Below are 144,179 nucleotides of genomic sequence, written 5' to 3' on the forward strand. Positions count from 1 at the left end.
CTTCCTCATTTCAATCTTTAAGATATGCCAAATACAAACAGATACATTCAGAAAATAAAGAAATCATACATAATATCTCTTGACCGCATCGGAATTGATGGTCATTTCTATACATTTTCCTTCCACATCTGTCAAATACAATGGTCCGTTAGACAACACACTAGTTATTACAAATGGTCCCTGCCAGTTTGGGGCAAACTTTCCTTTTGCTTTAGCCCAATGAGGCAAAATCCGCCTCAGTACTAATTGTCCGACTTCGAATTTCCTTGGACGTACTTTCTTGTTGTATGCTCTTGCCATTCTTCGTTGGTACAGTTGACCATGACACACTGATGCCAATCTCTTCTCGTCAGTTAAACTCAACTACTCTAGACGGCTTTTCACCCATTCATCATCATCGACTCAGCCTCTGCAACGATTCGCAGAGACGGGATTTCCACCTCTACGGGTATTACTGCCTCGGTACCATATACCAATGAGTAAGGAGTCGCCCCCACCGAGGTACGAACGGTGGTGCGATATCCTAATAATGCAAAAGGCAATTTCTCGTGCCACTGTCTAGATCCTTCAACCATCTTTTGGAGTATTTTCTTTACATTCTTATTAGTTGTTTCAACCGCACCATTTGCCTTGGGACGGTATGGAGTAGAATGCCTATGAGTAATCTTAAACTGCTCACATGTCTCCTTCATCAAATGACTATTAAGATTAGCCCCATTATCTGTGATGATTACCTTTGGAATCCCAAACCGACAGATGACATTTGAATGCACGAAGTCGACTACAGCTTTCTTAGTCACAGACTTGAACGTCTTAGCTTCCACCCATTTGGTAAAATAATCTATAGCTACCAAAATAAACATGTGCCCATTTGACGCCGCTGGATCAATCGGCCCAATAACATCTATGCCCCATGCAACAAAAGGCCATGGTGCGGACATCGTATGTAATTATGATGGTGGAGAATGAATCAAATCTCCATGCACTTGGCATTGATGACGCTTACGCACAAAACTGATACAATCCCGCTCCATCGTGAGCCAATAATAACCTGCTCGGAGAATCTTTTTTGCTAGAATGTACCCACTCATATGCGGTCCACAAACTCCGGAATGTACCTCGGTCATGATAGTTGTGGCCTATCTTGCATCTGTACATCTCAACAACCCGAGATCTGGAGTTCTTTCGTACAGCACTCCTCCACTAAAGAAAAACCCGCTTGCCAATCTTCGAATCGTTATTTCTGATCATTGGTGGCCTGTATTGGATATACTCCCGCTCTAATGTACTCTTTGATATCATGGAACCACGGCTCGCCATCAATTTCCTCTTCTATCACATTACAGTAAGCATGTTAATCACGGACCTGAATCTGCAATGGATCAACATAAGCCTTATCTGGATGGTGCAACATTGGCGCCAAAGTAGCCAAAGCGTCGGCAACCTCATTATGAATCCTTGGAATGTGCCTGAATTCTATTGCCTGAAAACGTTGACAAAGCTCATGCAGACACTGCCGATACGGTATAAGCTTCAGATCCCGAGTTTCCCATTCTCCTTGAATCTGGTGTACCAGTAGGTCCGAGTCACCCATGACCAAGACTTCCCGTACACCCATATCCATAACTAATCTCAATCCTAATATACATGCCTCATATTCTTCCATGTTGTTCGTACAGTAGAAACGAAGCCGAGCTGTAACAGGGTAATGCTGACCTGTTTCAGAAATAAGTACTGCTCCTATTCCCACGTCTTTCATATTTGCAGCCCCGTCAAAGAAAAGTTTCCATCCCGACTTCTCAGCCTGTTCCAATTCATCAATGTGCATCAACTCTTCATCAGGGAAATAGGTTTTCAAAGGCTCATAATCTTCATCGACGGGGTTCTCAGCCAAATGATCGGCTAATGCTTGTGCTTTCATGGCAGTCCGTGTCACATAGATAATGTCGAACTCTGTAAGCAAGATCTGCCACTTTGCAAGCCTCCCTGTGGGCATGAGTTTCTGAAAAATATACTTCAACGGGTCCAAGCGGGATATAAGGTAAGTAGTGTAGGATGACAAATAATGTTTCAACTTCTGTGCCACCCAAGTCAGGGCGTAACATGTCCTTTCCAGATTAGTATACTTAACTTCGAAAGATGTGAACTTCTTGCTGAGATAGTAGATAGCCTGTTCCTTTCTGCCCGTAACATCGTGCTGCCCCAGTACACAGCCGAATGAACTATCCACAACTGTCAGATATAGAATAAAAGGCCTCCCTAGTTCCGGCGGAACCAACACGGGTGGGTTCGACAAATACCCCTTTATCCTATTAAAAGCCTCCTGACATTCATCAGTCCATTCGACCGCGGCATCTTTTTTCAACAACTTGAAAATTGGTTCACAAGTTGCCGTGAGCTGAGCAATGAACCTGCTGATATAGTTCAATCTTCCCAACAAACTCATTACCTCGGTTTTGTTTCTTGGAGGTGGCAATTCCTGAATAGCTTTGATCTTCGACGGGTCTAATTCAATACCCCGCCGGCTGACTATAAACCCCAACAACTTCCCAGATGGCACCCCGAAAGCACACTTTGCAGGATTGAGCTTAAGATTGTACTTGCGAAGCCTTTGAAAGAACTTCCTCAGATCTCTGACTTCACGATAACATCATCCACGTATACCTCGATTTCCTTATGTATCATATCGTGGAAGATGGTTGTCATGGCCCTCATATAAGTTGCCCCAGCATTTTTCAAACCAAACGGCATGACTCGATAACAATATGTTCCCCACGGCGTGATGAATGCTGTCTTTTCTGCATCTCCCTCATCCATTAAAATCTGATGATAACCCGCGTAACAGTCCACAAAAGAGCCAATATCATGTTTGGCACAATTGTCAATCAGTATATGGATGTTGGGCAGTGGGAAATTATCTTTTGGACTTGCCTTGTTAAGGTCTTGATAATCGACGCACACCCTGGTCTTGCCATCTTTCTTCGGCACAGGCACGACATTAGTTAACCAAGTGGGGTACCGTGTAACCTGAATGACCTTTGCCTCAAACTGTTTGGTAATCTCCTCTTTGATCTTCACACTTATGTCCGTTTTGAACTTTCTCAGCTTCTACTTGACAGGGGGAAGTGCTGGATCAGTGGGTAATTTATGAACCACCAAATCGGTGCTTAGACCTGGCATATCATCATATGACCATGCAAAAACGTCTTTGTACTCACGCAATACTTTAATTATCTCCTCCTTGAGTTGTGGCTCCAGATGAACACTTACTTTAGTTTCCCGCACATTGTCTTGGTCCCCTAGATTAACTGCTTCTGTGTCATTTAGGTTAGGTTTGGGTTTTTCTTCAAAATGACTTAATTCTTTACTAATTTCCTCATAAGCTTCATCGTTGTTAAAATCCACCCCATCATCACACTCAATTTCTTGTATTATTACTTCCGAACTAGATTGGCTTTTAAAACTGGGCCGAAGATTCCTCATGCATGTCATATCATTGATATCAGCATAAAAAGAACTGTACAAAAGAAAAGAAAATGGAAACCATATTAGAAACGAAGAAAATTGCATTTCATTGAATGTAAAGAAAACAAAGTTTTAACTCATCCAAACGGACGGAACATAGCAACTGGATTACAAACCCTGGAATAATCCAAGTGAAAAAAAGGAAAACAAAACCCACTACCACGACTCCCTCCGAATTGGAAGAGGAGTAGATTCCCAATTGTTGATGTTAGCATGTGGTCCGATGCACTGCATATCTGCTCCGCTTGACCCTTCCCCGGCCTCAACCATGTTTACTTCAGCAAATACTCTCTCGAACACCTTATCCAAATTCCCCTCTGCCCCAATCAATGAACCTAACATCTTTGCCAATGACTGTTTCTTGATACCCGGCCTGACAAAGGACCTGGACAAACGTGGAATAGGTTTACGAAGAACCCAAGCTTTCTTTTTCAATTTACGGGCCCTTCTAACCTTTCCTGGGATTTCAAAATGGGGAGAATAGGCATATGGCTCAGGTGCTTTGAAAGTGGGTTCGGGAGGGTAATATTGGGTGTCGTGAGCTTGGAATAACGGCTCACTGGACGATCTATGTAGTGGGTCTGGGGGAGGTGCCACAAAGACTGGAACCATGGGTGGTGGAGGGTTCTGTTTGGGCTGGAGCTGGGGAAGCGTATGAAGTGGTACCATAACCCTGGGCATGATAGGGGAAAGCTGAAGATGTGTGGGGAGTGGTGGGCTCCTGAGCTTGGGCCAAAGGTGGGATGTAAGATGGATTAGCAGGATATAGTGGTGTCGGATGTCCTTGAGACCATGCCCGATGCATTTCAGCCATTTGTGCTTTTAATTTCCTCATCTCTTCTTTCATAGCACCCACATCTGTTACCTCAACTTCATTTGAAGGGTCTACGATGCTGATTTCCGAATCCTGCCCTGTCATTTTTACTTGATCTTTCGACCAGGTGTTGTATGGGTGAGTTGCCAGAATTGCCAATCAACTAACCACCTGCCTGAACTCACACATTTAGACAACCACTTTTTTAGCGATTAAATCTTAACAGATTTTACAACCGCACGTTGGCATGAATGCACTTATACAGTTAATCATTTCTATTATGCGTTTGCTCGATTGCATGCGTCATCCCGGCACTTCGTTCCTAGTTTCTTTTTACCCTTCTTTCAAATTTCATCACCTCGTCCCTTTCTTGTGCTTTTTCTTTCTCTTTTTGTTTTTCCGCTCTTTTCTTTCTTTCTCTCTTTCTCGGTTTTCCTTCTATTTTCTTCTTTTCCTTCTTTCTATTTTTCTTACGATTATGGTCGAAGCCTATGGAGATTGCCTACGTATCGTGACCCCGCACGAATCAGACCAAACATAGTTCGTGAAAATAAATGCAAAAACAAAGGCTGGAAATAAAATTTTCAACTTTCATTACTAAAACAAACTCTTACAAACTCAACACTTTTTTTTTGGAACGAAACTAACAGACGCAACTTAAAAGCAAACCACAGACTCTAAGACTGCAAACATACTTGACCCGAAAAGATAACGGACATACAAAAGACTGACTCAAAATGGCAGAAAATTACAGACACGGACTATGCATATTCTAGTGCTTCAAACTTAGGTGTCTGCGGGGCGTCGTTCGGCCTCGCCGCGGGCCTAGGATCCAAATCCCTTTCAAGCTTCTCTAATTCATTCATGGTTCGCTTCACATAGATCATTACTGCTGAGACAAAAGTAGTATGGTCATGTCTTCACAAACCAGCATCTCCTGAAAATGGCATGAGCAATGGCTCTAATCCTGTCTTTTGTTTGCTTCTTTTCTATGAGCAAGCGTCTTATCTGATCGATGCACGTCTTTAAAGCTCGAGAGTCCTGCAGGTGTTGGTCTTGCAGCCGCTGCACTTCTACCTCCATTTGGGCCAACAAGTCATAGCAATGTCCACTTTCAATTTCAAAATCTCTAGCCTGCCTAACCGTTTTACCCTCAAGGGCAACCACTTTTCTCTTTAAATTGGCAACAATTTTCTCATGGTCCCTTTTCAACTGATTCAAGTACTGGCGACGCTCCTCTGTTCTTGTAGCCCATTGTTCTTTAAGTTCTGCCATGACATTCTCAGATTTTTCTAATTCATCCCGTCATTCCCTGACTTCGTTTTCCAATCTTTTTATCAATTGCTCATCGGGTCGGCTCCTCGGTTGCTTATCGATGGTTATCTTCAACTGCCGGATTTGGGCCCTAAGTGCTTCATTTTCTCGAGCCAGTCTATTCTTTTCACCTTGATCTGCGGCAACCTGTACACCGTTCTCGAATTTCAGACTCTCAACTTGTTGCTTTAGTTTACCAATCTCAACTCGATAGCCTTCTTCCTTTGCTAACCAGTCCCACTGCTCTTGGGACGACTTGGCAAAATCTTCGAGATGAGGTCTTTTAGCCGGTCTCCCACATGCTACGTCACCTATGAACCAATCGTGATACCCTGGGGCAACTTCCCCTTTGACCCTATCTGACACACAAGTGTTTGCCGTCAGATGTTGACACTCACTCCAGATTTGGCGAACCTCTTCCTCGGGGAACTGACCGTCAGGACTAATTTCGACCACCTGGGTACTCAAATCTTCATCTCTCGGTACTACTTGATACCTCCCGAGTTACCTCAGAACCCGATATGGTACATAGGGCTGGATGCTTTTAGGTCCTATCAACAAAAAATGCGGGCGGGCTGCTGGCATATATATGACCTCTTCGACAGGCAACCATCCAAGCACCCACTGTATCTGGCTGGCATTGAGGTTCCAAAATTATGATGTCCAGGCCGTGACTCCTTCAGGTAGACTAGCCCCTTTGATTCTTGTGTAAAATTCACCTATACAAGTTTTCTCAACCGAACCATAACTCAATAGCTGATAGCGAGGGCACAAATGCTCAGTCATCCACATTTGTAACAGTACGTTACATCCCTCAAAAAATTTGCCCCCGGCTTTGCACGCAGTGAGAGCTCGAAAAATATCTACCACGATCTTAGGTGCTAAAGTGCTTTTCCCCATGGTTTGCAAGGTACTGACGACCCCTGCTACTTTCAAATCAATATTACTGTCTTTCCTTGGGAATATTATGAGGCCCAAAAAGGCTATCATGAAAGCCACCCGCCTGTGTTCCTCCCATTTTTGTCGGTTACTTCTACTGCATAGCTTAAAGTCTGGATTGTTGAACCCGCCCACGTGGCCATATCTATCATATATGAAGCAGAAACCCTTTGCAAAATCTGGATGATGAACTGTTCGACGTATTTTCAAGGAATCCAAGAATCGGTGTATGGTAATGGCCCTAGGAGCAATCAAGTATTTGAACCTCAATGGAGCTTGATCACTTCTGATATACCCCGCTACTTCTTCCAATGTTGGAGTGAGCTCACAGTCTGAGAAATGAAATACATTATATGCCGAATCCCAATGGGCGACCAATGCCCTGATAATATCCCCCCGAGGCTGAATGTTTAATAAATCCGGAAGGTCTTTCAAATATTTTTTCACTTCGTCTTGCCCTTCTTTGCCTAAATCATTCCACCATAATTGCAACTCAAAAGGGATTTTGGTCATTATTGAAAAGGGCTCATTTACCATCGTGCTCATCCTGCTCATCCTGCTCATTTATTAAAGCGTTTAAGCAAAAGAAAACTCTTGTTCGACTCAACAAAAAATAAACTATCTATATTTGCGACTCAAAATTACCTATATATTTTCAAGCGAGGAACTTGACTTTCAAACATGGCCTTTCAGTACTTTGGGAACAAAGATTTTAGGGCTATTTATGACAAGACGGCTCTACTTAACTGTTTTTTTTTAAAAAAAAATGAAAACACATGACTAAAGGTGGCTATTTATGCAAGGTCAGCCTTCCGGCGTTCCGTTTGGGAACATTTGGCTATTTTTGACAAAACGGCATCACCTGGTTTATTTATGACAAAATTAAAATTTTGATATTTTCTGGTTATTTTTGCAAAAGGGAAAGTTGGACCCGACGAGGGTAGCCTACAGATCTCACGCCCCGTGAGAATCAAACCATGCGTAGTTCGGGCAAATCGACCGAACTATTTTAAAACATGCCTTTTTTCCATTTTTGTTTTTAGCATAAGCGAATAACAACTATTTTAAAAACAAAACTCTTTTTCTTTTTTTTTCAACAAATAAAAACAGCCTATTTTTCCAAGCTAAAAATAACAGACTCTTTTTCTTTCCTTTTTCAACACAATAATGAAACAAATTATGTTTTTCAAACTAAAACAAAGACTCTTTTTCTATAAACTTTTTTCCCTTTTTTCATTTTCTCAAAAATTTCGGCAGAGTTTCGCCAGTAATTGGTCATTGATATCTTATTTCTAAAATAATTAATTAGCTCCCTAACTGATATATATTTTTTCTTTTCTCTCTCTTTTTCTTCAATTTTCCTACATTCTCGAGATTCAGAAACCGGTCAACATGCAAGCTCGAAACAAATATATGTACAGAGCAAGTAGGATGCATCAGGATGGTCTTTTCATTTCAGGTTGCTAGTCCTAGACGGACCCAACCCCTGTGTTGAGTCTCCTAAGTCAAATGCAACGTGATGCAAATAAGCGTTCCTACTAGGGATCCGGCATGAAGTCACATTATTCTATATTCAAAACCTGGGTCGGTGTCCTAGACTGTGTACCCGAGCGGACAACTCGAGTCGAGGAGGGGCAACTTACCGGGAACCAAAAGGCCATCCGGCTTCGTAACTTGTCTGGCCTCTTTCTTATTTCAAGGTATGACACTAACAGAATAGGAAGTCTCAACCAGTAAGCACATCCCCGGAGGTGAAGAGAGAAGGGTGTCGGCACAGTTTATATACAGTTTAGATAATATCAAAGCGGTAACATTTAGCACACTCAGCATAAAACATGTAGGAAAACCAGATACAATTAAATACAACAATTTATCTAAGCTCGAATTCTGAACCCTGAACCAGAGATTCTGGGTTAAGTTCCCCAGCAGAGTCACCAAAGCTGTCACACCTCCTTTTTCTACCTACACCCGCAAGGGCGTAAAGGAGTTTTTCCAATTAAAGGACAATCGGAACGGGATTTAATTATTAATTATTCAGAGTCGCCACTTGAGAGATTAATGGTGTCCCAAGTCACCGGTTGAATCCCGAACCGAGGAAATTTATGACTTTGTTAACAGTCTGCGAACCAGAAATCCAAGTAAGGAATTCTGTTAACCCGGGAGAAGGTGTTAGGCATTCCCGGGCTCCGTGGTTCTAGCACGGTCGCTTAACTGTTGTATTTTATTGTATCTAATCTTAATACATGCTAGCTTATGTGCCTTTTATTAATTTTACACTGCTTTATCATTATTTATTTTAAAAGACTTGCGACGTCGTGAAAATGCGTTTCGAACCGTGTTACAATCAATGCACCCGTGGTTATCGACACATTTCGACTTTGTCGAGATTTGGATTTGGGTCGCATCAATGCGCACCCAAGTTTAAGAAAGTAATTTAATTAAATCGCGTCTAAAGATTCTAACGCACTATTATTTTGGGGAAAACTGTGGAATTTGCTAAATGGCCATCCCAAATTCTAATCATTTTAATAACCAATTGTTGACAGCCCACATACGTGATTTGTGTTGAGCGAAGTTCATTTCTAACATAAAAAAAACCATTTTGAAAGTAACTTACAATTTTATAATGATCAAATATCCCTAAAAGTAGAACTTAATTATATGTAAACTAAATAAAGTTTAGTGGCCCAACTTCTACAATGGACTGAACCACTGATGGGCCTTAGAAATGGCCAAAAATTTGGGTCAGGCAAACGAAAGGGAGGCCTAGGCGACAGACTTCAGCACCTGGGATCGAATCCCTTGAGAAGCCCAAACTCATGAAGGTTGTTCGCGTAACAGCCTGAGATGGCTTATCGTTGATCCCAGCGAGGCTTTGATTTGCTTACCCCGAAAACCCTTTGAAATTATCTCTAAGCTATTGCAAGTATTCAATAATCAGCCAAGGGGAAATAGTACATATCTACTTAACTTAGAAGGAAGTTACAATTGAATTCTCACTTCATATACAGGCTAATTCATCTAATGACATTCTGATGAGTTTCTTAGACATCATCAAGGTAAAACCAAGCTATAAACACAATCTCAATAACATGAAGCAAACGAGCTATTTCTGAATCAATTCATGCCAACATTTCTATCAATCTATCATGTAATCAACTAACATTGGTGTTCACTTCATAGTATTCACATGACTCTAAAATATAACAGTTCATATAGTCCATTTAGCACTAAAGCAAGCAAAACTTTAAACAATATCCATGAATTGAACACTGAATACTTAGATATGGAAGTTAGCTAAATCAGAACTCAGTTCTGCATGTATTCATTCTTCAAATAATTCATTTCTGCCTATTTGAGAACACATTCATCAGGGGTACAATTGTGTACCTGGATAAATGAAAATATGAGAAGGAAATGAGTTAGCTACTTTGAACAGCAACAGCAACAACCTCAACAATATATACCATAGAACATGACAGGAACTGCTTTTGAAAATCACAAATACAAACAGCCTCCACAGATCATTTCAACACACACTTCAAATGCACTCCTAGCCCTCACAGCTGAACCTAAGCACCTCTGCAATACTGCTAAACCCAAAACCCAACTGAAATCCAAAACTAATAATGAAACTGTAAGATTGTTTTTGATTTCTTCATTTTTTGATGTTTTTCTTTTTTGAATACTGGAATGGACCTACTAACTGGAATTGAAAGCAGGGAGGAGAGTCTTTTGTGGGGATTTTCGAGCTTAGAGCTGAAGGAAGAAGAAGAACCCCTTTTCCCAAGGCATTTCATGCCCTTATATAGGCAACCAAAGAGAATAGATCAGATTTTAGGGCTTCTTTTTTTTAGTCCCTCCCTTATTTCAAATTAGTCCCTCTATTCTTGACTTGCTAAACAAGTAAACACCCCTATTGTGCTGAAATGTGCACTAAAATCCTATTCTAGAAGGCCCTAGGGTATTCTTCTACCCATACAATACCTATACTGCCCTTTCATATACTTTGAAATTACTATTCCTATCAGAACTACCCTTTTCCATACCCAGACTACCCCTGAAGGCTTCTCTAAGTTACTGATCCTACCCTCATCCTTAACAGCTATAATCAATCCCCTAATTTAATCTAAAACTAACTGAAATTGATTAATTAGCACTCAGAAATCAACTAATTAAACTAACCAATCCCAATTGCTCAAATACACCAACTTAATCAAACTAAGACAAACCAGAAACTAGGATCAATCAGAGCAGGGCTTAAGCTAACATGATCAACGTTAAATGAAATTAAACTAATTCTTAACCAATAAACTCACAATCGACCATTCAAATATCAAACTCAGAACTAACAGTAATTGACAGAACTATACTAATACAAATAAATCATAAAATTAATAGAACACTTACTGAAACAAAAACGGTAACTAAAACTTCAACCATGCGAGTAAAAAGAAACATGAAAAACTCACAGAAGCACGAGGAACTCCGGCCAGTCACTAACGTCTGAATCCTTTCATATTTTTGACGCGTAACATCCCTAACCATGTGTTCTTATACTACGGTTCGAAATCACAAAGATTTTGGTTTAGGGTTTTGGCCAGAAATTCTTAGATCTAAGATTCGAGCCGTTTCACAGTGATTTGAAGGAAAATAAACATGGATTAGTGTTGAGGGAAGGCCGGGGATTGTGTGGTGTGATTTTGGGCTGGTTTGGATAAACCTTCGATTTGACCGAAAACTTCAATCAAAGATTCGACGAGCTCCGGCAACATTCGAGAAAAACTAATAACGGGAGTGGAAAGAGGGATTCATGGGGGATCTGTGGTGTTAATCTGGGTTTGAATGGGGTAGGTGGCGTTCACCGCCGGCGAAGGATTTAGGGGCGGCGCAGATTTAGGGTGTGAGAGGATAGGTGGGGTGAGGAAGATTAGGCAAATGGGGTAGGGGGGAAATTTCGGACATTTATATACCAAACATCCTAGTTAGATCCGGACCGTTGGATTGATGAGATCCAACGGTCGTGGTTAAATGCTGGGGAAACGACGTCGTTTGGACTTACTAGGGACCAGACCGGGTTGGGGGTTTGGGCTGGACTGGTTTGCAACGGGTTTAAGGCGTTTGGGCCTGAAAATTTCTTTTGATTTGGCCCAAAATTGGCCAGCCCTTTGCTTCTCATTTCAATTTCCTTCCTTTTTTTTTATTTCATTTTATCTATTTGTTTTCCACTTTGTAATTTTGTAATTATTTTTTCTGATTTTATAGAATTGCAACAATTAAAATAAAGTCTTAATATACTTCAAAACTAAAACTGACTAATGCCTAAAATTGTTTAAAAACTATTTCATGACAAATTCATAATAAAAATCATTAAAATGCGAAAGTGAACTATTTTTTGTGATTTTCATGTTTTGTTTTAAAACAAATTAACCCTTAATTGATACTAAAACCTAAATGCAAAAATGCATATTTTTGTACTTTATAAGAATTAACATGCGCAAATAGAATGCAACAATTATCAGAAAATGACACCAAAATGCACAAAAATTGTAAAAAATAAAGAAAAATTATTTTGTTTGGGATTTTGGGAATAATCATATTTAGGGCAAAAATCACGTGCTCACAACGTTGTGACAGGTATGTTGACCATTTGTTCTCACGTTGTTTATGCCTTGATAGACCCAGGATCTAATTTATCATGTATTACCCCATTTGTCGCGAGGAAATTTGGTATAGTGCCTAAAATACTAAATGATCCTTTTGCGGTATCTACACCGATCGGAGAATCGATTATCACTAGACGCGTTTACCGAGGTTGTACGGTATGAGTTTGTGGTCGTCAAACCTCAGCCGACCTAGTTGAACTAGAGATGTTGGATTTTGATGCTATCATAGGCATGGACTGGTTGTGTGATCCCTCCACTCTTCCCACCATTATTACCTGGTTTAATGCCGTCTCCGCCACCGCCTCGATCACTCTTCCCTCCTTTTGCATTCCAACCCACACCTGGCTTTCCCGGAGTTCCACCAGCTACCGTCACTTCATCTCAATAGAATAAGAACCCCTCTCCTTAGGCCAAAATACAGTCACACAAACACTTACTAGCTACTACTTTTTTATTACACTGTGTGTAATCATCCTATAAACCTACTCCATTTTATTTTACTACCTTTGTTTTTACTTGCTTTCTGTTTACCTTTGTAATTTTCGTGTGCTCATTTTCATCCTGTTTTGTTTTGTTAAACATATTAGATAGGAAATCAAGGTGATTGTATGATATGTAATACTACTTCAATAAAAGCTTAAACTTATGGGTAACTGAGCATACAACAAATAATGGCTATTGCTAGTACATATATATACACTTCAGGAGCAAAAAGCCTGAATCTAGATTCTAAACTCCTACTCAACAAAAGAGCTAAATTGAGTTAATACTTAGAGGAACAAGTGCGGAAGACTTTGCACTTACAACTAGTGTAGCTTGGTGGACAAATAAGAGAGTTGTTACTATTCCTAATTTTTTATTTTTATTGTATGAATCTTATAACCTACCCTTCATACAAAATAATTAGCCATAAAGAATGTAGCAGTTTCAGCGGCGTATTTTTGGCATTATATTATAAAACTATTTTGTTGGGAACACATTGTTAGTAGTCTTTCTACTAATTTCTTATACAATTCGAGTTTCAACCCCTCCTCTAGCTGTTAGTCAAAGATTATGAAAAATAAGTTAATATGCTCTGATGAAATTTAATTTAAAATAGTTTTGTATTAGTGAAAATTAGACTGCCATGTGGGTCTATTAAATGGCGACACGTGTCAGCAAAGTTTGAAGAAAAGTGAAGAATGACATGTAAAGATGATATGTGAAACACCTCCCGGGACCGAACATACTCGTACCGTGCCTGTTAGCCTCGGAACTGATCATCATGAAATAGCCCGGAACAGGTGCGGGAGAATATCTCATAATTACAAATAAGGAAGGAATCAATTAATCCCGGATTATATGGGATTTACCATCATTACACCATCAGTTACAAATCAATTATTAATAAATGCAATAAATGATTGTAACTGTCACAACAATGCAATCAATTACATGATTGACTCAACAGGCACGAAATTGACTCAACAGGCACGGGATTAACTCAACAGGCACGGAATTGACTCATCAGTTACGGAATTAACTCATCAATTACGGAATTAACTCATCAGTTGCGGAATTCCAGCATTTACACTGTTGTTACAAGTCTTCCAAAAGTAATGGCTGGATTGAGTAAATGCTCATAATGGACCTATAATTCAAGGAGACTAGTTACTTAGATTTAGCCCTATAAATAGACATACTTTTACCACCATCTGGGCAATCTAATTTTCTTCTCTACAATTTTATACATTGTAATTCATAGCATCTTGCTCCCAAGTTAGTCATAGTTCGGCCCTTCAAGCTCTGTTCGGCTCATTATCCTATCAAGGATCATTCAATAAGAATTCTTTCTTCTCTGCTTTATTTTTATTATATTATCTGTCATTGAATTTATTTCTCACTTCTCTATCACGTTGTATTAACGAAATTTTATATCTTTCGGATTGAATCGGTTGTTTGTGGCCCGTCATATAAAATTATTGTTTTGATCTTGAAAACTATTTTTTGGGTTAAACAATTTTGTTCTGTTACCGGGAACTCAAGCAAATTTGCTATTCATCCAGAGATAGTAACAATTTTTGTTAATATTCGCTTGTTTTCAGTTTAAACTTTCATTATGGCCGAAATTTACCAATCAACACAGTTGAGGACAACTAAGTTGGAGATGGCTTTACCATGCAAAATAAAAAGGGAATAATACCCATGATAATGATATGTAAGCAACAAGTAGAGAAAAAATAGAGAATGTACATCGATATATTGGTACCGCAACTATCAGTACCAGAACTGATTATAACGGATCTGTACGAAACAGTTCCGGAACAGGAGGTCCAGATACGTGAGGTAATTTTAATTTGCAAAATTTAGTTCTAACCTTGCAGAAACAGATCAAGGAACAGAATGAGTAGATAGAATACCTCCGGGAATTCCTATCTATCCTGCGAGAATGATATACATAACCATTGCAGCACCGGAATTTAAACAGAAGAAGACACGGAAAGTCGAATCGACACTAATAAGATGTCCAAAAACAAGTATGAAAACCAAACCGAGGTGATTCCGGATCTGATTGAAGGAGTCAGAAGAATAACGCCGGACCTTCCCGGAACTGAGGAATAGACCACACCTAACAACTGAAAAAGAAGAGATAGCTGCGGGATGGAATAGACCACCAGGAAGGAAGGTTCATTAATAACTTTGGACAATTATACAAATATTTTCGGAAGCAATCATTGAACCGAAGGCATCAGAAGCCACGATGTCAAATGCCGAAGAACTAGAAATTATCATTGACTTCCCAAATAGGAAGCATTGCGTTGGTCGAGACTCGACACCGAATTTAAAGGTAAGTTGATTAAACTTTTACATACTAACAAAATTGCTTTGCTTGCCTCCATGCTAACATAACAGGTGTACCACCGAAGGTAAAGGTTTATATGCTCAATATAGACCCGCGGTATAATCCGGTCAAGCAAAAGAAGAAACTAGAGTCAAATAATAAAAGATAAAGTTACAGAACTTCGAAAGATCGGTTTAGTCCGAAAAGTCGAATCATTCGAACTTGCTATCTAACAACTGCGCATCATTACTTTCAAAATTCCTAGGAGAAAGATTATTGCTGGTACACCAAATTATCTCGGATGTCTCGGTAAATGCAATTTTAATTCAAGAAGATAAAGGTACACATTCTCCTATCTATTATAAAATGTTGTTAGATACGGAAACTACATATCTACATTTTGATAAGTTGGCATTAATTGTAGTTGCCCTAAATCTAAGGCTTTATTTTCAATGTCATTCAATTCTCGTAGTCACTATATTTTCATTACGCAATATTTTGCATAAACATGAACTATCAGGAAGGCTAGCTAAATGAGTAGTCGAACTAAGTGAATATTATATTGTTTATCAGCCACGTACGTCTATAAAATCACAAATTTAGCAGATTTCATGATTAATCTTAGCTCGAACATATTATCCTAACATGTTATTTCTGGGATAATTCTCGGGATCTGTACATTCTACACAATTAGGTCCACAAGTACTAAACTTCCCGAGTTAGGGACAATGCTTAATGCCTATCAGGGAAAGTAGTTAGATAATTCATAAAAGTTATTTTATTACTAACAACAAAGCCGAGTATGAAGCATATGCTACAGGGCTTAAATTAGCTTGGGGACTCAAAGCAAAAATATTGATTTAACGATTGATCAAATCCAAGAAAACTATGCAGCCTAAGAAAATCGAGCCGGATGTGCTAGTCTCAAATCTACTGTTGATATCACTAACTCTGAAAGCAACCCCGGGCTCTTATTGAGAAATATCATTTCCAGATCAAACAGCCTCGGGATCGAGCCATCCCTTATTTAGGCAATCCCTGATCTATCATCAATTAGAATGAAAATGAGGTAAGCCTGACTAATTTAATTTGAAATTGGCATAATATTCATTTATTACCTGTAGAATGAGACTTTACTCAAAGACAAGCATGCTCTCGATAACTCTGAGTATGTCTCATCCTCTACTGCCTTGTTGAAGGAGAATTATATTTGAGAATATTCAAGGCTCCAAAAGTTAAAATACCATATGGGCCAAACAAACAAAATATATGATGTGAGAAATTTATAAAGAAAGCAGTGAAAATTACTCCGGTTTCGGCAGCATTTTGGAACCTCCGTAGTTCCGGTCCAGAGTAACAAATATTTGATAAAAAGAGCTCTGGTACCGTCCCTATGTTGGAACTGGACCATTTGAAAGTCCATTAATATCGAAACTAACTATCCTACTAGGGACCATTGAACTGCAGACTGTCAAATTATGATTCCAATGTTTGAGTTCTCATACCTCAAAACTCAAACACTAGGGAGATACTTATACTTGAAGATTAGTCAATTTGACCTGACATTATAAGAAGTGATACAAGCAATTGATTGCTTTGGGAGATAGAATTCCTAAGAGTATTCCGATATTAATTACCATCTCAACTCAATTATTTGTCTTGCTCATATCAAACATAAACACTTCAAACTGTGTTGAATGAGTTCTTCAAAAATACATATTCTATACAAAAAGGATCAAGAACTACATGTCAGAGTCAAGAATCACACGATAAAAAACGAGAGTTTTACATCTAAGTCAAGATAAAGGTATGCAAATATGCCACCAGAATAAAGTTCACTTTGAACAAACACGTGGCTTATATTCGGTCCAACAACGACCATCCAAGTTAAATATATAGGCCTTTCTTAATGGCTAATTGTATTATGATTCGGATCGATTATCCCGTATATATAAATAAAAATCTCAAATATTATTTCGAACATGTGTCCCTCTCTACTTGGAAGTATGTTCATATACTCCAATTTGGGTTCAAAATCCAATCAGATTAAATGTCTCTTCAGGACAAATCTGCTAAGATATATATTCATTTGGGATCAATATTCCCTCAAACTCAACGTCTTACTGGGATCAATATTCCCAAAAATCTTTATGGGTTCAATACTCTTGTAAATCCTACATGGATTAATATTCCCTCAAACTAAAAGTCTACTTGGATCAATCGATCCTATTTTACGCCTGAATGAAAAGGAGGCGTCATCTTCATAGTGTTTAAAGTATATAAAAGGGCCCTCTTTTATATAAAAGTTAGACACCCAAAGGTGTAACATTAAGATATTGCACATGTAACGATGCATCCAAATATATATTTTAAGTCTAAAAGACTAAGTATGAGCACTCAAATAATTTTTTAAAGTGCCAAGAAAAATTTGTACTCGGATAAATTCCCTAAAATGCCAAATGATGATATTAGACCCAAAAGACACAAGGAACACTGTATTATTCCCGGTCTAGGTTACAACCCTTCTGATAAAATAAAAGGGTTAAGCAATCATTATCTAAAATATATACCTCCGAGTCCCGTATGTTTTTCTTTTTCAGGAAATGAACCACATGGAAGGAATAATCAAATGCTCGAGATTTCATACTTCAAAGCTCTAACACTTGGGGGACTATATATATGGAAGGCAAGAAGACTAGAAAAATCAAAATTCAAGTCAAGCCTAAGGTCTACCCAACAAATCGAAAGTTAAGAGCAAAGTCATGAGCCAAAAACACAAGCCTGATTCAAAACCTATGAAAAATACACTCGTGGATGTAAATTTCAAAATCTTACGAATGTTTAGGTTAAAGAAAATATCATGGGTTGCAAGATATACCCTTGAATTTTTTACAAATCTGTTGTAAAAAAAAACAATTACGAAAGAGTTATAGATGATACTTAAATACATGTAAAGTGTTATATAAGTCGAAAGATAGAATGATACAAAACTTTCCTCAAAGTTGTTTAAAGAAACATGTGTGTTCCTATCTCTTCTTTCGTATGTTTACACCATTATGAAGTTGAGACGTCTTCTTCATTAAGTGTCATTCATAAAAGGGCCCTCTTTTATAATTCGTGCTTATTCAAAAAAGTCACGGAGCATTGAAGCATTTTTAATGCAAAGTTAAAGGGTGAAACAAATACCCAAACATTAGAATAGGCAGAAAATAAAGTCGAAATATATATATCAAACTTTGCAAACATAAGGCAAAGATTTGTCTTCAAACCCCGAAACAAGACAGGAGTAAACCAACCGATTATTGACGAAAGGAACATAAGCGGTGGCGTTATCATTTGAATCTCTAAGTTTTGTACTCTTTTTTCCTTCATTCGGTTTTTGTCCCTATTGGGTTTTTTCAGTAAGGTTTTTAATGAGGCAGAGGCAAGGATGAAAATAATAAAATATTCCACTTTCCGGTCACATCATAATGAGTAACCGAAAAGTGGGGGACTATCTGTATTAGTGAAAATTAGACTCGCCATGTGGGTCTATTAAATGGCGACACGTGTCAGCAAAGTTTTAAGAAAAGTGAAGAATGACATGTAAAGATGATATGTGAAACACCCGCGGGACCGAACATACTCGTACCGTGCCTGTTAGCCGCCCGGATCAGGTGCGAGAGAATATCTCATAATTACAAATGAGGAAGGAATCAATTAATCTCGGATTATATGGGATTTACCATCATTACACTATCAGTTACAAATCAATTATTAATAAATGCAATAAATGATTGTAACTGTCACAACAATGCAATCAATTACAAGATTGACTCAACATGCACGAGATTGACTCAACAGGCACGGGATTGACTCAACAGGCACGGGATTGACTCATCAGTTACGGAATTAACTCATCAATTACGGAATTAACTCATCAGTTACGGAATTCCAGCATTTACACAGCTGTTACAAGTCTTCCAAAAGTAATGGATGGATTGAGTAAATGCTCATAATGGACCCATAATTCAAGGATACTAGTTACTTAGATTTAGCCCTATAAATAGACATACTTTTACCACCATTTGAGCAATCTAATTTTCTTCTCTACAATTTTATACATTGTAATTCATAGCATTTTGCTCCCAAGTTAGTCATAGTTCGGCCCTTCAAGCTCTGTTCGGCTCATTATCCTATCAAGGATCATTCAATAAGAATTCTTTCTTCTCTGCTTTATTTTTATTATATTATCTGTCCTTCAATTTATTTATCACTTCTCTATCACATTGTATTAACAAAATTGTATATCTTTCGGATTGAATCGGTTGCTTGTAGCCCGTCATATAAAACTATTGCTTTGACCTTGAAAACTATTTTCTGGGTTAAACAAGTTTGACATTGGAAATGTGAATCAAACTCTTTCTTTGACTGAGCCAAAATGAGCCTAATAGCGCCATCAATTTAACTAAAGCATAATCAGGCAAACCCATTTAGGATGGGTTAAAATACAATTAGCAATCAAATAAACTTCATTAAAGTGTTCAATTTTTTCTCTCCAAATTGAGCACAAAAATAGGGCATTACGTTAAACACTCAAGTTAGCTCCCTGCTAGTACTAAAATAAGAGGAGATTTAGGGTGTGTTTGGTACGAAGGAAAAAAAAATTCCCGAAAAATGAGTGGTTTTATCACTTATTTCCCTTGTTTGATTGGTGAGTGGAACTTTTTTTCTGCAAAATATTTTCTAGTTTTTGGTTAGAGAGTAGAAAGTATTTTTTTTATAGTGGGGAAGATTGAAAAGGAGTTTTGGAAAATATAATTGGAGGAAAATGAGTTGATGATGACATATATTTTCCAAAATATTTAAGCCAACCAAACATGGGAAAAATGGAAAATATTTTCCGAAAAATATTTTCTCCTCCGCCAAACACAACCTTACTTTGCCAGTCTATAAACATAAAATACTAGTATATACAACTCGTGATTTAGTTCACTCAAGCTCAAACGTATGTGTATATTTTAAAAATTAAGAGAGGTGTTTGTATTAAAAGCTTAAAGCTCATTTCTTTAACTAAAACAATGGAAGGATAAATATGATAGGAAAAATAATATTTTTAATATCTCAAAAAGAAATATTCAAATTAATTTCTATGTTCATTTCTTGATATAATATTAATTGCTCTTTATTATACAAATTAGTCTTATTGTTTGAAACAGATTGTACAATGCAATTTGAAAATAATAAAGTTAATTTTGACTACCTATATTTGTGAGGTTTGAAGTTGTCATTGTATAGCCTTAGATGGCTTTAATGTTTTGTTAGGAAAGCTTTAATGAATTTTCAGTGTTAGAACGTTATTTTGACCAAAAGTAATTGACTATTTAGTCTTAATTGTTTTAATGTTTAAAAACGTTATCAATCTTCTAATGAAAAAGTTTGTAACAGCCACTCTACTTTAAAAAAGCCTTATGGCTGAGACGTTACCTATTAGACAGTCTATATATATTTCTGTGTTTTCATCTTGTAAAGAGTGTGAAAAAAGTTAAAACTTTTCTTCCCTTTTCTTTTGTGCTGGGTTTTCTTCTCATAAATCTTTGTTGTTTCTGCTCCTAGTTATACTAGAAGAGTTTGTTGAATCCTGAGAGATACGCCTAATATTATTCATCTCGGTGTGGGCGAAATATCCTTAAGGACGGTGTCTTTGACACGCCTCAAGCTAAACCTTTTATTCTCCATAATCATCTAATTTTTTCCAACAATCTTAAGGATATTTACACGCTTTTATTATGGAGAATAATGCTGCTAATGTTGTTGTTGTTGCTACTACACCCGTTGTGCCTACTGTTTCTGTTGTTGTTCTATCGCTAATTACATGTGCCAAATCTTTTCCGATGTTTTGAAAATTACGATTTTTGGTGGAGAGAATTTTAATCACAAGCACGCTTTTGCTGACAAAGGAAAAAAAATTGCAACTACAAGCAGCCTTGTGGAGGACAACAACCGTCAGAGAAAATCAAGTAATAGGTATGACAAAAGAAATGGTTTGTCACGACCCGGATTTCCCACCGTCGAGAGTCGTGATGGTGCCTACTCGTAGAAGTTAGGGCAGCCACGAAATTTAGAAATTCTAACTCTTTCATTTTAATCCTTTTATCAACTTGAATTAACAAGTAATCAACAATTTAAAGATTTACGATAACAAAATAAGCGGAAGACTTAAACAACTGAAAATGATCAAAATCAGTACTACAATGCCAATATACTCCTCTACCCAGAATCTGGTGTCACAATATTCACCAATGGTCTATGAGTAATACATACAAATTTCTGAAGAAAAGAAAATACAGTCTGTCTCGGAATCAAGTGAAAACAGAACAAATAACTAGATATAAGAACGCCGGGCTTGCGGACGCCTGCAGGACTACCTCGGGATCTCTGGGTGGACTGAAGGCTGGATCCCCAAGTGCTACTATCCTAATGCTGCTCCGGTATCTGCACAGAGTGCAGAGTGTAACATCAGCAAAACCGACCCCATGTGCTGGTAAGTGTCTGGCCTAACCCCGGCGAGGTAGTGACGAGGCTAGGACCAAACCACCAAATAAACATGTACAGTTATATAATATACAGTGGAACGTAAAGCAGGAATAAACAAGTAAGGATGGGACGGGAAATATGCTTTGGGGAATAACAGGTAAAACAGAATATCAAGAGAACTATAAAGGAATCAAAATCCAACCACTAACAAGAATAGGGAAAACAAAGGCAGATTTCACTTTCTTTTCACATCTTGTTGCAGGCGTGCAACCCGATCCCATTTCCTGTATCTCGTGGCAGGCATGCCACCCGCTCCCATTTCATGTATCTCGTGGTAGGCGTATCACCCGCTCCCATTTCATGTATCTCTTGTGGTAGGCGTACCACCCGCTCCCATTCTATTATATCTTGTGGTAGGTGTACCACCCGCTTCCATTTCATTATATCTTGTGGTAGGCGTACCACCCGCTCCCAGTTACAAACCAACAACAATCACAAGGAATCCCGACAAGAGAACAATGATATCTCAACAGTATCCCAGCAAGGGAACAATGATATCTCAATAGTATCCCGACAAGGGAACAATAATATCAAACAAACATCCCAACAAGGGAACAATGATATCTCAACAATATTCCGGCAAGGGACAATAATGATAATAACATGTGAAGCGCAATAAACCACAACGGAGTCATAACAATTATAATACAAGACTCACAGGCATGCTTGACACCAACGTATAGATACTCGTCACCATGCATATACGTCGTACTCCACAATTAACATGTAGCAAATAAGACACAACTCCTAATCCCTCAAGCTAAGGTTAGACCAAACACTTACCTCAAACTTCCACGGCCAACTCAAGCCTCAAACACCGCCTTTCCTTTCGAATTCGGCTCCAAATCAATTGTATCTAGATATAATCGACTTCATAACATCAATAAACGCTAAACAATCCAATTACAATACTTAATTATAGTTTTCTAACCATTCTTCCCAAAAATCTGAAAATTGACCCCGGGCCTGCTTGGTCAAAACACGAGGTTCAGACCAAAACCCGATCACTCATTCACCCATGAGCCCGAATGTATAATTTGTTTTGAAATCCGACCCCAAAATGAGGTCAAATTCCTATATAATCAAAAAGCCCTAACTCTACCCCAACCCCTAATTTTCTACCCTTAATCACATGATTTAAGCCTAGAAATCTAATGGGTGTTAATGGAAATTGGATAAAATGAGTCTAAGATTACATACCTATGAATTGGTGGTGAAATCCCCTTTCAAAAATCGCCCAATTTGGAGTTAAGATGAAGAAATTATGAAATTTTGATTAAGTCCCGTTTTTGCTTTTGTTTTAAGACCACTAGACAGGCCTTTATCGCGTTCGCGATAGGCCTTTCGCATTCGCGATAGGCCTGTCGCGTTCGCGATGGGTTAGGCCTAAGTGACATTCGCGTTCGCGACATTGGGCTTACGTTCGCGGAGCTTTGACCCCTCGAGCCTTCGCGTTCGCGGGCTAGTGGCCGCGTTCGCGTAGAATAAGTGAGAACTCCCTCCCCAGGCCCATTACCTTACGCGTTCGCGGGTACTTGGACGCGTTCGCGAAGAAGAAAACAGGCACTTGGGATTTTTGCCTTACGCGTTCGCGAGTGGGACTACGCGAACGCGAAGAACAATTTCCCTGTGCACTGAACAGCAAAATCTGTAACTTTCTTAAGTTCAAAAACTTTCCGAAACTCACCCGAGCCCTAGGGGCTCCAAACCAAACATACGTACTAACTCAAAAACTGTCACGACCCAAACCCCGCTCCGGTCGTGATGGCGCCTCTCGTGAAGACAATGCCAGCCAACAAACCCATATCGCCTTTTCAAAAATAGTTAAACATTAATAAACAGTTTAAATATGATTTAATGATATAATTAACGGAAGCACAACCTGACACAACCCTAACCGGGGTGTCACAAGTCACGAGCATCTACTAGGGTATAAATACAACTGAAATCCTGAAGTGTACAAATACAGACTAATGAATGAGGAGAGAGAAAACCAGTGCTGCGAACGCCGGCAGCTACCTTGCTAAACCCTGATGACTCTGCCTCCGATCAGCCAAAACATACCTGAATCTGCACACAAGGTGCATGGAGTAATGTGAGTACTCCGACTCAGTGAGTAACAATAATAATAAAGACTAAAGGCAAGAAATCACTCAAAACACAAGGTATTCCATACTAAAGCAGTAAAATCACTTTAAACAGTAAAGCAGTGAGAAATCAAGTGAAAATCCCTTTTTTCCAACAAGTAAAGCAAGTAGTTTACAAGTGAGTTACAAAAATGATAAAAATGTAAACAGCCCCTCGGGCAAAACATGTACAACAAACCGCCCCTCGAGCATAATATCAACAGAACCAACCCCTCGGGCTCAATATCAGAACAGTGTCAGCCCCTCGGGCTCAATATCAGAACAGTAACAGACCCTCGGGCTCACTCTCAGAATAGTATCAGCCCCTCGGGCTACCTCACAATCACTCATATCAGCCCCTCGGGCATAGTATTAATCACTCAGAACAATGGGTACCCGCGCTCATTGTGGGTGTACAGATTCCGGAGGGGCCCTTTATAGCCCAAGCGCTATATCAAGCCACCTCGTGGCATCATCACTTAGCATATCCTCACATCACTCAAGCCACCGCGTGGCACATAAAGTATCTCAGGCCCTCGGCCTCATATCACTCGGTCTCACATCACTCAAGCCACCTCGTGCCATAAATAGTATCTCAGGACCTCGGCCTCATATCACTCAGCATATCCTCACATATGGCCCTCGGCCTCACTCAGTCCGGAAGTCATCATAAGCCCCTCGGGCATTTGTAAAATAGTAATTCTCAGCCCAAAATACCATTTAGAAATATCATTTGAGTTTTCAAATCTGCATAAAAGCAGCTGAGTTTAAATATAAGTCAAAACAGTGAGGAAATAGTGATAAAAATTCCCAAAGGATTCAAATAATTGGCACGAAGCCCAAGTATGACAATCAGCCCAAATCATGATGATAACAAATAAGTTTCAATCAAATATGCGGTAAAATCATCAATTGGGATGGACCAAGTCACAATCCCCGGTAGTAAAAGACCCCACGCTCATCATCCAGCGCGTGTCTCACCTCAATATAGCACTACAATGTGCAAATCCGGGGTTTCAAACCCTTAGGACATCATTTACAATCATTACTCACCTCGAACCGGCTAATCCTTTAGCTCGCGATGCCTTTGTCTCTCAAATCGACCTCTGAATGCCTCGAATCTAGCCACAATAATTCGATTCAGTTAATAAAAATTATAGGAATTAATTTCATATGAAATTCTATATTTTCCATTAAAAATCCGAAATTGCACTCAAAATTTGCCCGTGGGGCCCACGTCTCGGAACCCGACAAAAATTACGGAATATGAAACCTCATCCAACCATACCAATTTTACTAAAATCCGACATCAACTCAACCTTCAAGTCTTCAAATTAAACCAAGAGGGTTTTCAAGATTTTCCCAACTAAAATCACCACTTAAATGCCAAAACTAGTAATAGATTCGGGTAATCTAATCAAAATTAAGTTAAGAACACTTACCCCGTTGTTTTCTCTGAAAATATCCCGAAAATCGCCTATCCCCGAGCTCCAATTTGGTAAAAATGGAAAAGAACTCAACATTCTATCCAGAATTTCCGTGGTTACTGTTCAGGCATTTTACTATTCATGGGTACTGTTCACGGTACTGTTTATGGGTACTGTATACGGGGTACTGTTCATATGTACTATACATGGATACTGTTCATGTTTATTGTACATGGTACTGTACACGGATACTGTTCACGCAGGTACGATTACTGTTCACACGTGCGAAAAATGCAGAAACTACCCAGAAAATTGCAGTAGCTTTTCTTTTCACTAAAAAGGCTCTAACTCCATCATACGAACTCGGAATTTGATGATTCTTGTTCCTATGAGTCACAAATAATAATACAAACATAGCCCTTCAGTCGAAACTCAATTCGGAGCTCATTTGCTCAGTTCAATACCCATTTCGCTCATTAAATAATTAACTCATGTTTCGTGTCAAAAATCCAATCGCGACTTGATGAAATTAGATCAAACTTTCCAGATCAGTCCTATAATTCATTATCAAAATTTCGGAAGTCTCGAAATCAAATTTCGATCTCTAAAACTAAAAATGGACCTTTGGATCATTACATGCTTATGCTCAAAATGGCAAAATCTTCCAAAAACTCTTCCAAAACATATCCGAGCCTCATGGGACCCCGACCAAACATGCCAACACACCCCGTAACATAATTCAAACTTGTTCCAACCTTCGGAACGCTCAAAACAACATCAAAATATCAAATCACCCTCGGATTCAAGCCTAAGAATTCCAAAACTTCCGAAATCTGAATTCGATCAAAACGTCGACCAAACGACGTCCAAATGACCTGAAATTTTGAACACACATCACAAAAGACATAACGAAGCTACAACAACTCTCAGAATTCTATTCCGATCCTCGGATCAAAATCTCACCTATCAACCGGAATTTGCCAAAATATTAACTTTGCCAATTCAAGCCAAATCCTTCCACGGACTTCCAAAATGCATTCCGATCGCGCTCTTAAGTCATAAATCACCCAACGAAGATATCCAAATCATAAAATTTCCGATCCGAGCTTATATACAAATAAGTCAACTCTTAGTCAAACTTTTCAAATTCAAAGCTTTCAACTGAGACTGTTCCTTCAAATTCATTCTGATTTTTCCTGAAAACCAAAACAAACGATCTACATCAGTCATAATACGTTACACGGGGCAAGTCATGCCCAGAAACTGACGATCAAAATGCAAAAGTTCAAAACGACCGGTCAGGTCGTTAAAAATCATCATATGAACTTATCCGTGCGAACAAATCGCCAAAATAACATCATTAACATCGAATTAAACCTCAAAATCAATGAATTATCTCAAACTTCTTAAAATATCCGTTTTAGCAATTTAGGTCTGAATCACGTCAAATGACATCCGTTTCTCACCAAATTTCACAGAAATATCTTAAATCATATATAAGACTTGTACCGGGCATCGGAACTAAAATACGGGCCTAATACCATCATGTTCTAATCCAATTTCATTTCAAATTCCTTTAGACAATTTCAGAAAATAATTTTCTTTAAAAAATTCATTTATCGGGATTGGGACCTCGGAATTCGATTCTGGGCATACGCTCAAGTCCCATATTTTCCTACGGACCCTTCGAGACCGTCAAATTACGGGTCCGGGTCCGTTTACCCAAAACGTTGACCGAAGTCAAATTAACTCATTTTATAGTCAAAAATTATCATTTTCCACAGATTTCACATATAGGCTTTCTGGTTATATGTCCGAACTGCATACGCAAATTGAGATGATGCTAAAAGAGGTTTTCAAGGCCTCAAAAATATAGAATTCAATTTAAAAGCAAGTGATGACCTTTTGGGTCATCACATGGTTATAAGCCCAAAACCAACAATCAAACCTTCAAGGAAAAAAACAACTGCTTTGTGTGTGGCAAATCTGGCCACTATGTTGCTCAATGTCGAAAAAGAGTTGGGAATGACAATCTCACTAAGGCTAAAGTAAATTTGGCTGGAGCTAAAGTGGATGATATAATTGTTGCGATTGTTTCCCAAGTGAACCTTGTGGCCAATGTGAAAGATTGGGTATTAGATTCTGGTGCCACTAGGCACATATGTGCTAACAAAAAAGACTTTGTGTCTTACATCCAAGTTGAGGAGGGAGAAGAAGTTATCTATCTTGGTGACTCCAGAACTACTCAAGTTCTTGGAAAATGCAAAGTTCTTCTCAAACTCACATCTGGCAAAACTTTGGCATTGAATGACGTGTTGCATGTTCCTAGTATCCGAGCCAATTTGGTCTCTGTGGGATTATTAGAAAAAAGTGGGGATAAAGGTTTTTTTTAATCTGATAAGGTCGTGTTGACCAAGAATAATAATTTTGTTGGCACGGGTTATTATAGTCATGGCTTGTTTGTACTCAATGTTATGAATGAAAATGCTAGTTCTTCTGCTTACTTGATTGATTCTTTTAATTTATGGCATGCTAGATTAGGACATATTAGTTTATCTTATATTAAGAAAATGTATTCTGAAGGTCTTATTTCAAATATTAATTTTTCGAATATTGATAAGTGTGAAGTTTGTGCAGAAGCTAAACAAACTAAGAAATCATGTGCTTCAGTATTTAGAGAATCTGAATTATTAAGTTTAATTCATACTGATCTAGGAGACTTGAAATAAACTATGACTAAAGGAGGGAAAAAATATTATGTTACTTTTATAGACGATTTTTCTAGATATACAAAAGTTTATTTGTTGAGAAATAAAGATGAAGCTTTTGATAGGTTTTTAATTTATAAACCTGAAGTAGGAAAACAATTGGATAAGAAAATCAAAAGAGTTAGATCCGATAGAGGTGGTGAATTTATTTTGTTGAATGATTATTGTGAGAAAGAAGGCATAATTCACGAGATAACTCCACCATATTCTCCACAATCTAATGGTTTAGCGGGAAAAAAAAATAGGACCTTAAAGGAAATGATGAATAGCATGCTTGTTAGTTCTGGTGCTCCGGATAATCTTTGGGGTGAAGCCATTTTATCTGCTTGTCATTTACAAAATAGAATTCCTTATAAGAAAACGGGTAAAACTCCTTATGAGTCGTGGAAAGGGTATCCACCTAATTTGAAATATTTGAAAGTGTGGGGGTGCTTTGCTAAAGTTATGTTGCGTGATCCTAAGAAAAGGAAAATAGGATCTAAAACATCTGATTGTATGTTTATTGGGTATGCTGAAAGCAGTGCAGCATACAGTTTTTTAGTAGTCAAAAGTGATGTACTTGAAAACAATACTATTGTTGAAACAAAAAAATGCTGAATTTTTTGAAAATATTTTTCCTTTAAAATTTGAGAAAATTTCTGATGCTCCTATTATTCTAAGTGATAATATTTCATATGTTCCAATTATTCAAAATGATTTTGAAAGTGAGGATTTAAGAAGAAGCAAAAGACCAAGGAAAGAAAAATCTTTTGGTGATGATTTTTATACTTATCTTGTGGATAACGATCCTTTAACTATTCTGAAGCTATTTCTTCGTCTGATTCCTTATTTTGGAAAGAAGCTATTGATGTAGAATTAAATTCAATTTTACAAAATAAAACTTGGATTTTAGTTGATTTACCTCCGGGAGCTAAACCCATTGGTTGTAAATAGATTTTTAAGAATAAACTCAATCTGGATGGTTCTATTGATAAATACAAAGCTAGACTTGTTGCAAAAGGTTTTACCCAAAAGCAAAATATTGATTATTTTGATACTTATGCTCCTGTAACTAGAATTTCCTCGATTCGTGTTTTACTTGCCTTGGCTTCTATTTATAAACTTTTTTATTCACCAAATGGATGTTAAAACTGCATTTTTAAATGGTGATTTGAAAGAAGAAATTTACATGGAGTAACCTGAGGGTTGTATAGTGTTTGACCAAGAAAACAAAGTATGTAATTGCTAAAATCTTTATATGGTCTAAAGCAAGCACCTAAACAGTGGCATGGAAAATTTGATCAAGTATTGGTTAATGATATTTTTTCATTAATTGAAATAGATAAATGTGTTTATACAAAATGTGTAGATGGTACATGTGTTATTATTTGCCTTTATGTGGATGACATGTTATTTTTAGTTCTAGCCTTGATTTGGTACACAAAACCAAATTTTTCTTGTCTTCTAGTTTTGAGATGAAAGACATGGGAGAAGCTAGTATTATTTTAGGTATGAAAATTATAAGAGATGACAATAGTTTAATGTTGACCCAAGAACCTTATATTGAAAGAATTCTTAAAAAATTTAATAATTTTGATGTGGTACCTGTAAGCACTCCTTATGATGCTAGTAGTCAATTAAAAAAGAATAATGGAGATGCTATAGATCAAAATAAATATACTCAAGTTACTGGTAGTCTAATGCATTTGATAAATTTTACTAGACCTGATATTGCATATGTTGTGTGTAGATTGAGTAGATATACTCAAAACCCGAGTCATGTTCATTGGAATGCATTAGTAAGAGTAATGCAATATTTGAGAGGTACCATGAACAATGGTATTAAATATAGTGAATTTCCCACTGTACTAGAAGGATACAGTGATGCTAACTAGATCTCTGATTCAGATGAGACAAAATCCACCAGTGGTTATGTGTTCACCCTCGGTGGGGTATTGTGGCATGGAAATCAGCTAAACAAACAATAATAGCTAGATCTACCATGGAATCTGAGTTTGTGGCATTGGAATTGGCTGGCAATGAGGTCGAGTGGTTAAAGAACCTTTTGGCGAGTATTCCACTAGGAATTAAACTGACACCTTCTGTGTCGATGCATTGTGATTGCAAGCTGCAATGGCCATTGCCAAAAATAAATCCTTTAATGGAAAAAGTAGATATATCCGATTGAGACATAATGTGATAAAACAACTGCTGAGAGATGAAATTATTTCCATAGATTATGTGAAGTCAAAAGTGAATTTGGCTGATCCTTTGGCTAAACCTTTGGGAAGAAAATTAATATCTGAAACATTAAGGGGAATGAGACTTTTACCAATTTGAGTTATATCAACAATTATGGTAACCCAACCTATGTGATTGGAGATCCCATGAAGTATATTCACATGGGTAATAACAAGTCATTAGCTGATCAAATGTGCACTATTAAATTGTATCCCTTCCTATGATGTGTGTGTATATATAGTGCAAAACTGCAAGGAATGGAAGGTTGACTTATTAAACTCTTAATTTAATAATCCATAGTCTTTGATAGGTGGTGTATTGTGCTGCAGAATACACTTGATGAATGAACCTATATGAGTGTGGAGTGGGGCCGCTCTTATGAAATTTGTGGCGAAATTTCTAGAGTACTCATGAAAACCAGGTGCGCGCATGGCCTATTAGCGCAAAACCGCGATAAACAACAAAGTGTGTGCGAGTATAATGTGATAGATAAGACACTAAACTTACAAAAGAATTCTTGGTTCATAGAAGTTCTAAACTTCACCAATTGTTCTGTAAGTTTAATCTTATTTTATCTAGGTCTGGTTCATAGTCCAAGAGACACCAGATTCGACGCATTATGCTCAATTGTGAAAGCCCAGGAAAAAAATTTAGTTCACTATATTTTTTAATATTCTTTTTGAGATATATGGGGGATTGATAGGAAAATAATATTTTTAATATCTCAAAAAGAAATATTCAAATTAATGTGTATGTTCATTTCTTGATATAATATTAATTGCTCTTTATTATACAAATTACTCCTATTGTTTGTAATAGATTGTACATTACAATTTGAAAATAATAAAGCTAATTATGACTACATATATATGTGAGGTTTGAAGTTGTCATTGTATAGCCTTAAATGGCTTTAATGTTTTGTTAGGAAAACTTTAATGATTTTCTATGTTAGAACGTTATTTTGACCAAAAGTAACTGACTATTTAGTCTTAATTGTTTTAATGTTTAAAAACATTATCAATCTTCTAATGAAAAGTTTGTAACAGCCATTCTACTTTTAAAAAACCATTATGGCTGAGACGTTACCTATCAGATAGTCTATTTGTTTTTGGACTATATATATTTCTGTGTTTTCATCTTGTAAAGAGTGTGAAAAAAGTTAAAACTTTTCTTCTTTTTTCTTTTGTGCTGGGTTTTCTTCTCATAAATCTTTGTTGTTTCTGCTCCGAGTTATACTAGAAGAGCTTGTTGAATCCTGGGAGATACGTCTAATATTATTCATCTCGGTGTGAGCGAAATATCCTTAAGGATAATGTCTTTGACACACCTCAAGATAAACTTTTTATTCTCCATAATCATCCAATTTTTTCCAACAAAATATTCATAGTGCACTTCGAGTTTGAATGCGTTAAGAGTTGCTCATTTCTTGATGTTGAAAAAATGGAATGGTCGGTATTAGTCTCCTAACTGTAGTTACTTAAGGTCGAGTAGTATACGGGTGATGCCCACAATTCTAATAGGTTTCCATTTGAGCTTTCTGCGGCAAAGCAAGTTTACAAGCCACTATAGTGGGTTATAGGTCTGATTTCTTTCTCGTATTGAGATCTTAGAATTCTATAAGCTGTCCGACCGGTCGTAGCCCGTGGTAAATGCATGTCTACCCAATTGACCGTAGCACGGTGGTAAATGAAGATGTATGACTGCCCAACCGGCCATAGTACGGTGGTAAATATATAACTGCCCAGTCGGCCGTAGCTCAGTGGTAAATGCATGACTGCCCGATCGACCGTAGCTCGGTAGTAAATGTATAACTGCCCAACCGGCCGCAGCTCGGTGGTAAATGTATGAAGATGCATATATCTGTAGAAATAGAGAAAATTTAAACCCAATATGAATTGGTGTATGTTATATTAAATTGAAATATTATGTACAGTGTAGCTAATTTATACAATTTACTCTATGTACTACTCCTATACGTGTCCATGTATAATTTGCGTTTCTCTAACAGATTTTGTCCTACTGTGCATAAAAAATATATACAAGAAAATATCAAATACAGCTAAGGAATCTCTAGAATATTCTTCCAAAATATCTGTTAGATATGGATGATTTCCTTTGCCATGGACACCTGGATTGTAAAGCATGTGACATAATCTTCTTCAAGGATAGAGTTGTCATTTCAACATTCCCATTATATTTGGAAACAAAATACTGATTCGGATTTTTCAAGGAATGCTTTTTTTTACTTTGAGTCCTAAACCAATATCTTCTCTTTTATGTTTTCCCTTTGTCAATCGGCAGTGATGAATGTCGATCAATTCTCCAATTAACTTCATTATTGAAATCAAGTCTTAGATTGTCTTATATCCTTTCTTCAACACCCCCCCCCCCCAAAGATGGAGGGGTTTGAGAAAACACCCAACTTGCCCAATAAGGTGTGATGCTTAGGTCCGATGAGTGATTTTGTGAACAAATCGGCTAGCTGAGAGTCAGTTCTAACGAAGGAGAGGGAAATAAGACCGGAGATGAACTGTTGTCGCACAAAATGACAATCAATTTTGATATGTTTCGTCCTCTCATGAAAGACGGGATTTTTAGCTATATGAATAGCTGCCTGACTGTCAGAGTGAAGTGGAACCGGAAGTGTGATTGGTGCTGAAAGATCATCGAAGAGGCGGACTAACCAGGTAAGCTCCGCCACAACTCTCCGCATCGATCGATACTCTGCTTCGGCGGAATTGAGGGAAATTGAGGCTTGTTTCTTCGATTTCCAGGAAATTGGTGAAGATCCTAATGAGATGTAGAAACCACTCACTGATCTCCGAGAATCTGGACATGAACCCCAATCCGAATCACAAAAAGCTTGGAGTTTAAAAGATGGTGATGCAGTCATGAAAAGCCCACGTCCTGGATCTTTAAGAAGATAACGAAGTACTCGAAGAGCAACTTCGAGATGTGGTTGTCGTGGATCCTGCATATATTGACCGAGATGTTGGATCTTAAAGGAAAGGTTCGGTTTTGTATGAGTAAGATAATTCAACTTCCCAATCAAGTGACGATATAAGGTTGGATCTTGAATGACTTCTCCAGTGTGTGCAAGAAGTTTTGTGTCAGATCCAAAGGTGAAGAAGTTGGTTGCTTATCCATGCAGTCAAACTCTTTTAGCAAATCCAAGGTGAATTTGCATTGAGATAGAATCAAACCAGTTGATTCTCGGAGAACTTCCATCCCCAAGAAATAATGTAAGTTCCCGAGGTCCTTAATCTTGAATTCTTGATCAAGAAAATTTTTCAAGGCAGTCAATTCCTCCATTTCATTACCAGTTAGCACGATGTCGTCCACATAAGCTGCTATAATAGAAATTGAAGTTCCTTTCTTCTTAAAGAACAAAGAGTAGTCATTCAGGGAATGTGCATAGCCGTTGAAACTAAGAGCACCTGTAAGCTTTGCATACCACTGTCTTGATGCTTGACGAAGTCCATAAAGTGACTTCTTTAACTTGCACACATGTCTGGGTGTTGGAGAGTTCATACATGCAGGAAATTTCATGTATACCTCTTCGTTTAAATCTCCATGTAAAAAAGCGTTGTTTACATCCAATTGATATAAGCCCCAACCCTTTTTGACTGCAGTAGCTAGAAGACATCTGATTGTGATCATTTTAACCACGGGAGAAAACATTTCATTAAAATCTATACCCCCACGTTGCACATCACCTCTAATTACTAATCTTGCTTTCAGTCGTTCAATACTTCCATCTAAATGATGTTTAACTTTGTATATCCATTTGTATGGCAGGGCCTTTTTATCAGCAGGAAGTTCAATAACTCCCGAAGTCTCATTCTGGACTAGTACCTCAATCTCCTTCTACATTGCTTCTTGCCATCCTGGGTGATGAGCTGGCTGACTGAAGGTTAGTGGTCCTTGAATATTTGAAAGTGAATTTAAAAATGACTTATTTGAAGTTGAGAGGGCAGAAAAAGAGTAAGAAGCAGGTGTTATAGGAGAAAGAAAACATGGTGTGCTAACATCAGTTAATTGCACTGCATTTGTAATATAGTCACTTAGGTAAGAGGAAGTTTTATGAATCCGAATGGATTTTCTGAGTGCAACTGGTGAGTTCCTAGGATTTCCATTTGCAGGTTGTGGACTGAAAAGTGGTGTAGGAAATTCTGTAACATCTTGATTTGGAGGATTATTGGGATGATCAGAATGTTCAACTGAATTGGTAATCTGCAAATCAGGAACTTCAAGATTCACTTTAAGTGTTTTTGAAGCAGGAAAAATTGATTTATGAGGCTTTGAAATGTTCATTGAAGCAAAGGGATAGATGTTCTCATGAAATATCACATCCCTAGAAACAAAAGTCTTCCTTGTGTCAAGATTAAGGACTTTATACCCTTTCTTACCATGTGGATATCCTAAGAAAAGACAAGGTAAGGCCCTTGGATCAAATTTTGACCTGTGAGATGAAAGAGTAGAAACAAAACACAAACATCCAAAACAATTAAGTCCTGAGTAGTTAGGCTTAGTTTTAAATAAGATCTCATAAGGTATCTTAAGCTTTAAGACCTTTGAATGGAACCTGTTAATTAAATGTGTTGAAGTCAACACACAATCTCCCCAAAACTGAATAGGTAGATGTGATTGATAGAGCAAAGCCCTAGAAGTCTCTAGAAGATGCTTATGTTTGCGCTCCACAATTCCATTTTGTTGAGGAGTTCCAACACAAGTTGTCTGATGCAAAATTCCTTGTTTTGAAAAAAAATCTGCATGTGCAGTCCCTGTTCCAAGCTCAAATCATTATCTGAACGTATGATTTTGACTATGTTGTGAAACTGTCTCTCTATCATAGCTAAAAAAGATTGCAATACTGGAAATACATTTGATTTTGTGCTAAAAAGATATGTCCAAGTACCCCTACGATAGTCATCAACTATGGTTAGAAAGTACTTAAATCCATCATAAGTGGTTGTGTTGTAAGGACCCCATGTATCTATGTGAATTAAATCAAACATAGCTGTAGAAGTAGTTAAACTAGTGGGAAAGGGTAATTTCGACTGTCTAGCCATATGACATATCACACAAGGCACAAAAAAATTATCACATGAAGAATTAGGAATAGATGAAATATTCTTCATATTACTCAAAGGCATATGTCCTAAACGACAGTGCCACAACTTGTTCTTTACATTAGAATTACTAGAGAAGGAAAATAAAACTGAAGGAACTTTTTGATTACATAGATTTTTTCCTAACATAGACAAACTACTAGATAAAGATGACTTCTTGGAAATGAGTTCCAATTGCCTTGATTCCAGAACATAAAGACCACAATTCTCCCTACCAATCACCAGAGGCTTCTTCATTTGAGGGGCCTGCAAAAAACAGAAAAGAGAAGTGAATAATATGAGATAGTTATTCTGTTTGCACAATTTATGAACTGACAAAAAATTGAATCTAAAAGCAGGGACATACAACACATTGTGAAGAATCAGGTTTGGAAAAAGTGAAACTGAACCTGAATGTGTGACTCTGACCTTATGAGAATTTGGTAAATTTACACTTAAATATTTAGGTAAATGAGTTATATTATAAAGAGCAGTTTCATCAAAAGTCATATGTTCAGATGCACCACTATCTAATATCCATGTCTCACTGTTGTTATGTGCAAAACAAGTAGTGCAATTATGTGAGAAAGATATACTAACACAATTAACATCTGCATTGTTTTCAGAGCTGTTGGTTCCCTGTTTTCCCATCTGCACTTGGTGAAAGAGTTGTAGGATCTGCCTGGTATTTTCTTGAGTAAGTGACTTAATTCCTGCAGTCTCTACTGCATTTTCTTCAGTGCTGAAAGCATTGTTACCTTGAATTGACCCTTGGTATTTTCTTTGATTTGTGAACTTGAAATCTGAGGGAAATCCAACAAGCCTGTAGCATTGTTCGACAACACGACCTGGCTTCTTGCAGTATGAACAGGTAGAGTTGTTTTTCTTTCCCTCATACCCATGTTTTTCTCAAAATCCCTCACATTGTTTCTCTTACCAACTGTCCCATGTTGTGCATCAATAAAGGAGGCTGGTTCTCCGGGATAAACAGGAGAAGCATATATTTCTCTTTGCTTTTCATCCTGAATAACCATAGAGTAAGCTTGGCCAAGAGAAGGCAAAGGGAAGTCAACAGTATGTTGCTTCTTACACATATGTAGGTGTCATTCAGGCCCATTAAAAATTGCAGCAGTCTCTGGTCTTGGTGCGTTTTCAGATTTTTCCTTTAGCTCAACATACACATTCACATGAACAAGTAGAAAAATTGATCAAGGTATTTAGTTCATGCTTATCTTAGCCCGGGCCTTAGATTTTGGTTACTGTTATTGCATGTCATTCATCTTTTCGTTTTTATGCTTCTGTTACTGTTACGGTTTCTACTGGAGTTACTAATGAATTCTCTTTTCTTGTTTTTTATTTTATTTTTGTAGGGTCTATCGGAAACAACCTCTCTGCCCCTATCGGGGCAGGGGTAAGGTCTGCGTACACATTACCCTCCCCAGACCCCAATATGTGGTATTTTACTGGGTAGTAGTAGTAGTTGTTGTTGTTGTATTTAGTTCATCCCACAAACTTTTCATTTTTGTGAAATAACTTGAAACAGTAAAGTTACCTTGAACCACAACGCTTAGTTCTTTCTGTAGTTGAAAAAGTTTAGCCCCATTTGTCTGACCAAATCTGTCTTCTAATTCATTCCACAGATCTTTTACATTGTGTGAGTAAAGAACACTTTCTGCAATTTCTTTTGACAGAGAGTTAAGGAGCCAAGACAACACCATGTCATTTCCTCTAGCCCAAGCGCTTTGAAGACCAGAGTTTTCATCTAGAATGGAAAGAGTTCCATCTATGAAACCTAGTTTATTCTTGGTAGAAAGAGCTATGACTACTGCTCTACGCCAAGCTCCATAGCTTTTGCCATCAAAAGCTGAGGAAACAAGGTTCATGCCTGGGTAGTCTGAAGGATGAAGAAAGAAAGGGTGTGATGAATCAATGACACCTTTCTTGGTTGAATCAGTTGTTGCTGCAACTACAGCTTCTGTTGTGTCTCCCATTGTAAGGAAGAGAGCAAAATTGAAAGATGAATAAGGGTTTCAAATATCAGGTTGTTCGACCTGCTCTGATACCATGTAGAAACAGAGAAAATTTGAACCCAATATGAATTGGTGTATGTTGTATTAAATCGAAATATTATGTACAATGTAGCTAATTTATACAATTTACTCTATGTACTACTCCTATATGTGTCCATGTATAATTTGCATTTCTCTAACAGATTTTGTCATACTGTGCATATAAAATATATACAAGGAAATATCAAATACATCTAAGGAATCTCTAGAATATTCTTCCAAAATATCTGTTAGATATGGATGATTTCCTTTGCTATGGACAGCTAGATTGTAAAGCACGTGACATAATCTTCTTCAAGGATAGAGTTGTCATTTCAACATTCCCATTATATTTGGAAACAAAATACTGATTCAGATTTTTCAAGGAATGCTTTTGTACTTTGAGTCCTAAACCAATATCTTCTCTTTTATGTTTTCCTTTTGTCAATCGGCAATGATGAATGCCGATCAATTCTCCGATTAACTTCATTATTGAAATCAAGTCTTAGATTGTCTTTTATCCTTTCTTCAACAGTATCACTATATTATAAACATTAACACCTTTATCATATACCTTAATAGAGACTTAGGAACATACTTAGATATATTTGATTATCATTTTACATGAATGAATAACATAGACATTCTTAAGTCATACGACTAGCTAAATACGATGGTACGACATTATATGTTAACGGCAATATCATTTCACTTGTGATAGATGCAAGAAGTTGTGTTGAGCAAATGATATGATAAACTTTTAAGGTGCACTTTCGAATTTAAATGAGTCTAGAACTATTATCTTGATAAACTATTGTATTTCCAAATTATTCCGGACCAAGAATATCAGGCACTAGATGGGAGAGTTGTAGCCGCCTTCGTTTTCTTCTGGATGCATGACGTTTCTCTTTATTTTGCACCTTAAGGCTTAAGTTTGAGATAACTTTGATTAAGTCGGTTTAAACAAAGAAACTCAATTTAATGCTGAATTATTAGACAACAAATCACACGAGCAGCACACTTTCCTAAAAGGTGACAAAGAAATTCCAAAGAATGACTTGGAGGCTACTCTAAAGTCGCATTTTTCTAATGCCAAAAGTCGACTAATGCCCAAATGTCATCTCTCCATTTCTTGCCTTAAACCGCCTTTACAAGTAATTTTCCTTTTTTCATACTTTACCAGGAGGAAATAAGGCAGTAATTTACACGTAGGAACTTTCTTTATTTTCCCCAAGAAAAATTATCAACACAACTACTAAACCCTCTCACTTCAATAAAATCTTACACTGTAAGTGCATATTTCAATCTCATTTCCATTTCAAACCCTATATTTCTTCCCTAATCGCGAGAGCTCTTTGCTCTCCGATCAATCATACTGTAATGCTCTGATTGATTTCTCTGTGATAATAATCAGAGTGATGGCTGAGATCGCCAAGCTCGTTGATGTTTTCTCATCTGGCGATGATCTCTCTCAAAGACTTCGCGCTGATTCATCACTCAATCTAGGGTTCCGGAAACTCTGTTCAATTCTCCGGCAAGCCGTAGAACCCGTCGCTGGCGATGGCAACAAGCTAGGGCTTCAATTCTGGGATCAGTCGCAGATTCAAGCAGTCACTTCCCTCGCACTTGCACTCGTCAACTCCACTCGATCTTTATCAGGTACTCTTAGCACTATAATTTATGTATTCATGGATATACTTGCGAGAAATTTTATGCGTGTGACTTAAATTTAATATTATTACAGTTGAGCGAGTTGAACCTGTAATTGTGGCGGCTATTCAGCTTTCTGTAGAGTTTGCGTTATGCTATCTGGAAAAATGGATTTGCAACAGTGATGATTCAATGCTTCAGGTATTGGATTTACTGTAGTGGAATCTGTTCTTTAAGTTTGTTAGGCTGTTGTTTATGCACCATATTTTGTGCTATATTTAATGTTCGCGTTCTCTCTATATTTAGAGCTATATCCTGCAGCTACTGGAAATAGCACTAGTTGATGAAACGGATAAAGAGCTTGATCTGTTGCAGCCATGTTCGTCTAATGCTAGCATGGATATGTTGCCAATAGCTGTAATTGAAGATAACTGTAGTAAATGGCAGGGCGGTACGAGATGCATGCTTCAAGGTATTCTTGGATCCATTTAAAGCCGCCTTGTATGTTGAATCACATGGTCTATAATCTGTGTTTTTACCTCTCTTTTTTCTGTTTGCTTCTGCAGGGGGGAGATGTTCAAAGGAAGAGAAAGCAGCTGATAGTCTTCTAATGACGTTAGCTTCTGAATGGATGCACCCTGACAATGTGAATACAACCACTCTTAGGCAGTCTGTTCCTTATGATTGTAATAAATTGATCAATGTGTCCCAGCATTGGGCAGTTGTACATTTGGAGTGTGTTCATCGTCTTGTTACTATTTGCAAGGACCTTTTAAGACTTCCCGCTCCATCTGATGAGAAATCTGCCATTCCTAATTTGAAGAAGAGATTTTCATTTTGTGTGAAAGTATTCAAGTTACTGGGTAGTCTTACTAAAAATAGCTCATACACTCACTTTGATGCCAAGTTATTCCGGTCTGTTGCTTCATTCACTGAGGTATTGCCCACCCTGTTCAAGCTGCCGTTTGATTTCGTAAGTGGATATCCTGCAGTTGAGAGTGGCTTAGATAGTCAAGTAATGCTGTTGCTGGAAGAGTTTATTCAAATTGTACAGACAATTTTCTGCAACACCAACGTATTTCAAAACATCCAAGCATGCATTGCAGCTTTAATATTGGATCATTTGGATCCTGACGTGTGGAAGTATAGTAGTGCTGTTAACCCAAGGCCTCCTTTGGCCTACTGCCCCCGTGTGGTTGTTTATGTTCTCAAGCTAATATTAGACGTCAGGAATAGAACATATCAGCTATTCGAGTACAAGGGCCTCGATGTTGAAGGTGTGAGTACCAGCCAACTCTTGGAGCCTCCTTTATGTCAGGTTCACTCAGCTAAGGTCAACCTGCTGAAGAAGTACTCAGTGGAGGAACTTTTGAGAATAATATTCTCACCATCAGTCCAATGGGTGGATAATGTGATGCAACTGCTCTTGTTCCTTCACTCTGAGGGTGTCAAATTGAAGCCTAAATTGGAGAGGTCATGTTCCAGTGTCACCAAAACATCTGTTACTTCTGAGTCTGAAAACACAGCTTGCCATGAAGATGAAGCCCTCTTTGGGGACCTTTTCTCTGAGGGCGGTCGCTCAGCAGGATCTGTGGATGGGTATGATCAACCTGCTGTTGCACATAGTTCAAATACAAGCAGCACGCCCATTCAGGCTGCTACCGAATTGCTCAGTTTTTTGAATGATTGCATTTTATCACCTGAATGGTGTGGTCCTGTATATGAAGATGGGTGCAGAAAATTCACAAGCTACCACATTGATATTTTGCTTTCTGTACTTAGCTCCGAAGGATGTGATGCTGAAGCAACAGGTCATGATGCTGGGATAGCTCTAAATGAACAAATGAAACTTGGTTATCGGCATCTCAGTGAAATTTGCCTTGATCTGTTCCATAACCTCCTATCGCGTCATGCCTTGTCTGATCGAGTTGAAGAAACACTTGTCGAGAAAATCCTTGTTATTGAAAATGGTGCTTTTCTTTACAATGATCTAACTCTTGGTTTACTGGCGCATGCTGTTGTCTGTCTGGTAGATTCTGCTGGCAGCAGCTTGAGGACCAAAATGTACAATATATTTGCTGATTTTGTCTGTGAAAAGGCAAAGACTATATGTTCAAAGTGTCCTAACTTGGACGAGCTTCTGGGGATCCTTCCATCTTTGTTTCATGTTGAGATACTGCTAATGGCTTTTCACCTGTCTTCAGAAGATGAAAAGGCTGTTCAGGCTAATGTGGTATTCTCTGCTCTTAAAGCCGTTGCTGTCCCATCTGCTGGTTTTGATAGTACGCAATTGTCATGTTGGGCTCTATTAGTTTCACGTTTGATAGTAATGCTTCGTCACATGCTATTTTATCCTCTTGTTTGTCCATCATCCCTGCTTTTGGAGTTCAGGACCAAGCTGAGGGAAGCCTCCTCCTCAAGATTGAGGCCTCGTGTCAGTGGCAGTCGTGCCTCATCTTGGGTCTCAATTTTGTTTGAAGGTGTGATGGGTGGCTTCATTAAAGAAACACCTACCTGCAATGCCTTGCTAAGTCATCTGATTGATATCACACCTCTTCCTCCATCTGCATGTAGAGATGATCCAACAATAGAATGCCTAGGCTTGTCCTGGAATGACATATGTGCCTCTTTTTCCAGGATTCTGAGGTTTTGGGAAGGTAAAAAACCTGAAAAAGTGGAGGACCTGATACTTGAAAGATACATTTTTGTGCTTTGTTGGGATCTACCAGTCGTGAAATCCACCTCAGAACATCTGCATCGTTGGCTAACTAGTGCTGAAGTTCCTGAACTCTCAAATGCTGAGCATTTTGTTTACTTTAGCCAATTATTTTCGGGTGATATGGGGAAAATTAACTACAGTCATCTTTCTGTTATGTTGATGGATTTGATTCATCGGTTGCATGATTTACACGTATCAGAGGATGTGGGAGAATTCGGATGGGATTTTCTAAGGGCTGGATCTTGGTTATCTCTGTCACTTTCATTGGTTACTGCTGGTACTGCTGGACACTGCATGGATAAGGCACTAGCTTCTGCTGTTCCTATGTTACCAGAGCAGACATCAAGAGATGGCAAATTTTATGCATTCACTGAAGGTGTTATTTCTACTTTAGTTGGTACTAATCAAGTTGAGCGGTTGATTAGAGTATTGTCATCTTTGTTGAAGAGATACCTACAAGTTTATCAGAAAGCTTTAATTATGACGATCGACGGTGATCAGTTTTCGCCCAACCGACTTTCACCTGCAATGTCATTTGTGCATGCTGGTTTTGACAAATGCAAGCAGGATGAACTCCTTGAGAAGATGGGTTCTGATCCATGCCAGTATAAGCCTCTCTATGGAACTTTATCAAGGCTGGATACTGCTCTTGACAAGTTATCTTTAGGAAGTCATTCTAAAATCTTATGGGAATCTTTGCTGCATGGCTTCCCCTGTCTTCTTCAACCTCCAAGTGGAACTTTGCTTTCGTCTATCCTTAATGTTGCAGGAGTAGTAAATTGTATAGATGGGCTAATGAAGGTCATTGATGCTGGAGGAGTTCTTTACTTGGAGACACAGGCCATCTCTCAGATTCTTGAATTGGTCTGTAGGATCAAGTGTGACAGTATATTTGAAGACCTTCATGGAAAATGTAATGCTATTTACCAACGGTTGACCGAAGGCTCTGGAGGAGTTGACTACAGTAGCTTATTCGTATTAAAGCACATGGAGGAGTTTTTAAGGTGTGTCAATGAGAGAGATGGTGGAGATACTAGTGGCATTTATGAAGCTCTGATTGTCAAGGTAATTGATATTGTTGATAGCTTAAAAAGAGAGCCTTCTGGTACTGGGGTTTTGAAATACTTTCTCTCTCTTGAGGACGGCTCCAAACAGATAAAGGATCTTTATGGTTCACAACGCGGTGATTTGTTGGTTCTTGTTGATGCTTTAGACGGATGCAACTCTGAGCAGGTCTCTATAAGGGTTCTCAACTTTTTTGTTGATCTTTTATCTGGAGATATGTATGCTCATGTCAAAGAGAAGTTGCAGAAGAAGTTCCTTCACATGGACATGGTCTACCTGTCAAAGTGGCTTGAAACCAGGCTTTTAGGATCTGTGACTGAAGAATCTAGTGGAGTTGCATGTGCAACAGGAGCTTCAGTTTCTCTAAGAGAATCAACTATGAATTTTATCACATGCCTGTTGTCTCCGTCCTCTGGAATCCTTTCACAGGAACTACATAAGCATTTGGTGAAATCTATGCTGATTTCACTTGATAAGGCTTTTCTGCTATTTGAGTTCACTGTTGCCAAATGTTATTTCAATTTTCTTGTTCAGCTTTCTGGAGGTGAAAATTTAATCAAGCAACTTATGCGGCAGACGATGTTGCTGACTGAGAAGCTGGCTGATGATGAGAATCTGCTTCAAGGGCTGAAGTATCTCTTTGGTTTCTTTGCAAGTGTCTTGAGTGATTGCTGCTCTGCCAAAAGTGCCACTGAACGATCTTTAGTAAAGTCTATCCCTAGCAGTAGTTCAGCGGTGGGGTCTGCACCTACTAGATCTATATGTTCCAGGAAGAATGCTGATGCTGTGGTCCTTTCTTCCAGTCAAGGTGCGTCCGCAATTGAGTGTGATGCAACTTCTGTTGATGAAGACGAGGATGATGGAACATCTGATGGCGAGAACGGTAGCCTGGACAAGGATGAAGAGGAAGATAATAACAGTGAAAGGGCCCTCGCCTCTAAAGTTTGTACATTTACATCTAGTGGTAGCAATTTTATGGAGCAACACTGGTACTTCTGCTATACATGTGATCTGACTGTGTCCAAAGGCTGTTGCTCTGTTTGTGCAAAAGTTTGTCACAGAGGTCATCGTGTGGTTTATTCTAGGTCCAGTCGCTTCTTCTGTGACTGTGGTGCAGGAGGTGTTCGTGGTAGCAATTGTCAATGTCTGAAACCTCGAAAATTTGCTGGAAGCAACAACGCAGCCAGTCGTGGTGCTAGTAACTTCCAGTCTTTTCTGCCTTTCACGGAAAATGGAGATCAACTTCCTGACAGTGATTCAGATATTGATGAGGATGTTTTGGTGGAAGCAGACAACTCTATCAAGATGTCTATTCCAAAGGACCTTCAAGATGGGATGCCGATCTTATTAGACGAACTTGATCTTGAAAGTTGTGTTGTGAGACTTTGCTCTTCACTGTTGCCTTCTATTACAAGCCGGAGAGATTCTAGCCTTTCGAGAGAGAGGAAAATTTTCCTGGGTAATGAGAAAGTACTTTGTAACAGTGTTGATCTTTTGCAATTGAAGAAAGCATATAAAAGTGGATCGTTAGATTTGAAGATAAAGGCTGATTATTCAAATGCCAAAGAACTTAAATCCCACTTGGCTAGTGGTTCTCTTGTTAAATCTTTGCTCAGTGTTAGCACACGAGGTCGGCTTGCTGTTGGAGAGGGTGACAAGGTAGCCATATTTGATGTTGGACAGCTTATTGGACAAGCTACTGTTGCTCCTGTGACTGCAGACAAGACCAATGTGAAGCCTCTTTCTAAGAATGTTGTCCGTTTTGAAATTGTAAATCTCATTTTCAATCCACTTGTGGAAAATTACCTTGCGGTGGCTGGCTATGAAGATTGCCAGGTTCTCACAGTAAATCATCGAGGTGAGGTGAGCGATCGTTTAGCCATTGAACTCGCTCTACAAGGTGCTTATATCAAACATGTAGACTGGGTCCCTGGATCTCAAGTTCAGCTAATGGTGGTCACCAACAAATTTGTTAAAATATATGATTTATCCCTTGACAACATTAGTCCTGTGCACTATTTCACTTTGCCTGATGGCATGATTATGGATGCTGCACTCATTGTGGCTTCACAGGGTAGGATGTTTCTGATTGTCCTTTCAGAACATGGTAGCTTGTACAGGTTGGAGTTGTCAACAAAGGGGAATGTTGGGGCCAAGCCGTTGAAGGAAATCATGCAAATCGAGGGTAAAGAGAGACACGCGAAAGGTTCCTCCTTATATTTTTCATCAATGCATCGTTTGCTCTTTCTGTCCTTACAAGATGGGACCACCTTGGTTGGCCGAGTAAATCCAGATGCAACTTCTCTAACTGAGGTCTCTGCCATATTGGAGAATGAAACAGACAGTAAACATCGGCCAGCAGGATTGCACCGGTGGAGAGATTTATTTGGTGGCAGTGCTTTGTTTGTTTCCTTCTCAAGTTTGAATTCAAATGCCGCATGTGCTGTCTCGTTTGGTGAACATCAAGTACTCGTACAGAACTTGCGACATTCAGTGGGTTCAGCTTCTCCTGTTGTAGGGGTTGCCACTTATAAGCCTTTGTCAAAAGACAAAATCCACTGTCTTGTTTTACATGAAGATGGAAGCCTTCAGATATACTCACATGTTCCTGCTGGTGTAGACTCTGGTGTCAGTGCCATCAGTGATAAGGTTAAAAAGCTTGGCCCTGGGATACTCAATAACAAGGCTTATGGAGGTGCAAAACCAGAATTTCCACTTGATTTTTTTGAGAAAACTGTGTGTATAACGCAAGATGTGAAGCTGAGCAGTGATGCTATAAGGAATGGTGACTCTGAGTTAGCTAAACAAACCCTGGCTTCTGAAGATGGATTTTTAGAGAGTCCTAACCCCGGAGGATTCAAGGTATTACTTTCTTGTTGTTTCTGTTATATTTGTCTCCTAATTCATTAAATTTTCCTCTCTCTGGACATGACTGTTTGAGATTCATTCTTTAAGTGGAAAATCTTTCGCATATGAAAATGTCAAAGCCGGAGTTAAGTGATTTTGCCTGTCCCAACTTTTGTGTTTGGTGGTCTGACTACACAAACCAGGAGGGAAGAGATGAGAGCATGATTATATGAGGTTGTTATCCCTGCTTTTGCCTGTTGAATTCTAAGTGACTTGAAGTGCTAGTGTTTTGATAAATTTTTAGCTAAGGTTATTTGCTGGAAAGAGAGTGCCAGGTGAAGGGTGGACGAGACCAAGAAGTAAGGCTTACATGCATTTATATGGATCCACTTTAAGATTAAACGAATCCATTGAGTTGAATATGATTGTTTGTGTGATTGCATTTACTGTTTTCTTTGGGATAAGGTAAAATAATTTCATTAATATGAAAAGCTTTCTGTACAAAAAAGTATACCAAGTAGAGAGCCTACACATAAAATGGATCTTTATGAGTGCAACCTATCTTCTGTACAGACTGGAACCACTCATGGGTGCACCTAAAGGAAACAAGAAGCAAGAGGTTATTCTTTGTATCTACAAAGCCATTCTGCACACCGTCAAAGGCTCTTCTTTCCTCTTTCCATGTAACCCACATAAGAGCTAGTCAGGCAACATCCCATACTTCGCGTCTTCTCGTCTTTCTTCCGTAGGCCCAACGGTGTAGCATCACCATTATCCACTGTACGCTAAACCAGTTCAGCACTAATCATAACCATATTGCCATTTTCTATACCAGGGATAGCAATGAAACCAATTATTACAAATGCTTAGTGTAGCCTTTTTCTAGCTTCTAGGGTATGTTCCTTTGCACTCAAGTGATTGAACAAAGTTGATAATGTTCTGGTGTAAAAGATGCACGTATAACTTACCCTTCTCCATGCTTTTCATTTAACAGATGCTCTGTGCATCTTTGCAGTTCTGACATTGCAATTGCTTCAATTTCACTTTGTAATTGCTTCAGATCTGTTTGTCAAGAAGCATTGTGCAAACTCATATTTTTATCAACTAGGATAAAAAATGTAAGTAATAATTGATGGGAAGAGCTGAATAAACATATGAATATGTTAGCTGGTATTCTCAGAAGTGAGTTGAACTGGTGATGTTAGTGAACTTTGGTTTTAACTTTTAAGAACTTATTGTTCCCTTTTGGAGAATATGATAAACTTGGGGCTAAGTAGACTAGGATCATTCCAGGAATATGCATTCATCCTTTCCTTTTGGAGAATATGGTAAACTTGGGGCTAAGTAAACTAGGATCATTCCAGGAATATGAATTCATCAGTTTTAGCTCTTTTGGCAATGTGGATAACACAATTAGGAATCACTTTTCATCCATCTCTACCTTTTTTCATGAGGGGTTATTATCTTCAAGGAGAGAAATACTAACATTTTAATACAGTAGTATTCTTACTTGGATATTCCTGTGAGCTCTCTGGTTTTGGTTTTTACTTCCCCCAATGTTCCACTTTTTGTCGTCGTTGTCGTTTTTTTCTTTGAACTAGTATCTAGCACTTTACTTAGGAATCTGGATCATAGCTCTGTATATTTCAGCTTTATAATGTGTGCCATTTTTCCAGATAACTGTTTCCAATTCGAATCCCGACCTTGTCATGGTCGGTCTGCGATTGCATGTGGGTAACACATCTGCGAATCACATTCCTTCTGAGATCACTGTATTTCAGAGAGTGATAAAATTAGATGAGGGAATGCGTTCTTGGTATGATATTGCATTTACAGTCGCCGAATCACTTCTTGCTGATGAAGAATTTACAGTATCTGTTGGACCAACATTCAGTGGAGCTGCTTTACCCCGAATAGACTCCTTAGAAATTTATGGCCGAGCTAAGGATGAATTTGGTTGGAAAGAAAAGATGGATGCTGTTCTGGACATGGAGGCACGTGTACTTGGTTGTAATTCGTGGCCTGCTGGATCTAGGAGGAAGTGCCGTGCAACACAGTCTGCACCACTGCAGGAGCTGGTTGTGGCTGCTGGATTGAAGCTCTTGTCAAGAATCTACTCTTTGTGCAAACCGAAAGGATGCTCAAAAGTTGAGGAAGCTAAGGTGGAGCTGAGCAAATTGAGGTGCAAGCCCTTGTTAGAAGTTATATTTGAAAGTGACAGAGAGCCTTTGTTGCAGGCAGCTGCCAATCGTGTCCTGCAAGCCGTCTTCCCAAAGAGGGAGATATATTACCAAGTAACTGCCCAGACTATATGTGTGAAATGAGTGAACTAATCTTGCTTTTTCTCTATTTATGCCAAATATTTTATTGTGACCGGAAATTTGTATCTGAATAGGTTAAGGATGCCATGCGCCTGGCTGGTGTCGTGAAATCCACTGCCATGCTCTCATCAAAACTTGGTGTGGATGGGACCGCTGCTGGGTGGATAATTGAGGAATTTACTGCACAGATGCGCGTGGTTTCCAAGATTGCGCTGCATCGTCGCTCAAACCTTGCCTCTTTTCTTGAGATGAATGGTACTTTTTCTTGTTCTTTTTGCTTACAGCTACTCTTTATAATAGAGTCCAGTGTTTCCTAGCCCTTGGACGGGGTACCATCTGAGTAGGGTCAAAATAATGAAGTTAGGGCATTGTTTCTTTCACTAATTTTGAACCCCTCCTCCCTTGTGCTCATGCACCCTCTCTCTTCCCCCCCCCCCCAAACAAAATCTGTTTGTTCACATGTGCTCTTATCACTGTTGTCTTCTATATGGGGAGCGATTGTTATGTTTATTCTGCATGGTTTACTGACCTTCGCCGACATTTATGCTGCAGTTGAGAATTTTACCTTCAGAAAACAAATTTTGGGGCTCCCTTGGGCAATTCTTTATTTATTCTTTTGAATGTAGGTTCTGAAGTGGTTGATGGACTTATGCACGTCCTTTGGGGAATTTTAGACATAGAGCAACCTGACACACAGACTATGAACAATATTGTTGTATCGTCCGTCGAACTTATTTACTGTTACGCCGAGTGCTTAGCATTGCATGGAAAAGACGGAGGCAGGTCTTCTGTTGCTCCTGCTGTTTCATTGTTTAAGAAACTGTTGTTCTCTACCAATGAGGCTGTTCAAACTTCCAGCAGGTTGTTAATAGCTCTTGAACCAATTTCTGTGAAAGCATAGCTGTGATATTCCCATTTTCATTTGTTTATGTCTCCAAATTTTCTATTCTTTGGTTCCAGCTTGGCTATATCTTCAAGATTCCTTCAGGTTCCGTTCCCAAAGCAAACAATGATAGGTACTGATGATGTGGAGAACCCTTCCTGTGTTCCTACGCGAGTTGATGCTTCCGCTGGAGCTAGTGGAAGTACTCAGGTCATGGTTGAAGAAGACTCCATCACATCATCTGTTCAATACTGTTGCGATGGTTGCTCTACTGTTCCTATCCTAAGGCGAAGATGGCACTGTACTGTTTGCCCAGATTTCGATTTGTGTGAGGCATGCTATGAAGTGCTAGATGCAGACCGTCTCGCACCACCACATTCTAGAGATCATCCTATGACAGCTATTCCAATTGAAGTGGAAACATTTGGTGGTGAGGGAAGTGAAATTCATTTCTCTACTGATGATTTAAGTGATCCAGGGTTGTTGACAGTTGCATCTGATGTTGGTGTGCAAAATTCTGCGCCATCAATCCACGAGTTGGAACCAAATGAATCAGAAGAGTTTTCACCGTCGATACTTGATCCTGTTACTATTTCTGCATCCAAAAGAGCTGTTAACTCTCTTCTTCTTTCTGAACTACTTGAGCAACTGAAAGGATGGATGGAAACCACTTCAGGAACTGGGGCTATTCCAGTCATGCAGCTCTTCTACAGATTGTCTTCAGCGGTTGGTGGACCCTTTGCTGACAGTTCAGAACCTGAAAGCATAGGGTTGGAGAATTTGATAAAGTGGTTTTTGGATGAGATAAATCTGAATAAACCTTTCGTAGCCAGAAGCCGTACCCCATTTGGAGAAGTTACAATCCTGGTACTTATGTTCTTTACCTTAATGCTGCGAAACTGGCACCAGCCAGGAACTGATGGTTCGGCAACTAAATCTGGTGGTGTGACTGAAGCGCATGACAAAGCTGCCTTGCATATCTCACCTTCCACTTGTGTTGCTGCTTCACCTACCTTAGATGGTCAAGAGAAAATTGACTTTATCTCCCATTTACTTCGTGCTTGTAGCTATCTTAGGCAGCAAGCATTTGTCAATTATCTGATGAACATTCTACAGGAGCTAACTCAAGTTTTTAAATCTCCACCTATTAGCACAGATGCATCTTCTGGGTTGAACACCGCTTCTGGTTGTGGTGCTTTGTTGACAATCCGTAGGGAAGTGCCTGCGGGTAACTTCTCTCCATTCTTTTCAGACTCGTATGCAAAATCACACCGTGCGGACATATTTGTGGACTACCATAGGCTGTTGTTGGAGAACACTTTCCGTCTGCTCTACAGCTTGATACGACCAGAAAAGCACGACAAGGCTGGGGAGAAAGAGAAGATCCACAAGATGATTTCTGGTAAGGATTTGAAGCTAGATGGATATCAAGATGTCCTGTGCAGCTATATCAACAATCCTAACACCAGTTATGTTAGAAGGTACGCCAGGAGGCTTTTTCTGCATCTCTGTGGTAGTAAGACACACTACTACAGTGTTCGAGACTCTTGGCAGTTCTCAACTGAAGTTAAAAAGCTCTATAAGCACATAAATAAATCTGGTGGATTTCAAAGTTCTATCTCATATGAAAGAAGTGTGAAGATAGTAAGGTGCCTAACGACCATGGCTGAAGTGGCTGCAGCTCGTCCTCGAAATTGGCAAAAGTATTGTTTAAGGCATGGTGATCTTCTTCCTTTCCTTCTGAATGGAATATTTTATTTTGGGGAAGAGTGTGTTATTCAGGCATTGAAGCTTCTGAATCTGGCCTTCTATACTGGGAAAGATAGCACACACTCATCACAGAAAGCTGAGGTAGCGGAAGCTGGAACAACTGTGAGTAAGTTAGGGTCACAAGCTCCTGAATATAAAAAGAAGAAGAAGGGGGAAGACAGTGAATCCGGTGTTGAGAAAACTCAGTTGGATATGGAAGCAGTGGTTGATGTTTTCATTGGAAAAGGTGGTGATGTGTTGAAACAATTTATTGACTGCTTTTTATTGGAATGGAATTCAAGCTCTGTGCGCTCAGAATCCAAATCAGTTCTCCTCGGTGTCTGGCATCACGGGAACCCGGTATTCAGAGAAACATTGTTAACTGCACTTTTGGAGAAGGTAAAATCTTTACCAATGTATGGGCAGAACATCATTGAATATACAGAACTTGTTACATTCTTGCTAGGGAAGGTCCCTGATCATGGTGCGAAGCTACAGAGTGCTGAAGTTGTTGACAAATGCTTGACTGCCGATGTGATTAATTGCATATTTGAGACACTTCATTCACAAAACGAGCTTTTGGCGAACCATCCAAATTCTCGAATATACAACACTTTGAGTGGATTGGTGGAATTTGACGGTTACTACCTTGAGAGTGAGCCTTGTGTAGCCTGCAGCTCCCCCGAGGTTCCGTATAGTAGGATGAAGCTTGAAAGTTTGAAGTCAGAAACGAAGTTTACTGACAACCGCATCATAGTGAAATGTACTGGTAGCTACACCATTCAGAGTGTGGCAATGAATGTTCATGATGCTCGTAAATCCAAGTCAGTGAAAGTTCTAAACCTTTATTACAATAACAGGCCTGTGGCTGACTTGTCAGAGTTGAAAAACAATTGGTCCCTTTGGAAGCGTGCTAAAAGCTGCCATCTTGCTTTTAATCAAACTGAGCTGAAAGTTGATTTTGCCATCCCAATTACAGCGTGTAATTTTATGATTGAATTGGATTCATTTTATGAAAATCTTCAAGCTTTGTCCCTCGAGCCGTTGCAGTGTCCCCGTTGCAGTCGGGCTGTGACTGATAAGCACGGTATTTGCAGTAATTGTCATGAGAATGCTTATCAATGCAGACAGTGCAGGAACATCAACTATGAAAATCTTGATTCCTTCTTATGCAATGAGTGTGGGTACAGCAAATATGGTCGCTTTGAATTTAATTTTATGGCAAAGCCAAGTTTCACTTTTGATAGCATGGAAAATGAAGAAGACATGAAGAGGGGATTGACTGCAATAGAGGCAGAGTCGGAAAATGCTCATCGTAGATATCAGCAGCTTTTGGGATTCAAAAAACCTTTGCTGAAGATTGTGTCTAGTGTTGGTGAAAATGAGATGGATTCTCAGCAGAAGGATTCGGTTCAACAAATGATGGTCTCTTTGCCTGGACCTTCATGCAAGATAAACCGTAAAATTGCTCTTCTTGGTGTCCTTTATGGTGAGAAATGCAAAGCAGCATTTGATTCTGTCAGTAAGAGTGTTCAGACCCTCCAAGGTCTGAGGCGAGTTTTGATGAATTACTTACATCAGAAACAATCAGATAATGTTGGTCCAGCCTCCAGATTTGTTGTTTCGAGGGTACCTAACAGTTGCTATGGTTGTGCTTCCACTTTTGTCACCCAATGCTTGGAGATATTACAGGTGCTATCAAAAAATCCAGCATCCAAGAAGCAACTTGTTGCTGCTGGTGTTCTGTCTGAGCTGTTCGAAAATAACATCCATCAGGGCCCCAAAACCGCTCGTGTCCAAGCTAGAGGAGCTCTTTGTGCCTTCTCTGAGGGTGACACTAATGCGGTAGCTGAGTTGAACAGTCTAATACATAAGAAGGTAATGTATTGCCTTGAACATCACCGCTCCATGGACATCGCGTTGGCTACACGTGAAGAGTTGTCCCTGCTTTCTGATGTGTGTTCATTGTCGGATGAATTCTGGGAATCAAGATTAAGGGTCGTTTTCCAGTTGTTATTTGCATCTATCAAGGTGGGAGCTAAACATCCTGCAATATCTGAACATGTGATTCTTCCTTGCCTGAGGATCATATCTCAGGCTTGTACTCCTCCAAAGCCTGATGGTGTTGACAAAGAGCAAGGAGCAGGAAAATCTTCTCATGTCACGCAAGTGAAAGATGACAGTTCAAATGTTTCTGGGTCTAACAGCCTTGTTAGTGGTAGTAAGTCAATGTCAGAGTCGTCAGAGAAAAGTTGGAATGGTTCTCAGAAGGCTCAAGATATACAACTGTTAAGCTATTCAGAGTGGGAAAAAGGAGCCTCCTATCTAGACTTTGTGAGGCGACAGTATAAGGTTTCTCAGGCTGGGAAAAGTGGTCAAAGATCCCGTCTTCAGAGGCAGGACTACCTGGCGCTGAAATATCTTCTCAAGTGGAAGCGACGTGTTTCAAAGACAGCTCGAAATGAGATATCATCATTTGAACTGGGCTCATGGGTTACAGAACTCATACTGAGTGCTTGTTCGCAGTCTATTAGGTCAGAGATGTGTATGTTGATTAGTTTACTCTGTGGCCAGAGTTCATCACGACAGTTTCGCTTGCTAAACTTGCTCATGTCTTTGTTATCGGCAACTCTTGCTGCTGGAGAAAATGCTGCTGAGTACTTTGAACTGCTGTTTAAAATGATAGACACAGAGGATGCTCGTCTTTTCTTGACGGTGCGTAGTTGCTTGACAACAATATGCAAGTTGATCACTCAGGAACTGGTTAATGTTGAAAAGTTGGAGAGGAGCCTGCATGTTGACATATCTCAGGGCTTTATTCTTCATAAACTTATCGAGCTCCTTGGCAAGTTTTTGGAGGTTCCAAGCATCAGATCCAGGCAAGTAGTCTTCACATCCTTAATATATTGAATTATTCACTGTTGACATATTTGCTGATCAATCTTTCTTGACTGTTCACTTGTAGATTCATGAGAGAGCATTTGCTTTCCGAGGTTCTTGAGGCTCTCATTGTGATTAGGGGGTTGGTTGTGCAGAAGACAAAACTAATAAATGACTGTAATAGACTTCTCAAAGATCTTCTTGATAGTCTTTTGCTAGAAAGTAATGAAAATAAACGTCAGTTCATCCAGGCATGCATCTCTGGTCTACAAATTCACGGAGATGAGAATAGAGGGCGAACTTCTTTGGTACGTAATGAATTTCTTAATTTTTCCCGAAAGAAAAAAGTTGCAATATTAGTAAAGTGTTCTGGTCTTTGAAGTGATTTCCAACTATTGCTTTTTTGGTTTCTTCTTCGGTTTATTTTGGGCACACAATAGAAAAGTGAGTAGGAGATCTTATTTCCTCTTTTGCTGGAGAATCAGATTGTACATGCCAAGCTACTTAATTAAGGATGGTAATTTCAAGAGATTGTCCATGATCTCTTGAATTTCTTTCTTCTCAAGGTTCTGCATCAGATATTCCCAGCTCCAGATGAGAATCAGTTCACATCTTTTGTTAGTGTAAAGTACAATGCTGTAATATTTGCTCTTTAGTTGATATTGGGAAGGACCCATTTTATAAGGCAGAGCAGAGTCCTTACTTTTTCTTTTGCAGTATACTAACTGCCTGGGTTCCTATATATTTTGGTTATATAGGGAGTCATTTCGACGTCTTCCTCCACTATCTGTTTGGTGCATAGTATTTTAATCAGTGGATTTACACTGTTCTATTTTGTCTTTACAAGCAGTTCATCTTGGAGCAGCTCTGCAATCTGATTAGCCCCTCAAAACCAGAGCCTGTGTATCTTTTGATCTTGAACAAGGCTCATACACAGGAAGAATTTATCAGGGGATCGATGACAAAGAATCCATATTCAAGTGCTGAAATTGGTCCATTGATGCGTGATGTCAAAAATAAAATCTGCCAACAGCTTGATCTCTTAGGTCTTATTGAAGATGATTATGGCATGGAATTGCTAGTAGCTGGGAATATTATTTCTTTAGATTTGAGTATTGCTCAAGTCTTTGAGCAAGTGTGGAAGAAATCCAGTAGTCAGTCTGCAAGTGTAGTTGCCGCGGCAACTTCACTTTCTTCCAGTGCTGCTGTATCAGGCAGAGATTGTCCCCCAATGACAGTGACCTACCGACTACAGGTTCTCTTGTTCTTTTTGCTGCCATTTTATTGTAGAATGTACTTGATGAAACCTTAAAAGAAAAAATGGTTCTGCCCATGGCTTTCTGTTATGTTCTTTTTTCTTTTCTTTTTGTCCTTCAAAATTTTGATTTACGTCTATGCTTAATCGGCATTCTTATAGCTTCTTTGATACACTTAACAGTTCCCCTATCTTCTATTCAGGGATTAGATGGTGAAGCTACTGAGCCCATGATTAAAGAAATTGATGAGGATAGAGAGGAGACCCAAGATCCAGAGGTGGAGTTTGCCATAGCTGGTGCAGTGCGGGAATGTGGTGGACTGGAAATTCTTTTAGGGATGGTTCAGGTAAAAGTATTGATCCAAACTTTAGCAGGTTATTCTTTTTAGACATGTAGCTCATTTTCCTTCTAGTTGTTCTTTTGTTGTCTGATATTCTTTTTTCTTTCAGTTTTATTTCCTCTTGTTGGAAGTGGGGTGTATTTTGGGATGTTGAGTTGAAGAAACTCCCCAAGAAAGATATTCATTTCTGTAGCTTAAACAAATTACATACTGGTGATGAATGGATAATGACATTCTGTTTATGACCTTGTTCATGTCTTTCTACTGGTTTATTTTGCAGCGTTTGCAAGATGATTTCAAGTCCAATCAAGAGCAGTTGGTTGCAGTGCTTAATTTGCTCATGCTTTGTTGCAAGATAAGAGAAAACCGAAAAGCATTGCTAAAGCTGGGTGCTTTAGGCTTACTTCTTGAGACAGCTAGGCGTGCTTTCTTTGTGGATGCTATGGAACCAGCTGAGGGTATTCTTTTGATTGTAGAGAGCTTAACGCTAGAAGCAAATGAGAGTGATAACATCAGCATTACTCCAGGCGTTAATGTAGTCTCCAGTGATGAAGCAGGTGCTGGTGAACAGGCCAAGAAAATTGTACTACTTTTCCTTGAAAGATTATCCCATCCGTCTGGACTTAAAAAGTCAAATAAGCAGCAGAGGAACACTGAGATGGTTGCAAGAATATTGCCTTACTTGACTTACGGGGAGCCTGCAGCAATGGAAGCTCTTGTACAGCATTTTGAGCCGTGTTTGCAGAATTGGTGCGAATTTGATAGGCTGCAAAAACTTTACGAAGACAATATGAAAGATGAAACAATTGCGCAGCAAGCCTCAAAGCAAAAATACACCCTGGAGAATTTTGTTAGAGTTTCAGAATCGCTCAAGACAAGTTCCTGTGGAGAGAGGTTGAAGGATATTATACTGGAAAAGGGGATTACTGGGGCTGCAGTCAGCCATCTAAAAGAATGTTTTGCTTTCACTGGACAGGCTGGTTTCAAATCAACTGTGGAGTGGGCATCGGGTTTAAAGCTCCCATCTATTCCTCTTATTTTATCCATGCTGAGGGGTTTGTCCATGGGCCATTTGGCCACTCAAAAGTGCATAGATGAAGGAGGAATCTTGCCATTGCTTCATGCTTTGGAGGGTGTCTCAGGTGAAAATGAGATTGGAGCCAGGGCTGAAAACTTGTTGGACACACTTTCTGATAAGGAGGGAAAAGGTGATGGGTTCTTAGCCGAGAAAGTTCACCAACTACGTCATGCAACGCGGGATGAGATGAGGCGACGAGCATTGAGGAAGAGAACAGAATTGCTGCAGGTTCCTTGTCATACTACTTGCACTTCGCTCCACTATGCTGTTTGTTAATGTCCTTTGCGTCTTCATCTTTGTCTTGGCTTAATACTTTTGATCTGTTGCTTAGTAATGATAAAAGACTACCATTTTCATCTGAAGCATATTTTATGGTCAAATCTTCCCAGCAAAATGGCATATCAATAGCCTCCTCTTTGGTTTGAAAGCGTCTTCCAGGAAAATTGCATATCAATAGTCTCCTCTTTGGCATCAAAGCATTTCCCCGCACTAGAGATCCGAGGGGAATAGACATAACAGGAGTAATACTTAGAATATATCTAAGTACCTGAAACATGTTACTAAATATATGTTTAAACTGGGAGATATAAGTTCAGTTTTTTTATGTAAGAACTGAGAAAGATAATTGAGATGCTGCAGAGATAGTAGAGAAGCTTAGCAACAGTATCTATCTTTTAGGAAGCAATTGAAGTTGAACCTAGGACTCCTTTAACGTGCATAGGCAGTTCATATTGTTATATGCAGATGCTCAAACAGAGAATAGTTCTGTGGCACAGCATGTCATTTGGTAATTTTTCACTTTCTTGGTAGCAGCTGTGGTATTTTCCCCAACTTGATCTTTTAACTCTGATATGTTTTCTGTCAAGCATCTAATTGTTCTCTTGTAAAAATATCTTTTGGTCTAGTGGCACGATATGCTTCTTTACATTCATGTGTTTCTTGAGTTCTGTTTACTGAAGCTTAGAGATTTGTCCAGGATCAACATCTAATATCTAATTGAGATATAGATCCTCTAAAGTTGTTTCAGTTGCCAATATCATAACTATGGAGCTTTTTTTCATTTTCTATACCAGGGACTTGGTATGCGGCAAGAACTGTCCCCAGATGGTGGTGAACGTATTGTTGTTGCGCGACCGGTCTTGAAAGGTTTGGAAGATGTTGAGGACGAGGACGAGGAAGGATTGGCTTGCATGGTTTGTCGTGAAGGCTACCGCTTGCGCCCTACAGACTTGCTTGGCGTATACACTTATAGTAAACGGGTTAACCTTGGTATTGGAAGCTCTGGAAATGCTCGTGGAGACTGTGTTTACACAACAGTCAGCCATTTCAACATCATACATTTTCAGTGCCATCAGGAGGCTAAACGGGCAGATGCAGCCTTAAAGAATCCTAAAAAAGAATGGGACGGAGCGGCCCTAAGAAACAACGAGACACTATGCAATAATCTATTCCCAGTGAGAGGTCCATCAGTACCAATGGGCCAATATATACGCTATGTTGATCAATACTGGGATTACCTCAATGCTCTTGGACGTGCTGATGGAAGTCGGCTCCGGTTGTTAACCTATGACATTGTTCTGGTGAGCTGCCATTTTTCGTTATTCCTTTCCATGTTTACATATCTCAGCTCCTGCCCCCCCCCCCCCCTTCTTCTTTTCCTTTTTTTTTTTTTTATCATTCCCTTTCTTTGTGGATGGGGTCTGAGGGATTAGTGGTTTTTTTTTGGACAATGAGATAGGTGAAGGTTCTTGCAATATAGACTGTTGATGCAAATACAAATCTTTTTTGGGTGACTTGCAGATGCTTGCTCGATTTGCAACTGGTGCTTCATTTAGTGCAGATTGCAGAGGTGGTGGAAAAGAGAGTAATGCTCGATTTTTGCCTTTCATGATGCAAATGGCTCGTCACCTTCTTGATCATGATTCTTCTCAGCGGCATATCATGATTAAGTCTATCTCAACTTATTTAAGTTCTCCCGCATCAGAATCCAGAGCCTCCACTACTGCTGGAACTCAGACTTCTGCTGGTACAGAGGAAACTGTCCAATTCATGATGGTTACCTCACTTCTTTCAGAATCCTATGAGTCGTGGTTGCAGCATCGCTCTTCCTTTTTACAACGAGGTATATACCATGCATATATCCAGCGGACTCACGGTAGGCCTGTGCCTCGTTCTTCACGCAATCTGTCTGGGGCTTTGAAACCAGAGTCGGGAAGTACAAGTGCATCTGCGTCTGAGGCTGGGGGGTCAGTTGAGTTATTCTCAACTATCCACCCGATGCTTGTCTACACTGGTTTGATAGAACAGATGCAGCGCTTTTTCAAGGTCAAAAAATTATCGAGTGTGACCATCTTGAGAACCCAAGGTACTTCTAAGAATGTCGAAGAGGATGATGAGAGCAGAAAGTTAGAAGGCTGGGAGGTCGTCATGAAAGATAGATTTTTAAATGTGAAGGAAATGGCAGATTTCTCCTCGAAACTATTATCGTGGCTTGATGGCATGACATCGGCGACGAACTTCCAGGAGGCATTTGATATTCTTGGTGTTTTGGGCGATGTGCTTTCTGGGTTCAGTCGATGCGAGGATTATGTACATGCTGCAATCAGTGGTGGGAAAAACTGATCTATCATAAGTGTCGTGTTGATGTGTTCTCTGGCCTTCTGGGTTCAGTCAATGCGAGTATTATGTACATGCTTCACTCAGATGTGGGAAAAACTGCAGATTTGTCAGAGGCTGTTTCTTGGTTCGGTATTGTATTCCCAAGATTTTTGGTTTGAGTGTGTCAAATATCTTTTGTAGGTGCATCTCTTGTTCCTCCGTATACACAGATTGCTCGTATAGTAATTGGAATGATTTTGCGAGTGAACCCTCGAAGAGTCCCCCAGTTTTGTTTCCAACTTGCCATCATTCTTGATGCTGTGAATAATTGTCAATGCAAATATGCGATCTTCAATTAGTTCTTTTGTTTACTGCATCAGTGTACTAAATCTATTGATGTATGTCGCGAATGATTTACCCATCTAGACAGTTGCCTACCGTTTATTAGTCATTTGCATCGTGCGGGAATTAGTATTTTGATACGGTAAATATTAGTTATCATGACAGTAACAGCATTAAATGAACAACTAGCTTCACTGTTAGTTGAATTTATTTATCTTAAGAGCAATATGAAGCTTTGTAATTTAACTTCAGATGAGCATGTCCTATATTCAGTCATGCAGCTAAAGCGAATGAAGATAATAATGACAGGAGTCCTCCCCTCCTAATTTGTGAAAATCATTGAAATAGGTGTAGAATACGTATAATAGACTGTCAAATTGACTTGATGAAGTCTGATCAAGAGAGCTCTGACGTTGGATTCTTCCACCTCAATATATTGGAATTGAATCACCCCAATCGCAGATCCTTCCATTTTCAGAAGTTGCTTCCTGAACGAAGGTAGTTCAATATATGGCCCTTCACTGTACACAACACACCTCACCATGTCCATCATCAATTGTTGCAATTTCAACTTGGATTTTTAGCTTTAGTTTGACCAAGTAAGACTGGATTCATAACTCAGTTACCATTTAAGGAGTGTTAATGGATGGATAGTAATGTAAGTTTGCTATTATATGGGTTGCCAAATATTGCCTACCTAGCGCATTATAATGGGATAACCTTGAGTGTAGCGTTCTTCATGTCCTTGAGAAAGTATATATGATCCTCCCTAAATCCTAAGTAAATGGACTGCAGTATTCTAGCAGCCAAGCGAGCAATAAGGAGACCCTTGCACAAGAAAAATAATGGCACTAGAGAGCATAAGCACAGAATTTGTAAGAAAACCGACATCCAAAGAACATGCAGCATAACTTAAAATCACCAATTTTAGCAAATAAAGTACCTATACTTGGGAAAAACAAATAAGATCCCATAGCCACTACAAAGTAACCAAAACAACTGCTAGCAAAACCAACCCTCGCAAAAATAAAGATATAAAAAATATAAAAGAGAAGAAAAAAGCCTGGAGAATACCAGTAAAAAATAATAATTATAGACTATGAAAACACCGCTAGCAGCAATAGATGAATGTAAACATCCTCAGCCACAATACAATACAAGATGACGGCTGAAATTCAAGTGCAGATGACACTAGTACTAAGGTAGCAAATTGAACTCCAAATAACCAATCTGGATGATTAACAAAATCATGACACATCTGCCACAACTGGAGGTAGAGTGATTTAAGTTACTATACTACCATTCAGTAGAAACTGAAAAGATACAATGTTCCAATTGAACTTTACTGTTGAATATCATGTGTTTGCAACATAAACGAGCAAAAATGTGGAGTGGTTGCATAAGACAATCTAGCATGAGGTAAACTTACAGGAAAACTCTCACACCAGCCAAGAAGAATATTTTCCCTTTCTATCATTCTATTCTGGAATGCTTCACAAATTGCTGACTGGTCATCAATTCATTGCATCATAGTCATCTAACTTCTCGTTGTACTCCAAGACCTTTCTCCTAATCTTGGATGTATCTACCCACGTGATGAAGTCCTCCATATTTCTTGTCACAAGAAATGCTGGATCAGTAACTGTATCGGGTCCAACTCGAATATGACCCTGTTCTATATAAGTCACTGCTTCCTTCATGTGCTCGGCAAACTTCAGCCGCACCAAGATAGTGGAGAGCCTACGCCTGCAAATGAAGAACACATCCGTCTATTTACCACCCATAATAATATCATGCAATAACACAACCCCATTTATGGGCAACAAACGGTGACTTGAAACTTTGTCTCAATCAGTAATCCGTAAAGAATTGCAGAATGATTGATTATGCTTGGAAGATATGTGGGCTAGAGCTTTTTCTCATCCACATAGAACTGCTTAATATGGAATATAGAACTCACTTACCGGCAGAAGGATGAAACTGATAAGTTCTCGCACACAGCTAAGCTTTTCCTCGTAGTTATTACACCCATGTTATACCTGAATTAAGGAGACATCTATTAGAATTTGTAATCACATGACATCTGTGGCAATAATAAAGACAGATTACTGAAATTGATTGAGAAAAGATCTTTATCAAAAGAAAAACCAAAAGCAATAAAATCTCATCTCTCAAACTAGAAAAGAGGGAGATGGGGAAACGTCTGTGCACATACATTATACTTCTAATTGTCATCTATACATTAAGCTCATATGATATAATACATAGAAACCAAGCAAAAGGAGGATCAGAGGCCGAGATATACAGTTCTCAACCGTTTCAGAAAAACACTACATGTTTGCCTAGTATCCGACATTTATTTATTGAAAACAATAGTTTAATAGTTGGAGATTTTTTTTTAAGGTCTGCGTACACACTACCCACCCAGACCCCACTAGTGGGATTACACTGGGTTGTTGTTGTTGTAGCTACAAAAAATTAAGGTTTTCTTCGCTCCTACAACATTTTCTTCTCATCGTCCCACATTAACTATACATCCTAAACAAAATCATAGGTTTGAAGCAATTAGCCTACACAATAACAAGTTGATATCGCATCGCCAACTAGTATCATTTGGCAAATCCTCTCTCAGGCACCCCAAAATTTGAAACTTAACACACAAAGCAGAATAACATAAGGCTAAAGCACTGACAGTTTTTCTAGAAGGGCGTCAGTCATCTCAATCCGATAAGGATCTCTTGGGTCCATCTGCTTCAGTATATTTACCAGCTTCTGCGCCATTCTGCATAAACCCGAGTACCTAACATACACACACAAAAGAAAAAAAAACATAAATACATAAACAAGTAAAGAAATAGTTCTTTAAGCCACTAAAATGGAAATAGGAAACATAAAGACATACTTTTTGTAGTCGTCTCGGCCAGTAACGTGGTAGCGACGCATGACATTAGGTTCTCTGTGACCTCCTTCTCTCTTCCATTGTAGAAAGTCCACCTTCTTTAGGAGCTTCTGTTCATGAGCTTTTAGCTTCCTCATCTTTGGCTATCGGAAAGTTTGGCTATCGATTTCGACCAACGGCGGCTCTAGGCAAGGCAAGTGAACCCTTGCTTTAAGCCCCAAATAAGTAAGGCCCCAGAAATAAAAAGTACTATTACATCATTATATAATATATACTCCATAATTTATATTTATATAATTATTAATAAAAGATTTCAAATTTTGATAATTTTTAATATTTGGTAAATGTAAGATCGAGTGAGTTAATTGGAAAAAAAATCTCTCACTAAACTAAATAATATATTTCCCTTCTCATCAATTTTATTTTTCTTTCTTTATGTATAGTCTTTTTTCATGGTTCTTACGATTTTACGTTTTAATTTCAACTCCAATTCTTTAAATTAATTATTTCTTTTGGTCACATTTGATTGAACCACATACCAGAAAGCAAGTTCTTTTGTGTCTCATCTTTTTAACTCAGAAATCCCCGAGGCAAATGTCGCAAGGTTCAAAACATGATGAATAATGGGCTCACCCTTTGCCATTTTCACTTAAGGGAAAAATTCAATTCCATATGACGCGCGCCTAACTCATACATCATGAGTTGTGCTCCCACCACTTTATCAAAGTCATGTAGGTTTTTTTGTGTCTCAGTATTATATGAATTTTATAAAAGACGTTTCAGGGTCTTTTTAATATATTTTGGTTTAGGTCACCACTTTTGTTGAGCCGCCCCTCATTGACAATCAACAATTATTTACAGACTACTGCCCTACTATAAACGTACTGTTCAACCAGCTTCATTCACATTTGGTAACTGAATGACAAACTCGCTGCTTTTAATGCTCTTGTCATTGTTGCCTTATTTTAAGTGAGAAAAAACTTACCCGCACCGGGTGTATACACCCGGACATTAAACAGTCAACACATCACTTTATTTAACTAGAATTATTAGTATTTAACTATAGTTAACTAGTTTTGAGATATATTAAATATAATAATATTCTACTAAAATACTTAATATTTCCACATCTCTGCGACGGTACATTTTTGTTTTTGTGCAACCAAGGCCACCATCGGCCATTACGCCATTACCAACATAATTTTTTTTTCCTTGTACTTGTTGTAGGTATAATTAGTTATACAAACATATTTTAGCTTTTATCTGGAAAAGAAATTTTTACTCCTGTTTTAATATCGTAGCTATATTTGTAATTTTTTTTATTACTGCATAGATATAACTAATAATATATGCTTAGCTGAAAAATTTGTCTCCCATAATATAAATTTATGGTTGAGTTCTTACCAAAATACTTTGCATTACTTTCCAGTAACTATCATTGTAAAGGTAAATTCAATTTAAATCGAGCAAAACACCATCATGCTTTATGAAAGATTCTTGCCATTTAAAAGTAGAAAATATAAAAGCTTAAATAAAATTTCTTTATGTTATGACTCTTAATCTGAATTAGTAAGCTATTGTTTCGGAATGCTCAAAGAATGAAGAAAGAAGGACTCTTAAACCTTACTCCTTTTACGTTGTATTTCTTTCTTTTTAATCTTTTTATTTATTTAAAATAAGGCTCTTAGATCTTAGTTGTCTTCTATGGTTAACTTAATTATATTGGGTGTAAACACCCAGTGCGGGTAAGTTTTTTCCTTTTAAGTGAGACTCTATAAATTTTATTGAGAATGTTAGGGGCGGATATGTGGCTCTAGTAGGAGACTAGTAAAGCCTTGATTTAGGTCCCCCAAAATTTTTAATAATAAATTTTATAACTTTATTTCAAATTAGACAATATTAATGTTTGTAGAAAAAATAATAAAGTACAAAAAAAATTGTAAAAATGAAAGAAAGGTGTCTACTCTTAAACAGTAAAAATATTTTTAAAACTTTGTGAAGTTAAAGACTATGTCTTCATGTCACGACCCAATTTTCATTATAGGTCATGATGGCGCCCAACACCATTGTCAGGCAAGCCAACGCGGAAAAATCAATAAGTGTTCATTTTACTTTACCAAAATAAGTACCACAATCTCTAAGCTTGAAGTTAAAACAAGTGGTAATCAGTAATGTACCAAAATAATTATACAATTCCCAAAAGAAATGTCTACTAATGTGTGTGCCAAGACCTGGTATCACAAATTACGGGCAACTAGTAGAATATACAAAAGAATAAATCTATCTTACTGTCTGAAATAGAATAGACAGTCAAAAAAATAAAAGAGACTCCATCAAGCTACTGATCGACACAAGAAGGGAGCAACTCACCTTGGAAGTCTCGGACTATGATCAGGGACGCGCACCAGACTGATAGACAGATGTACCTGCCTCAGATCCTGTACAATTAAGTACATAAGCGTAGTATGAGTACATAAATAATATGTATCCAGTAAGTATCCCGTCTAATCTCGAAGAAGTAGAGACGAGAGGTCGACTTGATACTTACTAGGGTCAAATAATATAATAAAGTGTTATACTAAGCATGAAAGTCGCAAGTAATTAACAGTTTGTAGCAAGAAGTAATAAGTCATGTCCTTAATAATATCACAGCTAGCCATTTACATTTTCAAAATATTTAACAAAGCAAGTCATGAATAAGATTTCACATAGATATTATGCGCATGTTATCCCGAGGTCGACGGCCCGATCCAACAGAAAAGAAATTGTGCATTGTCAGAGGGTCGAATGGCGCGAACCATAGATGCATCTATATCAATTATTAATTATCAATTATTATCAGGAAAACACATAAAGGCGCATTTATATTCAAATAAATTCATACAAGTGTTCAACAAGTATATATGTTCACTTATGTTCATTTCCAAGTCTCTAGCATATCCTAAGTGGTCACATTAGCAAGAAAACATACAAATATTTGCAAATATGGCATGATACGGGTCCTAAACTACCCGGACAATTAACATAATAGTAGCTATGTACAGACTCTCGTCACCTAGTGCGTACGTAGCCCCCACATTTAGTGGCAAATTATTCAATTATTATACCTGTGGGGACAATTCCCTCTTACATGGTTAGAAAGGAGACTTACCTCACTCCAACGTGTACTTCCAATACCAAGAACGAGCTCAAACTCTCAATTTGGAGCCAAACAATCCAAACTAGTTAAACTGGGTAGGAACTAGTCAATACAAGCTCACAAGATTGCATTCTAACTATTAAAGCAATTTTCCAACCTTAAACACAATTTCCTAAAATTCGACCCCTGGCCCACATGCTCGAATTCCAAAATTTCTTGAATAAAGTTGATATTTATAACCTAAGGATCAATATTATATGATTTCTAATGCACTTCATAACAAATTTCGTGGTTAAATCTAGCTTTTACCAAAACCCTAGGTTTTGCTCTAACTCCATAATTTTACCTTAATCTCTGTGTGTTAATCTACCCAAGACTCAAGTATTAAACTAGAAATAGGTAGGATAAACTTACCTCAAGATGCTAGGTGCAAGTCCTCTCTCAAGAGCTTCAAAATCGCCCAAAGGGTGAGTGAAAAATGGCCAAAATGACTTAGAGCCCATATTGAATGAAGCTTACTGCTTCAGTGATTTCCGCATCTGCGGTCAGGGGACCGCATCTGCGGAATTGGCCAAGCGAGCTAGGACCACTTCTGCGGTCTTGGAGCCATTTATGAGGCTTTGGTTTGGCCTGCCTTGGACGCATCTGCGAGAGGACGACCGCTTCTGCGGTCTCGCACCTGTAGCTCACCAACCACATGTGCGGTTATGACAGCAACCTGAAGTTTCTTCCCAAATTTTCCAACTTCACTCGAGCCTCGTCCGATTGACGCTCGGGGCTCCCGGGCCCGGCCCGAACATACCGACAAGTTTGAAATCATGAACGGACTCGCTCGAACCTTCGGAACGCCCGAAACAACGCTAAATCTAAGAATTACCCCCTAAAATCAATCGAATCAAACCTATGAACTTCAAGTTCTTCAATTCACTCCTATCGCGCCGAAATGTGCTTATACTACCCGAATTGACACTAAATTTTGCGAGCAAGTCTTAAGTGTTATATTGGACCTGTACCGGGCTTCGGAACCAACATACGGGCCCGATACTAACATGATCAATCATTAGTTAATTTCTTTAAATCCTTAGAAATTTCAGTTTAACAATTTCTAACAAAAATTCACTACTCGGGCTAGGGACCTCGGAATTCGATTCAGGGCATACGCCTAGGTCCCATATTTTCCTACGGACCTTCCGGGACCGTCAAAATACAAATCCGGGTTCGTTTGCTAAAAATATTGACCAAAGTCAAACTTAACCTTTTGAGAAAATCTTAAGAAATCAAGTGAGCCTATTTCAACCCAAACTCTTCCAAATTCTGAACCAACCATCCCCGCAGGTCGTGAATTAGTGAAAGCAAGCACGAGAAGTTTTATTTAGGAGGACGAGGTTCTAAAAAGCAAAGCGACCAGTCGGGGCATTACATTCTCAACCTCTTAAACAAATGTTCGTCCTCGAACGGACATAGAAAAGTACCTGAAGTGCCGAATAAATGTGGATATCTGCTCCGCATGTCCTCCTCGGACTCCCACGTCGCCTTCTCGACTGGTTGGCCCCTTCACTGGACCTTCATCGCTGAAATCCTTTTGGATCTTAACTGGCGATCTTGTTTATCAACAATGGCAACTGACTCCTCCTCATTACCCAGCTCTCATCCAACTGAATAGTACTGAAGTATAACACATGGGACAAGTCGGCATGGTACCTCCGAAGCATGGACACGTGGAAAATTGGATGAGCTCCTGATAAGCTGAGGGGTAAAGCAAGCTCATAATCAACCTCCCCAACTCGCCTCAACACCTCAAACGAGACAAATAAACCTTGGGCTCAACTTGCCCTTCTTCCCGAACCTCATAATGCCTTTCATTGGCGAGACTTTCAAGAGGACCTTCTCGCCAACCATGAATGATACATCACGCGCCTTCTGATCCGCGTAACTCTTCTGCTTGGACTAAGCTGTGCGAAGCCTTTCCTGAATCAACTTTACCTTATCCAAGGCATCTTTTACCAAGTCTGTGTCATACAACTTAGCCTCACCAGGCTCAAACCACCCGATAGGAGAACGACATCGCCGCCCATATAAAGCCTCAAATGGAGCCATCTCGATGCTGGACTGGTAGCTGTTGTTGTAAGCAAACTCTGGCAAAGGCAAGAACTGATCCCACTGTCCTCCAAAGTCAATCACACATGCTCTAAGCATGTCCTCCAAGATCTGAACTATCCGCTCCGACTACCCGTATGTCTGTGGATGAAATGATGTGCTAAGCTCCACACGGGTCCCCAACTCACTCTAAACAACTCTCCAAAAATGGGAAGTGAACTGAGGGCCTCTATCTGATATGATGGAAACTAGAACACCGTGCAACCGGACTATCTCCCGAACATAAATCTGAGCCAATCTCTCTGAAGTGTAAGTAGTCACAACCGGAATAAAGTGTGCCGACTTGGTCAACCTATCAATAATGACCCACACTGTGCCAAACTTCCGCAAGGTCCGGGGCAACCGAATTATAAAATCCATAGCGATGCGCTCCCACTTCCACTCTGGTATAGGCATCTGCTGAAATAGGCCACCTGGCCTCTGGTGCTCATACTTAACCTGCTGGCAATTCAAACACCTAGCCACATACTCCACTATGTCTTTATTCATCCTCCGCCACCAATAATGCTGCCTCAAGTCACGATACATCTTTGCCGCACCTAGATGAATGGAATACCGCAAATTGTGTGCCTCCTCTAGTATCCTCTCCCTCAGACCATCAACATTAGGAAAACATAGGTGACCCAGTAGTTGCAAAACACCATCCTCGATCATCGAAACCTCTTTGGCACCTCCCTGTAGCACTGTCTCTCTGAGAACAACCAAATATGGATCATCGAATTGCCGGGCCTTGATTTGCCCCAATAATAAAGACTGAGCAACCACACACGCAAGAACTCGGTTGGGCTTTGAAATATCCAACCTCACAAGTCTGTTAGCCAAGGACTGAATGTCCAAAGCTAGTGGTCTCTCCCCTGCTGGAATAAATGCCAAGCTACCCATACTCTCTGTTTTCCTACTTAAGGCATCTGCGATCACATTTGCCTTGCCCAGACGATAAAGAATGGTGATGGCATAATCTTTCAATAACTCAAGCCATATATGCTGCCTCAAATTAAGATCCCTCTGCTTGAACAAATGCTGCAAACTGCGATATAAACCTCACATGACACCCCCATATAGATAATGCCTCCATATCTTAAGAGCATGAACAATCGCGGCCAACTCTAAATCGTGCACATGATAATTCTTCTCATGAATCTTCAGCTGGCGCGAAGCATAGGCAATAACTCACCCCTCCTGAATCAATACACATCCCAATCCAACGCGTGAAGCGTCGCAATATACTGTATACTTCCCCAAATCGGAAGGCAATTCAAGAACTGGTGTTGTAGCCAAAGCTGTCTTGAGCTTCTGAAAGCTCGCCTCGCAATCATCAGACCAACGGAAAGGAGAACCCTTCCGAGTCAAACTAGTTAGAGGTGATGCAATAGATGAAAAGCCATGCACGAATCGCCTATAATAACCTGTTAACCCCAGGAAACTCCTGATCTCGGTCACTGAAGTAAGACGTGGACAACTATGAACTGCCTCAATCTTCTTGGGATCCACATTAATATCCTCTCCTAATATAATATGCCCCAAGAATGCCACTGACTCTTGCCACAACTCACACTTGGAGAACTTAGCATATAGTTTCTGCTCTCGCAAGGTCTGAAGCACTACTCTCAAATACTGCTCGTGCTCCCTCAAGCTACGTGAGTATATCAAAATGTTGTCAATGAAGACGATGAAAAAAGAATCAATATAAGGTCTGAACACCCTATTTATCAAGTCCATAAACGCTTCTAGGGCATTAGTCAAGCCAAAGGACATCACCAAAAACTCATAATGGCCATATCTAGTCCGGAACACAGTCTTCGGAACATCCGAGTCCCGAATCTTCAACTGATGGTACCCTGACCTCAAGTCGATCTTAGAGAACAACCTAGAACCCTGCAACTAGTCAAACAAGTCATTGATACGAGGGAAAGGATACTTGTTCTTGATGGTGACTTTGTTCAACTGGCGGTAATCAATGCACATCTGCATAGTCCCACCTTCTTCTTCACAAATAACACTGGTACACTCCAAGGTGATACACTGGGTCTAACAAACCCCTTTGCTAACAACTCCTTGTCATACCTCCTTTTAACCCGCGCCCGCAAAGGGACGCAGAGGGAGTTTTTCCAATTAAAGGACAATGGAAACGGGATTTATTATTTAAAAAATTCAGAGTCGCCACTTGGAAATATTTTATGGTGTTCCAAGTCACCGGTTCAAATCCCGAACCGAGGAAAATATTGACTCTGTTTTACAGTCCGCGAACACAGAAATCCGGGTAAGGAATTCTGTTAACCCGGGAGAAGGTGTTAGGCATTCCCGAGTTCTGTGGTTCTAGCACGGTCGCTCAACTGTCATATTTGGCTTATTTATCTGATTTTTATATATGTTTAAACCCATGTGCAAATTTTAACTTTTAACCATTTTTATTAAAAAAAAAATTAAAGAAGATTGCAACGTTATTAAAACACGTCTCGAACCACGTCACATAAATGCACCCGTGATTTTTGACATAATTTAACATTGTTGAGATTTGGATTTGGGTCACATAAATGCGCACCCGAATTTAGGAAAGTAATGTTATTAAATACGCGCCTAAAGCAACTACGCATTTGCACTTTGCGAGGGCCCTGGAATTCGCTAAATGGCACGCCTCAGAATCTAAGGATTAAATCAAACGAGGGCCATGCATTTTGAGATTTTATTTTGCATGACACGCCCCAAGTTATTTCATACTCAACTGAAGCAAACTACATATATTCATGAATTATTTTTCTAGACTACTTTGAGATTATCGATGGTGAGGCTCTTGAATTATGGATATAACATTATGAAAATATATGTAGAATTTCAACGATGTTTGATCCCCATACTAGTTACAGAAGTCATATGTATTTACAAGACTTGAACAAATCGGTTTAGGAAACAGGCCAACATGGATCGACTTATTTGAGCCCATCATTGTTCTAAAAAAAATTCTGATTTTAAGCCCATATATTCTAAATTACAGGCATCCCACTATCTATTAAATTACCAAAGGCCCAATGTTTATCTACTAAATATCTCAATAGCACATGACCCATAAGTTTAAACACTAACAAAACAAAAAGGTCCATTAATAAAACACTAAAAGCCAAAATCACCAACACCAAACTTATCAAATTCACGTCATATTTCCAACTAATCATGAAGCCAATAGAAACCTTATAACAAATAAATTCATCTTAAGAACACCAACAAGGAAACATACTAACAAAGGGCTAAACATTTTCTAATGCTATCAAGCACAAACCAACTTTAAAGCAAACTCACTTTGATACATGGAATGAATATTCACAGAGACATGTAGGAACTTAGTGAAATATTTGTTCAACCCAACATCCATGAATTAATTTATGAAGAAACGATACATATGTAAAGAAATAGACCTTTATTTCGGAATTTGAATTTTGAAGGTTTGCAAATCAACAAATGAACCAAATATCAGTGACCTTGGCCGGAAAACTTCAGCGGCACCGGAAACTCGAACGGAACCGAACAGACTCCATTTGAGCTTCCACCAAAATAAACTGGTGGAGATAAGTTATATGATGAGAAAGATGGAGTTAAGTTTTGCTGCTTGAAAAATTGTGAAGAAGAAACTCTCTTTCTTGAAAAAAAATGGAGAAAAAGCTCAAGGGAGGGGGAAGGCTCGTGAAGAAGACGAAGTGGTCTGTCCGTGTATATAGAATGTATATCCAGCGTATATAGTATATACCCCCCGTCTCCGTTAAGAAGAATTCATCCCTTTATTTTCGTCCACATTTTTTTTATAGAAAAAAAATATGGTATCCCACAAGCAATATATATATAGAATATTAATCTTGGACATATCAATCAACCTTCTTCATGAAATTTAAAGCAAAAGACTACTTAAAATTTAGATCCTTGAACAGTACATCTAAGTAGTTTGACATTTTAGCTTCTCTAATGACATTTCTTTATTTGTTACCAGATATTTGTCAGCTAACGAACCAATAATCAAATTGATACTTTAAAGAAATAACACAAACACGCAATACATATCACTGTAACTTTTATGAAATTTCCTCAAGATTTAATTCTTTTCTTACAAGAATAAATCAAAGAACCATAGCTGCAAAATCTTTGCATCTATCACAGACTAACATTAAGACAGATCTAACAATATCTTGAGGAGGACATACCTAATTAACAAGACCGAGATTTAGAAGGCAAAGAAACAAAATGAAGGTTGGGAAAGAGGATTGGAGATCAACAAGCAACCGTGGGTAACAACAACAGCCAATCGCGGATCCATTCGGTGGCTGTCCGTGTATATCCAGTGTATATCGAGAGTATCTCTAGTGTATATATAGTGTATATTAACTGTATATCGAGTGTATATAGTCTCTATCTTTGAACTTCCTCCCGTTCTTTTTTTTCTTTCTTTCGACCCCCCCTCTTTCTACATATATCTCTGTGTCTTATATGCTTTCAAATCTCTTTTCTCCTGATTTTAAGCCTTAGTGGATAATTTTACTATACTATCTTTAACGCTTAAAATCAGCAAGTGTTGTCTCCACTACTAGTTGTCTTTCCCTTTTTTACAATCCCACTAACTTAGTATTTATTAACTAATATTATTGTGTCCCAAGCATTTTTTAACGAAGGTGTAATCCAAACAATCGATCAACAAAGTTTCAATTCAAGTTCTTATAAGAGTTCAATTTTTACTTTTGTTAAACCAACCCAATAAGACTTAATTGAAAATCATATGCTTATGAGACACAAATTCTAATAGTAGAAGCAAACACAAATAGTAATATGATAGACATACTTACTAAGTGAAAAAGTAAATTCAAGTAAGCATCGAATACAAACACGATCAGAAGAAACCAGGAATGAACCATTGACCGGATCAGAAATCACACAATTTAACTTAAACATTAAAAATGCAAAATACCTATTTTTTTAATTTTTTTTAATTTTCATATATTTATTAATTAATTCCAAAATGTCAAAGTAAATCCTAAAATTAACTACAATATATTTTTGTATTTTTCATTAATTTTACAAATAAACATGCACAAAGAAATGCAAACAATAACAGAAAATATCATGAAAATTCACAAAATTGCATACAAAAATAAAAATTATTTTATTTTGAATTCTTTGGGAGTAATTCGTACAGGGCAAAAATCACGTGCTCACAGCTGCCCTCTTTGTCCGGAAACACAAAGAGTTTTCGTGCAAAGATAAAGTGAGCGGATACGAGCGATTTTCGCCCGTTTGAATACTCCGTGTGAAGCACATTTTTTTTGAAAGTTTTGTCCGAACCTCTGCTTCAAAGGTTTCCTACATATCCCTAGCTAAAAGGGAATCAGGTCAATGTAGTTCGGGAAGTTTTGGTAGCTGGGACTACCATGGGACTGCAATTTTGTTGTTACTGCTGCTGCATGTTGTTACTACTGCTTACCGATCTCCTTGTTACATTGTGCTCAAAAGAAAACAAGAGGCTAGACTAAACTAGGAAGTACAAAATCTTATCTATCTTCCACTAGCTCTGGTTGCCTTGCTTTCTTGTCGGCTAGTGTTTCCTCTGGTGCTTTTTCTTCCGAAAACTGCTGGGGATGACACTGGCCTTTTGCTTTTCTGAACACAAGTTTTATCATTTCGTTCTGTCTGCTGGGGACACTGCTTCCTACATTAAAGCTTGTTATGCTGGGGCTGTCTCCTGACTTCAACAACTTCTTCAAAATAATTCAGCCTCCATTCTCCAGGCGGGCCCCTGACTTCAACTATTTCTTAAAATGTAACACCTCCATTATCCAGGCGGGCTCCTGACTTCAACAATTTCTTAAAATGTAACACCTCCATTCTCTAGGCGGGCTCCTGACTTCAATAACTTGAATCATCTTCTTTCAACTGCTTCCTTCAAAACTGGTGTTTTATTCCTCTGAAAACTGATGGGGATAACACCGATATTCTATTCACAAATATGTTATTTTCCTTCTTCAAGGACTACTTCCTTTAAAGCTGGTGCTTTCACTTCCCTGAAACCTGCCGGGAATAACACTGTTGGGGAATTATCCTCCTCCTTTTAACAATGGTGGGGATGACACTGATTCAAAGGCCACTACTTTTAAAACTTTGGGTTATATTGCTTCTTCCAAGATTGCTTTTCATTAAAACTTATATCTCCCTTCTCGTATACTGCTGGGGATTTTACTTCCTTCGAAACTTGTGTTATCTTCCTCTTCCCTAAGCGGCTATCTTATTTCAAGAAAATTTTCATAATAAGAGAAACTTTTCTGCCCCAGTTTGATAATCTTCTTTGTGGCCATGTCTTCCTGCTGTCAATAATATTTCCTTTCCCTGCTTTAACTTAAAGAAAAATTTGTTAGTTTAAAACGTGGCGAGTGGTCGTGCCACTTCTACTGGGGATGGTTTTTCCCTTTTCTTTTCCCTGCTTTGCGATAAAACTTGCTGGGGATGATATTCCTGCTGGGGATGGTTTTTCTTTTCTCTTCCTTCCCTGCTCTGTGTTGTCTGACCATTGTAGAACTTGGTCGAGAATCTGTCGGAGTTGTTCCTGTATCTCGCAAATCTGTTGGGGATCCTCTTGGAATTTGATCCATAACTTTTCAACTGTTGTTCTTTTTTCTCCGACTACCCCTGGAAATTTGGTCTTCTTGGGATCTAGACCCATTCGTCATTTGGTCTTGCGACAAACTTCTTTTCGCTTTGTCGCCTTATCTTTGGCCTGTCCTATTCGCATTTTGCTTTGCACCATTTTGGCCACTGGTAGTAAGCTCTGAAAATCTTTTCCAAAAATAAATTGTTGGGGAGGTAAAGTCTTTTAAACCAAGAATCTTGCTAAAGTGATAATTTCAAAAAATAGAAAAAGAAGAAGTCTTTCTGAACAAATGCTGGGAAAAAGGAAAGAAAAGAACTTATCTGAATGATATAACCAATCCCAACGATCATGTCATGCATTCCGGATTGATCAACCCAGTCTATTCGTATCAATCAATCTTTCGGATGGCCTCATCTTGATGGGGATAAATAAACACTCAACTCTTTGCCAAATGTGGACCCTTTCCGTCAATCTTGCCTTGTCGCCTCATAGTGCCCTTCGAGGGTTTTTTACTAATAAGACTCTCATTTCTCTCAACTCCCATCGCCTCATGGTGGCTGTGAAGGTTTTCACCGATAAGACTCTCTCATTTTATTTTATTTTTCAGCTGGGGATTGGAGTGTTGTCGATATGACTCTCTTTGCTGGGGATTCTTTCGGCTATCAATTCATTTCCAGCTTATGATCTTCTTCTTTGCTGGGGATCAGAGTGTTATTCCCTACTTCCATTTGCATTGACTTGACACTTCTCAGATACTGATCGGGAGGTCTTTTTTGGACATCAATATGGGTTTTTGTGTATGGTTAAAAAAGAAAAGGGGTATCAAAAGTTCAAAATAATTTTGATGGGTAAAACAGTACAACTCTTGGAATCAAACTTTCTTACCAAAATTACAAACGCAAACTTCTGCCCCAGTTTTTCTTGCTTGGGAATTTTTATTTTGTTACACTATGTTACATTATGCACACTATGTTACACTATGACCGAGCCGTGAGGCGCCTACGTATCCTTCTTTGAGGAATTAGGTCAAACGTAGTTCTCAATTCCTTTATTTTCTTGTGACTTTCTTTTGCCTTTATTATCATTATTTTTCTCTCTTTTTTTTCTTTCATTTTAATTACCGATTCCAAAAGAGGGATATGAAAGAATAAATAAGGCTCAAAAGGGGAAGCAAAGGTTAAAGTGTTTGGATAGAAGAAAGAATTGCCTCCGTCATTTCATTCTCCGATAAATGCCAACTACAAACAAACAACAATTACAATCAAAAGAAATCATACATAATATCTCTTAACTGCATCAGAATTGATAGCCATGTCGACGCATTTCCCTTCGATGTCTGTTAAATATAAAGCGCCATTGGACAACACTCTGGTTATAATGAATGGTCCATGCCAATTCGGGGCGAACTTGCCTTTTGCTTCGGCCTGATGTGGCAGGATTCGTTTCAACACCTGCTGCCCCACCTCAAATTTTTTGGGGCGCACCTTCTTGTTGTAGGCTCTCGCCATTCTCTTTTGATATAACTGGCCATGACACACAACTGCCAATCTCTTTTCATCAATCAAGTTCAACTGCTCCAAACGGGTTTTGACCCACTCGTCATCATCAATCTCAGCCTCAGCGACAATCCGAAGGGATGGAATTTCAACTTCCGCCGGTATTACTGCTTCAGTTCCATATACCAACAAATAAGGACTTGCCCCTACCGAAGTACGGACAGTGGTGCGATAACCCAGCAATGCAAACGGTAATTTTTCATGCCATTTCCTAGAACCTTCTACCATTTTCCGAAGTATCTTCTTTATGTTTTTGTTAGCCGCTTTAACTGCTCCATTCGCCTTGGGACGATATGGGGTGGAATTGCGGTGTGCAATCTTAAACAGTTGACATACCTCTTTCATCAAATTGTTGTTAAGATTAGCACCATTATCCGTGATGATCACTTTTGGGACCCCAAATCTACAGATGATATGGGAATGAACAAAATCCACCACTACCTTCTTGGTTACCGACTTGAAAGTTTTAGCTTCAACCCACTTAGTGAAATAGTCGATGGTCACCAGAATGAACCTATTATCGTTGGTAGCTACCAGCTCAATAGGTCCAATGACATCCATGCCCCAGGCAACAAATGGCCATGGCGCTGACATTGTATGCAATTCTGTCGGCGAAGAATGAATCAAATCTCCGTGTATCTGACATTGATGGCATTTCCGCACGAAATTGATACAATCACGCTCCATAGTGAGCCAACAGTACCCTGCTCGAAGAATCTTCTTCGCCAATACATATCCGCTCATATGTGGCCCACAAACTCCAGCATGTACCTCTGTCATAACTGTCGCGGCTTGACTGGAATCTATACATCTCAGCAATCCCAAATTCGGGGTTCTTTTGTACAACACTCCTCCACTGAGGAAAAATCCACTTGCCAATCGCCGAATGGCTCTTTTTTGATCTTCGGTGGCCTGCTCCGGGTATATCACCATCCTGAGGTACTCTTTGACATCATAAAACCATGGCTCGCCATCCATTTCTTCCTCTATCATGTTGCAATAAGCATGCTGATCATGAACCTGGATATGCAACGGGTCAACATGAATTTTGTCTGGGTGGTGCAACATCGATGCTAAAGTGGCCAAAGCATCAGCAACCTCATTGTGAACTCTTGGGATGTGTCTGAACTCCACTGATCGGAATCGCTTGCTCAGATCGTACAAACATTGTCGATATGGTATGAGCTTCAAATCCCGTGTTTCCCATTCACCCTGAATCTGATGCACCAGGAGGTCTGAGTCTCCCAAGACCAAGACGTCCTGGACATCCATGTCTGCAGCTAGTCGCAAACCCAAAATGCATGCCTCATACTCAGCCATGTTGTTGGTACAATAGAAACGCAGTTGAGCTGTAACAGGATAATGACGTCCTATTTCAGAAATAAGTACCGCTCTTATTTCAACTCCCTTCGCATTTGCGGCTCCATCAAAGAAGAGCTTCCAACCTGGTTCCTCAGGTAATTCCAACTCATCTATATGCATCACTTCTTCGTCAGGAAAATACGTCCTCAACGGCTCGTATTCTTCATCAACAGGATTCTCAGCCAAGTGATCGGCCAGTGCTTGGGCTTTCATGGCCGTCCTCGTCACATAGACGATGTCAAACTCCGTGAGTAATATTTGCCATTTCGCTAACCTCCTTGTGGGCATAGGCTTCTGGAAAATATACTTTAGTGGATCCAAGCGTGAAATGAGATAAGTAGTATATGATGACAGATAATGCTTCAATTTCTAGGCCACCCAAGTTAGGGCGCAACATGTCTTCTCGAGTTGAGTGTACTTAACCTCATATACTGTAAACTTCTTGCTGAGATAATAGATGGCTTGCTCCTTCCTTCCTGTAATGTCGTGTTGCCCCAACACGCAGCCAAACGAATTCTCCAGGACCGTTAGATAAAGAATTAATGGTCTCCCCGGCTCAGGTGGAACCAACACAGGTGGATTTGATAAATATCCTTTGATCTGGTCAAATGCCTCCTGACATTCTACCGTCCATTCTATCGCAGCATCTTTCTTCAGTAGCCGAAAAATGGGTTCACAAGTTGCTGTGAGTTGAGCAATAAATCTGCTGATGTAATTCAACCTTCCCAACAGACTCATTACTTATGTCTTGTTCTTCGGCGATGGCAAATCTTGGATAGATTTGATCTTCGACGGGTCCAGTTCAATACCTCGCCGACTGACGATGAATCCCAACAGCTTTCCAGATAGAACTCCAAATGCACATTTGGCCGGGTTGAGCTTAATATCGTACCTTCGAAGTCTTTGGAAAAACTTCCTTAGGTCTGCTACGTGGTTTTCCTGATGCTTGGATTTTATGATCACATCGTCCACGTACACCTCAATTTCTTTATATATCATGTCATGAAACACAGTAGTCATTGCTCTCATATACGTTGCCCCAGCATTCTTCAAACAAAATGGCATTACCCGGTAGCAATAAGTCCCCCACGGCGTAATAAATGCCGTCTTTTCCGCATCTTCTTCATCCATCAGAATCTGATGATATCCAGCATAGCAATCTACAAAAGATCCGATCTCACATCTAGCACAATTGTCAATCAAGATATGGATGTTGGGTAAAGGAAAGTTGTCCTTTGGGCTTGCCCTGTTCAGATTGCGGTAATCGACACACACCCTGATCTTCCCATCTTTCTTCGGCACCGGCACCACATTAGCCAACCAATCAGGATATCGAGTGACACGAATAACCTTTGCTTGCAGCTACTTGGTTACTTCCTCTTTAATCTTCACACTCATATCCGTCTTGAACTTCCTCAATTTCTGCTTGAGGGGAAGGCATGTCGGGTCAGTGGGCAATTTATGAACCACTAAATCCGTGCTTAACCCCGGCATGTCATCATACGACCATGCAAAAACATCTTTGAACTCAATAAGTGTTTTGATTAGTTCTTCCCTAATATTTGGTGCAATGTGGATGCTTATTTTAGTTTCCCTGATATTGTCTGTATCCCCTAAATTGATGGCTTCTGTGTCATTTAAGTTGGGCTTGGATTTCTCTTCAAACTGGCTTAACTCTCTGTTATCTCTTCGAAGGCTTCGTCCTCATCGTATTCCGATTCATTATCATAATCGACCTCTTGTATAGTTAGTTCAGAATCAGATTGATCTTTTAGAGTAGGTTGAAGATCCATTGTGCATGCCATGCCATTAAGACCAGTATAAAGAGAACTGTTCAGAAAAAGAAAAGAAGAAAACAAAATTAAAAATAAAAAATTAAAATAAGGAATGAAGAAGAAACTTTTTTATTTTATTGAATTATGGGATAACAAGGTTTCACACTTTGATGAACGCAATAAAAATAAAAAAGAATCTGGATTACAACCCTGGAATAATCCAGAAAATAAGAAGGAAAATCAGAGCCAACTACCAGGACTCCCTCCGTGTAGGAAGAGGAGTAGCTGTCCAATTGTTGACATTGGACCTAGGCTCCACAAATTGTATGTCTGCCTTACTGGAACCTTTTCCAGCTTCTATCATGTTGACATCGGCGAACAACCTTTCAAAGCCTTCATTCAAATCTCCATCTGGCCCGATCAGTGGTTCGAGAACCTTCGGTACCGACAACTCTCTGATACCTGCTCCGACAAATGATCTGGATAGGCACGGGATTGGCTTAGGAAGGACCCAGACTCTTTTCTTCAACTTGCGGGCCCGTTTTACATCCGCTGCGGTAGGCTTGAATCCTAACCCAAAAGAATCCAGGTTCTTGGGCAAGGAAACTGGCTGGACAATACCCTGCAGATCAACCCCCAAACCTTTCCCTGGTATAAATCTGCTGTTTAACATTTCCGAGGCTATCATGAAGGTCGCAACCGCAATTCTGGGAAGTGGAAGGCCCCCACCCTCAGGAATTTTGTCTACTAAGACTGCGTCAAAAACCTGATAAACCTATGGGCCCTTGTCATCGTCAGTTTCTATGAATGGCACGATGGCATCACTAACGGCATGTGTACCGTCATCCCCGTGTACCACAATCTCTTGTCTATCCCATTCAAATTTGACCATCTTATGCAGTGTAGAAGGCACTGCTTTGGCTGCGTGGATCCAGGGTCATCCCAACAGAAGACTATACGACACCGCCACATCTATCACTTGAAATTACATGGTGAACTCGACCGGACCAATGGTCAATTCCAGTATGATATCACCCACTGTGTCAGTACCTCCCCCATCAAAACCTCGGACGCAGACGTTGTTCTTGTGAATCCTATCATCATCCACCTTCAGTTTATTCAGAGTGGCCAAAGGACAGATATTGGCACTTGACCCATTATCAATCAGTACTCGAGTGACCACCGAGTCTTCGCATTTCACCGTCAGGTAGAGTGCCCTGTTGTGTTCTGTACCCTCTATCGGTAACTCATCGTTAGAGAATGTCACTCGATTTACATCGAAGATTTTGTGCATTATTTTCTCCAAATGGTTCACGGAGAGCTTGTCCGGAACATGGGCTTCATTCAGAATATTCATTAATGCCCGACAATAATCGCTTGAATGGATCAACAAGGATAGCAACGAAATCTGGGTCGGGGTCTTCCTCAACTGCTCTACAATTGAGTAGTCCTGTGCCTTCATCTTCTTCAAAAACTCCTCTGCTTCTTTCTCCATCACTGGCTTCTTTATTGTTACAGGATTGGCCCTTCTCAATTTTGCAGGAACAAAACACCTTCCTGAACGAGTTAACCCCTGGGCCTCGCATACTTCTTCCACAACCTCCTTCCCCTTATGCATCACTGTCACTTGACTGTAACTCCATGGCAAAACTTTCTCACTTGTTATCGGCAACTGCATTACTGGCCTGATAACAACTGGTTCTACGCGGGGCCCCTTCACTACCAATACTGGTGTGCTTGATACTCCCTGCAACACTACCCTGACTGACTCTGACTTATTCGCAGCAATAAACGAACCTTTCCCCACTACCACAAATGGCTTGTCATCTACCTTTCCCAACTGTACCACTGCCTTTCCACTGGTCGACTTTTCGTTTGGACTGGCACGAATCATCATTACCGTTTGTGAGGGTTTCTTGGGCTCTCCCCCTTCGTGCATTAGTTCGATCATGTGAGCCTCGTGGTGCACCGACAACGGGTTCTCATTGATGTTGGGTGCCTCTGGTGCCTGAACCTCGATCCTATTTGTGTCAATAAGATCTTGTACGGCAGTCTTCAACTTCCAACACTTCTCAGTATCATGCCTGGGAGCCCCCGAACAATATTCACAGCTTACTGAGTGGTCCAGATTTTTGGGAAGGGGATTTGGCAATTTGGGTTCAACGGAACTTAATAGGCCTAACTGCCTCAACTTGTGGAACAGAGTAGTATAGGTTTCTCCCAACGGAGTGAATGTTCTCGACCTCTGCACCCTTTCGTTCCTGAAAGTCTGATTCCCATGGAAGCTTGGCCCTGAAGGATTCCTGTAGGCCCTTGGTGGTGGATATTTGTTTTGTGGTGGTGGATATTTGTTTTGTGGTGGTGGATATGTATGTTGGGGAGGTGGATATGTATGTTGGGGAGCCGGCGCACGCCATTGCGGGCGAGCCGGAGGCTGGGTGTAAGTTTGGGCGTGATGGACGGAGAAATGTGGCTCTTGTGGTGGATAATAGGGTTGTGGAGGGTTGTATGGAGTGTGTGGATAGTTTGGGTAATGGGGTCTGGGTTGGTAGCAAGGGGAAGGACCTCTTGATCTGGACCAAGTACCTGCTTCGACTGTTGCGACCTCCTCTCTCTTCTTTTGCCCGATCGCACCTCTCGTGCCGCTTTGGATAACCTGAGTTGTAGCCTTGATTGCTGAATAACTCATTATCTTGTTGGACCTGAGTCCTTCTTCAACCATACCAGCCATTTTTACTACTTCATTGAAAGATTTACCAACTGATGTCACCAGGTGACCAAAGTAAGTTGGCTCCAATGTTTGTAAGAAGTAGTCCACCATTTCACCTTCCCTCATTGGTGGATCGACTCTTGCTGCTTGTTCTCTCCAACGGAATCCAAATTCCCTGAAGCTTTTTCCAGGTGTTTTCTCAAGTTTTAACAGTGTGAGATGGTCGGGGACGATCTCAAGGTTATACTGGAAATGACCTGCAAATGCTTGTGCTAGATCGTCCCAGGTATACCACCTGCTAGGATCCTGCCTCGTGTACCATTCTAATGCGGACCCGCTTAAACTTTGACCGAAATAAGTTATCAGCAACTCATCCTTTCCACCTGCCCCTCTCATCTTACTACAGAAACCTCGTAGATGCGCCATGGGATCCCCATGTCCCTCATATAGATCAAACTTTGGCATCTTAAAACCTACCAACAATTGAACATCGGGGAAGGGACACAGATCTTTATAGGACACACTGACTTGGCTGCCCAATCCATGCATATTCGTGAAGGATTGCTCCAGGTTTTTCGCTTTACAGAGCACTTCGTCCTGCTCCGAATTCTTAGTTGGCCTCTCAGTTTCTGTCGGGAGCTGAAGGTGAGGGGTGTAAGTGTATGGCTCGGGTGCTTTGAAGGTGAGTTCAGGAGGATAGTATTGGTTGTCGTGAACCTGAAACACTGGTTCATCGGATGATTTTTGCAATGTGGCGGGTGGAGTTGCCACAAAAATAGGAACAGCTGGTGGATGAGGGTTTTGTTTGGGTGGTGAAGCTTGGGGATTATAGAAAGTTTCCCCTTGATAGTATTGGGCAATGGGGAAGCTCGTTGATGGACCAGTGGAAGGGTGTTACGGAGTCCGAGCTGGTGAAAGGGTAGGAGTAGGGGGAAGTATTGGTGATGTTTGTCCCTTAGCCTAGGCTAGGTGCATCCCAGCTATCTCTTGTCTCAACCTGTCTACTTCCTCCTTCATCATTTGTATCTCTGTCTTTTCCTCCTCAACACTTTTGTCCAAACCAGACATACTTTCCGGAATGGGTCCTTTAGATCTTGTGTGGTAATGGTAATCTGCCAGAACTTTCTAACGAGCTAACTGTTTTGAAATCTCTTTCTCTGATATAAACAACAAACTTGTTAGCGTTAGAGTTTAACACATATTGCAATTTCACATTGGGGAATGCAATGTTCCTAGGCAGTTTAACCATTTCTAACATGTCTTTGCTTTGACTGCATGCGTCATTCCGGCTTATGTCCTTTCTTTTAGTCACTTTGCCTTTTCTTTTTTTTCTTTTTTTGATGATGGTCGAATCTTATGTGGATTGTCTACGTATCATGTCCCCGCATGAATCAGACCGGGCGTAGTTCTGCCACAAGTAAAAATAAAGACACAATTTTTTTATTTTACTTTTTTTTTGGAATTTCTTTTTTCATTTTATTACCAAAATATGCTATTACAAGCTACCCATTTGAAAAAAGACAAACAAAATACAGACTCCGCACTATTAACATTGTTTGATATGAAAAGAGAACAGAAGGGTAGACAACAGACTCTTAAAAACAACAAGTGCAAACTTGAACTAGGGATATATTAAGGCCTTGAATTTTGGTGCCCGCGAGGCATCGTTCGGCCTTTCCGCGGGCTTTGGTGCAAGGTCTCTTTGCAAGCTTTTTAATTCCTCCATGATCCGGTGGACATAACCCATGACTGAGGCAAAAGGGGTATCACGGGGCATTTCCTCACAGGTTAGGCACCTCGTGGTGATGTAGTGCCCAATCTCATCGATCCTACCCCTGATTCTATCCCTTTCCATACACAGCTGTTCTATTCATTGATTCTTTAATCCCAATACTTGAGTGTTGTCAACGAGCCGATCTTAGAACCTCTCCATTTGTTCTTCCATTCGGGCTATTAAATCATAGCAGCGCTCCCTGTCCGTTCTAGCATCTCGGGCTTGTTTAAAAACCCGATCTCTGAGAGTGGAATTTGTTTCTCTTAATATTTCAATGCTCCCTTCATAATCCCTTCTCACTTGCCATAGGTGCTTTTTCCGCGCTGCTGCACCTTTTGCCCATCTGGCCCGCATTCTTGCTATGCTAGCTTCGGATCTTTCCGAGTCCTTTCGGCTTTCAATTACCTGATTCCTTAACCCTGCTATCAGCCTTTTATCGGACCGACTTCTCCGTTGGTTGTCGGCATCCATTATGACTTGTCAGTTTTGAGCTCTAAGGGAGTCATTTTCTTGGGCTGATTTCTTTCTGTCCCCTTCATCGGCCGCGGTCTGAATTTCTCTTTCAAATTGAAGATCTGTGACTTGCTACTTCGCCAACCAGTCCCAATGCTCTTGTGAGGACTTGGAAAACTCTTGAAGGTGAGGTCTTTTAGCCGGCCTTCCATACGACACTTCCCCTTTGTACCAAGCTTGATATCCGGGTGAAACTTCCCCTCTGGCCCGATTCAGTACACAAGTATTTGCCTCCAAGTATTGACATTGGATCCAAATTTGGCGGACCCTTGCTTCAGGAAACTGGCCATCGGAACTGATCTTAGTCACTTGGGTGCTTAGGTCCGGCACTATCTGACACCTCCCAAGTTGCCTCAAAACCCGATATGGCGCATAAGGTTGAATGCTCTTAAGCCCCATCAAGAGAAAATGGGGCCTAGCTGCTGGCATATATATGACTTCGTTGATTGGTAACCATCCTAGTGTCCACTGCATTTGACTGGCGTTGAGGGTCCGAAAGTATGAGGTCCATGCCGAGACTCCTTCAGGTAAGCGGACCTCATTAATTCTGGTGTAGAACTCCTCTATGCAGGTTTTCTCAGAAGATCCATGGCTCAGGAACTGGGCTCGGTGACATAGGTGTTCGGTCATCCACATTTGCAATAACAAGTTACACCCTTCGAAAAAGTTCCCTCCGGCTTTGCAGGCCGTGAGAGCTCGGAAGATATGAGATACAATCATGGGCGCAAGCGTGCTGTAATCTTGAGTGAGCAAAGTACTAACGACCCCAGCTACCTTTATGTCAATATTCCCGTCTTTTCTTGGGAACACTAAAAGCCCTAAGAAGGTTATCATGAAAGCAACCCGTCTATGTTCATCCCACTTTCGACGGTTACTTTTGCTGCACAACTTGTTTTCTGGCTTGTCGAATCCTCCTACGTGGCCGTATCTTTGGTATATGAAGCTCAGAGTGCAAAAACCTTTCGTCAAGTCTGGGTTATGGATCGTTCTGACTATCTTTAACGAGTCCAAAAACCGGTGCACCGCTACGGCTCTTGGAGCAACCAGGTATTTACGCCTCAACGGAACCTCAGCACTGCTGATGTACCCGGCTATTTCCTCTAAAGTCGGGGTGAGTTCAAAGTCCGAGAAGTGGAAGACATTATGCGTCGGGTCCCAGTAAGTAATCAGTGCCCTTATAATATCCCCTCGAGGCCTGATACCCAACAAACCTGTGAGACCTTTCAGATGTTTCTTGACTTCGTCTCGCCCTTCTTTGCCTAAATCATTCCACCATAGCCGCAACTGGAAGGGGATTTTATTCATGATTGAAAAAGGCTCATTTTGAGTTGTGCTCATCCTGCACATTTATTAATATGATTAAACAAAAGAAAATTTATTTAACTCAAAATAATTTGACTATTTAACTCAAAACGATTTGATTATTTTTCATAAAAGAAAGACCCGATTTTCCGAACACGACCTTTCAGCACTTCAGGGACGAAGATTTTAAGGTTGTGTGAGTCAACCGATCAAAAATCCAAAAAATGACAGAAGTGGCCGTTTATGCAAAGTCAGCCTTCCGGCGTCCCTTTCGGGAACATTCGGCTATTTCTGACAAAAACGACATCGCCCGACTCTATGACGAAAATTAAAATTTGACAATTTTGTCTATTTTTGCAAAATGGGAGGTTGGACCCGACGAGGGTTGCCTACGTATCTCACGCCCTGTGAGAATCAAACCGGCGTAGTTCGCCCAACATAAACTAAACTTGTAAACAAGACTCCTTTCTTTTGTTTTTCAAATAAATCAAACTAAAAAAAGACAATTTTTTTTTCATTTTTCAAAATTTCGGCAGGGTTTTGACACTACTTGGACATTGGTTTTATTTTTCTAAAAATAAGTAGTTATCTCCCTACACTGCTATTTTTCCTTTTCTTTTTTTCACAATTTTTCAAAAATTCCCGATTTCAGAAGCTGGTCAGCATGCAGATTTGAAGCAAATAAATGTGCAAAACAAACAGGATGTAGCAGGATGGTCTTTTTTCATTTCACGTTGCTTGTCCTAGACGGACCCAACCCCTGTGTTGAGTCCCCTAAGTCAAATGCAACATGATGCAAATAAACGTTCTTACAAGGGATCCGACATGAAGTCAAGTTATTCTAGGTTCAACCTGGGTATATGTTCTACACAGTGTACCCGAGCGGATAACTCGAGTTGAGGAAGGAGCTCCTTTCCGGGAACCAAAAGGCCAGCCGGCTTAGAAACTTTCTGAGCCTCTTTTATTTCAGGGTATGACACTAACAGAATAGGGAGTCTCAACCAGTAAGCACATCCCCGGAGGTGAGAAGAGAAGGTTTCGACACAGTTTATATGTACAGTTCAAATAATATCAAAGCGGTAAAAAACATCATTTTGCACATTTAAGCTCAATCATACGATAAAGCCAAATACAATAATTATTCTAAGCTCGAATTTCTAACCCTGAACCACTGGTTCTGGGTTAGAAGTTATATCCCCAGCAGAGTCACCAGAATTGTCACACCTCCTTTTTACTCGCGCCCGCAAAGAGACGCAGAGGGAGTTTTTCCAATTAAAGGACAATCAAAACGGGATTTATTATTTAAAAATTCAGAGTCGCCACTTGAAAATATTTTATGGTGTCCCAAGTCACCGGTTCAAATCTCGAATCGAGGAAAAGATTGACTCTGTTTTACAGTCCGCGAACACAGAAATTCGGGTAAGGAATTATGTTAACTCGGGAGAAGGTGTTAGGCATTCCCGAGTTCCGTGGTTCTAGCACGGTCGCTCAACTGTCATATTCGGCTTATTTATCTGATTTTTGTATATGTTTAAACCCATGTGAAAATTTTAACTTTTAATCGTTTTTATTAAAAAAAATTTAAAGAAGATTGCAACGTTATTAAAACACGTCTCGAACCACGTCACATAAATGCACCCGTGGTTTTTGACATAATTTAACATTGTTGAGATTTGGATTTGAGTCACATAAATGCGCACCCGAATTTAGGAAAGTAATGTTATTAAATACGCGCCTAAAGCAACTACGCATTTGCACTTTGCGAGGGCCCTAGAATTCGCTAAATGGCACGCCTCAGAATCTAAGGATTAAATCAAACGAGGGCCATGTATTTTGAGATTTTATTTTGCATGGCACGCCCCAAGTTATTTCATACTCAACTGAAGCAAACTACATATATTCATGAATTATTTTTCTAGACTACTTTGAGATTATCGATGGTGAGGCTCTTGAATTATGGATATAACATTATGAAAATACATGTAGAATTTCAACGATGTTTGATCCCCATACTAGTTAAAGAAGTCATATGTATTTACAAGACTTGAACAAATCGGTTTAGGAAACAGGCCAACATGGATCGACTTATTTGAGCCCATCATTGTTCTAAAAAAAATTCTGATTTTAAGCCCATATATTCTAAATTACAGGCATCCCACTATCTATTAAATTACCAAAGGCCCAATGTTTATCAACTAAATATCTCAATAGCACATGGCCCATAAGTTTTAACACTAATAAAACAAAAAGGTCCATTAATAAAACACTCAAAGCCAAAATCACCAACACCAAACTTATCAAATTCACGTCATATTTTCAACTAATCATGAAGCCAATAGAAACCTTATAACAAATAAATTCATCTTAAGAACACCAACAGGGAAACATACTAACAAAGGGCTAAACATTTTCTAATGCTATCAAGCACAAACCAACTTTAAAGCAAACTCACTTTGATACATGGAATGAATATTCACAGAGACATGTAGGAACTTAGTGAAATATTTGTTCAACCCAACATCCATGAATTAATTTATGAAGAAACGATACATATGTAAAGAAATAGACCTTTATTTCGGAATTTGAATTTTGAAGGTTTGCAAATCAACAAATGAACCAAATATCAGTAACCTTGGCCGGAAAACTTCAGCGGCGCCGGAAACTCGAACGGAACCGAACAGACTCCATTTGAGCTTCCACCAAAATAAACTGGTGGAGATAAGTTATATGATGAGGAAGATGGAGTTAAGTTTTGCTGCTTGAAAAATTGTGAAGAAGAAACTCTCTTTCTTGAAAAAAAATGGAGAAGAAGCTAAAGGGAGGGGGAAGGCTCGTGAAGAAGACGAAGTGGTATGTCCGTGTATATAGAATGTATATCTAGCGTATATAGTATATACCCCCCGTCTCCGTTAAGAAGAATTCATCCCTTTATTTTCATCCACATTTTTTTTATAGAAAAAAAAAATCTGGTATCCCACAAGCAATTTATATATGGAGTAATAATCTTGGACATATCAATCAACCTTCTTCATGAAATTTAAAGCAAAAGACTACTTAAAATTTAGATCCTTGAACAGTACATCTAAGTAGTTTGACATTTTAGCTTCTCTAATGACATTTCTTTATTTGTTACCAGATATTTGTCAGCTAACGAACCAATAATCAAATTGATACTTTAAATAAATAACACAAACAAGCAATACATATCACTGTAACTTTGATGAAATTTCCTCAAGATTTAATGCTTTTCTTACAAGAATAAATCAAAGAACCACAGCTGCAAAATCTTTGCATCTATCACAGACTAACATTAAGACAGATCTAACAATATCTTGAGGAGGACGTACCTAATTAACAAGACCGAGATTTAGAAGGTAAAGAAACCAAATGAAGGTTGGTAAAGAGGATTGGAGATCAGCAAGCAACCGGGGGTAACAACAGCAGCCAATAGCGGATCCATTCGGTGGCTGTCCGTGTATATCCAGTGTTTATCGAGAGTATCTCTAGTGTATATATAGTGTAAAGTAACTGTATATCAAGTGTATATAGTCTCTATCTTTGAACTTCCTCCCGTTCTTTTTTTTCTTTCTTTCGACCCCCCTCTTTCTACATATATCGTTGTGTCTTATAAGCTTTCAAATCTCTTTTCTCCTGATTTTAAGCCTTAGTGGACAATTAACTATACTATCTTTAACCCTTAAAATCAGCAAGTGTTGTCTCCACTACTAGTTGTCTTTCCCTTTTTTACAATCCCACTAACTTAGTATTTATTAACTAATATTATTGTGTCCCAAGCATTTTTTAACGAAGGTGTAATCCAAACAATTGATCAACAAAGTTTCAATTCAAGTTCTTATAAGAGTTCAATTTTTACTTTTGTTAAACCAACCCAATAAGACTTAATTGAAAATCATATGCTTATGAGACACAAATTCTAATAGTAGAAGCAAATACAAATAGTAATATGATAGACATACTTACTAAGTGAAAAAGTAAATTCAAGTAAGAATCGAATACAAATACGATCAGAAGAAACCAGGAATGAACCACTGACCGGATCAGAAATCATACAATTTAACTTAAACATTAAAAATGCAAAATACCTATTTTTTTATTTTTTTTTATTTTCATATATTTATTAATTAATTCCAAAATGTCAAAGTAAATCCTAAAATTAACTACAATATATTTTTGTATTTTTAATTAATTTTACAAATAAACATGCACAAAGAAATGCAAACAATAACAGAAAATATCATGAAAATTCACAAAATTGCATACAAAAATAAAAATTATTTTATTTTGAATTCTTTGGGAGTAATTCGTACAGGGCAAAAATCATGTGCTCATACTCCTCAAGCTTCTCCTTCAACTCTTTAAACTCTTTCGGAGCCATACGGTACGGTGGAATAGATATAGGCTGGATGTCTGGAGCCAAATCAATACAGAAATCAATATCACGATCCGGTGGCATGCCAAAAAGATCAGAAGGAAACACATCGGCGAACTCCTGGACTACTAGAACTGAATCAATCGTCGGAGACTCTGCGGTGGTGTCCCGAACATAAGCCAGATAAGCCAAACACCCCTTCTCGACCATATGCCGAGCCTTCAGGAAAGAGATAACCCGATTAGATGTATCAACTGTAGAACCTTTCCACTCTAGCCCTGACAACCCTGGCATCGCTAATGTAACAGTCTTGGCATGGCAACCCTTGGCATCGCTAACCAATCCATGCCTAGAATGACCTCAAAGTCAATTATATCAAGTAACAAGAGGTCTGATCTAGTCTCGAAACCACAAAATGTGACCACACATGACCGGTAGATCCGATCCATAACCACAGAATCGCCCATAGGGGTAGATATATGAACAAGAGTGCCTAAAGGCTAAGGAGGAATAACCAGGAAACGAGCGAACAGAGATGATACATATGAATAGGTATACCCTGGATAAAATAATACCGAAGCATCTCTACTGCAGATGGAAATAATACCTGTGATGACGACATCTGAGGCCAATGCATCTGGCCTGGCCAGAAGGGCATAGATCTAGCTGGAGCACCGGCTGGCTGGCCTCCACCTGACTGAGCAGTAGCTGGCTGACCTTTCCCTGTCTAGCCTCCACCTCTACGACGGCCTCTACCAGTCTGCCCTCCACCTCTAGACGGCTGGGCAACCGATGCTGAAATCATAGGCTACTGACCCTGCTATACTGCCTTGCCCCGAAGCCTGGGGCAGTATCTCCTAATATTACCAAGGTCTTCGCACTCAAAACAACCCCGCGGTGCGGCGACCTGCTGCCCTAATGGCTGACCCTAATGGCCTGTAGACCCACTGGAAGAATCCTGAATAGTTGGTGGACGGTATGAACTCTCCGGCATAGCACTGAAATAATAATTAGAAGGACCTTGGGGACCTGAATACCCACTAGAGAAACCCTGAATAGCTGGTGGGTGGTAAGAACTCTCTAGTATGATGCGGAAATAGGGGCGCGCTAGAGCACCCCGAGCAGGTGGTGGTGCTGAATATGGGGGCCTGTTGGGATGATCCCTCCCAAACTGACCTCTAACCCTAGCCGGGGCACCTCTGAACTCTCTGGAGAATCTAGCCCTCTTATCCTGCTGCATCTGCTCCCTACCCCTCAGACGGTAGCCCTCAATCCTCCGAGCATTCTTCACTACTAACCGATAAGGAGTCCCCATCTCCACTTCTCGGGCCATGTTGGCACTGATGCCAGAATGCAACCCTGCAACAAACCTCTGCACCCTCTCTGCGCCTGTAGGAAGTATCATCAATGCATGGCGGGATAACTCAGAAAACCTTGCCTCATAATTGGTCACGGACATCTAACCCTGCTCAAGCTGCTCAAACTGATATTGCAGCTCTTCCCTCTCAAAGGGTGGAATATACATGTCCAAAAATAACTGCCTGAACTGACCCCAAGTGATAGGAGGGGAACCTGCGGGTCTGCCAAGAACATAAGACTGCCACCATCTACAGGCCCTGCCCTCTAGTTGAAAAGTAGTGAAGTCAACCCTATGCGACTCCAATATCCTCATGTTGTGCAATCTGTCTCTGCACCTATCAATGAAATCCTGAGCATCCTAGGATCTCCCGTAGGATCTGCTGGTGGTGCTACTGGAACAGCTCTGGGACGCCCTCGTCGCCTACCTCGAGCCGGTGCCCTCCCCCGGCCTCTACCTCGGCCTATAGCAATGGGGGGGAGAAGCCCCTCCCGGGTCTGGAAAATCTGCCGTGCGTGTCCTCACCATATATGAGAGAATAAAATAGAGAAATTTAATGTACCATCCACTGCACGATAGGAAATAAATACAGAGTAGTTTCCTAACACCCCATAGCCTCCCGAAGATAAATACAGACGTCTCCGTACCGATCTGCAAGGCTCTATTAGGTTTGACCATGACTTGTGAGACCTACATGAACCTAGTACTCTGATACCATGTTGTCACGACCCAATTTTCATTATAGGTCATGATGGCGCCCCACACCATTGTCAGGCAAGCCAACGCGGAAAAATCAATAAGTGTTCATTTTACTTTACCAAAATAAGTACCACAATCTCTAAGTTTGAAGTTAAAACAAGTGGTAATCAGTAATGTACCAAAATAATTATACAATTACCAAAAGAAATGTCTACTAATGTGTGTACCAAGACCTGGCGTCACAAGTTGCGGGCAACTAGTAGAATATACAAAATAATAAATCTATCATACTGTCTGAAATAGAATAGACAGTCAAAAAATAAGAGAGACTCCATCAAGTTGATGATCGGCATAGGAAGGGAGCAACTCACCATAGAAGTCTCGGACTATGATCAGGGACGCGCACCAGACTGATAGCCAGATGTACCTGTCTCAGATCCTGTACAATTAAGTACAGAAGCGTAATATGAGTACATAAATAATATGTACCCAATAAGCATCCCGTCTAATCTCGAAGAAGTAGAGACGAGAGGTCGACTTGATACTTACTAGGGTCAAATAATATAATAAAGTGTTATACTAAGCATGAAAGTCGCAAGTAATTAACAGTTTGTAGCAAGAAGTAATAAGTCATGTCCTTAATAATACCACAGCTAGCCATTTACATTTCAAAACATTTAACAAATAAAGTCAAGGATAAGATTTCACATAGATATCATGTGTACGTTATGCCGAGGTAGACGACCCGATCCAACAGGGGAAAAAAAACTATGCACTGCCAGAGGGTCGAATGACGCGAACCATAGATGCATCTATTTCTACCGAGGCGATCGGTACGATCCACAAATATCAATTATCATCAGGAAAACACATGAAGGCGCATTTATATTGAAATAAATTCATACAAGCGTTCAACAAGTACATACATTCACTTAAGTTCATTCCAAGTCTCTAACATATCCTAAGTGGTCACATTAGCAAGAAAACATACAAACATTTGTAAATATGGCATGATACGGGTCCTAAACTATCCGGACAATTAACATAATAGTAGCTACATACAAACTCTTGTCACCTAATGCGTACGTAACCCCCGCATTTAGTGGCAAATTATTCTATTATTACACCTGTGGAGACAATTCCCTCTTACATGGTTAGAAAGGAGACTTACCTCGCTCCAACGTGTATTTCCAATCCCAAGAACGAGCTCAAACTCTCAATTTGGAGTCGAACGATCCAAAACTAGTTAAACGAGGTAGGAACTAGTCAATACAGGCTCACAAGATCGCATTCTAACTATTAAAGCAATTTTCCAACCTTAAACACAAGTTTCCTAAAATCTGACCCCGGGCCCACGTGCCCGGATTCCGAAATTTCTTGAAGAAAGTTGTTCTTTATAACCTAAGGATCAATATTATATGATTTCTAATGCATTTCATAACAAATTTCGTGGTTAAATCTAGTTTTTATCAAAACCCTAGGTTTTGCTCTAACCCATGATTTTACCTAAATCTTTGTGTTAATCTACCCAAGACTCAAGTATTAAACTAGAAATAGGTAGGATAAACTTACCTCAAGATGCTAGGTGCAAGTCCTCTCTCAAGAGCTCCAAAATCGCCCAAAGGGTGAGTGAAAAATGGCCAAAATGGCTTAGAGCCTATTAAATCATTTTATTTTAATAATTATTATAATTAATTAGATAATAATAATAATTAAGTATATCATTCATGTCTCTGTTACAACACAGCGAAACTATCCCTCCTGAATAAGTAAGACCCCGCTCTTTCTAAAGCTCACTGCTTCAGTGATATCCGCATCTGCGGTCAGGGGATCGCATCTGCGGTCCCGCTTCTGCAAGAAGAAGGTTGCATCTACGGAATTGGCCAAGCGAGCTGGGACCGCTTCTGTGATCTTGGAGCCGCTTCTGCGGCTTTCGCTTGGCCTGCCTTGGCCGCATTTGCGACAGGACAATCGTTTCTGCGGTCTCGCACCTGCGGCTGACCAACCGCAGGTGCGGTTATGACAACAACCTGAAGCTTGAGCTCTTCCCAAAATTTTCAACTTCACTCGAGCCTTGTCCGATTGATGCTCGGGGCTCCCCCCCCCCAAACATACCAACAAATTTGAAATCATGAAACAGACTCGCTCGAACCTTCGGAACGCCCGAAACAATGCTAAATCTAAGAATCACCCCCTAAAACCAATTGAATCTAACTTATGAACTTCAAGTGCTTATACTAATAGGATTGACACCAAATTTTGCGGGCAAGTCTTAAATGTTATATTGGACCTGTACCGGGTATCAGAACCAACATACGGGCCCAATACGAACATGATCAATCATTAGTAATTTCTTTAAATCCTTAGAAATTTCAGTATAACAATTTCTAACAAAAATTCACTACTCGGGCAAGGGACCTCGAAATTCGATTCCGGGCATACGCCCAGGTCCCATATTTTAATACGGACCCTCCAGGACCGTCAAAACACAAATCCGGGTCCGTTTGCTAAAAATGTTGACCAAAGTCAAACTTAGCTTTTTGAGAAAATCTTAAGGAATCAAGTAAGCCTATTTCAACCCAAACTCTTCCAAATCTGAACCAACCATCCCCGCAGGTCGTGAATTAGTCAAAGCAAGCGCGAGAAGTTTTATTTAGGAGGACGAGGTTCTAAAAAGCAAAACGACCAGTCGGGTCGTTACAATTCAGTTCACCAAATTTGCAATATGGTATATAATTCCTAATTGAAGATGTCTATTTATATAGCCATTAACTTCTTTTACGTGTCTGCCTATCATATAGAAAATATAAAATTCTGTATTTATCAGTATATTTTCTTTTTTCGAGGTTTGGGATCTATCGAGACATCCTAGTACAAAGAATTGATACATATTGCCTTCGTTTGTGCCACACAACTTCTTGATTGTACACAATTTTGCGCTATGGAAACTTTTCTATTACTACTGGCAGTATTTTCAAATATATAAAGAAAGAATGTTAACCGAGATTTAACATCTATATCAAATAGCCTTAAAAATGAAAGCAACTTCTCATATTCGAATGGAAGCTATGTCCAACAGGGAAATTTGGGAGTAATAAATAAAAATAGTAGCCTCATAAAATTATGGCAGCTCCGCAGATCAAAAGTCATTAGCATGTACAATTACCCAGAAGTTGTTTATGGACCAACTCATGTAGACATACTAGCCACTTCAGTTATCAGTATGCACCGCTAACCCAGTAGGTATGGACCATCCCGTGCAGAACCACCAGCTACTTCAACTGTCTCCCCACCTAAAAAACTTATGCAGAACCATCTAGACACTGGCATAATCCTATACTACAGTAGTATAGGCAAGCACGTGGATTGTCACACACTTCTAACAAGAATGAAGCTTTGTCTCTCTTCTGATCACTTTCTAGTATAAGATCTCTCAAGATCTGAAATCTGAAAAAAATTGGGCATAACTCAGCCTTGACACTGACAATATTGAAGAATCTCCATAAGAGAACCTAGAGTCCTCTTACCACATAAAGAGCTTATGCAAAAATACTTTTATCCTTGACGGCTAGAAGAAAAAGCTTAAATTGTTCACCCAACAAATGACAAGAAATACTTCATTTCAGCAAAAATAACCAAAAGGTTTCATAATAAAGCAGCAAAAACCTTCTTATTTGCTTGACTATTTTTGAATTTGTTTCTTACCTAGCCACTGTTAGGGATATAGTAGATATGCCCTAGATCCAATCTCATATTTGATGATTTGAATATATTTTTGTGAACATTATTTGATATAAAAACATATGACATTCTTTTATCATAGTTATTATTAATTGTTTGATTAATTTGATAAAGTCCTTGATTAAATTTTGAGATTTGTCATCGTGATAGAGATCATGATAATAAGAGCAAAGTCTCTTACAATTTAATCTAAATTCGTTCTTGATCGTAGGATTATTAATTTGGACATTAGTAATCCGGTTAGATCAATATTTATGTGATTGTCTTTATGGGATAAAGATTAGTTGATCTCATTAACTAAATCACATAGATAGATGATGCATATAGAGATATGATTATTGAACCGACTCATTGGATAATTCCTAATGGTTAGAATTACCATAAACTGTCAATAGGATATTCTCTTGAAGAATGTGATGTAAGAGTTTCCTTTTACCTGAGATCGTCATAGTAATTGCCAAGTTATTTGTTGTGCTTTAATACCAAATACCTATGGCCCTAGGGCGATAGTTGAAAGGATATTGGGTACGATTAAATACTTGTAGAATTAGTGATTGATCAAGATGGAAACTGTCAACTCTTGGTAATAAATTTAAGCTCCATGTTGTCATGAATTATAAACGACCAAATTAAGACCTTGGCTAGGGCAATTGAATGAAAGAAGAAAAGAGTTTCTTAGGTCATTCAATGGTCGAATATATTTGACATTGTCGCACCTCCTTTTTCCGCCCTCGCGGGGGGTGAAGGGAGTTTTTTCAATTAAAGGACAATCGAAACGGGATTTGTTTATTTATTTCAGAGTCGCCACTTGGGAGATTTAGGGTGTCCCAAGTCACCAATTTAATCCCGAATCGAGGAAAATATTCGACTTTCCAAATGAAGTCCGCGAACCAGAAATTCTAAGTAAGGAATTCTGTTGACCCGAGGGAAGGTGTTAGGCACCCCCGAATCCCGTGGTTCTAGCACGGTCGCTTAAACTGTTGTAATGGCTAAAATATCTGATTTTAATACATGTTCAAAAACTATAGTGCAATTTTAACTTTTAACCGCTTTTATTGTTATTATTATATTTTTAAAGAATGTGAACATCGTTTAAAAACATGTCTTTGGATTGCGTTACATAAAATGCATCCACGATCCGGAACATATTTTTATTCAATGTTTTGGGATTTGGATTTGGGTCGCATAAATGCGTACCCGTGTTTAAGAATGTATTATTATTATATCGCGCCTAAAGCGATTAGCGCTTTATTACTTTGGGGAAGGCCGTGAAATTTGCTAAACGGCCCATCCCGAAGTTTAAGTAATCAATTAAATTTTTATCGAGGGCCCCGCAATTTGTGTGTTTTATTTGGCGAGGCTCGTCTCATTTATTTTAAATGGACAAATCTTAAAGCGACTACATTTTGCTATTTAAAATTAGTCTCTAAAATGAATAAAGAAACTCCTAATTAATTACGTTTTTTATTTATTTATTATTATTATTAAGAAAACATGACATGCTAATTGCTTGATTAATACAATTATTGATGAAAAAGGAATTTTATTCTTAATTTCGAAATTATAAATAAAATATAAGTTCAACAACTAATATCAAATATAGCTAGATTAAAACTCAGCATTGTTATAAAAAAAAATTATTGAGATTAATTATTCACAACCATTTGAAATTTGATTTAACCATAATTACTAAAACTTATTAGAAAGTTTATTAAACTTAAACGTTCTTCTAGTCTTGCTTGAACTCAAGTCATGCCTTAATGCCTAATTTACGAAGTTTTAATTTAAATTCATGTCTTAGCTAAATTTAGCTAGTTATTCATGATTAACCTACTGTTGATAATCTTGAAACCTTCATAACTAGTGAATTAACCTGTTTTGCCGAACTGATTCATTAAAGACTAACTTATGTTATTTTTTCTTATTCCAATTATTATTTAGTAATACATGAAATAGCTTAAATACAATCAACAAAATGAATAAAGAAAAACGAAATTAAAACTTCAAAATTTCATTCTTCATATGTATTCATGCTTCATATTTCGGATTACAATAACCAGCGTGTCAGTTGTGTACCTGATATTGGAAGCAAAAGAAAATGAAGATGAGAATCAGCAACAGTAATAACAATACAGCAACAACAACTGCCCAGCAACAGTAACAACCCAGTAACAGACCGGTGGAGTAGTAATCCCAAAAACAAAAGCTTCAAGCTTTGATGAAACAACAATTAATTCTGATTTCAAACAATGAAAGAAAGCAGAATATTTTTTTTAGTTTTTATTTTGAAAGTTTAAATATTTTTCGGAATTTTCTCCCTCTTAAATGTTCAGCCTTTTTTCTCTCTCTTATTTTTTCTTTCAGATTTGTTTCTCTTATCTGTGTTTTTTTTCTCTCGTATCTGTCTCTTTCTCCCCCTATATCTATTCTGATTTCAAGACTTCTATATATATATAATCCCCACCCTTTAATCAATTAAAATCAATCCCTTTCTCTACCAAACCCATTATCTTCCCACTCATCCCCATTACATTAAATAAATATATCACACCACCCCATTATATTTTGTCCCCCATGCCTAACATAAAATAATGCAAGATTCCCCTTTAAATTAAATCTTGTCCCCCCTTTATATTAAATAATCATATCACAACCCACCCCATTTCATTTTGTCCCCCATGCTTCAAATAAACAATTACAAAATGTACAATTCCTAAACTACCCCTTCCGACCTTACTGAAATTACCAAACTACCCCTGAACGTATTACAAATTTACCAAACTACCCATCAGCTATAACACATCAATTAATCAAACTTAACCAAAATATAGACAATATGATCAATTTCTAACAATGTTCAAACAACAATATGAACACGGATGAACATCATAACAACAATATCACATGAACATGATTTTAACAACATTTCAACAACAAATCACATGAACACAAATTGAACAACCAAGAACAACTAAAATTTGATTGAACAATATTTTAGCAACAAACAATCCTATTTTCGGATTCAACAACAACAACAAACAAAGTATGAAGATTTCTAAATTCAATCATATTGAACTTAAAATCAACTCTAACAACATTATAACAAACAATTCTTATATTAAACTTTAAACAAGATTATGAGACCAATTCAAGAAATAATCACAAATGGTAAACAAGAAATCAAACTATACACATTTCGGATTCAAAATCAAACAAACATAATATGAACATGAATTAAATCTAAAAATAAAAACGACGGATTCAAATGACTAAAACCAACATACTTCCCTTATTGCAACTAAATTCTTTTAGGCAAATGACAAAACAAAACTAAGAAGAAACAATTATGAATTTAAACTTGAACTTTAACAATATTAACAATTTCCGGAAAATACATCAAATACATGAAACAAATTGAAGAAACAATTAATTAAATTTCAATTTGAATCTAACAAATATTAAACTAACAAATATTCACTTAAACAACAATGCAAACATGAAATAAACATGAAAAATAACTAATTAATCCTTCCTTTGAAATCTGAAAAATTTATCTAACAAACAACATATGAACATGAACTAAAAATTAATTCAAACGATAAACAAAACAAACATTTGCCGATTTTAGATTCGAAAATATCAAAACAAAAATGCGGACAATATAAATGAGATTCAAAAAAACCAACTAACCGGAAATGAAACGACGAACAACGATTGTAAACAAATCCGTCCGGGCTTCGACTCAACGAAAACCCTCGACCTTTGACAAAACGAAGAAGACGAAGCAACAATGAAATAATAGCAACTGCTGCGACGAGCAGCAGCACGCAGTCCGTCGAGAAGCAACATGAAGCAGACGCCCTGGCAGCAGCACGACGGAGGAAGAAGAAGCAGCGGCGGCGACAGGCAGCAGCAGCGGCGACTCCACACAGCAGCAGCAGTCGACGTAGCAGTGCGAGCAATTGACGCAGCAACATGGAGAAGATGGCGACAAGGTTGTCGACTGAGTTTGGGTGGTGTCCGCGTAGGGCTGCTGGAGGTCGACGGACAGTAGCAGCTGGAGCGGGGTGGAGGAGTCGATGGATGCTGGACGAAGAAGAAGAAATAACGAAGGTGTTCGGCGAAGGGGTCATCGCTTGGTTTGAAGGAGACGGAGGCAACGGGGTCGTAGCAGCCATGAATGGCTGCTGCGTGCACTGTGTGTGTGCAGTGAGGGTGAGGAAGATGGAGGGGCAGCCATTGATGTGTGCTTGAGGAGGCTTGAGGAAGAAGAAGAAGAAGATAGGAGGGGGCGGATGGTTTAGGTCTTTTAGGGTTTTTGTCTTTTTTTTGTTTTGTTTTTTTTTGTTTTGTAAAATGTAAGACAAAAGGGGTTTGGGTCTTTTGGGTTATGGACTGGGTCGACCCAGTTCGAAATGGACTGGGTCGTAGGGAAGATTGGGCTATTTTTCGGGCCTGTGGCTTGAAATTGAAGAAGAGGCCCAATTTCGACTTTCTTTATATTTTTGCTCTTTTTTTTTCTTTTATTTCTCTAAAAATAATTTATAAACATACTTAAACTATTATTAAGAATTAAATTAAGTTATAAAAGCGCAAATTAACTCCCAATAACAATTAACGCACAATTAAGTAATAATTAAGCATAAAATTGTATATTTAGACATTAAATGCTAAAAATGCAAACGATGCCTATTTTTTGTAATTTTTAATTTTTGTAAAACAAATTTAATTACTAACAATTGTAGAATTAAATCCTACATGCAAAATGTGACATATTTTTGTATTTTTTTATTAATTTAGCAAATAAACACGCACAGACAAATACAAATAATTATTCAAAAGTACACAAAATTGCACACCAAAGAAAAATCATTTTATTTTTGAATTTTTGGGAGTAATTCTCATATAGGACAAAAATCACGTGCTTACAGACATGAACACATAGTTGGTCGCCTATTAGGATTTGACATTTAAACCATATCTTAGGGTGACCCAGAGCTATAAGGATAGAAGGAATTACTACATTATTCTCCTACTGGTTCTTGAGAGTAAATTGTATACTTCAAGCTATCCGGTCGTTAAGGAGTGTTGCTAGACGCCACCCTTGATTAGTATATTAATGTAATTAATTTAATACCGGCTTAGTATTGAATTTATGGAGTCGCACACTAACTAGTGTTCTAATCTTTGCTAAAGGATTAATTACTTTATTATTTGTTAATTAAATTAAAGAATTTAATTAGTTAAATAAATTTAGTTAGTTAGTCCAAATGAAATATTATAATATTCTTTGCTAGCACAGAGGATATAATTAATATTGTGAACAGATTGAAGTTTTCTATTTTTGAAATAGAAAATTAAATTATATCTTTAGGTTTATATATATATATATATATATATATATATATATATATATATATATATATATATATATATATATATGATATACATATATATATATTTGATCAATCCAATTAAGAATTGGATTGACATGAAAGTCAACGTCGGTTATTTCATCCCCATAAGAATGGGATTGATAATTTTAATATAAATTATTACTTGAAGTCCAATTTAGAATTGGACAGCATCTTCACGTCAAAGTCCATAAAGGACGTGTAGGCTATCAAAATCCCATGAGTAATGAGATTAGTATTTTCCTATATAATGTAAACGTCCAATTTAGAACTTGGTTTTTTTTCGGTTCCTTTTCTTTAACCTAAGGAAAAACAATTGGGGTTTACATATATATATATATATATATATATATATATATATACATAGCTAAAACAACGTGACTAACACAACTTCTTGGAGAAGCCGAAAAACCAACAAAGATATCGAAAGAGTCAAGTCTTGACAAGAAAATTTAGTTTCTTGGTCTTTCACGTTGGCTACGGTTTTTGAGAAGAACTTTAGCACAATAGTTCATTCAATTTGTTTGCGGATTTCGTTGATCAAAGAGTTGATAGCAAAGATCGGTCTCGGTGTGGATACGCATAGAGTCTTTGCATTATCGAAGAATTTTGAAATGGGACTCTCTTCACCAGGTACGTCTCAGATTTGATCTTTGACATGTAAATAAATTTTAAACACGAAAAGATCTGTCTAGGATTGTTATTGTCTTCCACTGCGTGTTACGAACGCCTATATGCAATCCTTCAGTGGTATCATAGCCGTGGTTTATTGTGTCTAAAATTTATTTACGAAATATTTTAATATTATATTTGAAGTGTTCAAACCATAATACATGTGTCTTGTGCAATAGTCTAATCGTTTGAATGCTGATATTATTTTATTATAGATAAAATATGTATTCATATAACTATTGAGATAGTTCATGACTTGAATTTGAAATTTTTTATTAGATACGACGGGAATCTATAATATGTTACATGATTCTATTATTATTTTTAATTGTTATTAGTACATGAGATGTTAATTAATAATGATATTCTGGCATGAATTACTTTTATGTGATATATAAGATAATCATGTTAGAAGATGTTGAATTTCGTTTTTATGCATGCTTGTTACATGTGATGTAAATCAATTTAGGACTAAGCATGTAGACAACTTGAACTAAATTCACATGCTATAAAAGATTTGATCTTCATGTTATTAAAAGTTGTTTTAGTAACAATTCCCTCTTACTAAAATTTGAGTTCTTAAATAATAAAATATAAGATATTTTATTATAGAGCTATCTATCAAGGTAAATAATTTTACTTATTTCTTGTTTATAAGGAGCGGCCTGACTACCAGGAAACTTATAGTTCGAGAATATGTTAAAATTATTTATTGCATTAGATGTATGGATTAAAAGAATTATTCAATTTTACACTAGACGCCTGGACCACCCGGGGAGTATAAAATTTAATAAGTTCTTTGCTATCATGATGGTTGAACTCAACTACGCCAATAGGATCGACCTGACTACCAAGGGACTATTTGACACAGAGCTATTTAAGGAAATTGTATGCGGATACAATTGGTAAGAGTACCTGCCTTTAAAATATATGTGAGAAACTACTTGACTTCCAAGGGGCTCATACATATTGTTAAAGGATTTCTTTACTCCACTAACAGAAATAAAGATTTCGTAAACTATAATGAGGGTAAATAGTTTAAAATAATTAGTGGAAATATCATTTAGATAAAAGTTCATGCCTTTATGATATATGCAAATATGTTCTTATATCATTGCCTTTTCTTTTCTATATTTTAGATTTCTCAATATGTCTATTATATCACTGCGTGAAATACTTGAGACCAACAAGTTGGTAGGACCAAACTTTGATGACTGGTATAGAAATTTGAGAATTGTTCTCATGCATGAAAAGCTCAATGATGTGATCGATAAGCCTGCAAAGCTAATCCCACCAGAGAATGATGCTCAAGGCACCAAGGTTTATCAGAAACACTTGGAAGAATGCCTTGCTATTAAACGCAATATTCTCGCTTCTATGAGTTCGGAACTCCAGAGGAAACATCAGAATATAGATTCAACTACAATAATTTAATATCTTAAGAAGATGGTTGATACACAGTCCAGTTGGACCCCTTATCAATCATGTGATTGTTCTTACCGAAGAACATGAGAAGTTGGGGTACAAGCTTGGTAAAGAGCTTTCTGAAGATTTGATCTTGCAGTCAGTATGTGATGCTAAATGTTTTCACTATAAGAAGAAAGGACATTGGAAGAGAAACTGCAAGGAGTATCTTGCAACTCTAAAGGACAAGAAACAATGTGAGACATTAATGAAAAATGTTTTCAAGGTTTCTTTAGCTACTACTAATTCTTCACTGTGGGTATTAGATACTGGCAGTGGTTATAACATCTGCAATATATTGAAAGGGTTCAAGATAAGTAGGAGACTAAAGAAAGGAGAAGTTAATCTACAAGTTGGAAATGGTGCAAAAGTTGCGGCCGTAGCTGTAGGATTAATTTCTTTAATAATGCCTACGGGCAAAGTACTTATGTTGGATGATTGTTATTACGTTTCTAAATTTATTTCGAAAATAATTTCAGCTTCAATGTTAGACAAACGCGGTTTTCACATCAATATAGGCAATGGTATTTGCTCTATTTATTATAGTGATAATTTATATGTGAATGGCTATCTCCAACATGATGTTTATGTCTTACCTAATGTGAATGCTAATTCAATTATGCATGTTTCAAGTCTTAAGAGGAAAAGAGATGATCAAGTAAATCATACATACCTTTGGCATTGTAAGCTTGGTCATATTGGAGAGAAAATAATTAACAAGTTGTACAAGGAGGGGTACCTTGACAAATATGATTTTGAATTATATCCAACTTGTGAATCTTGTCTCAAAGGAAAATGACCAAATCTCCATTTACTAGAAGTGGAGAAAGAGCTTCTGAATTATTGGGACTAATTCATACAGATGTTTGTGGGCCCATGAAAATTCAAGCTAGAGGTGAATATTCTTACTTCATCACCTTCACTGATGATATGTCAAGATATGGATTTGTGTATCTTATGAAACACAAATCTGAATCTTTTGAAATGTTCAAAAGGTTTCGTAGTAAAGTTGAGAAACAGACTGGTAAAAGTATCAAAGTACTAAGGTCTGATAGAGGTGGAGAATATCTTAGTGAAGATTTTACTGGATATCTCAAAGAGAATGGGATTCTCTCACAGTGGATACCTCCAGGAACACCACAACACAATGGTGTGTCTGAAAGGAGAAATCGAACCTTATTAGATATGGTGAGATCTATGATGGGGTTCACTGATCTTCCAATAAATTTATGGGGATATGCTTTGGAAGCAGCAACATACTTACTTAATAAAGTTCCCACTAAGTCAGTCTCTACGACACCATATGAGATATGGAAAGGATGTAAGCCTAACTTTAAACACATTAAAGTTTGGGGTTGTCCAGCTTATGTTAAGAGATTGCAGTCTGATAAACTTGACTCAAGATCTGATAAGTGTAGGTTCATTGGGTATCCCAAAGAAATAATGGAATAGTATTTCTATTACCTTTCTAACCATAAAGTGTTTGTGGCTAGAGGAACAACCTTTTTGGAAAGAAAATTTCTTTTGGAAGGAAATTATAGTGGAGAAATAGAACTTGATGAAGTTCAAGAAACTAATGAATCAACACAATATAAAGATCATGAGACATAAATTGAAGAACATTTATTAGATGTTTTGAAGTTGTCAAGGAAGTTGCCATCTTCAATGGCTGAATCAAGAACTAAATGAAGTTCAAGAACAGGTTAATGAACCAGTTCTAACCCAAATTGAATAACAACCAAATCCAGCACAAGGTGAACAGGTTGTACAAGTACCTCTTAGAAGGTCTACACGAGAACGTCATGTACCAACTAGATTAAATTTATTGGTACAAGATGATGTATCAAATGAGGTTGATCATAATGATGATGACCCTAAGACCTATGAAGAGGCTATACAAAGTTCCGATTATGAGAAGTGGCAAAAGGCCATGGAATCCAAAATGGAATCCATGAAGGAAAATAAAGTATGGACTTTAGTTGAACCTACAAAGGATATAAAACCTATAGGTTGTAAATGGGTTTTTAAGAAAAAGATTGGAGCAGACGGAAAGGTAGAGACCTACAAAGCCCGTCTTGTTGACAAGGGATATCGTCAGAAAAAAGGAGTCGACTATGACGAGACTTTCTCTCCCGTGGCAATGCTCAAATCAATTTAGATTTTGCTTGCTATAGTAGCATACTATGATTATGAAATATGGCAAATGGATGTGAAAACAACTTTCCTTAATGGTGAGCTAGAAGAGAATGTGTACATGACACAACCTGAAGGTTTCACATCTTCGTCTGATCATTATAAAATTTGTAAGCTACAAAGATTCATTTATGGACTAAAGCAAGCTTCTTGAATTTGTAATATTCGATTTAAAAAGACAATTGAAAAGTTCAATTTTGTTAGATGCGAAGAAGAACCTTGTGTGTACAAAAAGGTTGGTGGGAGCACAATTATATTCTTAGTATTGTATGTTGATGATATATTATTCATAGGGAATAACATACTGACATTGCAAAGTATCAAGATTTGGCTATTTGAACAGTTCTCCATGAAAGACTTGGGAGAAACATCTTATATATTAGGAATAAAGATCTATAGAGATAGATCTAGGAAGCTGCTTGAACTTTCCCCGTCTTTGTACATTGATACCATCTTAAAGAGGTATAATATGGATAATTCCAAAAGAGACTATCTACCAATAGGCACTGGAATTACTCTCAGTAGAGAGGATTGTCCTAAACACCTGAAGAGAGAGAACGCATGAGTAGGATCCCATACGCTAGTGCAGTGGGAGCTATCATGTATACCATGACATGTACATGTCCTGATGTAGCTTATGCACTTGGAGTGACTAGCCGATATCAGGCAAATCCTGGTGAGGAACATTGAAAGGTGGTGAAGACCATTCTTAAGTACTTAAGAAGGACTAAAGACCAATTCCTCATCTATGGAGATTCTGAGTTGAAACTTGAAGGTTATACTGATGCAAGTTTCTCTTCAGATAGAGATGATAGCAAATCTATTTCTGGTTATGTATTCACCTTAAATGGTGGTGCAGTGAGTTGGAAAAGTTCCAAACAAGCTATAGTAGCTGATTCAGTGACTGAAGCAGAATATATAGCAGCTAGTGAAGCTGCTAAGGAAGCTGTATGGATGAAAAAGTTCTTAACTGAACTTGGTGTGGTTCCTTCAATAGAAGGTGCGGTTCCACTGTTGTGTGACAATACTAGAGCCATTGCTCAAGCAAAAGAACCAAGATCACACCAAAAATCCAAGCACGTTCTGCGAAGGTATCACTTGATAAGAGAGATCATTGAACGTGGAGACGTCTAGACTCAAAAGGTTGATGGAAAGGAAAATGCTCCATACCCATTCACTAAAGCTCTTGGTACAAAGGAGTTTGACAAGCAAAAGTGAAAATTGGGAATGAAGTACAAGAGCGATTGGCTCTAGTGCAAGTGAGAGATTGTTAGGGATATAGTAGATATGCCCTAGATCCAATCTCATATTTGATATTTTGAACATATTTTTGTGAACGTTATTTGATATAAAAATACATGGCATTCTTTTATCATAGTTATTATTAATTGTTTGATTAATTTGATAAGGTCCTTGATTAAATATTTAGATTTGTCATCATGATAGAGAACATGATAATGAGAGCAAAGTCTCTTATAATTTAATCTAAATTCGTTCTTGATCGTAGGATTATTAATTTGGACATTAGTAATCTGGTTAGATCAATATTTATGTGATTGTCTTTATGGGATAAAGATTAGTTGATCTCATTAACTAAATCACATAGATAGATGATGCATATAGAGATATGATTATTGAACTGACTCATTGGATAATTCCTAATAATTAGAATTACCATAAACTGTCAATAGGATATTCTCTTGAAGAATGTGATGTAAGAGTTTCCTTTGACCTGAGATCGTCATAGTAATTGCCAAGTTATTTGTTGTGCTTTAATAACAGACACCTATGGCCCTAGGGCGATAATTGAAAGGATATTGGGTACGATTAAATACTTGTAGAATTAGTGATTGATCAAGATGGAAACTGTCAACTCTTGGTAATGAATTTAAGCTCCATGTTGTCATGAATTATAAACGACCAAATTAAAACCTTGGCCAGGGCAATTGAATGAAAGAAGAAAAGAGTTTCTTAGGTCATTCAATGGACGAATATATTTGACATGAACACATAGTTGGTCGCTATTAGGATTTGACAGTTAAACCATATCCTAGGGTGACCCAGAGCTATAAGGATAGAAGGAATTACAACATTATTCTCCTACTGGTTCTTGAGAATAAATTGTATACTTCAAGCTATCCGGTCGTTAAGGAGTGTTGCTAGACGCCACCCTTGATTAGTATATTAATGTAATTAATTTAATACCGGCTTAGTATTGAATTTATGGGGTCGCACACTAACGAGTGTTCTAATCTTTGCAAAAGGATTAATTACTTTATTATTTGTTAATTAAATTAAAGAATTTAATTAGTTAAATAAATTTAGTTAGTTAGTCCAAATGAAATATTATAATATTCTTTGCTAGCACAGAGGATATAATTAATATTGTGAACAGATTGAAGTTTTCTATTTTTGAAATAGAAAATTAAATTATATCTTTAGGTTTAAATATATATATATATATATATATATATATATATATATATATATATATATATGATATACAATTAAGAATTGGATTGACGTGAAAGTCAACGTCGGTTATTTCATCCCCATAAGAATGGGATTGATAATTTTAATATAAATTATAACTTGAAGTCCAATTTAGAATTGGACAGCATCTTCACGTCAAAGTCCATAAAGGACGTGTAGGCTATCAGAATCCCATGAGTAATGGGATTAGTATTTTCCTATATAATGTAAACGTCCAATTTAGAACTTGGTTTTTTTTTCCGGTTCCTTTTCTTTAACCTAAGGAAAAACAGTTGGGGTTTACGTATATATATACATAGCTAAAGCAACGTGACCAACACAACTTCTTGGAGAAGCCGAAAAACCAACAGAGATATCGAAAGAGTCAAGTCTTGACAAGAAAATTTAGTTTCTTGGTCTTTCACGTTGGCTACGATTTTTGAGAAGAACTTTAGCACAATAGTTCATTCAATTTGTTTGCGGGTTTCGTTGATCAAAGAGTTGATAGCAAGGATCGGTCTCGGTGTTGATACGCATAGAGTCTTCGCACTATCGAAGAATTTTTGAAACGGGACTCTGTTCACCAGGTACGTCTCAAATTTGATCTTTGACATGTAAATAAATTTTAAACACGAAAAGATCTGTCTAGGATTATTATTATCTTCCTTTAGCCACTTCTTAGCTTACAGGCATTTATTAGCAAAACTGATCTGGAAGTCTAGTAAAGTCACTTAAGGATATCTACACAATTCAAACGGTGAAACTGATGTTAAGTCAATCATCGACTTTGAGGAGACTCTTGGAGAGAATTGAGGTCTATCATCTAAATTTTAGATGTAAAGCAGTATCATTAGATTATGACACCAAAATGGTAACATAACTCTTCGTTAGGACTTATTAAAATAAGACAAACAACTCACCCATGAGTTGACATTTTGAACAACCGAATTAACACAAATTGGTTCCGCTAGCTTTTGAGATTAAGTTAGGCCCAAAGATCATATCTTCACTCATACTACCATGCAGTAATCATTGACGGCTGTCTAAAGAAGCTTAAAAGTTTATTGAAGCGCGGCTAATTCTCATATTTACTGGATTGGAAGCCAACCAACAAATGGCTTAAATCTTCAAATTAATTCGTTTGGGCAGAGATATATACGACTACCCTGTTATTTTATATACAAGTACCATGGCTGCAAACTTTCTATATAGTCCTCGATGACATACAGAGAACTAATGCATAAGTCCTTGACAAATGTTCTTCTCAGGTATAACAGGATAACTCAATGCTCGCAGATATAAAATTAACAGTTGCCTGAGAAACAAATAGCTAACCACCACCCTACCATATGCAAAAATGAAAATACTTCCCCTCCTACAATACTTCAGTGACTTCAACAAAGCAATTTACTCGACTGTATTCGGGGAAGGGGGAGCATAGCTCACAACATTACTATTATACAAGTAGCTAAAAGGACATCCTTTATAGAAAACTAAAAATAAATTTTATTTATTGATAAGCAAAAAAGGAGAAAAGAAAACTTGCCTCTCGTTAATCTTGATCCTTCGTCGTTGCTCAGCCTCAGAGTGCTTGGAACGAACAGCATTTGCCTTCTTCCCTTCTACTTTCGCTGCAACCCTCAAATATACAAAAAATCTAAATAGCACACAGTATTACAAGAGCAAATGCATACATGTGCATATGTATCGTATACGTATACACATACCGTCTTGGGGAAAAGACTCACAATCGTGCTTCATCGTGATATTCACAGTCCTAACCATTTTTCACCGTGTCAGCTCCCTGTTACTAAAACCACACAACAAAATTCAGTCCAAACAACTATAATTTTATACTAATAGTACTATTTTCGTTCTGGAAAATAACAGCTACATACCGGAACGACGAGAAGGAACAAATACACAGAGATGGACGGCGATCCGTATATGTATTTGTATGTATAGACAAAGCTAACCCAACACAATCTCTTAGTTGATGCCCTGGGCAAAAGACTGAAACTACTGCAATTAAGTGGCTGCTTTAGATTTCAGTTGTTGCTTATTTGTGCCTATACCGACACTCCATAAATTGCGCCAAATTTTCTTTTTCCTTTTTGAATATTATTTTGGTAATGATGTAATTACGGTGTGCAAGGTAAAATAACTATGCTCTCCGTCCACATTTATGTGACATAAAAAATTATACTTACTTGTCTAGAAATAATTTGAAATAAAATTAATCATTTTAATTATTGATGACTTGTTTTAGACTATGAATTTTAAAAATATTGAGTCTAGCCAAAAATCGCCAAATAAATTAATGAAATTGATAATTGAGTGGCAGCCTAGTAACAAAACTTCAACGGTAAGATTAAACTTTCCGTTGGTTACTCGAGACTTTCTGCCTTTGGAAAATAACAATAACAACAACAACCCAGTATAATCTCACAAGTGAGGTCTGGGGAGGGTAGTGTATACGCAGGCCTTACCCCTACTATGGGTAGAGAGGCTGTTTCCAAATAGACCCTGGCATCCTTCCCACCAAGAACTCCCCACCTTGCTCTTAGGGTGACTTGAACTCACAACCTGTTGGTTGGAAGTGAGAGTTGCTTACCATCAGAGTATTTGAAGTTAAGTTGAAAAAAGATGTTTAAAAGTTGAGATTTTGAATATAAATTTTACTTGAAAAAAGAGGCTGAAGTTCCAACATTATCTTACTTGAAATACTCTTCAAGTTTTTAATCACTATTTATTTCAAAATACTGAAGTTCAATATTAGCAAATAATGATGACCAAACCATTATTTGCAAATGCTGAAGTAACATACTCCTTATTCAGAAACAGGAAACTGAACTAATTTTCTGATTACAGAGGATTTCTTCCCCTAGCGAAGATGATGGTTAACTTGTCTGCGACAATGTACGTCCTAGTGGAAGTGCAAAATGCTGCCACTAATGAAGCTTACAATATCATAATAAGCATGAACTAATGATGCTGAAAGAAAGAAACATGTTACGATTCGTTAAAATTTAAATTAAGTTAATGGTATAAAAAAGTTTTACATTGTTTGTGTATATAACTTAAATCATATCCAAAAACACAATTCCATGCCAATTTGTTGATTCAATACTCTGCATGATGCTTTGATGACTTTCCTATATCTTTTATGCTGCAAAAATAAGCTCAAGCGTTGAAACAAGGAACGAAAGACAAAGTGCTCATCGTTGTGAATGAACGGTCATTCAGCTTCTCTCATTTATGCTGACCATGTTTCTTAATTCAACCTGCTGATTTTCTATCCTACTTGCCATTCTTGAACTGTCGTATCCTGTAAAGGACATGGTATCTTCTTCGACAAGGCGCCTCTGTCTTATTCTCAGTATTGCATGCGAAATTTCACCCATGGAAGGACGCTTTCTAGGAGTCCTGTGTATGCATTTATGAGCAATTGCAGCAAGACTCCTCACTTGCTCTAGACTGCATGTCCCAACAAGCTTCTTGTCAAGGATCTCGTCTACTCCATCTGAGCTCATAGCTGCCTTTGTAGATGAGAAGCCAAGAACAAATAAGAGAACGTAAAATTTGCACCCGAAAACATAAAAGAGAAGTATCGGTGTTGGATGACTGAAACTTACAAGATTTACGTATTCCATTAAGTTCTGATGTGGATGAATAGCAGTGATCAGTTCAAAAAGGATAATGCCAAAGCTATATATGTCACTCCTTGTCGTAAACTTGCTTGTGGATATATACACCGGATCGATGTAGCCATATGTACCTTTAAGGCCTGAGTTGCGGCCATCATATACCTCTTCTTTTGACAGCCCAAAATCAGCAACCTAGTTATAAAGGGAGAGGTAAATATTCGAAAAGACAATGACATCAGCCTATATGCAGAGGAAGTAACTTATTAGTGACATCAATAGCAGCAAAATTATGTCTGCACTTGTCAACTAATTCGCTATTAGCATGATATAAACACGTGATCCACTGACCTTAGCTCTCATAGAATGATCTAGCAATATATTGGCAGACTTCAAATCACGATGTATCACTGGGGGAACCGCCTGTTGGAAGAAATGTGAACAAAGAAAAAGTAACTAGTTTTGTAACCATGGAAAATACAAGCAAAGTGGTTAGCAAGTCTACCCCGTCATGAAGATACTCAACGCCATGTGAAACATCAAGGGCTATTTGCAACCGATCTTCCCAACTCAAGGTGTGTTCCTCACCTGAACATGTGCAGAATGAAGAAATTTCATCACCTCTTCTTAGTCGACAAAAGGTTAAAAATGGAGAAACCACACAGAAGGGCAACAAGAAGCTCCATTGAACGTATAACCATAGAGACAATTAACATTCAGATTCTTTTCTGTTTACTGACCATCCACTCCAGATTCCTTTTAAGTGATGATCCAATGGGAATTGGCAGTTCAGTTGCAAAAAGTTTGAGTTTTTATAACATATACATGGATGGATATAACTCTTGATAGTGGCGGCAGAAATGATGGCAAGTTGGAGGTTAAGTCATATGATAGCTAGAAAAAAAAATGCTCTAAAGCCTGCCCCTTCTTATTATGGTTAACATGAAGGGAGAGAAAGAAATGGGATATTTTTTAAGGCAATGAGAATTCGTTGACGAGGTTCAAAGTTCTCTTTTATTTCTTTTGCTTACTTGATTTATCTATCAAAATCACACCTTTGCAAACACCTTCTTGGTTCAGTATAAGTGAATCCTTTAGAATTATCCAGTAATAAAAATATCTCTTATTCAGCAAATGATAATTACACCTCTAAATTTAGCTGCCTGGAAAACAATCTTGTATGACAATAAACGCCTGCGGGAAACTAGGAAGAGTAAAACATCTAGAAGTTTCTGATCAATAGTTATCTCCACTAAAAGTAATATTATCAACAAAAGGGAGTAATACACTTACTGTATAAAAGGTTTGCCAAACTTCCATTACTCATGAATTCATAGATTAACATGCGATGTCCTTTATCCACACAATAGCCAACCAAATTTACCAAATTCCGATGATGAAGCCTACCTAGAAGTGTTACCTGCACAAACACCAATCTAAATCAAAACTTGATCCAGAACAATCACATTCATGAAAAATACAAATAGAGGAGTGTAAAGATGCATTATTGTACTATCTGAGAGTTGGAAATCAATATGCTTAGAAGAACCTCTAAAAGACTTTCAGAACCTATATGGTATTTATTTATTTATTTGGCCTTTTTCTTATCTTATGTAAATAGGAACTTTTTCTTATCTTATGTAAATAGGAACTTTCTCTAAAGATGTCCCAAGTAAATCCAGTACATTAAAGTGAGGTCACATCATCTTTGCCTTACGAGATAAAAGGTCCATTTAAGATACCACTATCCCAATAAGGTGGAAGATGCAGAACTAAATTCTTAGAGGGGCCAAGATAATAGAATAAGATAGATAAACCTATTTTTCAGGATCAATGTACAAATTTGATATAGTTCATCAACACTTGCCAACCTAAATTAAGTGTCTAATCCAAAACCTTAAGATAATGGGTTAGGTAATGAGTAGGTTAACCCAGAATCTTTATAACCGTCTTGAATGTCCTTCTACACCTGACGTTTAGGCATTGCATTTTTAAAATACCCTCCCGTACATACAGCCCAATTTAAGGGTCTACACATGAATTAAACGATGAATTCATGCGTGAGGAATAGATTTACCAAAGGTTAGCTAGCTCAATACATGTAAGAGAATCTAGGTATCCAACCCAAAGTTCTAAGACAATTAGTGGAGTAACCCATGAGTTTGATAAACCACTTTTCGGTACCCTTATGCATCTAATGTGAAATATTGTATACCTCGAACAAAATTAATGATTTATGTAAACAACATTTGTATGTTAAAGGCAGGAAATAAAATTCAAAAATAAAAGGGAACTTTTAACATGGAAGCCACAGTTGTGTTATATTCGGGGGAAAAAGTTAACAAGCAATCCACACCTCAGTAAAGAACTCCTTTTCTCCTTGTTTTGAGTCCGTAGCAAGAACTTTCACAGCAACCACTCCACCAACAGGCATTGTAGCTTTGTATACTGGGCCGAAAGACCCCTGACCCAGTATGGTTGTAAAGTTTTGGGTAGCTTTCTGAATGTCCCTGGAGTCCCACAAAAGATCAGTTCAAGCAGTTGGCAGTTGTTAAGAATTTAATGGGCAATTCATAGAGACAAATGTAACCAGTAAAAAGCTTATTTTCACAGTGCGAAGTAAAAAAAATTCCAATTACAGATTCAAGACATTCTTCAACATCCTGATTTCCTAACACATTAATATCATGTTTGAAAACCAATAGGTTCATTAGGTGAAAAAAAAGAGGCAAGTAGCTAATCAATAGGCATTGAGAAGAGGAACCATGATTGATGAGTTTCCATTAGTTACTATTTAGAATACAATAACATGAAAAGCTGTTGAACGTACAAGGTAAAAGTCTCCCCAGTAAAGATGTTAAACTTTATACATACTTGTAAGAGTATCTTGGTATTCCAGATGCTGAAGCAAAGTGATCTTTACTAGGGTGACTCCACCAACTGGGCTGTGAATTTGTGGCCGGAAATCCTGATGTCTTAATAGCAACAGAACTTGACAGAGATGCACTAAAATCAACGCTTGTATTGAGTCCATTTGTCCGTATTGGAAGAGTTGCCACACATCGCTCATTTGCTTGGCGCTGAAGACGAGCACGTTTTTTGTACCACCGAATTCCAAAAAACACAAGTGATGCAATGAGAATTCCAAAAGCCACACCGACACAGATGCCAATAATAACTAAATCAGCTTTATGAACCATTCTTCAATCTTTTCCCAAAAGCAAGAAACTTGACCATGTTGCGAGACTGGGATGGAGATTAGCTGTCATAACAAATGGATGTGAATAATGCACCTTCTCCAATCAATTTCCAAATTAAGTATTGAAATAAGGAAGAAAAACATTAAACTTAGCAGAACATATGATATTATTCATACTAGCTGAAGGAAGAAAGATTACACGTTGTCAATTAAATTTGGTAAGTAGAGAGCACCGAGCATCAGCAGGAGAGTACCCCCCCCCCCCCGGGTTATATTGTTCACATTGACAGTAGGAAGAAAATAACACATTGTCAATTGAACTGGGTAAGTGTATGGGAGCATCAGCTGAAGACAAATTGCTCCACACACCTATCCCTTTTAGCTGTGATCCAAGAATTGTGATTGCTTCTATTTCCTACTCTTTGCTTCGGGGAAAACCCCTAGAAGGATGGAAATTTCAGCAAATCCATTCACTTAGGATTATGAAGTAAATTGAAATAAAACGGATATCTATGAAAATAAATAAGGACAAAAAGAATCAGGTAAGATAAATCATAGCCCTTGAAGAATTATCCGCCTCCTTTTCCCATTTGGCTTCGCTCGGTGGTCAAATTCTAACTTATTTGATGGCATCTAACAGTGTAAGACCACAATGAGACCCCTAGTTTGGCTACAGAAAATCATATTAGCGTATATAACAAAACATTGTAGCTCCAACACGGGCCAAAATGCACCATCAATTTTCCATGTAGACAATGTGCTGACAAAGACTCAGAACTGCTACTTAGCCTAACAAATTACAATAATCCTTCATTCTTATCTCGATAGGAGACAATTTCAGTACTGTCTTCTTTGCTTTCTTTTTATGAGACAGAAACCAATAAATTCCGTTTTCAAGAGAGCGTCTGTAAAAGACTAGATCACGCGATTCTTTTCATTCTACTCCCTCTACTGGTTGCTATAACAAAATCAAAGTACATTAAAACCTCAGTTCGCACATCTAGCAAACATAAAAAGTAAGGATCTTTTTCCCCTAAACCCCATCAATTCACAAGAACAGAATACATGCAGTAACTGAATAAGCAAATAAAATGAAGATCAAGAAAAGCGTACCTAATGAGCTGACATAGCAGGTGCCAAAGGAGGAAACTGGGATTCCAATAAAACCAATAAGTCTGATGGTTGTTGGAGACGGGACATGAGGAAATACTGAATTATGACATAGAAACTGTAAAGGGTGGGTGTCAATTTGGATTGGATGCTTTTGGTGCAGAGAATAATAGACCAAAGCAAATGCACGCGGTTTACTTTAAAAAGGAACAGACGTTAGTAATGGGGTTAGTAGTAGTACAAAAACATACAATCCTACTAGATTTGGGTGGCTAAGGACACATTAAAGGGCGTGTATAAGGGGTTTGACAAAACTTGGACGAGTCCGCCTTTGGATTTGCGCAGTTTTCCTTGTTTGTCTTTGGTTGATTTTTCAATTCTCTCTTCCTATCCCCGGATGCCATTTTGGTCCCCTCCTTTTTTTCCTTTCTTTTGTTTTTAAATTTATAAATGTAATGTGTGAGCTAACCTCGTCATGCACGGCATCATATTAAAGTTTAAATATAGATTCATTTTGAATAATGTCATTAATTTGATGGAATTAGTAAAACATAAAAATGAGTTAAGTGTTGTATAGAGTAAAAGATATAAAAATGAAACGTTTCAAGAGATCATCTTCTCATATGTATATAAAAAAAATCATTTTCCTTGCCTTATTGTTGATATTTGCTTATTCCCATTCTTACTCTCGGGCCCAGAAGCAGAGCCAAGATTTGAACCTTATGAGTTCGGGATTGTAATCCTTTTAAGTTACTGTGTTCTAAATTAATAATTTATCCATATTCAATGGATTTCTTAAGACAAATACATGATTTGAACAAAAGCTACTGGGTTCAGCCTAACCCGTATCCTCCACTCTGCCTCCACCCCTGCTCGAGCCGACGGTCTTTCGAAAACGGTCTCCCTATCTCCCAAGGGTAGGGGTAAGGTCTCGTACACATTACCTTCCCTAAATCCCACTTGTGGGATCCCATTGAGTTTGTAGTTTTATTATTGAAAATAAAGTCACATGAAAAAAAATATTACAATATAAAATTTAGGAGAGTATGACATAAAAGTTTATCCTTCAAAGTTATGAATGGATTTTACTCAAAATTAAAGTAGTTTAATAAATTGGTAGCTCATATATTTTGGTCAATAAAAAAAACATCTCCTCCTATAAACTAGTATAAAGTTTTGGCCAAAATAATTTTCTTAAAACAAGAAAGTTTGTCAAACCTATATGGTTAATACCTAAGTACTACTACAACATATTTGGTTTGAATTTCATAAAGCTGTTAATTTTTCAGAATCCATTTTTTTTTATCAACCTGATTATTACTTAGCGTCATATTTTTTAATTGTTTTACTTCAGTTGGGGGCAATGTGGGTCCATAAAGACCACTTCTCAAAGCAGATGAATGTTGGTTAGGTCTGAAGTGACCTAGAAAGGGTCCTGGCCAGGTTGCAAACTGAAGTAAAATATTCAATATTCCTTTGGTTGGTTTGGTCAGATGCTTTTGTGTGCCATGAACTGGTCTCTAAAATTAAATTCTATAAATACTGCTAGTGATAGCTAGCGATCACATGCGTATTGGCTTACGCTCTGAACTGGTCATCCAATATTACATTAATACTCCTACAACAAGGTGAGGGAATTAATAAATTAGCTGTTGCTTGTGTCTATTTGAGAAAGAAATAATTTGTCCACCTGTTAAAATAAAAAATAAATTCAAAAGAACTCCGTTGTGTTAATTTTGAGAATTGGTTGACACACAATTAGGAACTAGAAATGTAGTAATATTCGAGTTAGGACCCATTGGTCCTATTCCATCAGTCACAGGCTAAGGTTGGACCCCAACATATTGAAGATTATAACGAGCTTGCCCGCGCCCCGCAATAATGTTCAACAACCAGCTAATTAAGGAACATGCTAAAAAATCTCAAAGTCACTCTGAGGCTCTACATTTATATTCTTGGCCAGGTTCATTAGCTTGGCTATGATGCCATCTCCAGTCCTACTTATGGTACGCAGTAGCTAGCTAATCATAAATCCAAAATATGTAGTATTTGGTAAGACGGACGTCATCATTTGTCATGGAAAATATTTTTTAATGTTTGATTGTTGAGTACGAAGATATTCTCCGAAAAAAATATTATAGATTAGTGATAATAGTAGCTAATTGAAGGGTCTTATCATGATAAATTTTGAATAATAAAGATTAATAACAATATCTAAATGTTAGGCGGAGCAAATACATGCATGAAATTAAAAGTTAAGATATATTTGTATAAAAAATGACTTCCACCCATAAGTTAGGGAAGTCATTTTCCACGTGTAGTTGATAGAAAAAAATTTCTAGTAGCCACTAGAAAATGAACTATTTCTAAAATAACGGTTTCAAAAATGACTTTCATCGCACCGAATACTACGCGTGTTTGTATATTGATCACACTTACATTGACAATACATAAAGAACTATGTACAATAACAAACATGATTCTACTAGACACACTACTTATCGATCATCTATTCTTTATGTATAGTATTTGGGCCTTCACTTGTATGGTTCAAAATTGTGAGGCCCAAATGTGAATACGGCTACTAATTAACTGATAAAAATAGCACGGTATAGTCAGTTTTCGGATTGGTCATTCAAAAATAGTCAGCGTTTACGAAGTCAATGAAAAATAGCCACTATTTTGCTGCAACAGAGACCGATCCAGCATAATATACTGGAGTTCAGTGCACCTGTGTATGAACTCCGACATATTATGCTGGACTAGTATACTTTGTTGACTCCAGTATAATATACTAGAGACTGGAGCACCGGTGCTCCGAACTCCAGTATAATATACTGGAGACTGGAGCACCGGTGCTCCGAACTCCAGTATATTATACTGGAGTTCCAACATACTTATCCTGGAACTCCAGTATAATATGTTGGAGCTCAAACATACTTATGCTGGAACTCTAGTATAATATACTGGCGTATTTTCCGAGTTTTGAACAATGTTTTCACTCAGATTTATCTTTACATGAAAAGTGGCTAAATTTCGATTACTTTTGAAACTGAGCTATTTTGAACGACCAGTAAATCTGGCTACTTTTGAATTTCTCCCAATTAACTAGTATGTCAAACAGTATATTGTCACTGTCAGTATGAAATTTTACTGATGTTTTAATTTAATTAGCCTGTAGGCTTGTGATTATTATTCGGCGGCTTTCGGCGAGGCCCACTTCTTCCGCTGTAGTCTTTGCTCATAAGTCTTGCTACTTCATTTTCAGCATCACGAAACTCCTTTGATCCATCCACCTATCATAAATTCAGTATATTAAAAGGAAACTGATAAAGAAGGGATACAATTATAGGAGTATATCATTAGTTATTATATTGGTAACTTAATTTTTTTTACATCAAATCAGTGTAGTTTAACATATGTTATAACATGTTATTTACTCTATCTTTCAGGTTTTCAAAGTGATTAACTTAAGCTGATATTGTTAGAAGTGGCACATTATCAGTGCACAAAACTTAAACTCTTACAGAAAAGCTACATCTAGTATTATCTTAGGTTGGGACGCACGTAAACTAAACTGATTTTGTTCATTTCTATAATATCACTTAATTACTAAGCAAAAAATAAGAATCTTTTGAGATGTGTCTGTTAATTTGTTCCCTTGGAGGTTTGTGAAAGAGAGATAGAAGAAAACCTGAGCAGTCATGTGATGTTGTAGTTGCACTTGAGGAGGACCCTTCTTTGATTCACTTGTATAGCATCTCCTATATATAGAAACATAACCATAACATTCAATAAATAAGTAAACGAGCAAAATCCAAAAACTAAAAATATTTCCTTGCCCAATACATCAATATTGCCTAATTAAAATCGATAATGTTAAATAACTATTCATTATAGGTGGAACTAGTAATATGAAAAATAAGGCAATTAATAACTTTCTATAGGGGTAGCCCAGTGCACTAAGCTTTCGCTATGCCCGGGAATCGAGGAAGGGCCAGACCACATGGGTCTATTATTGTACGCAGTCACATGCATTTATGCAAGATGCTATTTCCACGGCTCGAACATATTAACTCCTGGTCACATGGCAACAACTTTACCAGTTACGCCAAGGCTCCTCCTCAATAACTTTCTATAGCATATTTTAATTAATGTGTAAAATTTTGTTACAACAGTGTTAGTAGATATTAGTTACTAAGCTAGAAAATAGACTTGCTATATAGTTGTTGTGTACCTGCAACATTTGAACCTCTTCTATCAGATATATGAAAGGGATTAAATGGTTGCCTCACAAGTCTTCAAACTTGAGCGTGTGGAGCAGTCGTTGGATCTCTCAAACTCCTCCACTTCGTCATTGTATTCATGGTCCTCTTACCCTAAAGGATGACATCCTAACCATAAAGGATATTTGGAAGAATAACAATTGGAAGTTATCAAAGCTTTCAACGGTGCTCGAACCAGGCCTTATTAATAAAATAAAGGCTACAAATCCTACTATTAAAACCTATGATACACTTGTTTGGTCATTAAACATTAATGGTCTTTTCACTAGCAAATCATGTTACTCCCTCTTAGGCAACCAAACTGAGTATTACAAGGATTTTACATGGATTTGGGAGGTGAACTGCCCTAACAAGTTAAAAAATTTATTATGGAAATGCTACCATGATAGACTTCTAACAAGAAGCTTTTTACACCATATTGGCATAAACATTTATCCAATATGTTCCTATTGCAAAACTCATATGGAAACTATTAGGCATGCCTTTTTGGAATGCATGGTAGTAAAACAGTTGTGGTCCCTCTTAGGAATCGATGCTAACAGTTGGAATGGTGTCAATAGTTGGTTGACACATATACGTGACCATAACACTACTTTTAAAAATGGCACTATCACTAGGCAAGATTTATTTCCCTCTGTGAACGATTTGGATTAACAGGAATAACAATTTATACAACAACTATACAGACATGATTAGCCTCAAAAGTGCTATTAATCTAACAGTAGAATATAAGCTTCTAACGGAAAAGGAAAATGTTATAAAGGTAAAAATTCCAATAAGCATTAAGTGGAGTAAACCTCCTAGCGACCATATTAAGCTCAATATTGATGGTTCCTTCAAAGAAGCCCTATCTCTTTGTGGATTTGGCGGAGTCTTCAGAGATAATAAAGGCCAATGGATAGTTGGCTTCCATGGGAACCTTCAGGAACAACACCTCTTCAGGTAGAATTAATGGCCATAAAACTGGCCTCCAGATTGCCAAAAGACAAGGGTTCACAAAATTAAAAGTGGAAACAGACTCAACCGATGTTATTACTTGTTTGGATAATGGAATGGTAATACTAAATGACATTATTTATGAGTGCGGGTTGTTAATGAGACATGTGAAGGTTCAGGGAATATAACACACCTTTAGGGAGGCCACCAAGCCGGCACACATGCTGGCTAAGGAGGCACTAAGTGGCAACAATGGCAGGGATCTTAATATTATCTACTACTAGTATTAGTACCCGCGAGATACGCGATCAATATTAAAAAGGAACTAGTTGTAGTATATTGATATTTATCTCTTATTTATAATATCACATCAAAATTAATGTTTTAATTTTTAAATTATCTTTTTTTTTTGTTGAGGACATTTATTTGAAATACTCAACTAATATTATATATAACTCTCCGGGAAGAGTCATCTCATGGGAAAGTCAGCTTGAAATATAAATTTACCTTGTTGTTTAGCTTATATTCGCTTCTAACTAACTAAAAAGATGAAACAAAATCTGTAAAAGCTTTATCAGTGATTTCTTAAACTCTCAAACATTTAATTTCTAGATGAACATGAAGTTAAGAGCTGGAAAGCTATCTTGCATATCCTTCTTTTCCCTTGAACCAGGGCGGCTCAAGTATATGGGGGCCTAAAGCCAAAGTTTAATATGAGGCCTAAATTTTAAAGAAGAAAATTATATATATATTTTATCTAAAGTTTATTCTTCTAGTTTTTTGAGATATACAAAGTTGTTAGTAATAAATTTTTTTATAATCGATTTCCTCTGATAATTCCTTTTCAATTGATAATATAGTCAACTCATTTTTTCTTCTTGAGACATTATTTATCTTAGGTTAGACTTTATAGAGCAATAAAAGTACAAAACTAATGGAAGCTTAAAAGTACTGTTGAAAACTTGAACTAACGAAATCTTGGAGAAAGAAGGTAAGTAATGAAATTTTGGAGAAAGAATGTGAATCATGAAACCTTGGAGAAAGAAGGCGAATAAGAATATCAAAGAGAAAGACAAAAAATATGTAAATTTAAGGAAGGGGAAGTAAAATTTCTACACATTATCTAATGAAAGAGTAAAAAGTGGCATTGTCAAATCAACTCAAATTGAAATGTTAAGAAAAATATTCATTTACCCATTTTTAAGTAAGTCAAATTATTACTTTATTTATACTAAAAAAAATTCTTTCCTTTTATCTGAAAAGCTTTACTTTTATATTAAAAGTATTATTTTTTTAAAATACTTATAAACTCAATATTTTTAAAAAATGGGGCCCCTTAAATTTGAGGTCCTAAGGCACAAACCTTACCATTAATAGCATTAGAGTCGCCCCTGCCTTGAACACATGAATTAGCACTTAGGTAGCAACTCCATAGAGAAGAGTTTAGTAGCGCAACTGGGATAACGTATCATTTTGTTATTACATATGTAAGTTAGTGTGAGCACGTGATTTTTGTCTTGCGCGACAATCGCTCCAAAAGAATTAAAAAAAATAATAACAAATGGTCCTGCTGTACAAATTTGGATTTTTACATGGCACTTTGTTAATTATTTATGATTTTTGCCCATTTTTATTAAAAACAAAATACAAAATGTATGTGTCGGGCATAATTTGAACCGTAATCCGATTGTTAAATAGGAGATCACAAAAATACGCATTTCTTTTGTCCTGATTTGTTGCCTTGTTTAATTTTACCTACTTTTAACATTTTATACGCATGAAATAAATATGTTAAGTGTTAATTAATGGTGTCTAGTTTTATTTAATTAGGTTGTGTATTTAGGAAATTAGAAATAAAGAAAAAAGGGGGAAAATTTGTTTTAAAATGAATTTGGGCTACAAACATTATAAAATCTGAAGCCCAAATGAATGGCCCAATCCACCAGTCCGCACAGCCCACCCCCCAGGCCGCAAAACGACGTAGTTTAACACCAAAACTACGTCGTTTCAATGCCAATCCATCCCAACCCTTCAAACCAAGCTGATCCAACGGTCCGGATCTCTCACCCATAACCCCATTTGCCCGACCCGTTACCCGAACCAACTTTGACCCCAGCACCTGAAACGACACCGTTTCCTGCGAGCTGAAGGATCCTGGCCCTTCATCGTGCCTCATCCAACGGATGAGATCCATTCACCCACTCCATATATAAGCTTCCCCTCATACCCCACCCCCTATCCAAATACCCCTGCCTTTCATCATCTTCACAAGAACCCCGGAACCCTACAACCACATCCATCTCCCTTCACCAGAAACCCGGCGGCATGAACGCCGGTGACCACACCCTTAACACTATAGAACCCCCTTGCCATCCTGAACCTAGATCTTTTAACCATTTAGCTCGAATCCCTCCCCACCTTCTCGAATCTTCATTTGAAGATTCGAGTCAAAACTCGATCTACACCGATCGGCCCTAAATTCATACCAGACACTCCCCAGACTCCCCTCGTGACCAAACCATGCTTGGTTTGGTCCGAATCTGACCAGGGAAGCATGAATCCCGGATCTAATTTTTGGAACCTTAGGGTTCCTCGTCACTGGTCCGTATCTGGTTCAAACCGAAGAGATTAAGGTCTAATGGACCTTAATCGAAGTGTTTCTAATCTGAGAAACATTTCGATTAGAGTCCGTTCAGCCTTAAGAAAGGTCTGTTCGAGTCCAAGCTAGGGTCTTTTGATTTTTCGGGTTTTAAGGTGAGTTTGCTTTCTTTTCTTTAATTGTTTTAGTCTATGTGATTGTTCTAAAGGCTGTTCATGTTTTGTGAAATCTGTGTTTTGAGTTTTACTAACTGTGTCCTGTCCACCTTGCCCGAACCTCTGTTGTTTGATTGAGTCCTTCTTCTAATTGTTCTGATAATGTGTATGTATGTATTTGTTGTGCAATTAATTGAATTTCAAATGTGAACTGACCAACTGATTCCTCCCATGTAATTTTGCTTAGTCAGTACAATTCGAATCATGTGTTCGATACTGTTAAATGTCTGATTTTGGTTTCGATTGTATGTGTTATAACTAGTATAGTCGAGTCGGCATATGTCGTCAATTAGTTTCAGTTGTCCAAACAATAACAAATCGATTTGCTTCTGTTAAACATTGCCTGAATCAATTAAGAACTAAGTTTGTTTACTTATAGTTGTTAATTTGAATCAGAAATGTAAAAGGAATATTTGTTTAAGTTCTGAATTGGAGGGCATGTGCACTTGTGCACAACATGTGCATTTGTGCACCACAGGTGCATTTGTGCGCAGCTTGTGCCCTGCATAAGGGCTTTTGAATAAAATAGTTGACAGCACATGCTGTCAGATCACATTCTGCTGCCCATACACTGCTTTAGTTTCAGAAATAATAAACCTTACTAAAAAGTAAGTTTGCCAGAGAATGTGATGGGGGTTCTAATACTTAAATAGCTAAGTGGAACTGAAAAGAAGAGAGCACATGGGAGGGGTATCTGATTAGTCTATCAGGCTGTAAAGAGGGTGATGTTAAGGCCTATAAAAGGGAGGCACATTGAGAGATTGAAAGGGAGAGAGAGGGATACGGACACATAGGAGGGAGATCTGATAAGAGGGGCTAGAAGATATACACACACACACAGATAGATAGAGGGAGAAATAAGAAGAAGGAGAGCTGAAGTTCTGGGAGATAGATACACACACACTGACAGAGAAAAGGAGAATACACACAGAAAACTTAGTTTGGAGATTGAGAGCTGAAGTTCTGAAAAACAGAAAACTGGAAAAGAACTCTGTTTGATAACACAGACAGACAAAACTAGAAATTGCATTCTTCTTTGCTGTCTTGATTTCACTGGTCTTGATCTGTTTGTTCAACACTGATTTCTTCTAAATCCAACTGAGTCTGCTGGTTGTTTGTTAGTTTACTCTGGGACTTGGTCTAGCTGGGATCTTGATTCTACCCCAATTGTTTCATTTGTTGTTGCTGCTGCTATTCTGTTTTTGCTGCTGCTGATTTCCCTATCTTCTTCCTCTTCTCCTTTGCATTTTCAGTATTTCCAAGTACATATTTCGAGTCTCACATTGGTGTAGCTGATTGTAACATTGAAAAGCATGAATTGAAAGATCTGAAGGAGTTATAATCATCCGCTGTTTATTGACTGCCTTTTTCATAAATGTTGTTAAATCGTGTAAATTTTAGTTTGTAGTTCAATAGAGAAGTACATTAGTAAGTTTGTATCTGATTGAAGCTTATGCTGATTTTAAACCACAATATGCAATTGATTTAATGGTATATAGGATGTAACTACAATTCATGGAATATGCAACCATTAGTATAGTTGTTAATTCAAAATTCGTTCTTCAGCATGCTTCGAATATATAGGTTGGACGGTTCCTTTTAATCCCGCAAAAATACAATACAGTTTTTTTTTTTAGATTCTTGGGTTGCAATTTTATTAGGCATGTTTAAGATAGTTTTTTTTACACCATAGGTAGCATCCTTTGGTAAGGAATTCCATTAATCCTGTTTAAGCAATTTAATTTAAATTCGACTCAAGGATGTTTGTTCGGTTTAAGCGTTGTACTTCGTCAGCTCGTATGTGATTTCTTTGACAAATTAAAGCATTTTTCCATGAAGTATAATGTTTTCTCCACTTTGTAAATAATTGATCAGAAATTGATAAGAATCCGGATTGGGCCCAAACATATAATTAAATTAGCATGTACCTTTTTTCTTCTAGTTTTAGAGACAAACGCATTAGAAATGTAGCCACTTTAGGATATCCTTTCTAAAATGAGACGAGCCTCGACAAACAAAAATGCACAAGCTGCGGGGCCCTCTAAATGTATATATTAAAATACTTAGAATTCGGGACAGGCCGTTTAGCGAATTTTACGGCCTTCCCAAAATAACAATACGCTAGTTGCTTTAGGCGCACCTTTAATAATTTAACCTTCTTAAACACGGGTGCACATTGATGTGACCCAAATCCAAATCTCAACGGAGTCAAAATGTGTCGACGACCACGGGTGCATTGATTGTGACGTGGTTCGAGATGCATTTTCACGACGTTGCAATTCTATAAAAATAAATGATAGTAATAAAAGCGGTTTAAACTTAATAAAAGCACGTAAGTCATAACATATATTTAAATCAGATATTTAGCCATTATAACAATTTAAGCGACCGTGCTAGAACCACGGGATTCGAGGGTGCCTAACACCTTCCCTCGGGTCAACAGAATTCCTTACTTAGAATTTCTGGTTCGCAGACTTCATTTGGAAAAGTCGAATATTTTCCTCGATTTGGGATTCAAGATAAACCGGTGACTTGGGACACCAAAAGCCAAACCTTTCCCAAGTGGCGACTCTGAATTAAATAAATAATCCCATTTCGAATATTGTCACTTAAATTGGAAAAACTCCCTCGCGCATTTAACCCTTCGGGGCGGGCGCGCAAAAAGGAGGTGTGACAGCTCTGGCGACTCTGCTGGGGAAATATTAACCCAGAACCACTGGTTCAGGGTTCAAGAATTCGAGCTTAGAATAATTGTTATATTTGGCTTTATTATCTGATCTTTATTACATGTTTTTGCATAACGTGCTAAATGTTGTCTTTTACCGCTTTGATATTATCTGAACTGTATATAAACTGTGCCGAAACCCTTCTCTTCTTACCTCCGGGGAGAAGCTCGCTGGTCGAGACTCCCTATTCTGTTAGTGTCAATACCTGAAATAAGAAAGAGGTCGGACAAGTTACAAAGCCGGACGATCTCGCGGGTCCCCGGTACGTAGCCCCCTCCTCGACTCGAGTTGTCCGCTCGGGTACACAGTCTAGAACAAATACCCAGGTTACGAACCTAGAATAACTTGACTTCATGCCGGATCCCTAGTAGGAACGCTTATTTGCATCATGTTGCATTTGACTTAGGGGACTCAACACAGGGGTTGGGTCCGTCTAGGACTAGCAACCTGAAATGAAAAGACCATCATGCTGCATTCCTATCTGTGTTGCGCATTTATTTGCTTCGGTTCCGCATGCCGACCGGTTTCTAAAAAAGAAAAATAGCAGCGTAAGGAGATAATTACTTATTTTGGAAAAATAAAACCAATGTCCAAGTAGTGTCAAAACCTCGCCGGAATTTTTCTAAAAAAAAAAAAAAAGAGAGAATAAAAACAAAATTTGTCTTCTTAGTTTGAGTTATAAAAAAAATAATATAAAAATTTTTCTTTTTTTTATCACTTCCAAAATCAAAAAAAAAGAGAAGGTATTTATTTAAAAGTAAAAAAAAACGGAAATTCATAATTCAAAAAAAATGTTGTCTCTTTCGTAGTACCCCTTTTATAAATTCAGACTAATAGTCCAAATATTTCCTAAAAAAATAATATTTTCTTTAGTCTTTATCTCTTTGCAAGAGAAAAAATATAACAAAAATACGTATTCTTGATTTCTAGGTTTATTTGATTTTTTCTATTTACGATATTCGAGAACTACGCCGGTTTGATTCTCACCGGATGTGAGATACGTAGGCAACCCTCGTCGGGTTCAACCCCATTTTGCTAAAATAGCCAAAATCAATAAATAAATAAAAAAAGAAGTTGTGTCAATTTTTAAAAGAGTCATAAATAAGTCAGGTGATGTTGTTTTGTCATGAATAGCCGAATGTTCCCGAAAAGGGACACCGGAAGGCTGACTTTGCATGAACAGCCACCTTTGGGTCTTGTTTAGCATTTTTGTCCAGTTGACCCACACAACCTTAAAATCTTCGTCCCCAAAGTGTTTAAAGGCAGTGTTCAAAGCTTGATCACCTTTGTAAAATATTTTGGAGTCAAGTCATTTTTGTTAAAATCACCTTAATAAATGTGCAGGATGAGCACGATGCAAAATGAACATTTTTCAATAATGACCAAAATCCCTGTCAAGTTACGGCTATGGTGGAATGATCTAGGTGTTGAAGGACAAAATGAGGTCAAGAAATATCTGAAAGGTCTCGTGGGTTTGTTGGAAATCCAGCCTCGGGGAGATATCATAAGAGCTTTGGTTACCTACTGGGACCCGGCGCACAATGTTTTCCATTTCTCTGATTTTGAACTCACCCCGACTTTGGAAGAAATGGCCGGGTACATCGGGAATGCTGAACTTCCGTTGAGGCAAAAATACTTGGTCGCCCCAAGAGTTGTCACGGTACATCGGTTCCTAGATTCATTGAAGATACCCAGAACGGTCCACAACCCGGATCTGGCAGCCGGATTTTGTACTCCATGCTTCATATATGATAGGTACGGTCATGAGGGGGGATTCAATAATCCAATCAACAAACTGTGCAGCAAAGGTGTTCGTCAGAAGTGGGACAAGCACAGACGGGTAGCGTTCATGATGATGTTCCTGGGCCTTCTGGTATTTCCAAGGAAAGACGGAAACATTGATTTGAAGATATCCGGGGTCGTCAGCACTTTACTCACGCAAAGTGACAGTACTCTCGCGCCTATGGTGGTATCTGACATCTTTCGAGCTCTTACAGCTTGTAAAGCTGGGGGAAATTTCTTCGAAGGTTGTAACTTGCTCCTACAGATATGGATGACCGAGCACCTCTGCCATCATTCCGAGATTTTGAGCCATGGTTCCCCGGAAAAGACTTGCATAGAAGAATCTTACACGAGAACCAAAGAGATCAGTTTGCCCAAAGGAGTCCTGGCATGGACCTCGTTCTTTCAAGCTCTTACTGCCAGCCAAATACAATGGACGCTAGGATGGTTGCCTGTTGATGAGATCCTATATATGTCGGCAGCTAAAACTTACTTCTTACTGATGGGGCTTAAGAGCATTCAACCTTACGCACCCTGCCGAGTTTTGAGACAGTTCGGAAGATGCCAGACAGTACCTCATGAGGAAGATCTTAGCACTCAAGCAATTGAGATAAGTCCTAACGGACAATTCCCAGAAGCAAAGATTCGCCAAATCTGGAGTGAGTGTCAATATTTGAAATCAGATACTTGCGTGCGGGATCGAGCCAAAGGAGAGACAGCGCCAGGTTACCTTGCATGGTATAGAAGGGAATTTGAGCATGAAAGGCCGGCTAAGAGACCCCACATCCGGAATTTCACCGAATCATCGCAAAGGCAGTGGGATTGGTTAGCAAAGGAAAGAGGCTATTGCGCCGAAATCAGCAGGTTAAAGCAACAAGTAGAAGGCTTGAAATATGAGCACAACGTGCAAGCTGCTACCAATCTGGGAGAGCGGAACAGGTTAATTCAGGAAAACGAAATGCTCAGAGCCCAGATCAAACAGATAAGGGTGGATGCGGATAAACAACCAAGGCGTCGATCAGACGAGCAGCTGATAAAAAGGCTAAAAAGTGAAATCAGGGAATGGCAAGATGGTCTGGAGAAATCTGAAAACGTCATAGCCGAGTTCAGGGCACAGTGGGATACAAGAGCAGATAAGCATCGTCGATACCTGAATCAATTGGAAGGCGACCACGAGAAAACTATTGCTAAAATAAAGAGAGAGATGGCTGCACTTGAGATCAAAGCAGTTAATCAGGCCAAGGATTTCCAAATTGAGAGCAGATACTGGTACGACTCAATAGCCCAGATGAAGTCGGAAGTACGACGACTGAAGCATCAGCATATACAGGATGCTCAAGTCTTCAAGATATGCAGCGATCAGATAAAACGCCTACTCGTAGAGAAAAAGCAATCCAGAGATAGGATCAAGGCCATTGCCCATGCCATCACCAGACGATGTCTACGATGTGAGAACATGTCCAGCATTACCATCCTCTCGGCAGTAATGGGTCATGTCAAGCAGACTATGCATGAGCTGGAGCAACTTGAGAGGGATCTCACGCCTAGGACCGCGGCAAGGCCGAACGATGCCCCGCGGACACCAATTTTCAAAACCATAATGCACTCATAAGTCAAATCTGTATCTTAGCATCTTCTACCTGTTCTTCCCATCAGGGTGATTTTTAGTCTATTTTGAGTCTAGGTTTATTTTCGAAGTTTGCTTTTTTCTTTTGCAAAATGTAGTTTGTAATAGACCATTTCAACAATAAAGAGGTTGTTTCTTTTACGCTCGTTTGTGTTTTTCGAACTACATAATGATCTGATTCACGTATGCATCGTGATACGTAGGCAATCCTCATCGGATCCGGTCGCATTTCTTTTACTGCAAAATAAAGAAAAAAATATAATAATAAAAAAGGGGGGGGGGAAAACTAATAAAGAGGAAAAATGCCGGAATGATGCATGCTCTCGTAGCAAACATATAGTAATCCACTTAACTGTATAGGTGCATCATGCCCAACGTGAGATTAACTATCTGTTATTTGCTGCAAATTAACCGTGCGTTTGTCGTTGAGTATTCAGGGTTTTTGAAAAGACGGTTGGTTTGGTGAAAGTCTGGCCTCGCACTCATATTTCACGAGGTCAAGGAGAAGTGTTCAACTACCTGTTGTCAGGACCAGAAGCAGTACTCACACTTACTTCACCAGGTCAAAAGGAAGTGTGGAAATGTCTTCGGAAATTCCATTGCAAACAATCCCTGTTTCCGAGGAGAGCTCGATCTCAGCCGTCCTCATACCTGAATCCGCGACTGCGGAGGAAAATAGAATCCTACGGCTTCGCATGTTGGAAATGCTGGACGACTGGAACAATGGGAAAGAGCCGCCAAGTGTCGTCCCCGGATTCCCTGAATTATTCTCCAGGTCAAGTGGGACTTCTAATGTCCCCATAAATTATCCTGCTACCCCATTCGGGTACCCAGCCACCTCAGCCTTCTCTGCTGGATCGCCTTCTGAGCCTCATCCCCGAATGTCATCCACTGATGCAAGCATGAACATCTTTACTGCATCGCCTTGCCCGATTACGGCACAGCCTACCACGTACAAGCCAAGCTTTGACTCATCCTCTTTTACATTCCAAGCACCATCGTTCTCAATGGAACCAACTAGGTTCGCTACCAGCACTAATCCTCTACCGCCTCAGTGCGAGCTTGCACCCGGGCAGGATCAGAACCCCAGAATTGCAGAACAAAATGAGATTGCCAAGAGAATGAGAAGCCTTGAACAAAGTTTGAAGAATATGCAAGGATTGAGCGGACAGAAGAGCGTCTCTTACGCCGACCTATGCATGTTCCCTCACGTGCACCTGCCAGCGGGTTTCAAGACCCCGAAGTTCGAGAAATACGATGGGCACGGTGACCCCATTGCACATCTTAAGAAATACTGCAACCAATTGCGGGGAGCCGGCGGAAAAGAAGAACTGCTAATGGCATATTTTGGGGAAAGTCTAGTAGGGATAGCCTCGGAATGGTATATGGACCAGGAAATGTCTCGATGGCATATATGGGATGATCTCGCCAGAGATTTTGTGAAACAATTCCAGTATAACATCGACATTGCGCCAGACCGAAATTCGCTGTCGAATTTGAAGAAGAAACCTTCAGAAAGCTTCAGGGAATATGCTATTAAGTGGCGTGAACAGGCGTCAAGAGTGAAGCCTCCCATGGATGAAGTGGAAATGGTCACTACTTTTCTCCAGGCTCAAGAGTCTGACTATTTCCAAAACATGATGTCAGCCATGGGTAAGCCATTCGCGGAAGCGATCAAGATTGGAGAGATGGTAGAAAGTGGTCTGAAAACGGGTAGGATTTTGAGTCAAGCAGCCATAAGGGCAACCTCCCAGGCCGTCCAAAGCGGGTCCGGAGGAATGACCAGAGGGAAGAAGAAAGAAGAAACGACTATGGCAGCCTCGGAAGCAAGGGAGTATCGTCATCCCAGGCCCCGTTTTCCGGAAAGAACCCCACAACACTACTACCCCCACTCCAATTTGGCATATGCTCATCAACCTTATATGGTCATGAATGCCCAACCTTATGCCCATCCACCACAACAAGCCAACCGAGGCCCAGCTCCACCTCCCAGAAATCAGCCTCCTTACCGCAACCACTATAACCCACAACCCCCGCAGAATAACTTCCGCCCTCAAGAGCCACCCCGAAGGCGGACTTTCACGCCCATCGGTGAACCATACTCAACTTTGTTCCCGAAGCTAGTCCAGTTGGGTTTTTTGCAACCAATCCCTCAAACAAGGCAAAACCTGACGTCACCTTCTTACAAAGCTGGAGTCAGATGCGCCTATCATTTAGGGGCCGAGGGACATGATACAAATGACTGCTGGTCGTTGAAAAGAGTGGTCGAAAACTTGATAGAGCAAGGGAAAATAGTGCTAAGGGACGAGGAGATCCCGAATGTAACTAACAATCCATTACCTGCTCACAATAATGGGCCGCTGATCGGAATGATTTGTGAAGACAAAGAGTTCGACCCTGCTCTGAAAGCCATAATTGTCATTGTCGACACGGGAAAGAGGCCCGAAACGGACCAAAAACCAGAAAAAGGGGAGGAGGCCAAAGCTATAAAGAAAGTGCCTGAGAAGAAGGTGGAGAAGAAAGTGGTACCGGCAAAGGGTGGAGTTCTTTACATACCGCGAGGTCAAGCCAAGAAGACGCAGAACTTCGGGATCAAAAAGACAAAACCTATGTATGTGCCAAAAGGGGCCTATGTGGTCCGGGGGACGATTCAACCACCTCGGCTGAATGAGCCAGTGGTTATCGGACGCGTGCCACAAAAGCCAATGACCAACCCGTCCACAGTACCGTGGAATTATCAAAAGACTTTGGTAATGTACAAAGGTAAAGAGGTCATGGGAGAACTTCCAGAAAATACTTTCATTGGAAGGTATTCAAATACCCAAGAACTGAACAACGCCACACAAAGGCGCTTCCCGCCAAAGAAGCCCGTAAGTGTTGAAGAAGCGGAAGTGTTCTTCCAACAAATGAAAATGCCGGATTACGAAGTGATAGATCAACTGCGCAAGTACCCCGAGCAAGTGTCCATGCTGTCATTGTTAATGAGGTCGACCGAGCATCAAAAGATCTTACTGAAGACTCTGAATGAAGCATATGTGCCAGTTGAAACCTCGGTAGAACAATTAGAGCGGATGACAGAAAGATTCTTCGCCGTCAACCAAATCTCTTTCAGCAAGAACGATCTACCCCCGGAAGGAGCGGCACACAACAAGGCTTTGCATCTAACAGTTAAATGCGAAGACTATTATGTCAAGCGGGTAATGTTGGATGGGGGCTCAGGCGTTGACATTTGCCCGCTCTCCACGCTACAAAGAATGGAAATTGGGACCGGAAGAATCCGACCCAACAATGTCTGCGTAAGGGCTTTCGACGGCATCAAGAGAGATACCATGGGAGAAATAGACCTGTTGTTGGTCATAGGACCAGTCGAATTTCAAGTAACCTTCCAGGTGCTCGACATGGATACATCCTACAATTTTCTCCTTGGCAGACCTTGGATCCATGCGGCAGGAGCCGTGCCTTCCACTCTTCACCAGATGGTGAAGTTCGAGTACGAAGACAGAGAGATCGTGGTCCATGGGGAAGATGAGCATGCTATTTATCGGGACCCATCCATCCCATATCTGGAACCGAGAGAAGGGAGCGAACATACGGTCTATCAAGCTTTTGAGATTGTACTGGCAGAGCAGCACGAAGAGGGAATACCCTGCCCCCAGCCTTTCTTGTCTAACGCCTCGGTTATGGTGGCCAAAGAGATGATCCGGCACGGATTTAGGCCAGGGAAGGGGCTTGGACGAACCCTTCAGGGAATAACAGAACCCATTACCTTGCCAGTCACCAAGAAACCTTTTGGACTAGGTTTCAAACCTACTCCAGCAGACGGAGAGTGGGCAAAGAAAAGGAAAAATGAGGGTTGGAAGTTACCTCGACCACTGCCAGATTTATATGCAACTTTCATCAGGCCAAGGTACGCTGAAGAAGAAGATGATGAGGTCTTCACAGCTGAGGAAATCGAGGAGATATGTGGGGCGATGAGAGAGATGCTCTACGAGGTCCACATGGTTCAACCAGGTGAAGGCACAAGCATTGCTGAGATGATGTACATGGGGCCGAACGCCAAACTTCAAAACTGGGAGGCTACGCCATTCCCGACTAGACGGAAGTCCGGGTAGACCTGTCCTGCCACCTTTCCTGTGTCACAAGTTATCTCCAGGACATAACTTGAATGTTTTCTTCTTTTCAATTGTTGTTTTGAATTCCTAAGTTGTAAACATTGTTGTCTTCCAACTTTCCAAAGAAAAATAAAAAAAATCATCATTGCTTTCCCATTCTTTCTTTTGTTCTGATTTTTGTCATTTTTCCTTTTATCTTTCTTTTCAGTCATAATAATGCGGCTTTAAATATGACATGCTTGCGGACTTCACGCCCAGATCACAATGAGCTATTTAACTGCGAATTAATGAACCCAGAACCAGAATATGATGCGGAAGAAGCTTTTAGGGAGATAAACCGAGAGTTGGAATATTTCGAGAATAAACCTAAGCCAAATCTGAATGACACTGAACCGGTAAATTTAGGAACCCCGGAAGAAATCCGGGAGACCAAGATAAGCATTCACACGGACAAGAAAACGCGAGAGGCGATAATTCAACTTCTTTTTGAATTTAAAGACGTGTTTGCTTGGTCATATGATGACATGCCGGGACTAGGTGTTGATCTAGTGGTTCATAAATTGCCGATTCATCCTGATTGTCCTCCAGTTCAACAAAAGCAACGAAAGTTCAAAACTGAGGTCAGTGACAAGATTAAAGAGGAGATCACCAAACAACTGAAAACGGGAGTGATTCGGGTAGTCCAATATACAACATGGTTGGCGAATGTGGTTCCAGTACCAAAAAAGGACGGGAAAACTCGGGTATGTGTAGATTACCGAGATCTGAACAGAGCAAGTCCTAAAGATAATTTCCCGCTGCCCAACATCCACATCCTCGTTGATAATTGCGCCAAACACGAGATACAGTCTTTCGTAGATTGTTACGCTGGGTATCATCAGGTATTGATGGATGAAGAGGACGCCGAGAAAACTGCCTTCACCACGCCTTGGGGCACCTACTGTTACCGGGTCATGCCATTTGGTTTGAAGAATGCTGGGGCTACTTACATGAGGGCCATGACTGCCATTTTCCATGACATGATGCATCAGGAAATAGAGGTGTACGTGGACGACGTGATAGTCAAGTCCAGGACACAGGATAATCACATCCAAGACTTGAGGAAATTCTTCGAGAGATTAAGGAAGTATGACTTGAAGCTAAACCCAGCCAAATGCGCTTTCGGAGTTCCGTCGGGCAAACTTTTGGGCTTCATCGTAAGCAGGAGAGGTATCGAGCTAGATCCAACTAAGATAAAATCCATCAGAGATCTGCCTCCCCCGAGAACAAAGAAAGACGTGATGAGTCTGTTGGGCAGGTTGAACTACATCAGTCGGTTTATTGCCCAGCTGACAAGCACGTGTGAGCCCATATTCAAGCTGTTAAGGAAAGATGCGGCGATTAAATGGACAACTGAGTGTCAAGAAGCCTTTGATAAAGTCAAAGAATACCTTTCGAATCCCCCAGTCTTGGTCCCTCCAGAACCAGGGAGGCCACTTTTCTTGTATCTGACAGTCTTGGAGAACTCTTTCGGTTGCGTCCTCGGGCAACACGACATAACCGGAAAGAAGGAGCAAGCAATCTACTACTTGAGCAAGAAATTCACCGGCTACGAGGCCAAATACACTCTGCTGGAAAGGACATGTTGCGCTCTCACATGGGTTGCTCAAAAGCTGAGACATTATCTCCAAGCCCACACTACGTTCCTCATAAGCAGGTTGGATCCTTTGAAGTATATATTTCAGAAACCAATGCCTACTGGGAGACTGGCTAAATGGCAAATCTTGCTTACGGAATTCGACATAGTCTATGTCACTCGCACGGCAATGAAAGCCCAGGCGTTAGCAGATCATTTGGCCGAAAATCCGGTCGATGAGGAATACCAGCCATTGGATACCTACTTTCCAGATGAAGAAGTAAACACCGTAGAAGTGGTCTCGGAGGAAGCTCATGTTTGGAAGATGTTCTTTGATGGAGCCGTGAACGCCAAGGGTGTAGGGATTGGGGCAATTGTGATCTCACCTTCTGGTCAGCATTATCCCGCCACAGCTAGACTTAGTTTCTTTTGCACAAATAATACAGCTGAATATGAAGCCTGCATCATGGGCATGCATATGGCAATCGATCAGGATGTCAAAGACTTACTGATTATGGGAGATTCTGACCTGATTATCCGGCAAGCCCAAGGCGAATGGGAAACTCGGGATGTCAAACTTATCCCTTACCGACAGCATGTGGAGGACCTCAGCAAGCGCTTTACCTCAATAGAGTTCAGGTATATCCCGAGGTGTCACAATGAACTGGCAGATGCGCTTGCTACTTTGGCTTCAATGCTACCCTACCCGGGCAACGCCCACGTCGATCCTTTGGAAATCCAAATCAAGGAAAGACACGGTTACTGCAATGTAATTGAGGCAGGATCAAATACGCAGCCGTGGTACCATGACATCAAGAGGTTCCTAAAGACACAAGAATACCCCGAGCACGCTACTGGAGATCAAAAGAGGACCATTAGGCGACATGCAAGTGGTTTCTTTCTAAGCGGTGAATTGTTGTATAAGAGGACCCCGGACCTCAATCTTCTAAGATGTGTCGATATCGAGGAGGCAAGAAAGATCATGCACGAAGTACACGCAGGTGTGTGCGGACCTCACATGAACGGTTATGTCTTAGCAAAGAAAATCCTTCGAGCAGGTTATTACTGGATGACCATGGAAAAGGATTGCTTTAGCTTCGTTCGGAAGTGTCATCAGTGTCAGGTGCACGGTGATTTGATTCATGCACCTCCCACGGAGCTGCATCCCATGTCTGCACCTTGGCCATTTGTCGCCTGGGGCATGGACGTCATTGGACCAATCGAACCGAAGGCTTCGAATGGACACAGGTTTATACTGGTTGCCATCGATTACTTCACAAAATGGGTAGAAGCTGTCACTCTCAAGTCGGTCACTAAAAAAGCTGTAGTGGATTTTGTACACTCAAATCTTATCTGTCGTTTCGGTATTCCTGCGACTATCATTACAGATAACGCAGCAAACTTGAACAGTCACTTGATGGGAGATGTATGCGAGCAATTCAAGATAACGCATAGGAATTCTACTCCTTATCGGCCGAAAGCCAATGGTGCTGTGGAAGCGGCGAACAAAAACATCAAGAAGATTTTGAGGAAAACGATCCAAAGTTCCCGACAGTGGCATGAGCAGTTACCATTTGCATTGTTGGGGTATCGCACTACGGTACGCACATCAGTAGGAGCGACTCCTTATCTTTTGGTTTATGGGACCGAGGCTGTAATACCGGCAGAGGTAGAAATTCCTTCGCTTCGAACCATTGTCGAAGCAGAAATCGAAGACAGCGAGTGGGTCAAGACTCGGTTAGAGCAATTGACTTTGATTGATGAAAAGCGAATGGCCGCGGTTTGTCATGGACAGTTGTACCAACGAAGGATGGCCCGTGCTTACAACAAGAAAGTCCGACCCAGGAATTTCGAAGTAGGTCAGCTGGTACTGAGGCGTATTCTGCCGCATCATGAGGAAGCAAAAGGGAAGTTTGCTCCAAATTGGAAAGGCCCATACATCATAAGGAAGATATTGCCGAGAGGAGCATTGTATTTAGGTGATATCGAAGGAAATGACCCCGACACAGCAGTAAATGCGGATACAGTCAAGAGATACTACGTCTGAATTATACTCCAGTAGTCTTGACACATTGGAAATGATGAAGGTTTTATTCCCCACTACTCCCCAAACACTGTCCAATTCTCTCTACAAACCTTTGAGCCGCTTACAAAAAAAAAAAAAAAAAAGAAAAAAAAAAAAAACATTGATTGAGGCCTGAACTACGTTTGACTTGATTCCGAAAGGATACGTAGGCAGCCTCTCCCTGAGGTTCAGTCACACCAACAATAAAATCCCATTCACCCTGAAATTGAAACCGGGGCACGTCGAGCAGTTGAGAAGTTAGTATTATCTACCTCTCTTTACCAAGCACAAGCCTTCAAATCAATTACCAAAGATGGTGGGGAACCAATGAGCGTCACAAATGGAGACCGGCACACTCTGAATTGAGAGAGATAAAATGAGAGAGTCTCGTCGGTGAAAACCTTCGGGCACCACGAGGCGACGGGAGTAGAGAAACCAAAATGAGAGAGCTTGTTTAGTAAAAACTCACAAAGAGTGCTATCAAGCGATGACAGGAAGAGAAATGAGAGAGGTCAGCCGGCGAAAACCCGCAAAGGGCGCTGTTGGCCGAAAAGAATGACTCCACCCCCAAAGAGGTCTCGGCAAAGTTTCACCGGTTTGGAATCACAGATTCGTTCTGGTTCAGGGAAACGCGAGTTCATGGAAGGTCAGGCGTCCAGGCCAAAGAGCATGTCATGTCATTTAAAGCCAGCGTTATCTTCCTCAGATAAGTCTTTTTCGTCCCGAAAGGGACATTCCCTTCCTGAAATTGTTTTCTCCTTTCTTTGTTTCTCTTCGAATCCTTTTTATGTTTTAACCCCAAGTTCAGGATACACCGGAAAGGGCAGGTGGCAGGTTTGTTTTCACGGAATTCCGTTTCATGAAGGAAAACACCCCGTTTCATCGGTACGTCTGTCCAAACTTGATAAATCATGATATTTGATGGCGTTCAAAGTAAAGAGGAAAAAGAGAAATCTCCCCCAGCAAGTCCGCCTTCGGACGAATCCCCATAGAGTCTCCCCCTGTACAATCCTCTCACAGAGTCTCCCCAATATAAAAAAAAAATAAAAAATCCCGTTGGAATTTCCCCAGCACATCCCCAGCGAGTCCCTTTGTAAAAATTCCCCAACAAGCTTACCCCAACAAATCCTAGAAAACCCGTTTTGAAACAAATATCCAGCATGCTCCATTGTACAAAAATCCACACAAAGAATCCACTTTGTAAATATTCCCCCACAGAGCTTCCTTTTGTACAAACCCCCACAGAATACCTCCAATAAAACCCCCGTTGAGAACCTCCAAGCAAAACGGGACACAAAAAAAAAGAGAAAAGAAAAAGAGCCTTACGGGGCAAATCTTCACAGAATCTGGAAATGCAAGCCTGAGCAGTCTAAAAGGTTCCGACATATGAATCAAATCAATGACGGGACTTCGCAACAGAAATGAAGACGCAACAAAGCAACCGGGAACGATCGAGGTCACCAAACCGACCGTCATTTCCGAACTAACAATTGTTCTTTGTCTGAAAAGTTCAAACAAGTTTAACCCAAGACAACCGTGCAAGAAGCAGGTGTCGCCCAAAGAAGAAGGTACACGGGTGCAAGAAACATTTTGGGCAATAAGGAATTCACTCGAAAGGTAAGTTTCCACGAAACTCCCTTTTATCTTTTACTAAAACAAGAAAATTCAAAAAAAAAAAAGAGAAGTCAATTGTTGTCCTCGAATTTTGTTCCCAGCCATCAGCATTAGGGTTTTAAACCCTAAACAGAATTTTTTTCCGTTCAACCAGCATTAGGGTTTTAAAACCCTAAACTGAGCTTTTCCATGCAATCAGCATTAGGGTTTCAAACCCTAAACTGAATTTTTCCTTTAGTCAGCATTAGGGTTTTAAACCCTAAACTGAGCTTTTCTATTCAGCCAGCATTAGGGTTTTAAACCCTAAACTGAGCTTTTCCATGCAATCAACATTAGAGTTTTAAACTCTAAACTGAATTTTTCCTTTTAGTCAGCATTAGGGTTTTAAACCCTAAACTGAACTCTTTTCCCCTTCAGCCAGCATTAGGGTATTAAACCCTAAACTGAGTTTTTCCATGCAATCAGCATTAGGGTTTTAAACCCTAAACTGAACTTTTTTCATCTAGCCAGCATTAGGGTTTTAAACCCTAAACTGAGCTTTTCCATGCAATCAGCATTAGGGTTATAAACCCTAAACTGAACTTTTTTCCTTTAGTCAGCATTAGGGTTTTAAACCCTAAACTGAACTTTTTCCATTCAGCCAGCATTAGGGTTTTAAAACCCTAAACTGAGCTTTTCCATGCAATCAGCATTAGGGTTTTAAACCCTAAACTGAATTTTTCCTTTAGTCAGCATTAGGGTTTTAAAACCTAAACTGAGCTTTTCCATTCAGCCAGCATTAGGGTTTTAAACCCTAAACTGAGCTTTTCCATGCAATCAGCATTAGGGTTTTAAACCCTAAACTGAATTTTTCCTTTAGTCAGCATTAGGGTTTTAAACCCTAAACTGAGCTTTTCCATTCAGCCAGCATTAGGGTTTTAAACCCTAAACTGAGCTTTTCCATGCAATCAGCATTAGGGTTTTAAACCCTAAACTGAATTTTTCCTTTAGTCAGCATTAGGGTTTTAAACCCTAAACTGAGCTTTTCCATTCAGCCAGCATTAGGGTTTTAAACCCTAAACTGAGCTTTTGCATGCAATCAGCATTAGGGTTTTAAACCCTAAACTGAATTTTTTCTTTTAGTTAGCATTAGGGTTTTAAACCCTAAACTGAACTCTTTTCCCCTTCAGCCAGCATTAGGGTTTTAAACCCTAAATTGAGCTTTTCCATGCAATCAACATTAGGGTTTTAAACCCTAAACTGAATTTTTCCTTTAGTCAGCATTAGGGTTTTAAACCCTAAACTGAGCTTTTCCATTCATCCAGCATTAGGGTTTTAAACCCTAAACTGAGCTTTTCCATGCAATCAGCATTAGGGTTTTAAACCCTAAACTGAATTTTTACTTTTAGTCAGCATTAGGGTTTTAAACCCTAAATTGAGCTTTTCCATGCAATCAACATTAGGGTTTTAAACCCTAAACTGAACTCTTTTCCCCTTCAGCCAGCATTAGGGTTTTAAACCCTAAACTGAGCTTTTCCATGCAATCAGCATTAGGGTTTTAAACCCTAAACTGAACTTTTTTCCTTCAGCCAGCATTAGGGTTTTAAACCCTAAACTGAGTTTTTCCATGCAATCAGCATTAGGGTTTTAAACCCTAAAACTGAATTTTTCCTTTAGTCAGCATTAGGGTTTTAAACCCTAAACTGAGCTTTTCCATTCAGCCAGCATTAGGGTTTTAAACCCTAAACTGAGCTTTTCCATGCAATCAGCATTAGGGTTTTAAACCCTAAACTGAATTTTTCCTTTTAGTCAGCATTAGGGTTTTAAACCCTAAACTGAACTCTTTTCCCTTCAGCCAGCATTAGGGTTTTAAACCCTAAACTGAGCTTTTCCATGCAATCAGCATTAGGGTTTTAAACCCTAAACTGAATTTTTCCTTTTAGTCAGCATTAGGGTTTTAAACCCCTAAACTAAGCTTTTCCATGCAATCAGCATTAGGATTTTAAACCCTAAACTGAATTTTTCATTTCAGCCAGCATTAGGGTTTTAAACCCTAAACTGAGTTTTTCCATGCAATCAGCATTAGGGTTTTAAACCCTAAAACTGAATTTTTCCTTTAGGCAGCATTAGGGTTTTAAACCCTAAACTGAACTTATCCCCAGCTAGTCGGTATTAGGGCTCCAACCCTGAACTGAGCATTTTTTATCTTCCTTCATCAATTTTTTGAACTTCCTGGCGAATAATTCACGAAAGTCTCCTAGGGAAACTGGGGCAGAAAATTTTGTTCGATTGTTTTGTTTTCTCCCGCAGGTCTAACCTCGAGCCACACGAATCGAAATGACCCACGAGATGAGTCTCAACTCAGAATCAAAGAAGAAAAAGACAAAAAGAAGATGTCCCGAGATATCAGAGTAAATGGAAGGCGGATCGACTCTAACATTTGATTAAGGTCCTGAACTCTGTCAGTCGTGTTTCACTCAGTATCCCAAAGATTGAACAAGTCGCCACAACTCGCAAGCATTAAGATTCGGATCAAAGTCTCCAAGCACAATCACCTAAGACCCAAGATCAAGTCGCAAAAGAATCATAGATAGGAATCTTGTAACTCGCAGTTGACATGCATATAAGTAGTCAGTTCAGTCCAATTTTCCTTTGGTTGTAATAAGGCGGTCAGTGACGCAGCAATGACAACAGCAACGGCAGTAACAGCAAGCATTGCAATCCCATGGTAGTCCCAGCTACCAAAGCTTCCCGAACTACATTGACCTGATTCTTGTTTAGCCCAGGATATGTAGGAAATCTTTGAAGCAAGATTCGGTCAGATCTTTCAAAAACATGCTTCACACGGAGTAGTCCATAGGCAAAAATTGCTCATACACGCTCACTTTATCTTTGCACGAAAACTCTTCGTGTATCCGAACAAAGAGGGGCAGCTGTGAGCACGTGATTTTTGTCTTGCGCGATAATCGCTCCAAAAGAATTAAAAAAAATAAATAACAAATGGTCCTGCTGTACAAATTTGGATTTTTACATGGCACTTTGTTAATTATTTATGATTTTTGCCCATTTTTATTAAAAACAAAATACAAAATGTATGTGTCGGGCGTAATTTGAACCGTAATCCGATTGTTAAATAGGAGATCACAAAAATACGCATTTCTTTTGTCCTGATTTGTTGCCTTGTTTAATTTTACCTACTTTTAACATTTTATACGCATGAAATAAATATGTTAAGTGTTAATTAATGGTGTCTAGTTTTATTTAATTAGGTTGTGTATTTAGGAAATTAGAAATAAAGAAAAAAAGGGGGAAAATTTGTTTTAAAATGAATTTGGGCTACAAACATTATAAAATCTGAAGCCCAAATGAATGGCCCAATCCACCAGTCCGCACAGCCCACCCCCCAGGCCGCAAAACGACGTAGTTTAACACCAAAACTACGTCGTTTCAATGCCAATCCATCCCAACCCTTCAAACCAAGCTGATCCAACGGTCCGGATCTCTCACCCATAACCCCATTTGCCCGACCCGTTACCCGAACCAACTTTGACCCCAGCACCTGAAACGACACCGTTTCCTGCGAGCTGAAGGATCCTGGCCCTTCATCGTGCCTCATCCAACGGATGAGATCCATTCACCCACTCCATATATAAGCTTCCCCTCATACCCCACCCCCCTATCCAAATACCCCTGCCTTTCATCATCTTCACAAGAACCCCGGAACCCTACAGCCACATCCATCTCCCTTCACCAGAAACCCGGCGGCATGAACGCCGGTGACCACACCCTTAACACTATAGAACCCCCTTGCCATCCTGAACCTAGATCTTTTAACCATTTAGCTCGAATCCCTCCCCACCTTCTCGAATCTTCATTTGAAGATTCGAGTCAAAACTCGATCTACACCGATCGGCCCTAAATTCATACCAGACACTCCCCAGACTCCCTCGTGACCAAACCATGCTTGGTTTGGTCCGAATCTGACCAGGGAAGCATGAATCCCGGATCTAATTTTTGGAACCTTAGGGTTCCTCGTCACTGGTCCGTATCTGGTTCAAACCGAAGAGATTAAGGTCTAATGGACCTTAATCGAAGTGTTTCTCATCTGAGAAACATTTAGATTAGAGTCCGTTCAGCCTTAAGAAAGGTCTGTTCTAGTCCAAGCTAGGGTCTTTTGATTTTTCGGGTTTTAAGGTGAGTTTGCTTTCTTTTCTTTATTTGTTTTAGTCCATGTGATTGTTCTAAAGGCTGTTCATGTTTTGTGAAATCTGTGTTTTGAGTTTTATTAACTGTGTCCTGTCCACCTTGCCCGAACCTCTGTTGTTTGATTGAGTCCTTCTTCTAATTGTTCTGATAATGTGTATGTATGTATTTGTTGTGCAATTAATTGAATTTCAAATGTGAACTGACCAACTGATTCCTCCCATGTAATTTTGCTTAGTCAGTACAATTCGAATCATGTGTTCGATACTGTTAAATGTCTGATTTTGGTTTCGATTGTATGTGTTATAACTAGTATAGTCGAGTCGGCATATGTCGTCAATTAGTTTCAGTTGTCCAAACAATAACAAATCGATTTGCTTCTGTTAAACATTGCCTGAATCAATTAAGAACTAAGTTTGTTTACTTATAGTTGTTAATTTGAATCAGAAATGTAAAAGGAATATTTGTTTAAGTTCTGAATTGGAGGGCATGTGCACTTGTGCACAACATGTGCATTTGTGCACCACAGGTGCATTTGTGCGCAGCCTGTGCCCTGCATAATGGCTTTTGAATAAAATAGTTGACAGCACATGCTGTCAGATCACATTCTGCTGCCCATACACTGCTTTAGTTTCAGAAATAATAAACCTTACTAAAAAGTAAGTTTGCCAGAGAATGTGATGGGGGTTCTAATACTTAAATAGCTAAGTGGAACTGAAAAGAAGAGAGCACATGGGAGGGGTATCTGATTAGTCTATCAGGCTGTAAAGGGGGTGATGTTAAGGCCTATAAAAGGGAGGCACATTGAGAGATTGAAAGGGAGAGAGAGGGATACGGACACATAGGAGGGAGATCTGATAAGAGGGGCTAGAAGATATACACACACACACAGATAGATAGAGGGAGAAATAAGAAGAAGGAGAGCTGAAGTTCTGGGAGATAGATACACACACACTGACAGAGAAAAGGAGAATACACACAGAAAACTTAGTTTGGAGATTGAGATCTGAAGTTCTGAAAAACAGAAAACTGGAAAAGAACTCTGTTTGATAACACAGACAGACAAAACTAGAAATTGCATTCTTCTTTGCTGTCTTGATTTCACTGGTCTTGATCTGTTTGTTCAACACTGATTTCTTCTAAATCCAACTGAGTCTTCTGGTTGTTTGTTGGTTT

At 38.9% G+C, this 144,179-nt stretch overlaps 3 protein-coding genes and 2 long non-coding RNA genes across 11 annotated transcripts; 2 read left to right on the forward strand and 3 right to left on the reverse strand.

The window, feature by feature from the left end:
• The first annotated feature begins 32,423 nt into the window (after positions 1-32,423).
• LOC138886484 (uncharacterized) lies at positions 32,424-37,478 on the forward strand. 6 transcript variants are annotated; one of them, XR_011405246.1, is made up of 6 exons: positions 32,424-33,438; positions 33,995-34,109; positions 35,934-36,004; positions 36,116-36,178; positions 36,274-36,762; positions 36,999-37,478. It is a non-coding gene; the product is annotated as an uncharacterized lncRNA (long non-coding RNA). The 6 variants fall into 6 exon arrangements; XR_011405242.1 differs by having other exon boundaries at positions 32,424-32,883; positions 32,971-33,438; positions 35,934-36,178; XR_011405243.1 differs by having other exon boundaries at positions 32,426-33,438; positions 35,934-36,178; positions 36,274-36,520; positions 36,678-36,762.
• A 1,045-nt stretch (positions 37,479-38,523) lies between these two features.
• On the forward strand, positions 38,524-59,099 carry LOC104234061 (auxin transport protein BIG). Of its 2 annotated transcripts, none has more exons than XM_009787556.2 (14): positions 38,524-39,014; positions 39,100-39,206; positions 39,312-39,477; positions 39,572-45,651; positions 47,313-47,930; positions 48,032-48,212; positions 48,584-48,818; positions 48,918-53,468; positions 53,555-53,777; positions 54,317-54,724; positions 54,928-55,071; positions 55,346-56,371; positions 57,217-57,723; positions 57,944-59,099. In XM_009787556.2, exons 1-14 carry the CDS (start codon positions 38,774-38,776, stop codon positions 58,763-58,765), a joined length of 15,309 nt encoding a protein of 5,102 aa, XP_009785858.1. In that variant the 5' UTR covers positions 38,524-38,773; the 3' UTR covers positions 58,766-59,099. The 2 variants fall into 2 exon arrangements, with proteins under 2 accessions (XP_009785858.1, XP_009785859.1); XM_009787557.2 differs by having other exon boundaries at positions 54,320-54,724.
• A 1,182-nt stretch (positions 59,100-60,281) lies between these two features.
• On the reverse strand, positions 60,282-62,238 carry LOC104234062 (uncharacterized). Its single transcript, XM_009787558.2, has 4 exons — positions 61,986-62,238; positions 61,776-61,883; positions 61,048-61,122; positions 60,282-60,829 (listed from the first exon to the last, which is right to left on the reverse strand). Exons 1-4 carry the CDS (start codon positions 62,117-62,119, stop codon positions 60,598-60,600), a joined length of 549 nt encoding a protein of 182 aa, XP_009785860.1. The 5' UTR covers positions 62,120-62,238; the 3' UTR covers positions 60,282-60,597.
• A 34,830-nt stretch (positions 62,239-97,068) lies between these two features.
• LOC104247312 (uncharacterized) lies at positions 97,069-109,310 on the reverse strand. The gene is made up of 4 exons (XR_011404965.1): positions 109,190-109,310; positions 109,019-109,101; positions 108,838-108,922; positions 97,069-97,152 (listed from the first exon to the last, which is right to left on the reverse strand). It is a non-coding gene; the product is annotated as an uncharacterized lncRNA (long non-coding RNA).
• A 999-nt stretch (positions 109,311-110,309) lies between these two features.
• On the reverse strand, positions 110,310-115,415 carry LOC104247311 (calcium/calmodulin-regulated receptor-like kinase 2). Its single transcript, XM_009803280.2, has 8 exons — positions 115,248-115,415; positions 113,810-114,197; positions 113,292-113,445; positions 112,229-112,355; positions 111,441-111,523; positions 111,287-111,358; positions 110,927-111,130; positions 110,310-110,830 (listed from the first exon to the last, which is right to left on the reverse strand). The coding sequence occupies exons 2-8, from the start codon at positions 114,133-114,135 to the stop codon at positions 110,534-110,536; spliced, it is 1,263 nt and encodes a 420-aa protein (XP_009801582.1). The 5' UTR covers positions 114,136-114,197; positions 115,248-115,415; the 3' UTR covers positions 110,310-110,533.
• Positions 115,416-144,179: the final 28,764 nt, after the last annotated feature.

The sequence above is a fragment of the Nicotiana sylvestris genome, chromosome 2, assembly GCF_000393655.2.
Source record: "Nicotiana sylvestris chromosome 2, ASM39365v2, whole genome shotgun sequence".
NCBI classification, from domain to species: domain Eukaryota; kingdom Viridiplantae; phylum Streptophyta; class Magnoliopsida; order Solanales; family Solanaceae; genus Nicotiana; species Nicotiana sylvestris.

Coding starts and splice junctions, on each gene's coding strand:
- LOC104234062 (XM_009787558.2), bottom strand. CDS start 62,119: ATGAGGAAGCTAAAAGCTCATGAACAGAAGCTCCTAAAGAAGGTGGAC. Junction 61,123..61,775: donor GACGCCCTTCTAGAAAAACT/GTCAGTGCTTTA, acceptor TCCTTAATTCAG/GTATAACATGGGTGTAATAA. Junction 60,830..61,047: donor TCAGTTTCATCCTTCTGCCG/GTAAGTGAGTTC, acceptor CTTCATTTGCAG/GCGTAGGCTCTCCACTATCT.
- LOC104247311 (XM_009803280.2), bottom strand. CDS start 114,135: ATGGTTCATAAAGCTGATTTAGTTATTATTGGCATCTGTGTCGGTGTG. Junction 113,446..113,809: donor ATACCAAGATACTCTTACAA/GTATGTATAAAG, acceptor GTGGGACTCCAG/GGACATTCAGAAAGCTACCC. Junction 111,359..111,440: donor TTGAGTATCTTCATGACGGG/GTAGACTTGCTA, acceptor TTCTTCCAACAG/GCGGTTCCCCCAGTGATACA.
- LOC104234061 (XM_009787556.2), top strand. CDS start 38,774: ATGGCTGAGATCGCCAAGCTCGTTGATGTTTTCTCATCTGGCGATGAT. Junction 39,015..39,099: donor CTCCACTCGATCTTTATCAG/GTACTCTTAGCA, acceptor ATATTATTACAG/TTGAGCGAGTTGAACCTGTA. Junction 48,213..48,583: donor CTCTTTTCTTGAGATGAATG/GTACTTTTTCTT, acceptor TTTTGAATGTAG/GTTCTGAAGTGGTTGATGGA.